The sequence below is a fragment of the Aythya fuligula genome, chromosome 5, assembly GCF_009819795.1.
Source record: "Aythya fuligula isolate bAytFul2 chromosome 5, bAytFul2.pri, whole genome shotgun sequence".
NCBI lineage: Eukaryota > Metazoa > Chordata > Aves > Anseriformes > Anatidae > Aythya > Aythya fuligula.
The window spans coordinates 16,972,638-17,108,765 of record NC_045563.1 but is presented as its reverse complement, the minus strand read 5'-3'; the positions used below and the strand labels follow the sequence as shown (position 1 = coordinate 17,108,765).

The 136,128-nt window shown below is 41.7% G+C and overlaps 2 protein-coding genes across 5 annotated transcripts; both read right to left on the bottom strand.

The window, feature by feature from the left end:
* Window positions 1–1,740: 1,740 nt before the first annotated feature.
* On the bottom strand, window positions 1,741–20,794 carry GPR68 (G protein-coupled receptor 68). Of its 2 annotated transcripts, none has more exons than XM_032188377.1 (4): window positions 20,593–20,794; window positions 19,417–19,506; window positions 12,369–12,488; window positions 1,741–3,675 (listed from the first exon to the last, which is right to left on the bottom strand). In XM_032188377.1, the coding sequence occupies exon 4, from the start codon at window positions 3,531–3,533 to the stop codon at window positions 2,457–2,459; it is 1,077 nt and encodes a 358-aa protein (XP_032044268.1). In that variant the 5' UTR covers window positions 3,534–3,675; window positions 12,369–12,488; window positions 19,417–19,506; window positions 20,593–20,794; the 3' UTR covers window positions 1,741–2,456. The 2 variants fall into 2 exon arrangements, with proteins under 2 accessions (XP_032044268.1, XP_032044269.1); XM_032188378.1 differs by having other exon boundaries at window positions 12,369–12,485.
* Window positions 20,795–33,581: 12,787 nt separating this feature from the next.
* On the bottom strand, window positions 33,582–124,911 carry CCDC88C (coiled-coil domain containing 88C). Of its 3 annotated transcripts, none has more exons than XM_032188120.1 (31): window positions 124,805–124,911; window positions 124,607–124,707; window positions 116,611–116,719; window positions 87,478–87,547; window positions 80,848–80,906; window positions 79,094–79,177; window positions 77,615–77,755; window positions 76,637–76,821; window positions 75,958–76,039; window positions 75,318–75,476; window positions 69,102–69,248; window positions 67,828–67,972; window positions 66,419–66,600; window positions 62,837–62,974; window positions 60,341–61,411; window positions 57,871–57,998; window positions 56,670–56,811; window positions 55,919–56,107; window positions 55,400–55,561; window positions 54,017–54,294; window positions 49,122–49,265; window positions 47,442–47,628; window positions 47,052–47,197; window positions 46,347–46,436; window positions 44,639–44,880; window positions 40,641–40,823; window positions 40,170–40,238; window positions 39,310–39,378; window positions 38,356–38,657; window positions 37,155–37,367; window positions 33,582–35,900 (listed from the first exon to the last, which is right to left on the bottom strand). In XM_032188120.1, exons 1-31 carry the CDS (start codon window positions 124,862–124,864, stop codon window positions 34,887–34,889), a joined length of 6,291 nt encoding a protein of 2,096 aa, XP_032044011.1. In that variant the 5' UTR covers window positions 124,865–124,911; the 3' UTR covers window positions 33,582–34,886. The 3 variants fall into 3 exon arrangements, with proteins under 3 accessions (XP_032044011.1, XP_032044009.1, XP_032044010.1); XM_032188118.1 differs by having other exon boundaries at window positions 37,155–37,262; window positions 124,805–124,889; XM_032188119.1 differs by lacking the exon at window positions 37,155–37,367 and having other exon boundaries at window positions 124,805–124,889.
* Between the last annotated feature and the right edge of the window lie 11,217 nt (window positions 124,912–136,128).

The window sequence follows — 136,128 nt, the reverse complement described above, 5'->3', positions numbered from 1 at the left end:
TGATTTTCATCAAATGAACTTGATTTGATAAACTTTTGTACTTTTCTTTCCAAAATATACGTTTTAACAGTCAGATTTTGTTAAGTATAAAATGTAATAAATTATTAGTCTTTTTCTCTAATGCGCATTTTAAAAATGCTTTCTCCTGTGCAGTCCCAAGCCCTGTATTTAATCCAATGCCAATATGTAACATATCTCTAGCAACCCTTGATTATGTTCGGGATGAAATAGAAAAGCTCTGAGGTTTACTTTCCTCCCATGGTGGTCGCAGTTCTGCAGCCTACGCCCAACCATTACAATGTAGGAATAGTTGATGAAATATTGACTTCGTGCTGGGGTGGGAGGGACAAGCAACCTTTCCCTCCCTGCCTGGTTGGCAGGTTAGATGATGATAACTGCAGCAGGGTGCTGGACTGTTTCCATCTGATTTAAACTGCAGCAGCTGACCAAAAGTTGACCACAACAAAGTACCAACATAACTAAGTCTTAATCTGTCAGACAGTATTTGCATGTAATGTGGTGTGCTCTGCATCCCAGCTAATTTAAACATGGGTGACTATAAAGAAGTAAAGCGTAAACAGGGCAACAAATGTTTTATCTTAGAACAAACCATGTGTGTGTCTTGCAGCATGTCAGGTCATGGGAGCCTGAGCAGTTGGCTGTGTTTTCAACAATGTACACGGATGGATTATGGCAGTCGGGAGTCCCTGCCTTCCAATCCAGCTGATACAGGCAGACTGGAGAGGCTGGAGGAAAGACTAACAGAAAGTAAAGCTAAACAGCACTGATAGTCAGAAGAAAAGTGCATGTAATAAAGTAATTAATCCAGCATGGTGAGTGGTCTAAGTATGAAGAAATGCAAAAGAATTAAACAAAGCAAATGTTAACCTAAGCAAACCTAATCCCCTCCTTAGAGTGGGGACATGAATCCTTTCTGTAAAAGCAGAGGAGAGGATCTGTAGTCTCACAAATAGAATCTTGTGAGCCAAAGCCATAGTATAGTTATTCCAAACACAAAATGAACGAATATAAAAAGAAAATAATAAAAACATTATTTATTAAACACATCACCTAATTACTTCTACTATTGCACTCTCAGGGTGGTTTCCAGAAAACTCTAAGAGCATGCTGCCTTTTAAAAATCACAGACAAGCGAGGCTGTGTACAGTGACATATTTGAGATACCAGGTATAGAAGGTCTGTCTGGACAATCTTTTGACATTAAAAAGAAACAAAAAAAAAAGTACTACTGCATGTTATCAACTCTGGGTTGCAGAGACAAAGGTGTTTCAAGAAATGCTTGAAATTATAGAATAAGTGAAAGGATGAGGTAATATTCATGGTGTAACAGTTATAGATATGAGAAATTATGATGAGATAACAAAGAAGAAACAGGATTCATTAGTAGAAAGAATATATATATAAAAAACACCCCACCAACAAAAAACTAGAGAGGACTTGGTTGTAGAAATACTATTACAGAGCACAACAACCTCATCTTTAATTATCTCCAGGTATTCCTGTACTTTGTTTCTGTCTAAACTAGAAAACATTATGGATCATTCTCACATCATATTTCTGATACTGTATTTACTGAACAATGACGAAAGCCTAAGCTATAATACCTATTAGTGAAAATAGAGTTTGAGCAGAATCCATTTAGGAGTTTCACTGACAAATCCACTATTATTTACCTGCATGGTGACACGAGAGACAAGATTTAGAAGGACACAGTCCAAATCAAGGTTCAGGAGAATTTTGTTGCAACTAAATTAATGTTTGAAGACAATGATTCAGAGAAATGCATGGGTTAAATGCACGACACATACTACAAACCTCCCGTTCTTTTTCAAGTCTACAAATTCAATTATTTATTCCAGTCAGAACCAAGAGATCTCATACCTCTGGAAGTCAACAGAAGCCTTATGACGAGTTTCAACAGTCAATCCACACATTGAAGGTCTCAGCAGATGCTGAATTTCTTGTGCCTGTTGTCCCAGAACATCTCACATTATTTGATGAGTTGTTCTAGCAAGTTGGCTCTTGCAAAGTCTCTGCACACCTTTAAACTAGCTGGAGAAGGAGTTATTTCAGAGAAGTACATAATGCATTGCAAAAATGCATCATTTTTTTCTTTTCAAAAGAACTTATGGGCATATTTAACTTGTTCTATCTCCAACCTTTTCAACAGACTTTTGAGATTTTTTTTTTTCTCCTGGTGCTGCAAAAAGACAGCAGTTAAAGAACCACACCATGAGTAGTAGCTTATTTCAGTCAATGCCAGGTGACTGGTTTTGAGTGGTACCATAACGACAACAGACACAATTGTAGCTAAGGGCACCTCACTATATTGCATTGCTAATAAGCCTTTGGGAGGTAAAAGTTTAATACATAGATAAATCAGATGGATACGTACAGTCATGCATGGACATTTTATGTGTCCTTTTTGATGAACGCTATAAATAGCCCATGTTAATTGAAGAGTCTTCCATTGTTTCAGTAGCATCACGTGATTTTTGTAATAACCCTGGCTGTTGCTCATGTTGTGGCCTGTTGGGAGTTTCTGGAGCACTCAGCTGATAGGATTCTTTCATCTCGGTCTTTAGACATCCTAAACATGTTAAACAAGAGTCTCGTATCTTGGCAAAGTTATGGTAAGTGCTTTCACTGGAAAAACAGTACAATACTGGGTCAGCAACACAGTTAAAAGTAGTCAACAGGAGAGAGGCATGGTAAATGTTAAATATTTTGTCAGCAAATGAGCAATTGTTCTCAAACACGCTGCGAATTACAAGTAGGATATGATACGGTCCAAAGCACACTAAAAAAATGAAGACAGTGCTTGAAACCAGGCGTTTAATTTGGATTTTCTTATTCTTTTGAGTGCCATGACTCTTATGGACAACTCTTAAAATCCCACAGTAAGAGAAGGCCAGCAGAAAGAAGGGGAAAAGGAAGCCAGCAGAGAAGCGATAGTAATTGATGTTGTGCTCCCAATCTTTGATGGGGTAATGCTCAAAGCATACCACATGGCTCTCAGCATCCATACTGATCTCCCCGTGTGTAAAGACAAAACAGCAGGTCATTATTTCTTTGGTCCAGATAACAGCGCTCACAATCATAGCTGCCTTCATTGTCCGAAACTGGTGAAACCGGAAAGGGTGCACTACTGCTAGGTAGCGGTCGATGGAAATGCAGCAGAGGAAGCCCACGCTGATATAGATATTCTCATACAAGAGGATGCCACAGATTTTGCACAGCAGTTCATCATAGGTCCAGTTGTCATGCTGTAAAACGTACTGGATCCAGAAAGGCAAAGAAAATATGTAAAAGAGGTCTGCTACAGTCAAATTGCAAAGGTAGATACCCAATTCATTTTTAGCCTTGATCTGTAAGTACCCGTAGTACAGTGACAGGCAGTTGGCTGGCAAGCCTATTATGAATACAAATATGTATACCACAGGGGATAATGTCTGGTGGATATTATGGTCAATAATACACTGTTCGGTTGCATTGTCTGTGGAATTCACCATCTTCTACTTCTCAACGTGTATCATTCATCAGGGTCCCAAATGAATAGATGGAGAACTTAATTTCATCCAGTTTCATATACCCCTTATTTCATCCACACAAACTTCAGGTTCAAGTGATGACTCGCTGCAGGATGTTAATAACCTGGTGGTAAAACACATGAAAATCTTAAGAATATCATTATCAAATCATCGGTTTTCAGTAAGATGTGTTTTCCTAGTACTAAATTTTTTTACAGTCTTTGATAGAAGATAAAGCCTGTCTGGGAAATCATGATTCATATGAGTAACTCCACGTACTGTGCACATAAACAAAATTTTCTGTCAAAGAATTTCCAAGCGATTTACAAACATTTGTCACTTTAGCTTTATGAGTATCTAAAAGGTGAAGAAATATCATCTCTCTTTTGCAGATGAGGCACAAAAGCAGTAATCCAATCTGTTCAAAATGGAAATATTTCCCTGGCAAAGCAGTAGTTCACTCAGACTTCCTTGGGGGATGCAAGGTGCACAAAACAGTTGATTTTTAATTTCCATTACTTAAATTTCTCTTTAGATAAAAAATACCATAGAATATGCAGTTCAATCCATCAGGATGACTAAACTGGAAATTTTAGCAGTCTCTTTTGCAGTTAAGCATAAACACAGTCCCAAAAGCAAGCTGTCTGTTGGAAAGACACTTTAAAAATCTGGCATAATGTCTCTATGGTCTTAGTCCTACAAAATAAGCTATTACAAATTCCTTATTTGCCACAGACTCTCAAAACCACCCGTCATTATCTGTACACATGATCTTCCTATTTCATCTACACTGAAGACGAATACAGTTGTTTTCACCCAAAGAATCTTCTACAACCCAAACATGTGCTTGTGCAAACATTTTACGTACTGAACTATTACTGTTTCAAACTCATAAAAATCTCTGCTGACAATGGGTTAGCACCCAGTTCAACCAGGACAAGAGTTAAGCCTTCAGCCAGCCCACAGAGATTAAACCCTAGACTAAACGAAGACTCACCCTTTTATCACCTAATGTGATACGCTCAGTCACTTTGGCACAAGTGCTCAGGACTAGGAAAGAGCAGGGCAAACTGTGGCCCAGTCTTAGGGAGATGTATACTTTATGTGACGATGCAAGATGGCGAGATTAGTTCTTTGAACCACTACCAGAAAATGCGCAGTTGTAGCATGTACTTGGGTAAGGTTAGCAATTTATATGACCATCATAAAGCTTCAGTTAATTTGGGTTCAAAAGGAGACAGCACTGTCAGGGACAAAGATAAAGACTTGTCGTTCTTTCCCATTTACTACCCTAATTTGCATTTTTCTTTGTGTCTCCAAAACTACTAAAATGTCTAAAACTGCTTGTGTAAAAGACTGGTGGAGTCTAGCCCAGCGCAAGCTCTGTTCTGCTGCTCCTGTGCTCCTGCAGCTCCTTCAGACTGCCCCTCCACTAGGCTGGCACAACAGTGACCACGGACATAGCGAGCACGGCAGCAGAAATGCTGTGGAAGGGACCCAGTCACTGACACCTCTGGTTTAGTTTGAAGTTTGCTCCAAGAGATTGCCATAAGCTTCCCTGTGGAACAACGATGGCAATGTTAGCGTCGCAGATGTGTACAGAAATTCATCTGTGAACTCACATGCAGATTTCCCAAAGGACTGTTACTTAGGGGGCATTTTTACTCCTCTAGCACCATCCAGCACACAGTGCTTTTCTCAGTGGCTACACACAGCTGCCATGCAGCTTTTCGGTCAACAGGAGGTCTGGCTTCAAGCCTGTGAGCACCGTGCACAGGATCTGCACTGAGACAGGTTTGACAGCCTCGCTATCCCACCTCACCTTCTCCATTCCAGGACTCCAGGCCAAGCACAACTGTAGTTGAGTTTGTATTTGGTACAATTTCTTTAAAATAATTTGGTGACTTTTACAGGTAAGAGTTTGTCTGCACGGAATGATCATCATATCCAGTTACAGCCTAAAATGCCTAAAAATCTGGGATCCATCATCTATCCTAACAACTAAAAGCATCCAGTCAGTGCCCAGCTGCTGTTGATAAGACCAAATTGATAATTTAAAAGACTGTAGAAAGTATTTTGAAGGTTGTCAATACCTTTCAAGAGTCAGAACTGTCTTTATATGTTCATAGTTCAAGAGCTCTCTGTTTTTTCAGTGTTACCCAGTAGGCAAAAATGGGTCACAGTGTGAGAAAAAGCAGATGTACTCCACAGTTGCACTGTTTTTTTGAAAATGCTTCTTTTCCTCTAAGAACTCAAATTGTTTTTATTAAATTATGTTTATGTCATGAAGAACATGACTGTAAAATTCATATCTGCTTAGCTTAAAAGTCTGGCCAGAATGCGGAATGTGAAAGACACAGAAGAAGTCTTATTGATATGATATTGTTCTAATATAATACACACTTCTGATTACAGTAATGTTTCCTGCTCCTGGAGGAAGTGCTGGTGTGTGCTGTTTTGGGGCCAGGAAGAGAAGGCTGGCTGTTGCAAAGCTCCAGATTCTCTTTGGCACAATAGCTGCTTTATGCTGCTCTTCTGGTCTGTGGATGAAGTGAGCTTGGAAAACTCCTTTGTTTCAACATCCTCAGTGTGTGGGCTCTGAGACACCTCAGGGCCCTCTGACCACCTCGTGCCTTACCAGTGACAGCTTCAGTAGCCAAATGGGAAATATGAAGGTAGTTTACCTTTCCCCTTCTTTCCCCACAACCCAAGTACATTAACATAGCTCTGCACTGGCCAGGAATGAAACTGCGTGCTTTTTCATCAAGACTGGTATCAAAACACTGCAATGAGGGTGTCCAACGGATGTTGTGGAAGAACAGCCTTTAAAGACCACTCTGTTATTAGGAATATAATACACAGTAACTTACAAGCTCCCTGGCAAACTGGAAACTGAAGGAAAGGCGATGCAGGGGATAGGAAAGACAAATAGCTCCCTCATTACTTACTAAGCCAGCCTAGATAGTAGGAGGAGAAAAATGAAAAAGTTGCTGTAAGAAAAACATCTGGGGTGCAGATAATCATAAAGCTGAAAGCAGCTATGGATGGGAACACACAGGCATTCCATTTAGACAGCTTTAATATGGAAATAGTGCAGCTGTGTGGGTTTTTTTAGAGCTTAGTTTATGTAACACCTCCAGTATCACGAGTCCACAGACATTTCCAGGCAAGATTTCTCTCTCTCTCTCATATGCCCATGTCTTTTCAGTGTTACCTACCTAAGCCCCAGTCTTGGCAAGAAAACCTGTAGATGAGCTCCAAACACTCCTCTTGTTCTTGGATGAAAAATAAAGCCAAGGATCTCCGGGCTTTGGAGAGCTTGACTTTTTCTTGTCTAAATAAGCCAACTTTCATCACTCACTGACAATTCAACAGCAGGTTCTTTTTTTTTTCCCAACCCCCTTCGTACCCTAGCTGCTGACAAAAGCATGATTCCCACCCTGCACTGTGAACTGCAGAGCAGCTCGCACCTTCAGTGCTGTCTGCTGGTGATGGCAAAGGAACCAACCCAGAACCACTGACAATAGCCTCTTCAGCTCAGACTGAGTAATAGGATGGTGCCTGGCTGTTGTTTTCTTTTTTCTTCTTTTTTTTTTCCCAGTTTCAATGAGCATCACTACAAGATTCTTCATAAGAAATCTGTCTATGGTTAGATCTACACATTTTTAGCCAAAGGACTTCCTTGTACACATTTGCAAAAGTTGTGCTCACAGCTTGTCTCATCCACAAAGCACTCGTTTCCCTGAGCAGGGAGGACAATGTGGCTGTGTGCTGTTACATGGCAGTAGATCTCTTGCTGTTTAATCTGTCCTTCCACCTGTCATACATCACGAACAGACCTGAGTCACTTGGCTTTCATAGCAAGACTTGGACCATGCTGCACATCTTGGAACCAAAAATCTGAGATTGTTTCAGTTTTGGATTTGGTTCAGATCATTACCTACATAAACACTGGCCTTTAAACTCCCACACTAAACTTCCCCCAAGGCTCAAGGGTTTGTCAGCGTGGTGCAATGCTGGTTCACAAAGCCTGAAAGAACAAGGTCAGAGGAAGGGGCTTGGAAGCAATGAGTAGTAGCAGAGACCAGGGAGCGGTGGAGCAATGTAAACTGGGCAGAGACTGGCAGGCCCAAACCTGAGTGAGGGTTAGCGGGGCGAGGTGGGGCGGCTGTGAGAGCTGCGATAGGAAAGGCAGGATCTGAGAGAGGGGAAATGGCACCTGGTTGCTGAGCATTCCTTCCACAGAAGATAACTGTGGTTTTATTACTATTTTAAGAGGTGCTTTCTGCCCCTTCTTGCCTCCGCGTGCTCAATCATCTTGCTGGGGTGATGCTCTGGCTGAAAGAGAGTAAAGAAGGAACAACCATTCCTTTGTTATCACCTTTCTTTCTGAAGACTATCAGGTTCCTAGCTACTTGAGAAACCTAATACTGTTACACAAAATCACCCCAAAAATGTAGAATAAAGTGGAAACTGGGGAGCATGACTAAGGCTGACTATGAGGAAATGGCACAACAATGCCTGGATTAAACCAGAGGAATGATGAAGTAAAAAGGTCACAAGTGGAAAGAGCCAAAAAAGGCAATAAGGATGTTTCTTTTCTTTGCTGGCCAGAGTATCCAATTATTATTGGAATATCCCATTTCTTACTTCCCCAAGAAAAGGAAGGGAAAGGAAAGACAAATACATGAGGCAGAAGCAGAAATTGTGGATCTAAACATGGCTGAAATATTTGCTGTTATTTTTCTTTTCAATCTTCAGAAGCAAAATCGTGACGCAGTATCTCACTTAAAAAAAAAAAAATAGGAGAGAGGCACAGACAAAGCAGATAAGCAAAGGCCAGCAGATATTTTAAAGTCTCTGTGCAGTCCGAGAGAATCAGCTAGAGCAATTTGTGAATTACTGTGGATGATGTTTCAGAACTTACGGCAGATTGGGGTAAAACAGACATATTGCTTGTCTTGAGAAGAGTGTTTGGAGAATTACACCAGCCAGCTCAGCTCCAACCAGAACAAGCTGTCAGACAATCGGTACACATACATGGGTATTTACAGCAGTGACTCACAGCTGCTCAGACTCACCCCAAGTGAGTCCTGCCGTACTTCAGGAGCAGAGTGTGGGCTGGGGCTGGCAGCTGCACGCACCTCACACCCTTCCTTGGGGAGATGGGAGAAGCTCTGACCTCAGCCCTACCTGCCTGCTGTCAGAGGGCTGGCTCGGGCATGGATGGGTGCTCTTTTCTCTGCGTCATGCAGCTTTATCAGGCTGCAGCTCATGTTGCTGCTCCAGGGAGTGGAAATCAGAGTTGGAAGGGATGAAGGACAGTAGTGGAAGCTGGTCTCATCTCCACTGATTAATCCATGAACTTATTGCTTCCCATTCCCTGCAACCATAAGCCTTGCCTCATGCAGCCTCATACCCAAATGTCATCCCAGACATGGCAGTACCCCAGCCCCCAGAAAAAATCCCCACAGCTCAGTGCCATCCCTGTCCTCACAGCCTCTTCAGCCTGGTTTCAGCCCTGACAGCCCCCTTCTTAACAGCTGTAGCTCTCATGATATCATAACAAGTTATTTCTCACACAGAGTCCCATGCACCAGGGCTAAAGATGTATGGAGGAAAAGCAGGACTTGAGAGAGAAGAATTAGCAGCTGCATTTCAGGGCTGGACAAAGCCAGGGAGGATGAGGGGGAAGAGACGGGCAGCAAGAGCAGCAGCACTGCTTTAGAGATGCTGCAGCAGTAAGAAACAGACGCATGGATTCAACATGAAACAGTAGTGTGGGACCAATCTAATTTCTTTCGTTGATGAGGTATGTGTCTGAATTGCTGGAAAGGAAGCAACATATGTAGAGCATCTTGATTTCATAAAGACTTTTGACACATCCCAACGTGCATTTTCAGTAACACCTGGGAAACTACAAAGGCATTATGCTTACTGCCTGATGCGTGATGCAACCACAGTCAAAAAGCAGTTACCTGTAGTCACTGTTGATCTGGAATGGTGGATTGAGTTGGGAGCTATTTGCCCTATTCAGGATGCTAATTATTATTTTTATCTATTCATAGGACATCGATTCATAATTTCATAATTTTTATCCTGTTAATATTGGGATAGAAAATGCACTTATTAAATCAGAAAATGATACTGAGTTGGGAAGGAATATGTAACAGTCAGGATTTAAAATGATCTTGGTCTGAAAACAAAATTAAATCCACCAAGGACAAATGCAAAATTACCACGCTTGGAAAGAAAAAAAATCTGTCAGTATTCAGTGGGGAATATCTGGTTATGCAGCAGGATGGCTAACAATGCACTTACAGACACTCTGTTACTGTTCAGAAGAAAAGAATTACAGTGGGATGTAGCACTTACAGGGCATGAAGCCAGGTGCCCCCTCCAGTCACCACTGGTAAAGTCTGTGGAACCTTTCTCACTAAGAAATACACAGGAAAATTAGAAAAAGTCCAAATGTTTTGGGCTAACAAACTGTATAATCCCCATCTCTGTCTCCACAAATTCAAAATTATATCGCCTTACAGATGAGCATTTCCTGCAGGTAAATGGTTAGTGTTTGTGAAGCACTCAAACGTCATACCAATGACTGCCACAGATGAATCAAACCAGTGGGCTATAGGACATTTATTAAAGGTGGAAACAATTCTAGTGAATAAGGTATTTTATCCTTGCTGAACACCTGGGAGAAGGCAAGTTATTACACAGCTACTCATAAGGGCACAATGAAAAGCCATGGAAATGCGTGCAAGTTAGTACTGTTACCTCAGGGACCTGAAACAGCAAAGCTGCAGTGCTGGGACACTTGCTCTGGGCAGATCAAAGGAAGAGGGTGCTGGCAGGCCTGGAAGAAAACCAAGGCAATGCAGGTTGACTGCATTCAGTTTCTACAAGAAAGGTGCTCAGGTTTGGCTCAGGCACCCCAGTGGGGCGCTGGTTTTGTTGAGGTCAGATAGAGTTGATATGACTTGTATTAAGACAGAAGTCCAGTAAAAATTACAATTTTTTCATTAAAGGTCATAGCCTGATTTAAATGTGCAAGTAGAATAAAAATTAGGTTGCACTGGAGACCTAGAGATTAGTCTAGAGACTGGAGATTTCTAATTGGTGACCCCAGAGCTCTCAGTAGTGCTGCTCACTTTCTTTCAGTGCAGCCAGTTTTACATGCAGCATCAACGTGACTTTTCAGGGAATACAATTAATTTCTCTGCTGACCATATATATATACGTAATTGGGCCAGTTTCTAAACCTTTCTCATTGAATCTGGAATCAAACATAACACTTGAAAGATAAATACCAGAGTTCATGGTCCCTAGGAGCATGAGGTATAAGTCACTATAAGAGAAAGCACACAGAAATACTGTTTTTGTCAAACTTCTATGTGACGAGCAGTTGGCTGCAAGGAGTTTTACTTCTGTTTTCTGCTGGCTTTGTCATCTGTAAAGCAGACAGGCTACCTCAGAGATTCTCTGCTGTACTTTCATTCCTGATTTGTTTCAGTCTGCTTTTTTCAATAGAAGCACAAACTCTGTACATCCTATTTGCGAGAGAGTCTTACCAGGGGCATACAGTAAAAAACGACTCTCTGTTTTTAACCCTCTGAAACCATCTTACATAAATTGGGGAGAGAAAAAAGAAAAAAAAAAAAAAAAGGCAAGAAAAACCCCCCAACCCAACCTCAATTTCTCAAACTGAATTCCCTTCTAAACTTATTTTAGGTCTCCACACAACCCATTCCATATTTGTTAACTTGTGAAGGGAGTCGTCTAACATGAATCTCTGCATACAACAATAATTATTCCTCTGTGTGTTTGTTTCAGTGGGAGGAAACCATAGAAGTATTCCAATAATTACAAATCACTTTACTTTTGTCATTACTGTATGACTCCATTTATAAGCCTATTGTCAAAGAAGGAAGCCAGCAACATTTTTTCAGAACCCACATAAACAAAAGACTAATTAGTCAGCACTGCCCAATTTTCCCTAGCACAGACATGCAATTATTCACAGTATTGGGTAAATCACTCCATTTGCTCAAACTTTGATATCTTGGGAATTTGTCTCAACTTCTTCATTTCTGTTTACCATCAAATTTCTCCAAAGTCTGAAGTAAGCTATTTACATTAAATATTTCATCACTAAAACTTTGGATGCCATGTGAACCACAATGGTGGTGTAGTTCAGGGTTTCATGCCCATACATGTCACTAGGAATTGATAATGCTAATTTGAGTAGCAGTTTCATCTTAAAATTCATGAATCTTTCATCTTCTCCTAGTACATTAATACTTGTTGAAAGCACTAGATTGGACATTGAATATGTTGTGTATGATTTTTTTTTAAATAATATTCCACTACAATGGTCTAAAACAGTATAGTTCCAAATATTGCAGCACATTAGCAATGGCAAATGTTTACTCCTTGCTTCTCCAGTAGTTAGTCCCATCCTCCTCTATCTCAAGCTTTACCACCTCATGGAGTCTTCTAGTAGAGAACATTTTAATGGCTTCATTTGGTGGCTTAAAGGGTATCAGGTATGTCATTAACTGTTCTACAGAATTTTTCCCTGGCCACCAACAGCTGAAAATATTGACCTATGCAGCTAAATGTAAGCGGTGTGGGCTGACTGATGCAAGGCAGCTAGAAGCCAATGAAGATAGTCAATGTATATTAGAAATGAATTAATTCATATACTTTCACGACCTCTGAATTTAGTTCCAATGCTCACTTCCCATCATGGTAATGTAGTTTAATCTTACAAGTGCCTTACAGTGGTGCACAGGATGGAGAGGTAGTACTCACCACCTGCTGAGACTTCCCAATGCGATATGTTTCCTCTGTGTTGGTTTTCTCCAGGAGTATATTGTTGACTCCAGTTCAGTATGTGATCATTGCAACCTCCTCATCCTTCCCAGTGTTCTGCTGTAAAATACAATATGCTTTATTAATGACTTCTCCTATCAGATGCAATACATATCTCATATACAGCAGTTTGTACGTCAGTTAAGAAGAAGACTTGGTGTTCTAATTAAAAGTACAAAGGTTAGCCTAGGATGATAATCTGCCGGGATATTCAGGGTATTTTTTTCTGAAATATTGACATTTTCCAGGAAGGTAAATTTTGCTTTTCAACAAGTTCCCCGTGCCCTCTCCATGTATAGACTCTGGGGTACTGTGTAATACTGAGTTACTGGTCCGTGGTACCTTAGCTCTCTTACAGCACCCAAAAGTGCTCAGCTGCTGCCTTTCTAGGTGGTTTCCTGCTTAACTGAAAGTTCGACTTATGAAGTAGGTTGAATGTAGAACATTTAGGTTTGTGGTCCATACTGATTCAGCTGTTTCTTACAGAGCTTCATTATCTGCAGGCTTGTTTAGTCTATGATGGGGACAATGATGAGGGCAAACACAGCGAAAACCTTCAGACGTGATAAAGATTGTTGCAACGAAGGAAGCGTGCTCTCTGGTCTCTTTCTTCGTTGCAACGAAGGAAGCGTGCTCAGTCTCCAACAAGAGACTGGCTTAAACACAACAAAAAAAGTTTCCACTAGCAAAGGTAAGTGGAGCACTGGGGTAGGTGGTGTGTGGGATGTAGAGCTGTCTTTAGCAAACATCTTGAGGATGGTCCAGCTGATGCCCCTTGAAGGCAAAGAAATGTTTGGAGAGCTCTCAATACCCTCCCCTATGCTCTTCTCTATTACTGTTTGTCAGGTGATGAGGCACATCAGACCCTCCTGGTGACACGCAATAGCATGAATACAAGCTGTGTAAATCTGACATGAAGTAAAACCATTTCCACAAAAAAAAAAAAAAAAAAAAAAAAAAAAAAAGTTTTGAATTAAATCATCATTTGGGAATTTTTCCCCTAGAAATTAAAGATATTTGGAAGTAAAATCTACATGACTTTACATGTACAAAAATACAATTGAATATATATATATATATTTTATTTTATATATATATATATATACACATACATGTATATATAAGTTCTGCTGCTGTAGCATTTCTTTGCACGTTTGCCTTAGGACTTCTTAGATGAGGCCTGTCCATATAAAGGACAACTTGATGTTAGGGGGTAAGGAAGGCAGAGGGGACAATAAACACACATTGTCCCACATCTCAGACTGCTTTATGTTCTTTACCTGGGTTTGGGGTTGTTTTACCAAACGCAGGGTCCAAACAACTGACTGAGCACAGGGAAGTGCTGAAAAGAAACTTCACTTTGGAAAATCCCTATTTATGGTAATAATAAGTTCACACTATGCGTATTTTCAGGCGAGCAGTCCAACTAATAGCAGGGAGATGAATCATATAACAGAAATTAGTCATGCCACAGTTGTCTCAAGCAGTTGGCTCATAGCTTTTGAAAATGACCCTCATCTGCCCCCTCCTTCCTGCTGTTAAAGATCAGCCAGGTGGATGACGTGACCCTCCAGGATTTCACCACTGCGCTAGCTCCTGCTCTCAGCATACATCTTCTGGAGGCTGCCTGGATGTACAGGGCAGTGGGTGGAAGGAAGCTCCACTTGCACCACTTTCTGCATAAATCTTTAATCTCTCTGTTCCTCAGAGAACAACTCCAAATCTTCCTTTCCCCCAGCTAAAACCTCAGCCACCTCAGCCTCTCTCTCCCATAAACCTCCTCAATATGGAAGCCAGAACACTGCCCTGTCTCTGCCTCACAAGTGGGCAAACAGGTAACGAACAGCTGCAGACAATAGAACTGCTCGTAATCCCGAATCTGTGTGCCAATCCTCATTTAAAGCGAGCTGCGAAGAAGAGCCAAGCCTAAGTAGGTCTTACGGATTAGAAACCACACAAGCCATGATCAACAAGCAAAAATACCAGTGAGGAACAAGGACTGGAACAACTGTGTTGTAGGCTTGGGACTCAGAAATAGGAACTTCTCCCTCCTGAAGTAAATGGGCTCTGATTCATTTCACCATCTACAGTCTCGGAGCAAATCGCCTCACTCCTCTGATTCATTTTCCCAGACTCTGTCTGACTCTTTCCTGAAGCTGCAGCCTGCTCCGATACCAGCACCGCACTCCCCCGGGCAATGCCAAACATCTTGCCAAGAACTTAGCAACTGAAGATTTAGGTGATATCCGCACAGCATTTCAAACACTGCTACCTTCCTTCTGCTGCCAGCATGCCCCCTGCCCTTCAGCACCGCCACAGGCCCGTGCCCCTCAGAGCAATGCTGCCAAGGGAGCTGTGGCCCCACACACGGGGCCCTGCGATTTCTGAGCGGGCTGAGCGTGGGCCGCAGCCCCCTGGCGGCCCCCTGTGCTGGTCGGTGCTCGCACTCGGCTGGACAGAGCACGTCAGGTGTTAGCCCATGCCTTGGCCCAGACACCTAAGGTGCCATCCAGATGTAGCTGACGTGCACTGACAGCAGCTTGCTCTCCATACCCACAGGCACTTGAAGCAAGTTAGGGACCAAAGGAGGGACTAAATTCTCCTTCTGCTTACATCTGTTATAATATCATTGCTTCCAGACAGTGTAATTAAACCTAAGTATCAGAACAACATGCCCTTCGAACAGAACCATCTCATTAACAGAAAGTAATTAGGGAAGCTAATCCCACTTAGAGCAACCAAACGCTCTGTACAACTGTTCCCCTCCCTCACTTATAGCTCACTGGGCAGAGCCGACTGAGCAGCGCTGCTGACGAGCAGCAACTTGGACGAGCAATAATCAACTCATCACATTCAAAATTCAACTCATCACATCTGGCAAACACCAAAGTCTGTCTGGGAGAAAAAATTGACTTGCCAGGTGTAAGTGAAATGTGGTTGAAGCTCTGCTGCGTCTAAAGAGATTGAACAGATCTCCGGTCAACGTTTTCACTGTTGCATGCCCCAGCAAATACTGACACATTCAATAAAAGCCATCAGCTCTCTTTTAAATGCTGTTATCTACATATATGATTCATTTTGTACAGCAGAAGTTTTAAGACATGGAAAAGTAAATAGCTGTTTATAGTATTTGGAGATTTTTCACTTCCTCCCCTCATTTTTCTCTAACTTCATTTGTATTCCTCTGTTTGGTTTCACTTTAATCACAGAGACAGAATTCACGACAGGAAATAAACCCAGTCTGTGCCAGCACCTAGCATCGCGTGCACTGTCACCATGTACCGGGTTTGTGTTTTTGGCTTACGCTGACCCCATTGTGTGTGTTTCAAACATTTCTGTTCTAAATCCTGTTCTTCGAGCCTAGCACACCATCCACCCTTCCACACAGTGCTGTTTAGCCGAGCTTGTTTCCTTTCAGCCTCAGCTGAGTCCCCTCAGTTCAGCCCGTTCTGTATTTTTTTGCAGAGATGGCATGCATGTGTGTGTGTCTTCAGATAGTCCCCGTCTAGCCTGTAGAAATGTAACTCTTCTAGCTATCCCTTTTTGCTGCCTTTAATTAAGCTTCCCTCTTTTGAGCAGTTTCTTTCTTGGCAATTAGACAAGTTTCCAGAAGACCTAAGTCAATATCCATATCTAAAGCTTGTTCTGTAATGTTATTTCTCAGACTTCTAACGATTTTGTGCCTTGGACAAGGTTTTCCTCTGTATTCTTTCCCTCTTTGCTCTCACTCCCTAGATGACCACTGCAAACTTCAGTTCTTTTCACTTTTTTTTTTTTTCTTTTTAACTGGAAGATGCAGGACTCCAGCAACCCAGTCCCCAGTGGAAATATCATTCTAAACAAAGCACTGGCATCTGTATCTGCAGGCTTCCTTATATTTTCATTTCCTGAATTTTCATTTCCTCAATTCTCCTAATTTTCATGTAAAAATATTTTGTTACTCACATGATTTTAAGTGCTAGTACCTTAACTTTCGTTACAATTTAAACAAAGCCTAGCTTTCTATTCTATTCCTTCACTTCTGAGCATCCTCATTTCCTGATGTACACGAGCCCTTATTCTCTCCTCCACTTTCCCACTCATACCTCTGTACCCCTGCCTGGCCTTGCAGAGGGTGTAAGAAGCCTTCCTCAGCACCCTGCTATTGAGTTCTTGCACTTCATCTCTCTGCTGAAGAGCCAAAATGTTGTTTCCAGCCACTCTCCATCACACCTTCAGATGACACCAGCGTTCACATGAGCCACGACTACCTGCCTCCCCTTGCCAGAGCCCCTGTCATTTTTGCCGCCTCTCTCTTTGGGAGGCAAGTCACAGGATCCCCTCTGGAGTCACAAACTCAACATCCACATGCTTGAAAAGTGACTACCCTTCTCTTATCTACTCTTAAAGAAACAACCTGCCCATGATAATGGTATTATAAATCTGGGAAAAAGAGGTTCAACACAAAAATTGAGAAGGTAGTTGAGGAACCATGACCTCACAGAAATGGAAAAAGCTTACTTTCTAGAAAGGGATAAAGTTTATTTCATAGCATCAGAGAAGCAAGCTATGGCAAAAGTAACAAGCTTCCTGTAAACCATTCACACTCCCCAGCATTCACTCAAGTATTTTTACAGGGGAATTCTGATGAGTTATTGGGTAGAAGATGGACAAGCTGCTGTAGGAGAGGTGGGATTCTAACGCTAGTCAGAAATGCAAGCTTTGCATTGGTGTGGAGGTGTAAGATTATCTCTGAAATTTGGACACAAGTTCAAATTCCAAATAATGTTATGCCATGATAAGTTAAGGCACCTTAGTTTAAGCCTCTTCCTAGTTTAACAAATAATTCCTACATTGAAAACTATTTCTAATTGCTTCTTAAATGTAGAGCATAAAATAGGTACATACTCTTATTAGATATGTGCATAGACAATAAATCATCAGCCATCAGGGTAAAATTTCTTCTTCCTTTCATAGAAGGAAAATAAAATTATTTGGCATTTTATTCAGGTGTCATTAAAGTGACTGAAGTTTGATAGTCTGATTGCATTTGCTTTTGTAATACATTCATTCTTGATCTCTCACTCCTCAAAGCTCGTGTGTCTTTACTGTCAGCCAAGAGCAAACAATGTGAGAGAAAGGAAATTTGAAAGCTTGCAGAATGAAGCAATGATGTTCAGGAATGAGAGATTAAGCTCATCCTGCAGCAAAAGCTGCCTGTAGCAATTTTTAAGTGGAGACTATCAGGAGGATGTCTCTTGTGGAGCACCAGCAGCAGACTGCCCTCTCCGTTACCTATAGACCAGAATTTCTATTTGCTTCTGGCACAGTGACAGGTCTGTGCATAAGCATCCCCAGATCAAACCCCAGGACAACCTGGCTGCAGATGGATTTGTTGCCACAGAAACAATTTCTGGTGGGAGTGCTCCACAGGGAGGAACAGAGTTTTGTATCCTTCAGGTGAGCCCATCACTCAACCTCTCTCTAACAGAGCTTTTTAAGCCTAATATTCAGTCTTTTTTGCTTTTTCAGGCATACCAGCTGTAGCTTCCAGATGAAGTGGCAAAGTTCTGCTTTTGCTACCCAGTAGATTAACAGAGTTCAGAGCATGGTTTTTAGTGGAGACAAAGGAATGAGAATTTGGAGACAAATTACAGAGGATGCATCCCTCAGAGCACGAAGTGCAATGCTGTTCCTAGCTGCTGATTATTACTAATACCTTCACTTAAAATTATTGGCCAGTTTCTCCTAAACATTAAAGCTGTTCTGTGTCTTTTCAAAATCAAGTACCATCAGCTGTCAGGGACAGCAGCTCTGCAAATGCTTCAGCTGGCAGAATAATTGATAACAACTGTTAAAAGCCACTCAAAATAAGCTTTATAGGAAAAGCACATCTCTTAGAAGAAGCATCCAGCTAATTGTAAGGTAATCAGCATCACCAGGCCGCCATGTTCTATTTCCACAGTTTTTGTTTAAAAATAATTAGAAAAGTTGTATAAATGCCCTCGTGAGACTGAAATAACTTTTTGTTCAGTTATCACTGCCCTGACATAAGAACAGGCAGCAGCAATAAAGCCCCAGCGAAATGTGAGTGTGCCCCCAGGTCAGATCTAAAATAACTAGCAAGGACAAACTTTTCATCTCCATGAGCTGTTCAAACAGGATGCCAGTAAAACTCGCAGTGACATATCTCCTGGTTACTCTGAGTGACAGCAACCACAGGGCTGCTTAGCAGAGGCAGATGTACGTTGATATGTACACCTCTGAACATGCATCCCCTCCTAACTGTGCTCGACCCCAGGTAAGAAGTTTCCAGTCTGACCTCTGCGCTGAGCCATCCTCCAGGCTCACAATGTTAGCTGGCACCTAGCTCAGCTGGGATGCATCCTTCTCAATTCTCCCCTTTCCCCTCCATCTCTCTTCTCTCTTTTCCTGCTGTCTCATGTTCTTTATAGTCCTCGGGTCTCAGAAGTAAGGGAGTCATTTTTTCTCTGCCAGCCACAAAGTGAGTTAAATAAATCCCACTGCAGATGCCAACTGAGATTTTTTAAATGAAATATTGGAACCATCACTTCTTTCTTAATTAAACACTGTGATATTCAAATCACAATGCTGTGATGTAGACATTATCACCTCGCAACTGTGCCCCACTATCACAGAGCAATGTACTGGTCTGATTCTGTAAAACCAACGCTTTCTCATGGTGCACTCCCATGACCCTGGAAAGATTCCTAAAACTTTGGGGATTTACCTTCTATTTTCTTTTTGGAATTACAGCTTTATAGCACCAAACATAAGATCAGCTGGAAAAAGCTACCTTCTGCCTCTTCACTGATGTAACAGAGAGAGCTTACAATTGCATGCGTAGAAGCAGTGAGATATCGGGAACACCAAAATACAAGGAGTAAGATGGGGAGGCAGGAAGGATAGCGCTGAGGACAGTACATTTTTGGTTTGCTCAGAAAAGTAACAGAGGAGAGGACATCACATGTACGGGGGATTGACTTACTTCTTAGCAACTTCTTGATTAAAGCAAACTTGAAAGAAGAAGTGGTCAGATGTCATACTCTTCTGGAGGCAATGTGAACACAGGGTGTTACTGTGGAAAAAGTCACAGCAGGAGCTGATTAACAGACTGCTCAGAATGTCCTGAAATGCTCACAGTGACGGTGTCACATCTTATGAGCTTGTGTGTAGCCATTTTTCCTTGTCTCACTGTTAAATTTCCTTAAAATTTTACTACATATCTGCATATGTTCTGAACAGAAAAGCACAGCACAAGGCTGAAAATTCTTCAAAATTTTCCATTTCTCAACTCCCCATCCCCAACCCACAGCACACTTGGAAGTGGATCTCTCAGTGATTTACTTTCTTGCTTGCTTTTCAAAGACTGCCAAGAACCAGGAAAACATGTAAGTAACACAGGCAACCTACATAATGAATGTTTTTAATCCTATTAAAAAAAAAAAATAAGGCAGATTAATTTCTGATAGAATGGATTTTGTTTCACTAAACAAACCTTCACATTTAAAGTTTCTCTAGTCAGGTTCTGAACAGCAGCAAGAAAAGTGTCTTATCATTTGGAAAATACATTAATGGCAAACGTTTGAGAGACAAAGACAAATCTATATGGCTGTACACAGAGTACCTACAAGGTTTAGCAGTTTTCTGCAGGTATGCCTAACTTTTGGTTATGTCTTCAGGGGAAGTGAAATATTTAAATACCTTATTAGTTATTTTAAAAAATTTGTATCTAGTCAACTCCTACTAACTGCTCTGAAAATATCTACTGAAATTTATCTACCGGCTATTGCTCTTGTTCCCTGCTGCAAACACGAGACGGATTCTTAGTTTATCTTAACAATTCCCTCTCATCAATACAACTTCACCATTTGGCTCTCCTTGCACCTAATTGGAACTCCAGAAAGTTTTTTTTGGAAGAGCTTCTATTTGAAGTTTTCCACTAGTGGGAACTTGCCAAGGAAATTTATTTTGAAGTTGTGAATTTTTGGACACATTGCTTTGGTTGAGTCCTTGGAATCCCTCCTTTGTTTTGCTTTGCTTCACTTTTAACAACCTAGCCAAAAAACTGTTCTGCCACCTTTCCAGGAGTCGTAACATTATATAAGCAATGACGGAAAAATTGTTTGCTTTTAAGAATGAATAGGTAAAAAATGACACTCACCTGTGAGCAGCTTATACAAAGATGGTTTTCCTGCAGAGCAAAGAGCAGAAGACTTCCCTTCTCCCAGCTTCTGCTCAGGCTGCTGGCGAGGCTGTCTTCCTCCAGCTGTGAGCGAGGCTGCCGGTGAAACAGTGCAGGGAAGGAGGAGGAGATTGTGTTCCAGCTCCTGTGCTCTTTATAGTACAACTGCAAAGGAGTCGAGTCAGCCAGCCCAGCCCTCTCCTCCCGCACCCACTCATTCATAAATGAAAGAGATGACAGTGCCAGAAGCAGACACTGAACACAGAGATGGGAACGCACACGGAGCTGCTCACACCCCTGCCTACCACCGCTGGCACAACCGGCAGACACCGCGCTGCAACCACAGCAGCTGGTGCAAAACGGCTGCTGCGTGCAACTTATCTGAGCACACACAGATGCTGCCTTGTGCAGGCTGTGTACTCTCACAGAGTACACAGAGCGTTACAAAGTATACAGAGCATCAGCGCTGTTATTGGTGTTATTTACAGTAAGCTGTTCCTAGTTCTCACTGAGATCAGACCTTCGTTATGGCCAAACACAGCCCAAGCTGAACTCTGCACAAGGGAGCTGTTGCCCTACATGTGCAAGAGCAAGGTCTGGGAGGGTGCTTTTTCCTTCCTGTTGCACAGCAAGAGAGACTGAGGCATAAACAAACTATACAGTTTGTCCAAGGTCATTCAGGAAGACTGCAGCAGATGCAGAAGCTGGCATGCTGCTGACTTGTACCGCTGCTCTTATTCCCGCATCGGGGAAAGCTGCCCCTCAGACTGTGCATTAACCTGTCCATCACTCACACTGAAAGGCACTGCTCCTATAAAAACAGATATGAATTACATCACTGAAGCTGGAAACAAAAAGTTTTTTCCCTGTTCAGACCATGAACTGATGCATAACTCACCTGATGTGGTGCTCTCCTGTGCTGCTGTAAGGACACCGGTGACTCTGTGTGCTCAGGACAGCGCCTGAGGAGTTCTGTCTGCTTGCTGCACGGGGGTGACAGAGCCCCAAGGGTGGCCAGGGACCAGAAGGCAGGAAACAGGAGTCTTGTGTTGGGTAGTCCAAAACAAGAAAATGGATTCTCTATTTCTATCCTGGTGGAAAACACAGAAGAACATACGCAGGTAAACTTTAAAAAATAAAAAGAGGAAAAAACAAGGATACAATGGCAATTACAAAACTTGGAAATCCTCCAGGAGTACCCATGGCTAACGTCAGAACCAGCATCAAAAATAACTCCTCGTTCCAAACACAGGCAAAGGGCCCTTCAGGTATGACAGGCTACCAGATGGCAGAAACCTTCCTGTGCCAGGGCCTCTGCCAGAGCAGAGAGCTAAAATTATCTGCAGGGTTAAGGGGCCTCTGTGAGTTTTTGAGGAGGGATGCAGCAGAAAAAATGCAAAGTTCTTGAATGTGATCTGAAAAGGCTGCAAAAAGCACTGAACAGTCCTCTGCAGGCTCGCTCTGCAGCTTGGAGGACGGCAGAGATGCAGACAGCTTACCGGGCTGAACGGGCCAGGCACAGGCCCCTGCGAGCATGGCCAGAGACTGATCACCTGTGCAGTATTAAAGAACGTGAAGGCTTAGTATCAAATTTATCAGCTCTCTCAGAGCTCTCCCCAGCCTGCATTTAGTCATAAGAAAATCACATGGATTGGGATCTTTCAGGAAGCAAAGTAAAACTTTTGTTTCAGTGCCCTGTAATGCACACTTACGTACCCTTAGATATTGCAGCTCTTTTATTAGTCTCAAAGAATTTATAACGGATGATATTAGGAAAATGAAGTGCAGTTACTTCCTTAGCGATAGGTGTGCTACTCTTCAGTAAAGCAGTGGAAGTCACTGTTGGCAGCACCTCTTTTCTAGTTCCCACCTGGGCTGCAGTTCTCAGTCACACAGAAGTGCAAATGTGCTCAAAGACATGTTAGATGGATGTTTGATACATACAGGTGCTCAGAACATCCAGACAGCAGAGCCTTGGCCATCAGACACCATACATGTCCATTACAGTGTGCTTAAAAGGCAATACTTGGTCCACTCACCTGGTAAGCAGGCCTTGCAAGTGGAGCAGCAAACATCCTTTTCCAAAAATTAGAGCAAAATCAACTCCAGAAAAATCTTGGTTTGCTTTTCTTCCATCCAGTCATTCTGTTTTGATTTTCTCAACATGTAGATGGTGTAAGACAGATCAGTGAAGTAAAGGGATTTGGTGTCTCTGGTCATCTCCTTCTCTGTTACTTCCTGGGAGGCAGAACACAGGCTCCAGCACACACACACAGCAATTGCACTTTGGGATCTATTTAAAACTCTAAAAATGAAAAGAAATGACTGTAGCCTTTTATCTTTATAAATTATACAGCAGCTATTAAAGCTGACAAATTGCTATTATTTGGTGCAAGTGGCAATTTTTGCTTTTTGCTTGCTTTGGTTGAATAATTTTAATGTTTCTGATGATTAAATAAGTCCGCTGAATTGAGTAACTCTTGGCTTGCATATGTGTTAAAACCAGAGGCAGCAGGCTTCAAAAATAACGGAGCTACAATGCACAATAAATGTCAGAGGTACCACAAAGAACACATTGAGAAGGTGAGTGAGACCACTTCCTATCTCTGAGGCATGAACAGAGGAAAAGATGGACCGTCACCAGAGGCCTTGCAGAGGGGCCTGGAGATGTTGGAGCTCTGGGCAACCACCAGCAGCATGAAGCTCCACAAAGCGAAACACCGGGTGCCGCACCTGGGGCAGGGCAGTGGGACTTCCTTACCCAGAGGGTGGCCAAATGCTGGAGCAGGCTTCCTAGAGAGGTGGTTGGTGCCCCATGCCAGAGGCATTTGGACAAAGCCCTCATCTGCTTTAGCTTTGGTTAGCCCTGAAGCGGTCAGGCAGCTGGGCCAGATGGTCTCTGTAGGTCCCTTCCAACAGAACTGGTCTATTTTAGCTTCTCTTTATCTTGTTCTCTTAAATTACCACTGAGGAACACTCTGCCTCTCATCTGGAAATGTCTCTGTTGCCTGTCTGCGCTTATTCTTAAAAGGCTTGCACTGATTTCAAAATCTTAATCTTCCATGTTTCTCATGCATTTATTTGTGTTCTTCTGGGAATGGACACAAAACACAGGCCATTGCTACCTCTCTCTATATTAATTATTTAGATGTCTAAGGATTACTCATGCTCTTAGACTTTTCTTTCGTAGACCAAACAACCCCATTCTTCACAGGCCAGGTTTTCCAGACCTCTTCTCACCCTGGTCTTATTTCCAGCCATCAGCTTCCTTCTCTGAGTGTGTGCTGGTGGGGGCCCCTTCTGACAGAGCTGGCTCCATTTTATCCCAGTTACCTCACCTGTGCATCTCCTTCAAGGGCCAACATTCCCCTGCAAGTTTGATTTAAATCCTCTCAAGCACCCATTTCTGTGACAATAGCAGGGAAAATAGAGGAGGCCTCTCCCCCCCTCTCTGAGTGCTAATCCACAGGCACCATTTTGCTAAATTCACCTCCCTCTCCCAGCACCAATCTGTTCTGTGTAGCTGAGAAACAAGGACTTGCTGCTGCTCTTCTTTCTGTCCTGGTACTGTCCCTGGAGCCCTTGCAGGCCAGCTCTGAGCTGCTGGGGGGTGCCTACACAACACAGAGCTGTGCGTCAGCCGCCTGCGCAAGCGGGAACAACACTGCATATTTAGCTGCAGCCCACACGTTTCGCTTTATCTGTCCTCCTTCTATTTTCTTTGTTTCTTTTCTTGCCCCATTCTTTACTGCATCACACGTTATTTTTAACTTTTCCTACAGGTCTCAGTTTTCACCTTGAAAATTCCTGCAGGGCAGATGCACAGCCCCCTGGTGTGCACTCCAGCTGCTCGGGGAAGATGCAACCATCTATCCCCAGAACGTGCCCCATGTGGTGATCTCAGCTCCAAGAGTTCCCAGTGGAAAATGCCATAGCCCAGCACACATCTCACAAACACCAAATAAGCTCCATCATTTAGGAGCTTATCCTTTCCAGCTCCTAAAGGGGCCTCAGATCTCTCCCCTTGCCCCTGTGCCAGAGGCTGTCTGTCAGGTAGGATCTGATCTCCTCCCTCTCAACATCCAGCTTCAAGGGATCCCCTAGCTTCCTTTTGGAAGTCTGCGGGCAGATGAAATATTCTGTAAGCAGCTGGGAGAAGTCTCACGATTGCTAGCCCTTGTTCTTGTAGCGGACTTCAACTTGCCAGATGTCTGCTGGAAATACAACATAGCAGGGAGGAAACAGTCTGAGGTTTCTGGAGTGTGTGGAAGAGAAATTCCTGACACAGCTGGTGAGAGAGCCAACGAGGGACAGTGCCCTGCTGGACCTGCTTGAGAACAGAGAAGGACTCATGGGTGATGTGGAGGCTGGAGGCCATCTTGGGCTCAGCGATCATGAAATAATAGTTTTTGATTCTTGTAAAAGTAAGGAGTGGGGTTAGCAGAACTGCCGCCCTGGACTTCTGGAGGGCAGACTTCAGCCTGTGTAGGAGACGGGTTGGTGGAGTCCCTTGGGAGGCAGTCCTGAAGAATAAGGGAGTCCAGGAAGGCTGGGCATTCTTCAAGAAGGAAATCTTGAAGGCACAGGAGTGGGCTGCCCCACGTGTCAAAATATAAGCCAGTGGGGAAGGAAACAGCTTGGCTGAACAGAGAACTAGGAAGAAACTCAAGAATAAGAGGGTTTATGACCTTTGGAAGAAGGAGCAGGCCACTCAAGAGGACTATGATGTCACAAGGCTATGAAGAGAGAAAATTAGAAGGGCCAAAGCCCAGACAGAGCTTAATCTGGCTACTGCCATTAAAGACAATAAAAAATGCTTCTATAAATACATTAACAACAAAAATAGGATTGCGGAGAATTGCTATCCTTTATTGAATATGAGGGGAGACAGGGTGATGAAGGCTGAGGTACTTTCTGCCTTCTTTGCCTCAGTCTTTGGCTGCAAGACCAGTTGTTCTTCAGGTACCCAGTCCCCTGGTAGATAGGGACAAGGAGCAGAATGAAGCCCTCATAATCCAAGAGGAAATGGTTAGCAACCTGCTAATTTAGATGTACACAAATCTATGGGGCCAGATGGGGTCCACACAAGGGTACTGAGGGAGCTGGCAGAAGTGCTCACCAAGCCACTTTCTGTTATTTATCAGCAGTCCTGGCTATCCAGGGAGGTCCCAGTTGACTGATGGCTAGCAAATGTGACACCCATCTACAAGCAGGGCCAGAAGGAGGACCTGGAAGATTATAGGCCTGTCAGTCTGACTTCAGTGACAGTGAAAGGTCATCTTGATCATCAGATCAAGACCATCAAGATCAAGCATATCATCTTGAGGACCATCACACAGCACATACTAGGCAACCAGGTGATCAGGCCCAGGGTAGATCCCAGCACGAATTCATGAACAGCACATCCTGCTTGGTGAAGCTTAACTCCTTCTATGACAAGGTGACCTGCTGAGTGGATGAAGGAAAGGCAGTGGATGTGGTCTGTCTAAACTTTATTAAAGTTTTTGACACTGTTTCCCACACTGTTCTCCTGAAGAAGCTGGCTGCTCATGACTTGGATGGGCATAAGATTTGTTGGGTGAAAAAATGGCTGGGTGGCCAGGCCCAAAGGGTTGTTGTGAAAGGAGTTAAATCCAGTTGGAGGCCAATCACAAGTGCTGTACCCCAGGGCTCAGTACCGGGCCCAGTTCTCTTTAATCTCTCTCTCTATCAATGATCTAGACAAGGGAATCAAGAGCACCCTCAGTAAGTCCCCAGACGACACCAAGTTGGGCAGCAGTGTTGGTCTGCTCAAGGCTAGGAGGGCTCTGCAGAGGAATCTGGATAGGCTGAACCGATGGGCTGAGGCCAACTGTATGAGGTTCAGGAAGCTTGAGGAGAACTGTGCCTCAATGCTGTGGGGAATACAGGGCCTGAATGTTCTTGAACCAATATTTCATAGGGCAGAAAAAGTCCCTGGTCTTCAGTAACTACAGTAGACAAAGTATGAAAGCCCACAGTACTCCAGATACTGGCTTTTCCTCTCCAAAAAAACATTGGTACAAAGAGATAACACTAAAAACAACAGACCAGGGTCACTAATTAGCTTATTTTTTGCTTTTCATCTCATATTCAGTTTTAAATTTGCTTGAGAGTATTCTGTCTTCTTCCAGTCTCTAACAGGTTAAATCTGCTAAACACAGTGAGCAACATTTCTCTTGATTTTGGTTACAAAACTAAGTGGGTGAAATTTGATCCAAATAAAGTCCTGTTAGTATCCACTACAATTTACTTGCCAGATTATATAACAAGAGAACAAGCACATGTTCACAGGGGCTCCTTGTATAGGACAGGGTGGGAGACTGAAGGGAATTCAGGATCTTCCAAATGGGGCTCTGTTCCCATTGATATGGCTGGTTAAATAAACAAGGAAAAGACTCCTTGTTCATGGGAGCTGTGTGTGGATAATAGGACTGAGCTTCAGGAATTCAAAGCTTTTTTTCAATTAAAGAAGCCAAAATAAGCAAGGAAGGAAATTCTAAAACAATGAAAATTATGTGGAAAATCATATAATTAAAAATACTTAAGACTAAATAGAAAGAGTATTGCCTCAATAGGCAAAAAGTGATATGGACCTTCTTAAATGCATTTATCACCCCATTAGTTTTTTTTTTTTTTAAAGAGCTAACAAATTCTCATAGAATTTTAACCATCAAAGACAAATGCTGACCCTAGAATGTCTACCAGACCAGCTCAAAAACTGTTATAAGATTTTACATTGAAATCCTGCTACAGATAGAATCTTATATTCATCTTGATGAAGAAATTTTTGAAAGATGTCTCAGTAACTAAGAATAAGCAAATTTTGAAATTTGAAAACAAGTTGTAAAAAGAACTTGGCCCCAAACTTTATGCAAACATGCATCTTCTGAACTACAAATACCCACCATGGTTTACAGCACATAGTGTATTTCCTGCCTCAGGACTTGGTTATTGTCACAAACACAGGACAAAAGAGCAATAAAAGTGAGCTACAGGAGGATGTTGGGAACAGATACGGTGAGAAGGCTGTGAGTGCAGTGTATACTAGAGGGAAGCGCATGTGAGGGAAGAAAGGCCCCTTGAATTGATGTCATTGGAGTATTTGGGAAAAAAAAAAAAAAGCATGAAGCAGTACGGAGTGGGCAATGTTTGAGACAATTGACAGAGAAATAGCTAAGAAGGCATCAGAAAGCACTGAGAACTGAAACTGAGGTAGGATCAGGAATAAATCCTTCTGGTCTTGAGAATGTGACTGCCTAAGAAAGTCTGACAAGGATGGAGAAATACAGAAAGACAACAGCAAGAAAAGGTGGCAAAAAGGTGAAAGCTGGCTGATAGATGACTAACGCCTTTAGCAATGGAAGAGAAAAGCTGGAGCTAGACCTGTAAGAAGACAGGTTACAAAAAGTGAATTAAGGGGTAGGAAATAGTTAAAGATAACGCTGGGTTAAAGAACAGAAAGGTCTCTAGTGTTGGAGAAGAAAAGCCATGAAGGAAGGAAAGTTGTTGTAGATAAGATGGGCTTGGCCAGCTTGCAGTAGCTGGTTGTGCTATCTGAGCTGCAGGACAGGATCTAGCAAGAGGGCTCCTTTGTTTGCACATTTCATGCAAAGAGTTTCCTGCTAGCACTCACTCATGTGGTTGTTGTTGGCAGAAGTGGTTTTAAGTGCACGCAAAATCATTAAAAATATACTGTTACCCATCAGACAGACATTTCCCACTTCCTTTAGGCCCCTGCTCTCCAGGTGCAAGTAAACATACATGGAAACATAAGAAAAAGTAGGAACTGCAGAGATCCTTGTCAATGAAGGCACCGAGGCTGCAACCTGTGGTGTACATATTAGTGCCTTCATCGGATACTGATTTAATGCTCTTTGCCCAGAATTACCTAAAACTAGTCTGCACAGAGGAACGACAACTTCACTAGAGAGCTGGAAGGGATAATGGAAATGGAGCACCTAAGCTGTACAGCTCTTCCCCATAAATAATGCTGATAATACAGATCTCTAAAGCATCCTGCCCTCTTGCTTCATTTACTTATGGACAAAAAGGCTATGAATGGATTCAAGCAACCGAGGAAATCGAAGGTTACCAACCTTATCTTAATTTTAGTTAAATGCCAACTAAACCACCACATGGTCTATCCCACGTGGCTTTTGCCTGCCTATTTCTCCACCTGCCTTTTGCACTGCTTTGAGCAAGCAATCCTTCTTCAGATAAAATTTCAGTTAAAAAAAAAAAAAACACACAAAAAACCAAAAAACAAACAGTTCCCAAGTTTTTGCCTTCACAGTAATTTCCCAAACTCTCAGCATTTCTTCTACTTTCAATCACAGATAGCCAGAAGGGTCCTGCAGAAGCACTCTCAAGCTGATAGGGAGTTTTCTATCTCTGTAGGAGGTTGAGGTGCTGCAGCTGAATATCTGTCCCTGGGCAACCAGTGGCTCTGAAACACATGCATCTATGGATTAGGTATGTTATGGGCTCTCTGTGCACACACAAGCAAATTTCAGGCTTTGGATAACTAGAATTAAAAAAAAAAAAAAAAAAAAAAAAAAAAAAAAAAAAAGCCTCTTCTAAATTTGCAAGGAAGCATTTTTCATGGGTTTAAGGAGAAGATAATTTTGGCTGGAGATATTTAAAACATCAAGGAAACATAGCCTTTCACATCCCATAACCTTTAAAACTCTCTGTAGAATGGTAAAACAATCAGGCTAGAAGCACTACAAAATGCTCACTTCAGTCTTCCCAGACAAACTTTCCTATTTCTTATGGAAAACTCCCTCATCCCTCCAATGCAAGTCTCTCGAGACTCCTCAGCAGTCCTTCAGGGAGCCGTGCTTCCCTATCTGGAATATCCTTCTTCAACTCTCATGCTCTTTCTTAGCAGTGTGTTCCCAAGCACACAATATGCTTTTCTTGCCACTAATCTGTCTTACACTTCTAGAGCATACCAACTACTGAACAAAGTGGGTAAGGTGATTCTCGATTTGCAAATTTCAGGGATTTTCACAGGGAGAGGTGCCCACTGTTCCCAGTGAAGTAGCCCAGCTTTATCCTGGCTCTGAAGATAGCCAATGCTTGATGTTGCAGAATAAGGGGAGCCTCTTAGAAGTCACCTAGTGTTTTTTGTTGTTATTTTTATTTTTTAATTTAATTTTATTTTTTTTAAGCACAGGATGTTTAGTTCTCTCATAAACGATTTCATACCATAAATCAAAAGCATTAAAGCATCATGATATTAGACTGATCTATTTGATTCCACAATAGCCTGCAGCAATGAGTTCCACTAATAGCTTTACTTTTCTTTTTTCTTTCAGATTACCACAAGATATCCCTTTGTGCAATACATGCTTTTCACAGGCTAATGCCAATGCTTACTCTTTCTCAATCTGGTATGTAAGAACACGCACACTACATACTTTGGCATAACCTCAGCATCAGAGCCACATAATCCTCACTTCTAATCTTTCACTAAAAATATGCAAGTATTTTAACTAGAGCTGATCATCAGAATAGCATCTGGGAATAATACAGTGAGCTGACATTAGTTTCCATAGCATTTGGTATTTTGTTTTGGATATGTTTTAAGTTCCTAGCTTCTGTGGAATAACCACGTTTTCGTTCTCCTGTTCTCAGCAGAAATCTATTCCCTCCCTGCCCCCAACCAAAAAGAAAAAAAAAAAAGAAGAAAAAAAAAAAGAGAGAGAGAGAAAAGGAAAGAAGATGAGATGAGAAGATATAGATATGAGAAGATAAGATATAGATAAACTTGATAAACTGTCAATAAACTATTCCTTCCACTGACTGAGGAGGGGTAAGCACAGATACCCTGCCACCATTCCCCACTTAGCCATGTTACTCCTTAACAGGATTCTTCACCATCTTCCAAATCTGCACTAACCTCAGCTTTTTATGTCACACTTCATCAGCTCATGGTTCACTGTCTTTAGGGCCCAAATTAGCCTTTTAAAGGCTCTCCCATTCAACAACCTTTTAAATAGCAGCTCTCTGCTGTCTACTGTTCCCTTTACATTTGGAAAAACCCTTTTGACTGGAAAAAGATCATTTACTTTTCCAGAACTTATCCCAGTCACCTTAAACTCCTGCCTGCAAACACTTTCTTAAATCACAATAATTTTTCTCACCATTTTCCATCTGATGCCATTCCCTCTTAGTTCTCGTGACAGCCCCTAATACCAGGGTTAAAGATGGACCTCATAGCAGATCCTATTCCTCCAGTGTAGCAACCCTTCATAATGAGAAATTTATCTGTTATTTTTAGAAACCGAACTATTTCACACTACATTGTTAAGCCAGGTTAATTCTGCCTGGCATTGGTGACGTAGCAACGTAATGTTCCCAAGTTTTCCACCTTGCCTTTAGCATCTCCATTGCTGTCAGGACCTGATATTTCACAACCCTGATGGGAAAAGAGGCAATTTTTTTCCATGAAGCTTACTGCAACTGATTCTTTTTTTTTTTTTTTTATTTTCCATCTAAAAAATCAAAACCACAATTCAAATGCTTTCATTGCAGCTGTGTTCAGGCTTTTACACCACAAGGTTTTTGTTCAATGGATGTGAAGAGGACAAGGGATTAGCATCCAGGTTATAGGTTATTTCACAGGAACCAACAATTTCTGCAACATTTCTTCCATTCACCTTTGGCTGAACTTTTAATATGCCCCCCAAACATCTGGATGATCAGAAATGATTTCTAACCTCATGGTTTACAGTGGTATGTCATTTTTCTAAATAAAGTACTCTTTAGCCATTTTCACGGATAGATTCCGTTATTTCTTTTCTGGCAATTTCACATCCATAGAATCACAAAATGGTTTGGGGTGGAAGGGACCATCTAATTCCAACCCCTCTGCTGTGGGCAGGGACGCCTTCCCAACTAACTGAAATCAGAGAAGCTGTTCCCTTCACCATTAGATCCCAATTTTGTGGAACAGCTGAAGAACATCTGATAGGAAGAAGGTTTCCATGACAAGGTTGCACTGTAAAAGATCCAACTTCAGATTTCTTGATAAGGAGATACTCCATCACTGCAGAACATGTGATTCCCCACAAGTACTTTGCACAGCAGCTGTTTCTTGTACTTCAAGCAAATACCGTTGTCATATGCAGTGTGCAATTTTTGTTTCCTCGCGTTAAACAAATTTGCTGATTTCAATTTGAACGCACTGCAGAGAAGGGGCTATTGCCAACAGCACGGCCTTCTCAGAAACCTATCTGCTATCAGCTGCCTATCTGAGTGGGATCCCCTCCAAAAATGTATCCATTAATAGAAAACATGATCTACAGGATCCACAAGCCACATATATGAACTGAGATACTCCACTACTGGACAACATTACTTGAATGGTTGCACCCAGAACCATTCACAGCATTATTTAGCAGCACACTGCAGCAAGCAGGCCTGTGCCAGCCGGTCAGGAAGTGTCAGAGCCTCCTCCAGCACTCGGCCCTGTGGGGCTGGGACACCTCGTGTGCTCAGTCTAGGGCTCTGGAGTCCCAGTTCCCTGAGGCTCAGCACACCACATTGTCACTACTTTATGACTGTTCCCCCTTTTCTTCTGGAAGGAAAGAAGCCTGAGGTGGCTCTGGCAGCTCTGCCCCTCCCGCAGAAGCCTGTCCTGGCACCTCCCGCCACCTCACACCACCCAGCCTGCTCCTCCATCCAGCAACAGAAGGATCTGCTGATCATGCTCTAACACAACCAACTTTTCTCCCACATTAGCTTTGACATAGAAACACCCATTTATCCCACCAAGAAAGCAAAGAGCACTAGTACCTCAAACACAGGCAGGCCTTGCTCTCCCTCCCTCCTGTTGGATTCTCTTACCTGATGGTGTGCGATGGCAGCACTCTGACCTGGGACCCACTGAGTCTATCAAAGAATAGTTAAAAACAGTGAATTACTCGAGTGGAATGCAAAATGTATGCACATGCCACAGCAGGACTGTCTCCTGTAATACAACTTCTCTTCATGTACTCAGGAAGGCCTGAACACCACAGCACCATGTGCTTCAACAAGAAGCCAAAGGAGGCTGTGATGTTGAAGATCAGTTGTTCTGTTATAGTGTCTGTACTTAAACTTATCCCATACTTGAAATGTACTACATAAGTATTTTTATTTCTATTCAAAAATATGTATTTTTATTCAAACTCACTGGAACTGAGGAAGCAAGTAACTGTAAATAATTCAGAAAGTAACAAATAAGGTTTAAGCGATTACATAAGTATTTCTAGCAAATTGCTTCTACTAATAACTGGCAACTCACAGGTCAATTCTTCAGCAGTCCAACCTGTCAGGCAGTCAAGTGCATGCCTCCAAAATGGAACCGAAACCAGGAAGAAACACCAGTCTTTTGCCTTCAGTGATCTGGCTGAGTATGAAAGTTGAGAGCGAATTTCTGGAAAAGGAATTTCAGTTGACCAAGGACACTCAGTAGTTTGAAAAACTGCTGCATAACACATCATTTTAACGCTGTTGCTAAACTGTGGTCTGCATTTATATAGCAGAAAAGGCAGAAAGTTCCTTTTGTCATTCTCTTTCATGTTCAAAGATGAGTAATTTCCTACTTCTGTAAGGCTCTCTGAGAGTTAAGCATGAAGCAGTTTGCACAAACTTGGTGAAAATGGAAGCATACCTAGCACTATCTGAAGTGGTCACAGAAGCTTAAAAATCTGATAGTCTGATTCTACAGCCACTTAATTTGCCTGATTAGTCTGACTAAAGTCTTCAATAAGAAGGCTTTGGTCAAACAAAGATTTCTGATATGTCTTCTGTGGCAACATTGTAGAAACAAATGCAACTCTGCTGCACAGAGATATGAATCAATGGTGAGGCTTACACAAACCTATTGCAAACAGTTCTCCATCCAACATGATGAATCTCATATATTTTCCAAGAAAAAAAAAAACAGTACAACAATCTGCTTTATTTCAATCTTTATTATAAACAATTTTGTAGTTTCCAGAATGGGATTACTACATACTAGATAACAAAAACATCCTTAGCTGAATCAGTTTTAGATTTCACTAGATTAAATCAGAACCAGCAAAACAAATATTACTGGGGAGAAGAGGAGGGAGGATTTAATCTATTCCAAGAAAAAGAGCTTTACAAACATGAAATAGAATTAAAGATATGCATCTGATCATATATACATAAGCAACTGATGACACCCTGGACAGAAACGTACAAGGAAGTTCTCTGCACATAAATAGATTTTTTAAAGTATATTTCTTTCACATGTATACAAAATTATTTTGCTTTCTATACTGAGCAAAGTTCTTGGGAGACACAACAGGGATTTCTAAGAGACTGAATCCCACTATCACTTAGGGCTGTCATGCACACAGATGTAATAATACAATTTACACAGCATTCCTATACAATACTTGAGCTCCTTATATACATACTTACAAGTCACTTTTGTACATGAGATGCCACCTTTACAATTGAAATGACATCTCCCCTGAAAAGGCTGCATTAGTTCCAGTGTGTGTATAAAAGATAAAACAAGTTTCAAAAGGCAGCACCACTTGGCTTTCAGAGTCAAAAACTCACTGAGCTGCAGCTATGTAGGGAAGGCAGTGGGGTGATAACATTAACCCTTCGCTCTGTCTTTTGACAGTCACAGTGGGGAAGGTTAAGATATGACCCTTGAATTCTATGCATCACCAATGTGACTGTGGCAAGAACTAATTTTAACAGATCCATGGCTAACGCCACACACTTTTGATCTTCAGCTTTCCTATCAAGCTACTTAAGCCAAGTGTCTGGTTATGTCTTCTGGGGAGAAGTTTGGCTTTTATATGACCTTTTCACTATGGTTTAAGTTATTTATCAATAGCAGAGCTGGTTTCAGCACAAACAAATCATCTGTGAAACTCTTCTTTAATGCAGGTAGAAGGGTTGCTAGATGCAACAATGACAGAGGACCCTGCTAAGCTTCTCCTGGAGTGAGGAATGCTCAGCACCTGTAAGAATCAGGTTCCAAGCTTGCTGTGGGATTAGGTCAGGCTTCCACTTTGTTTCAGGCACAACAGCGTAAAAAAAAAAGGGCTGGGGTTTTGCTCCTTGTTTCTCTTAATCATACTTTGTCCAACTAGAAAACAGTACCCAGAGAACATTCAGAACAGCATGCAGGTAGTGCCTTTTAAGACCTGGCACAGTGTCAAGACAAATGCTACCCGGTATCAGCAATGACAAACACTATTAGCTGCATCCATTGGTTACACACAGCCATACTCATACCAAACCGTCTGCTGATCCCCCTGGGGGTCTGGAGATCCAGGAGTGCTGTTGGAGCTGCTTCCTCTCATGGGCTCCTCCATAGCCCCACAGCTGCCTTCTGGCAACTTACCCTGGCACTTGGTAAGTAGGACATCGCCCTGGCCTTGCCCTAGGGAAGCATTTCCCTCAGTGCTGCTGGAAACAGCTCTGACAGAGGCCACTGTGGCCACCTCCCCAGTACGAGGGGCTGGCTTAGGTTTGACTTTAGAGGGAGTGTGTGGTGTGGGTGAGTAGTGTTGCCCAGGGTTCGCTCGCTCCTGTTGCTGCATGTTCAGATTGCTGGTGGAAGCAGTGGGTGAGGCAGAAAACTGATGGAAGGAGAGTGGCCTCTCATCTTTTGGTGGGGCCAGGGAAAGGCGCCTTGCGTCAAGCTGCCGACAACGAGAATCAACACCTTGCAAGGAACCTGCCACCTTTGCGGACTGGGGCCTCTCTCTTAAGGTTGCCTGGGAGCTTGTTGGCACAGAAGCTCTACAAGTCTGACTGACGGCATCCTTGCCCCCACGCAGCTCTGCTGCTGATCTTTGAGGGCTCTCCTGCCTGTATGTCTCCGGGCCGGTGGCTCGGAGGAGGTCTGCAGAGGCTAAGCTGAACGCCCTGCTCAGTGACGTACTCCTCCTGCTCACAGCTCCAGGCTGCTGTGGCTGTGCCGTCTGCCGCATGCCACTCGTGGGTTGGTGCTGTGGTGTGTGAGGAAGCTTAAGGGACCCCTGGGAGCTTGCCAGAGGCTCGGGTTCGACCTGTCTGAGGTTTGGCTTCATGTAATTTCCGGGCTTAGTCGTTCTTCCTTCTTCACTGGCGATGGCCATCTTTACAGTTGGAGAAGCATGACTAGTGGGCATCTTAGCAGCCTCCTTTCTGGATGGTTGAACCAGCAGGTTCCCAGTAGCTGAAGGCTCATTTGCTTTCTTAAAATAATCACTCAGCAAATCATCTCTGTTATTGGAGGTATCCTGGTGTGAAAAAACATGCACATGCTACATTAATGACAACACGACTTGAGCACAGAATCATGCACAGCTTTTCATTCAGACAATCTTCCTTCCCACGTATTTCAAGAAACCCACATAAAACCACAGATTTTATATTGAAGCGTGGAATGGAAGATACAAATGCATACAATGGACATAAATTCAAATCAAGGAGTAACATGCTCATCATAATTAATTGCAACAGCCCTGATTGCCAGATTAATTGTCATAAACTTAGAAAATTTCACCCCACTAGTAACCTGGGCAGCAGCTCTTTTGACATCAGCCACTGTCACTGTAACATCACTGTCATATGGATGACAGCAGCCATTGGTATCAGCAGATATAAAAGACGGGCTGTCATTTTCCAGAATACAATTACTCTGGATAACACACTACTGTAATATCAGGGATATAAAAAAAAAAAAAAAACAAAAAAACAAAAAAACCTTGGGTAGATATGCTAGCTTTATAAGAAATTTTCATAGCTTCTCTATCGATTTCTGTCACCTCTCCCAGTCAATATATTATATATGTTAAAAGCTGCGCGTACAACATAATGAAATGTACCAAAAAATCATTATAATAATTGAGAAATGATTGCTTGCCCACGATTAGCTTGCAAATTTCAAGTCAGACAATTAACCTGGCAGTAAAAGAAAATGTATATTGAATATTTCATTGGGATAGTCCATGCAAATCAAAATGGTGATGTTTGATCAGCTGCCACTGGACTATTAGTAGGAGGCATGCTCAGAACAGTTAAAGGACATGCTCTTCATGAAAAATGCACTAAAACAAGCTCATGAATCATATTTCTTTTCTCTAAGGAGCACGTTAAAGCTTAATATATTCACGTCATTAAAGCACCAACCATGTCTTCCAGTTACAGAACGTATTTGCCAGAAGTGAACACTATCAATAGTGATAGTAGTTCAAATGCAGCTGGAAAATTTCTATGCTCAACTAAATGTTACAATGTTAAGGTTATTTTTACTTCACTTTAAACTGCTGTTAAGCACATTAACATCACAGAATTACTTGTTCTCCAAAATCAAGTGTGTTTATGTACAAGCACTGGAATACTTTATGAGCAAGTAATGCGAGTGATCTCACAAACTTAGTCTTTTAAGTAATAGCTGAGAGTTACAATATGCTTCTATAGGTATTAATATGCTAGCAAAAGCTGTGGGGTAAGTTGGAAGCTGTTGCCTTCATAGCAAGAACAACGGATACCCTGGGGATATACAGTGAAGTGGATCTCCTATTTCCCCTGCCTGTTCTGTGCCTCATGCTGTCGGGACATGAATGACTGAGGACCGATTCAAGTGACTGCGAAGGTTCCTGACGGAGGGGAGGACATAGGGAGTAGCAAGAGGGATACAGTGCATCAGCTTCTAACAGAAATTGGTGCAATGAAATCATTTCACTCCCTAAACTGCGCCGACGCTGAAAAGGAACAAGGATGACAGAAAGAATGAAAATGGAGACATGGTCAGGTAGTTACAGACAAAAAAAATCAAATCAAATTTTAAACACATCTAAAAGCTATGAAATTTATTTGGATAATTAGTGAATAAGAAGCATATTTAAGTAATGCTCTGAAACTTCAAGGACTATAATTTACCGGTGTCATAAAACAGAACAGCTCTGCTGATTTCAGTGCTGTTACCAAGGTATTCATTGAACAGAAATACCTGTTCACTTACACTATCAGGGAATTGTTCCTGAGATAGTAACATGCTTGATACTGCACCACTTCACTACTGCACAGCATGTCTAAGCAGTACAAGACAAATGCCATCTAGAAAACAAGTATTTCATTTCTGACCAAGCATTCAGAGTGTGGCATTTTCTTGCAGTCACAGAACCAAGAGAACAGTGCCAGTCAGCACACAAAGCACGGTGAAAGCACTGGAAACTTCCTTCAAAAAGAACACACTCTCAAATGCAACGATGGTATTTTCAGCTTATGAAATGGTTTTAATAACTGCGCATTTTGCATTTCTGGTGAAAACTATAGGTTTCATATGTAATTATGGATTTAGCAGCTGAAAATCACACAGAAAATTCATCCTTTTACAAATAAGAATAGCTGGAGTTCAGAATTGAGGCTATAATATGAAAGCTTAACCACAAGTGTTTGTTTTTAAAAAGTCCAAGCAGTCCAATACATACTACTTGCAGTGAGTTATTTGCATGACCTGCCATAGCCATTTCATCAAAATAAATCAGCAAACACTGCTCAAAAGTTAATCTTGGCTTAGTTATTTTAACAGGTTCATTCTTCAAATTGTCAATTTGCAAGGTTCGATACCTCTCTGCAAGTTCCACACATACAAAGATCTTCTTATATTTCCTAGTGTTCATAAAACCTCATGCCCCTGCATGCATCAGTTTTTGATCAGTTTTGCAGCACCTCAGAATGACTACTTACGCTTGGTGGGGATAGCCTGCTGCTCTCTTCCAGGAACTCTTCCAAGGTTACCATCTCACTGCCAGGTGAGGCAGACCGTTGCCTGCCTGTGTAAGACTGAGATGAAGCACTCTTCTGAGGTGTATCATGAGAGAGCAAACCATTCCTGTGGAAGGAGGACTCAGGCCTGTTGCTAGGGCCTAAGACAGCAGAAGCAGAGTGATAGCGATAGTTGTCTCGGAGCAAGGCTGGTGCCTCTCTGCTTGGCACCATATCTTCACTGCTGAGGCTCTCAGTTCGACCATGGATATGATCTAAGGAACCTGAGAAAAACCATAAATATCATTGAAGTCACTATTTTCCCCTCATTTCAGTAGTTACTGAAGTGGGAACTTTGTGATCTAGGGACACTTCCCAACAGGCAATATTTGTCTTCTCTCACGGAACTCAAGGCAGTCAAAACTCTGAAAAATCAGCACTAGCAAATGTCTTTCAGTATATTCTTTAGGGCCCTATGTTAAACAAGTACAACTACTTGAACCTGGCAGTGGGATAGCAAAAAGCAGATTTTTCCAGAATGCTAGACCTCATTTACCCTTCAAGGACTAATAAGTTTAGCAAGTCTTGAGTGCACTGATTACTTACATAAGCTGTGTTCAGAGTAAGAAGCAGAGACGTGTTGCTGTACAAAGAATTTAAAGAGCGGCCTGTTACTTCCCACAATATGATGCCAGTCAGACTAAAGCAAAACTAGACTGCCTCCCTTAAACAACCATCCCTTGCCAGAATCAGTCTTAGAAAAATACTTCGTGCCAGAATTGTTTTGATTCCCAAGACAGCCATGTCCAGATTGTATAACCATTACAAATTCAAAACAACCGTCTTCAAATTCAACTGGAAGGAAAACAGCATTTTGCATACAATTTCATGTAATTTCACTTCCTGTTTGCTAGAACTCAGCTGTAAAAGCTTTACCTTTCAAATTGAGTGGTGAACTACTGCTGGATGCATTTCGACTGCTCTCTAGACTGTTTGGCCTGGATACTGAAAAACATGAAACCAGCATTTAACAAACAGATCTGAAGTTCTGTTGATTTTCTAAAGAAGTTGGCTGCAGCCTGCCTTCTGAAAATAGGACCTGTGCAACTAAGTCACTTGGAAAACATTAACAACATAACACACAGAGGATGACAGTCTGGACACAGTAGAAATCATTCCTGTTTCTCAAGTCAAGTTGTTCAGGATCACCTAATTTTTTCTCACTTTGATCTTTTGCACAAAGAAATATGCTTTTACAGCAACTATAAAAAAAGTAACATAGATAATAAATAAGTGCTTGTAGCAAGTTGCCTGTCTCCTTCTCAGTTTGTTTCTTTGGAAGAAGCAGGTAACCGGGCTGCAAATGAAGTCTTCTAAAAATCTTTGAGCAGACAGTGCTGCTGCTGCACCTCTGTTCTCACCATGCGCTCCCTTTTTCCCCAATATATATACATATATATATTTGATTCACTTGCTTAAGAAAGGAATTAAACATTGTTCAGAAAAATCAGCAACAAATCTGTATGACATGCGTTGAAGAGCCTGTTGCTGAGGCAAGTCAACTTGTCTCAATGTCAGCATTATTTTTGAAAAATTATTTTGGGAAAACATCCATCATAAGCTTCTCAAGAGAAAAATAAAAGTATTTAGACCTACATTCCCCAAATGGTTTTGTATTACTACAACTCATCCTATAAGGTTTATTTAACTAAAACATTCCAGGACAACTCACATGGATGCAATAAAACAAGTTTTAATGTAGAAGTTTAGAGCATTTGTGTATGCTACAAGCTTACCATGCTGTCTGGTGCTTGCAAACTCTACCTCAGGGGACTGTTCACTTAGATTATCTTCTGAATTATAGCCTAAAAAGAACATAAAATTTAGAAGGCGATATTGCACACAGAAAGGTCATTCCTTCAGGTCAGTTTCCAATGGATTCAGCAGCATAAAAAACTAAAAGACCGAAGTGATCACGGGAGTTTTATAGAGCCAGCACTAGAAGAGCAGCCACCCTCTAACCACTTCTATGAGTCCCTGGGCAGGGAACCGTGGGACAACTGACTAACATCCAAATGTCAAGTTGATGGCATTAAAAGAGCAAGAAAACCCTGTATCTGATCACCGTTACGCAGATAACGCAGGAATGAAAATATGTGGGCTCTGTTTTTGTACTTAAATGCCACAAAAGCCATGTTTCATCCAGGTAGGAACTAAAAAGTAGCATGACTTATACAAACAGCTGGTAGATCAAATGCACTACACACCTTTCGGTCTGCTCTGGAGCCTGGAGATGGGAGTGGAAGTGTGCAGGTGAATAGCAGATGTCGAGTAAGTCCTGGGACCCAGCTCCACACAGCCATGCTTTGATACAGAGTCTGCTGAGATTTCAACATTATCATTGCTGCCTCCATGATGGGAATTCCTCTTTTGCTTTAGGTCCACCAACACTGAGGGGGAGAGAGGTAAATAAATACGAGACTATGAAAACTAGCACTAGGAGATTTGTATTTATCTGCCCATATAAACATGACAAGCAGGCACAAAAAACGCACAACAGAGGCGCTAGCTTTGCAAGCTTTTCCATAAACACTTCAGTATTGAACAGGAAATTTCTGCCACCAGTTTTTCGATCGTGTGTGCTCTCTGTAAAGTGTGGGAGTGACAAGGGCTGCTTAGTGCCAGTGGGAGGGTTGATATTATACATGCAACAGTTACTGTGAAATGAGGAAGAAAAGGAGTAAAGACATGAATGCAGAAAAAATAACTGAGGTGTGAAATTCCCATCATATTATTCCTCGCAGGTACATTTTATAAGCTCTTACTTCAGTAATAAAATGGAATGAGGAAAGAGTGACAGAAGGCGCACTCTTGTTTGAAGAGAAAAAACGTTGATTTGGAAATTAACTATCATGATTCACGCACTAAGATAATTGCTTTCAGGTTTAGTTTTTGCTGTGGCAAGAGCTCAGTCTCTTCAAGGTTAAAACTCTGCTGCTTTTATGATGCTCTGCTACAGTGCCTTTTAGGTGGAATTCATGGGATCGTAACATGAAAGCAACAAAAAACTAACCACTAGAATATTATTTAAATTCAGAAAGCTGAACACATTGTTCCTAGTGATGAGGTGGGTTACTTCAATAGCTGTAATGCTTTAAGGCACCCATATAATAGAACAAAATTTAAGGAATTCACTATGGGAAACAGCTTTACTGAGATGCAAGATTCTAGTTTCCTATATATTTGTAGTGAGTACACAATTAATACTAATTGAATGCTGAAAACAGCAGAGCGCAGTGGTCAAAAACAACAACTTGCAGAGACAACAGACAGTTAGTTCAAAGCACAGAGTAGCAGCAAAGCTGTATTAGAGAAAACAGGCCAAGTTACTGTCGTATTAGATGACTCTTGGAAGCTTACTTCTGAAACAACATTGTACCCCACAGTCTGTGTGGGCTCCATAGCACAGGGCCTGTACTTTCTCTCAGAATTTGAGTTGATGGCACTTCTATGGGGCAATTACCGGATAAAGTCTGGCAATGAAAATCTGCATTTCTCATTGACTTTGAAGATGCACTTAACACCTTCCATATATGCCAGAATTATCAATTGCCCTGGAGACTAACACTCTTACAAACCCCAAAATGGGCAGCAACAGGCTTCTCTGCCAGTGCCCTTGGTTGTGCCACTTCTTGGAGTGAGAATGGAGATGAGACAGATCCTTCAGCCTCTGTGCTGAGGTCTCCCATGAGCATGTTGCCTGGGATGTACGCGCTTCTGACATGGAGCAGGGACTGAAGCCACAAGTTCGTTTCAGAAGCCACCAGGTAGTGACCAGGTAGAAACCATCAGGCAGTAAGAATTCTAGGCAACAGATCCATGATGAAGGCTTTTCCCCATCTCAGGAGAACAAACCTACTTGTCTCTTCCAAAAAATCTCTCCAGACTGAAGCAGCAGAAACCTTAACTTTATGCTCAATCCAAGATGAATTTCATAGCTGGATTTGTAAAAACTCTCTAAATAGCAGGTTAGGATGCAAACAAGAAGAGATGTTACAGGGAATAATTTTCCCAGTAGCTTTTACTCTACGTTTAGAGATATGTTATTTAGAAGAAGATAACGATGTTTTAAAAAATTGCCATTTTTAGCATTTAGTTGCACAGAATATTGGAAAAATCTCCAGGATTTGAAACTTCTTATATGTTAGGCTTGTACTTTAATAGGACTGTAACACTGTAGAAAGCATAGCAACAGCAGATCAGTTCAACACTAACTGGACATGCTGCAAGTATGTGATTGCAAGGAAATATGGAAGCGCAGAGCAATTGCACTTACTTATAACATGCACCACAGCCAATATACATACGCAAACTGTATGCCATGAGGTCCCCTAAAATTGTGCTGCATTGAAGAAATGATCCACAGTGTACAATAGTGATTCATCTTCTACAGGATAACTTAAGTCCATGTTCACTAATCTGTGCTTGTGTTTAGAGTACTGTAAAGGCATGCTGAGTGTTTCTATTACAGTGCGTGTTCTTTTAAGGCACGTAGGATTTTTTTTTCATTTAAAATATTTGTCAGAAGTAGATGAAAATAAATACTAAAGAAAAGGTGTTAGAAATCTCCCAATTCCGAGAAAGAAAGAGGTTCATTAGGAGAAGATGGGATGTCGGAAGAAGACCAGAACCGGAGCCGATCAGAGAGAGACTGATGATTCGGTGGAGATTTAGGAGACTTTTCTTTATCCTTGCTTTTGCTTCTGAAAAAGGCAATCTTTTTGCGCTGCGCAGCTAAATTGTTATCACCCAGGTATCCCAAAAAGAAAAAGAAAAAAAAAAGTGAAAAAAAAAACTTGTGAATAAAGCTTAATAAAGATTAAATACTACACAGCAAATAAAAAATGAACTAGGCTATGCAGACTAACACATTTACAGGACTCAGATTAACATGTCTTAGTCATAGTTAATCTGACTCACCTCAATGCATAGATTAACAAATATGCATAAAATATAAGCAACCCCACTAAGAAATAACTGTTAGATCACAAAATGTTTTAATCAAAAGAGAAAATCAAATAGGTCTAAGGTGCTACTTGGTCATTATATACATTCAAATTTCCTAGACGTTTTCTAAGCCTTAGTACTGATGGTCGTCATCTCAATGTAAGCATGTTTCATATAAAATCAAGATGAATGAAAACCTAGGGACTTTGTTATCTCTGGCACTTGGTGAGGGACTTGTTTTGTAGAAACCCAAGTCCGAATTCCCAGGTTGAACTTCAGATGCACAATAAACACTTCTAACATATCCTGGAACCACACGGATGATTTGGGACATGCATTAATTGAAGTAAATCAAAGATCTTGAAGATATAGTATGGAGAAAAGGAAATGTAAAACCCAATCAAAGAAAAAACTTAAACCCAACAGACACTTGGAGTAGTTTGTAACAGCAGCTCTCTCCTCCTCAGCTGCTCTCCTTCTGTCTCCCCCACTTCCCAGTGGGAATAGAGGAATTACTACTTAGGGATGAAGTTCAAAACTGTTTCTTGAAAAGTACCCTTGGAAGACAAAACACTGTATATAGAGCCTCACAGAAGTGATCTCAACAGCATAAATGAAGCTTGGGCTTTGTATTAACTTATATAAACACTTTAGGATATTTATTTTGAGCTTTCTTTTAAATTCCCCATAATTAGTAATACCTGACTTACTTTAAAAGCTAACTCTACCAAAAAAAAAAAATAATTGTCTTCCTTATGCTCCTCTTCGTGTTCCAAAATTCATTTAATCATTTTACATTAAGAAATTAATAATTCTATTCCAAGTCAAAACACTGTACCATCTTCCAAAACAATACGAGATTACAATAAATTAGCATTTTCTAAGTTATTTCTTTTGCATGTGCGCCATCTCCTGGCAGTGGCTGTAGGATCAGCTTTTATCCACTGGAAGAGCAAATTGTAATAAGCTATAAAATTGCATGGACCAACTTTAAACTGCTTTGTTGCAAAGCCCCCGTAAATCAAGTATTTCCATCAGCTTACTCAGTAACTTGCAATACATTCAGACTAACTATGAAACTATGTACAAAAGCTGTAAGGAAAAGAAGAAGGTAAAACAAACCAATCGTGTTAGTTTACTTAAAAACAAAACAAAACAAAACAAAACAAAAAATTATATGATGTATCACAGAGGTATCAACATATCCTGTACCTTAGATCAAAAACATACTCATTAATTCTGGCTGGGCATTGTTTACCTTTATTTGAAGAACCCACAGGGTTTTCTCTCTCTTCCATAGAGTTTGACCCTTGAGAGGTATTATCCTGAGACTCCTGTTGATGTTTCAGTCTTTGGGAAGCAGTTGGTGAATTTACTGTCTCTGGGGATTCAGGATGCCACAGAGGACTCTCTGCTGCTGGTTTCAGCCGCTCCCTTGCAGTCTCCTTCTTTGGCTTGATTAGTTTGACTAAGGCTCTGGCTCCAATCCAGTGGTTTTTCCTAATGAAGCATGTTTTGTGAGTGAGATTCAAAAACACTACATGAAATACACTAAGAAGTTTACAGCTATGCTAAAGCCATCTTGCTATACTTTTACTTTTAACTGGTTGGAAAGCCACAACTTGAATTCCACAGAAGCTTCTGATCTGATTCTCTCTCAAAGTCAAAATAATTTTATAGAAGTATTTCTTGAGCATGATTTTTTTTGAGGAAAAACAACTGTTCTCTCTGCTAGAAACCTAAATTACACATATGGACCCACACTAAGACATTTCAACTGTATGAAAAGGTCTATTACAAGAACAGACTAAGTAACGAAAACTGCTTTAAGGACAAATTCTTCCTCTTGCTAAGGGTATCAGTTAGATCCGTTTATGGAGGAATTATGGTTGGTTTTTTTGTTTTGTTGTTGTTAATATATATGTTTTCTCTCTGATGGACTGATATACTCTACGGAACAGCAGCTCTTGAAGGTCCTACTGCTGCTTAGTCACTATATAGGGTCGCTGCATTTTCCTGGGATGTTCATCCAGCCTTGGTGATAAAGCAGTTTCAAAACACCTGTAAGAGGCTGTTTTGTAATAGACAGCAAGACTGTCCCCTAGTGGGAGTTTTGAGAAGCATGACAGATTACTACTTACGAGTATCCAGTATCTTACACCCTCCATGAATTCAGAGCTGGTGGCAGCAACCTACGATATTCTAAGGCTTTAGCAAAAACTTCCAATTCCTACTTGACCACCAGCTCAAGAATCATTTTAGCACTAGGAGTGAATGACCTATCAACACTGAAGCTTCTTAGTCTCTCCTGTAGTCCCTTCCTCTACAATCCCACGAGTACCCCCATCTATACATCTGTGCAAAGTATTTCACCTAACAGTTTCATATGCCATAGTTCCTGATAAAATGGACTCTCATATATTTCTGTTGGGATCATTCTGAATTGAAAGCACAGAAACTGATACCTTCTGATATGCACAAGCCTTTGCTTCTTTCAGTTACAGGCTTAAGTCAAGTCCATCACTGAGCTTTGGATCTATGTAGGTTAACTACTGTGCTGCAATGCAGACTTAAAACAAAACAATCCCAGAGAAATTTCACCTTCCTAAAAAGTGAAAGGATGAGTCTTCATCTCTTCGGACATGTACCAGTTCAAATCACTGTGGTCAGCCTACTAGCGACAACACGATGTACAGCAGGGCAAAGTGACTCTTTTCCAACTAACACCATTTCAGATTCCAGTAATAAAATGCAGGACCATTGTTAAGGCTCTGTGCTCTCTATTAAAACAATCTAAAGCACGGCTGCAGCTTCTGGGAACAGTTTGTGGAATGAGAGTAAAGAAAGAAGTGGATTTGACACTGTTTGTCCTTAATTAAGATGAAATTTCAATTATCTCCCACTACGGAGAGCCCTTTCTTGCCCTCACAAAATCAATAGCAGAACTGAAACCAAATGGGACTTACTTTTTTGGAGCAGGATCATAAAACTTGTACTGATCCATTATTTTCTCTTCAAGTTTTTCCTTGTGTCTCTTTAAGGCATTTAATTTATCACTGTGAGGAAAAAATAAAAAAAGCACTTTCTGAATTATCTGGATGAAATTCAGCACAAACAAAACCCTGAAGACCAAGAGCAGCAAAAGACCACCGAGACTGAAATACCTTCCTGCCACATAAGCTTCAGAACACTATTGAGCTCATTTCACTATTTAGAGAGGGTAAATGCAAAAGCCTATCAAATTTGGTGCTGAGTCAGTGACTTTTGTGCAACAAGCATGAAAGTTGAAAAAGTAACAGATTTATGATATTCTAATATGACTACATTTCTGCTGCAATTCAGCTATTTTCCAAGTTCTTCAGAACCATTTGAGAAACATCAATGGGTCTAGCATTCCACCTTTGAAAGCTACGTTTTCCACATGGGTTCAGCTATATTATTTGAAAAGAGCTGTGCTTGTACAGGTGTCTCCTAAACATCCTTTTGTGGTAAGGCAACGCAAAGAAATTTTGTAGCGCCTCCCCATCACATCTATCTCTTAAACGTCCCCCTCTCTAGATATATATCAAGTAGATTGATCATCCCCCTGCTTGTCCTTCTTCTACTGATAGATGATTAGTATTCTGCTTGTCTAAAAGACTTCTTCAGGCTTCACAATTCTGTTTTCTTACATGTACTGTTTCTGTTCTTCATGATATTGCTCCTTGTTCTCCATGTTCTGCTCCAGTAACATCTGATTCTGCTGGCTCAGCATCTGAATCTGACTCAGAAGATGATGGTTCTCTTCTTCCAGATTTCCCTTTAGACGTGACAGCAGCTATTAAACAAGACAGACAGATGAATCTCTTCTCTGCAGTTGGCTTCCCTGAAGGTGCACCACAATTAAGCTAACACAAATAACACAGCAACCTAGGATATAAATTGATAAACTCTAAAGTATATGAAGGTGCCATTACAAACCCATGGCTTGGCTTTATATATATCATTTACCAAGAACTTCACACACTGGACGTCAGCACTCTAACAGAAATCCAGCAGCTGGAGTACCTATAGCTACTCACCTCACAGTGGTTGTCCAGCTTGGTCAGAGAGATATCCATGGACTGGTGCTGTTCTTTCAGCTCATCATAGCGAGCCTGCCAACGATTCAACTCTAGCTGAGAGTTGTTCAAGGAGGTTTTCAGCTCTTTAGTGTGTGAATGCAGCCCTTCATACTCTGCCTTTAGTTGGCTGTGCAAGAAATTCACCCTAAACACAAAAAAGCCAGCAGACTTATGAAGAACACTTCATACAAAGTACCTCACATTCAAAGACTACACTGTAAGTGTGCAGCTGTAACTGAATCAGACACTGAGTTCCAAAGACTCCTAAAAACATTTTTACTCTGAGCAAGTAATGAGATTTTATTGAAAAGTTGTAATAGAATTACAAAATATTTTAAATCTGCAATAGAATTAAAAGAAAATAGATTAAAATAGATGAAAAATAAATCTGCTATTTCCTTGATGTGTAACGAACACATAATGAACTTCTGAAGCATGGTGCACTTAAAAGCATTTTGATACAAAGGCAGCTCTATTTGGCACAAATGAAGAAAACTAACACATTCCTTTTCTTGATTCATGAAATACGAGCAAGAATGTCTTATATGAGCATAAATATGACATCGTAATGTTGTAAATGAGACTACAGCATTCCTTTATATCTTTTGGTAAATCTAAAAATGTCTACTAATCATGAAGGCATAAAATTTTAAATATTCATAAACTAAAATGGTTAAGTTCTGTATCTGCTGACAGACCAGCTAAGCCTTACAGCTTTGCAAATAACATTTTGCAACATCTTTCCTTGTTTCTAGAGAAACTGGGTTGAAAACAGGAAGCTCAAGGTTTGCAGAGCTCAGTGGTGTTCTAAGGTACAGTACAACTGGGACAGCATCTGAAACCTTTGTGACTGAACTGAACGTGAGATTTTTAAATGTGATTCCATCTGGCACTGTTTGAATTTGATACGTCTTTAACCCCTTATGCGTACCAAACTTTTTCTCAAAATACCTTTGTAGTATCAAAAATGTCTCTGAACCAATGGTAACAGCTAGAGCCAAGTAGGAATGTGAGGGTACATTTTGCTGTCACATTTTGTAAATTTGGGTGCTACCTCAATAAGGGGTTTTGGCATGAGTTAACAGTTACCAGCAATCATATGAACCACTAAGCATATTTTTAATATCAAAAAATAAATCTCTTTCAAATATTAACAAATAGCAGCTTTTTCTTGGCAGCAGAGTATAAGCAGCTACATCAACTCCTAGAACTAAAGCATATTGTGTAAAAGACATGATACAGTTTGTCTTGTGAGGAAAAAAAATGGGTAGGAACCATTTCACACAACTCTAGATATTACTGAGTTTTGTGTATTTGTCGTTCTACTTAAAGACAGGTGTTGGAAATACCTCATCACAGGTATAAACACCTGTGAATGGGACCACAAGTGGGATCTTATTTTGAATAAGCAAAAGACTCAGGATCAGGCCATCAGTTAACAGTATTTGTTGACATTGTCCATGAAGGTGATAATCGAAAACAAGTTAAATAAAAATAAACAATATAAAAATAAGGAAACATTAACAGACACATTAATGAAGGCATTCTGGAGCTACAGCTAACACAGCAAAACAGCAGTGTATTTTGCAGAACTGACTTCTCATTTTTATATAAAAGGATTTAGAAAGGGAGCCATACCTGTCCAACTCCTCCCTCAGCTTCTGATTTTCCCCAGTGGTTATTGCATTTGATCTCCTCTCTTGTTGCAGAACCTCTCTCTCGTTTTTTAGGACTATTTCCAACTCTTCCAATTCTGCCTTGTGTTTCATTAAACTGTTGTATCTACAAAGGAGAAGTAGCATAATCTCTGCTCTGTTTTACACGTTTTTCTTCTTCTAGTTTAAGATTTTTGAGTAGGTGATACCACAAACAACATTTTTTCTTTTCTGTTTGGTTTTGTACAAATTTGTGTGGTCAAAGATTTACCAAGACTGAAGAATTTCCCAGTATGCATGGAAACTCAGCTTAATCTACAAGTCTACCAGAAAGCTCTTGGAAAAAAAAATATATTTTTAAACAAATCAAAATGCAATTGTCAGAACCTTATTAATTTCCAGATCCTGACCATTTCGTTAAAAGCATTCGAATCTCCAGGGTAAGCAGAAACTTCACCATTGAACTGGAATCCCACTCACAAATAACTGTCAGTGACAGCTTTCAAAACCATGACTGAAAAGCAGAAAGCATCAGCCAAAAAGCAAGAAGAAAGCAGGGAAATGAGTAACTTAATGCCTACTGGGTTATATGAATAGGTAGTAACATACTGCATAGGTAATCATCTCCTGCATACTCCAGACATGGTGAGGACGTATCAGCAAGAGGCGACAGCGAAACACCTTCAGGCAGAGGTTAAGCTACCTGCTTGAGTGACTCTGTGTGTTCACTTTTGAGAAATCCAAGAGCAAGATTGCTGATCATGTCCAGGCCACCACTCACAGGGCCTCCACTGTTATCCAGGTACATACAATTTATATAAAAAACCTTGAGAACAGGGAGGTATGCATGGAGAGGGCAGATGCCTTCAACTACATGTTAAATTTCCATCTCTGGACTACTGAACTAACTGTGGCACAGAACAGATCAGGTGGGCTCAGCCTCCTTGGAGCTGCGATGCTGCCTGCATTCAGAAAATGCTGCACAGAACAAGGTGGATTGAGACCACTTTATAAAAGAGCAATCTCTTCTCAGATTTTTTCCTGTGGTGGGTTCCTCTGTCAGGTTCTGTGCCCACGTGCACACACTAGCGAAAACCACTGGAGACACTGGTGCAGTGGAGTTAAACTCACCAGCACATTATTCTGTGAGCATGATAAGGAGATATTGCCCTGAAATACTCCTGGCAGATACACCTGCACCAGTCACAGAGAAGCATCATTTTGGGCAACTCTAAAACAGCAGCTGGGTGGAAGACACAGCAATGCTTGAACAAGCTAGAGTAAATAACCATCACCTGCACTTGTCCAGTCAGCCACTGCTGACATCTCAGCAGAGATGAATGCAGAGCATGGCTGCTCTGCAGCCACTACAACTTAAAAACAAAAGCAGCAGACAGCACCAAACACACTGACCCTTGCCAACTTGTTTTTCTTTCAGGCTACCATTCCCTTCATCCCAGGGTCAGATTACAGCCTGCCCCAAATTCCAGCCCATTAAAGGGCCACACAGCAAAGTACCTGTCTCCCAGACAAAAGCTGCTTTTTACTATTCATTCCCAGTGACAGCAGTGCAGTTTAATTAACTTTATTTATTTGTTCTTCCTTCATTCAGCTGCAGGATATTTCAAATTCAATGTCTGTACAACAAATGGAAGAACCTGAAAGCAGCAGATTTCACATCCAGCTCCAGAAGGATTTAAGAAACTGTGTGCCAATCCAGAGTCTTCGAAGACAAAATCCACTATCTCTTGGCAGAGATCACTGTGGTTGCCTCTGTAGAAACTGTGTTGTGAATTCTTTCACCATTTCCCTCTGATAGGGCTACTCTGTTCATTTTTATCCAAGCAGTCTGTTTTTAATGAGGGCTACTTAGAGGGAAGCAGTATACTGGTCCAGTTTTACCACCTTGGCCCACATCTACATGTTGCCTTTGAGCATGAGAGCTCCTGAGGTAGACTACAGCTGCTTCCCTAAATGCTAGGGACAGGTAAGAAACATGAGCCTGTCTGCAAAAATGCAAGTGGTTCTGCATCTCTGAAGTCCTAATGAAATCCCCAAGCAAAATGTATCTGTATTCCAGATTCAGTATGGAGTGTTTGAGCAGGATTTGTGCTACCTGACAAGCTTTACCACCAGGAAAGGTACACCAGCCTGTAGGCTATTCAACACTCACACTCCTGCCGTTTCTTTAAGCATCAGTCCCAGGCACATGGGAAGGTTTGTTAAAACATGTTCTTATACGTGCACTTTGGCTCTGACACAGTCCATTTCTGGACTTGAGAAATCATATTCCTCTTTAATCCTTTTGGTTTTCACTCTTTCAGCTGCTTTGTTTGCAAAAAATACTGTTGGTGGGTGTTTGTGACTGAGGAAACTTTTAAAAAAAATGCTCAGCTGTGATAAAAAAACAAGTAGCAAGGGAAAGCCATAAATATAATTACCAGCCAGCATTGGTAACATAGCCCTGCAACACGTAACCTTGCACAGCAGGAATTCTGTTTTTCCAGTGAGATGAATTTTTCCAGTACCTCTGCAGGATTATAGAGCTCTCCAGAGTAAGCCACAAAGAAATGTTCGAGCATCTGCCAATCAATTGCAGTTAGTAAGTTATTACCTTCCCTTAGTAATGTACAATATGTAAAGCAATTTAAAAATATGCAGGCAAAAGAGTCCAGCCTTTCTGTGCTGGCTGAGACAGTCAGCCCAACATCGCAGTCAAGAAACTGCTATTAATGGTAAACGGTCCTAACATACTAACTCTCTTTTCCTTTCTAAGTCAAATCCACATATCTGTGGTTTGCTGGGCTAGGACAGGCCATTTCACACAACTCATTACTAAATCCACACTGCAGGGCTAGTATTATACAGACACAGCCAACAGAGGTTTAATGAAGTTTGCTCAGGTGCAGAAAATATTCTGACTGTGGTTAGAATGCATCAGCACGACCTACACTAACCTCACTGACATTAGCCTACGCAGGGTTGGGAGTCCAAAAGCTAACTGAAGTTGCTTTTTTATGACATGAGGTGCAGTCCCAAGTCTGTGCAGGAGTGTAATTTTGCCTTAAGTAACAGAACCATGATTACAAGCAGTCACCAACTGAGGAAAACTAGTATCTTGGGGATGGGACAAGCAAAACCTCAGAGAACTTCAGTCTCTGACACTGCAAAAACAAACTTCTCAGCTGCACTGCACTAGGAAAATTTAGCAGGTAGTGCATTCTAGCTGAAGGTTAAATGTGAGAGGTTTCATCTTAGCAATTAAATGCTCCAGTGTGGCAGACAAAAGCAGTTTTCTCACAGCTGTTCTTCTAACTTCCTCCCCTCTGTCCCTTTCACCCAGATGAACTGCATATAGCACATTATTAAAAAAAAAAAAAAAAAAAAAAAAAAAAAAAAAAAAAAGGAAGAAGAAAAAAAGAAGTGTCTTGTCTCTTCTTCCTGACAGCCAAATGGAGACATGGAGACACAGGCTGTCCTTGGACAAATCACCTTGACAAGTATCTTTTGAGACTGACCTGCTGAGGAGGACACTGCACTCTTAAAACTGTCAAAATCAACCTGCTCTGAGTACACAAAAGGTCACCATCTGCTCCCCTGGGACATCTCTCACTGACAGTCACATCTCAGTAACAAAGTCCAAACTGTTAACGTTTACGATGGTGATCTGACCACTTATCACTAGAGATAACCTGTTTTTAGAAAACCACTTTTTCCTTAGGTTGGAGGTGGTAATAGTCGGTACTCATCAATGAAAGAAGGATTCCAGTGAAATGCCTCTACATACTGCAGCACGACAATCTTAAGCAATGCCTGCATCAAAGAGATCCATTAATCAGCCTGAGAGACTTGGTAAGCAGCAACGAGGTCTGTGTAATCACTTACAGCTCACTTAGTTGACAGCCAAGCAGCTGTCCTGTCACACAGCCCTGATGGACACTTTAAGCACAACAGGTTCACTTCTATACTTCATCAAAAATCTATTGCACATTATAGTGCCCACTCCTTTGTGCTTGAGAAAGAAACACTTAGCACCAGGTTTTCATCCACTCTCAAAGATCACCATTGACTTGCTATGAACCCAACTTGTGGTCTTGCACAGAAACTGAATCTCAATACAGATATTTTGAGGGAGACCACTGATTTTTTTATTATTCTTATTTTTTTTTTTTAAGTTTTAAAGTAGAGTGGCGTTCATGTTGTGGTACATTATTTATGTTGTTTAATCCATGAACAACTGTCAGAAAATAACAGTAACTAGTGACTAAATAATATACAAATTGTCTGATTTCACAATTCAACTGAAGGGCCTGAAGGAAAAGCTTTAGACTGTAAGAACAAGAGAAAAGAAATAATAATACACCACCCTCTCAGAACCAGCCCAATACAGCTTCCATCAGAGAGCCTCTTTTGTCATGAGGTTGAACGCACACACTATCCTCAATGATTTATACTGTTTGCCAAGAAGCTTGTACTTAGGTACTATTACCCAGCTGACTTACAGATCTCACTGTATGACTACAAAAAATATCTCCTGGTAGAACACGAAAACCTTTTAAAGGCTGTATGTTATGATAATGTAGATCCTTAAATGTAGCAAAGGGATTTAAGTTACTTCTGACTAAGCATCCCCAAGACCCAAGCACATTCACTAAGTCATCTGTGGTCTGCTACCTTCAAAGGCCTGATATCCACAGCTTTTCAAATATTTTCATCTGATCTCCTAATGATGGCAAGAACAAGACAACACTTTTTCAAAGGAACAACTTACTCTAACAAAACAGTAGTTTCTGTTTCTAATTAGAGACCAACACTTACGACTAACATCGTAACACAGGTACATTCCAGCTACACAACTGCACTGAACAGTGAGCATACCTCTCTCCGAGACCTTTGTGTTCCAGATCCAGGTTTTTGTGCAATGTTTTCAGACAGCTGTGCTGGTTTATCAGCATTTCATATTCTGTAGACTGCCGTTCATGCAATGAAGCAAGGTGTTCATGGTCTTGAAGCAATGATTCATATTCAGCTTTGAGCTGCTCCTTCTGCTTCAGCAGATTTTCATTCTCATTCTCCTTGGCTGTCTGCTGATTTTGGAGTAAAGTATTCTGGGCCATTAGTGAAGCACTCTGGGAGCTGAGGGTTGAATTTTCTACCTAAAGTTTCTCAAATAAAAATCAAACGTTACTTACACCTACTGGTACAAGCAACAGACACGTATAGTAGCACATTACACCTGCATACAGTTAATCAAGAATACATACATTGTTTTATAGAGTTAACACATTTATGGACGCTTGGGCGTTATTTCAGTATTGCTTGTAGTATACACCATAGTGTGTGTGCCTGTGTGTATAAATATATATATATATATATAGTACGCAACATGTTAGCAGCAGTCTGATATATAACAAGATAACCTTCTAACTAGAACAACACTGTTATACTAGCAGAAGAACTTGAGGCTAAAGACCCAGATGAGCTGGAATACTTGCATCTTAACTGTATCTCTAACAATAAGGTACAAAAGCTCAAGTTACTCCACATTTACGTACCAGTAATGAAAATGTAATTTCACCCAAACTCAACAAAATCAGCTGCACTGTTGTGTATGGGGGCAGCACTTCAGCACAAGCCTGATTTCAGTAGATAGGTGGGTGCACTGGTTTTATATGTCGCTTGTAAACTTCAGTTGCAAGTGAGAGCTAAGTAAAGACCAAGCACTCTGAGAACATGCAAGCTGAAAAGCTTGAAGAAAAAAGGGAAATCCACATAATATAAACATGAGAGCTAATCTTTAAAACTGTTCTCTTTCTCAAATTACATATTTTGTCTGAAAATCTGAAACTTGTGATCAGAACACATTCTTGCAATGCCTCTTTGGATATGACTTGTGTTCTCTTTCCATTTCTTCCAAGCTCTTTTATAGACACAGCATTAACAGAATAAACAGCATATATCTTATTTTAGGGTAGCTTCTGAAATAACACATCTAGATTTTGCTGCATCATTAATTAATTTTAAGAATTTCTTTTGAAATAACTAAATTTTTAATAAATAAAAGTCCATATAGTAGCTGTAGACTCAATGTCCCTCCTAGCTCGGAGAAATTTAGATCTCAATTTAAGCTCCACCTTATGGACCTCATCTTTACATTACATTAGCCTACCAATATAAATATTTTCTTGTCAGCTCTTATCTTCTCCATGCTACTAGAATGCAATCCAGTCTCCTGGCACAGGAGTACAAGGTTGTCCTGACCTGGAGTTTGGCTGTCTGCGTCTGCAAGGCAGTATTGTGTTCCTGAAGGAAGATGTTTTGCTTCTGTAGTGTCAGGATCTGATTGTTGAAGGAGACATTCTGTGTTTCCAAATGCTTCAGTTGTTCTTTAAGCAACTGTTTCTCAGTATGCAGAGCTGCATTCTGAAAGGGAGATTGGGATATGAAGAGGATAACAGGAAGAACTGAAACGGCTGTCCTGATCATTTATAGTCCTATCAAAGATGAGAATTAGTGACAATCATTCTGCAATAAATATAAAAAAGCAGACTCTTCCTAGTGTTAAATGGAGACAGAACAGACGATACACCCAGGATTTGTCCAAGTGGAAATATTATACAAGACATTAAAGTTCCACATAGCCCTGAGAGATACCAGAGGAATTTGTTAGGTGCTACAGAAAACCCCACCAGATTCCTGTAAACTCATAAAGCCAGGTCCCAACAACCCACTCATGGTCACAAGGGAAATCTGAGGGATAACAGGAAATAGAAGGCTTACATTCCTTTCCAGTTCAATTGCCCTGTCTTTCAGTTTCAGCAGCTCCATGGTAGCTTCTCGGTGTCCTGTTTCCAATTTCTCATTCATCTGGTGGTTGGGAATGAGTTTCTCTGTAGAATACCTCAGTGAATTCTGAGTATGCTGCCCATCCTGTTGGGTCTGTTTAAGCGCATCAAATTCCTTCTTTACCTGCATAAGCCAACAAGGAACAACCTTCACTACTGATTTAACAGTGGGATTTTACATGAATGAATGTAGGATGTGAAGTTCTTCTCTTTCACTGTAGCCACTTAAAGGGATTCAAGAATTGTTCCCCTCACTTCACAAACGGGGAAGCTGAGACACAGACAGGTAGAGAAATCAATGTCCATTAGCTTCCAGTCAGGTGCCTTTTGACTCATGCTCACTGTCACCTACAAAACAGGCTGGTTTTAGGTGGGAAGTTTAAAGCACAGTTAATGAAAGCATAGGCTGAGGAACATAAGGCAGAAAAACAACACTACGGTGATAAAGAAAAAACATGGAGAAACAGAGATCTGCAGGTGGTCCTTACCTTTAAAACTTCTGTCATAGACCCCAGCCCAGTAATTTTGCTGAAAGTTGTGCCATTATATTGAATGGGACAAGAGAAAGCAGCTAGGCCAAAAAGTTTTTTTTTGGGAAGTGTGCATATGTGGTGGGGGAAAAATGTACAGACAACTTGTTCTTGCTCAGTTATGAAATGCATGTGAATATGCAGAACAACTCTTACCATATTTAGATCATTCTGTAACTGCTGGTTCAAGTTCAGAGAGTCTTTCACTTGAGCTTCCAGCATTGCAATCTTTTCCTCTTTCACAGCTAGTGTTGTTTTTAGTGCTGATTCAGTTTTGCTCTCCAGAATCTTGTATTTCCTGAAAGACATGAGAATAGCTTTCCAATATCTACCACTGTGAAATGAGCCACCATCTATAAAGGAGACTTTGCCTTCATTCATTCCAAATACCATCATACGTTACATTGCATGTGTTTGCTTCAGGAACACGATTTCACCTACTGCTGCAGATCTCTGCTGATATATTATAGCTAGAGAAGCTGCTTTAGGAATTTGAATAGGGGTTACAACCAACATGGTCCTATAGAGATATCTAAGAGCTACATAACTTAACAATATTTTTTTTCTATTTTTTCCCTTAATTACACTGCAGAAATTTCTTCTCATGTTTCTTTTTTACATTTTGGACAAGAAGAAAAGTCAGCAATAGTCCCTAAAGATTCCTGCAATATAGGTATGTTTCTCTATTTAGCTCTTACCCAAAAGACCTGTACACGTGTCATTGGAGTTTCTTCATTCATGGCTCTAAGGCTTGCGATCAATAATTTCTTAGGCAACATCTATGTTTATATTAACAGGTGGTTGGATCACCAATTACTTGAAGTCATGACAAACACCAACTAACGGACAGTTACAACCATAGACTTGTTAGTGCTGGAAAAGACCTCCAAGATCATCTGGTCCAACCATCACCCTACTACCAATGTCACCCACTAAACCATGTCCCTAAGCACCAGGTCCTAACTTTCCTTAAACAACCCCAGGAATGGTGACTCCACCACTTCCCTGGGCAACCCATTCCAATGCCTGACTACTCTTAGACACTATTCTTACCTGTAAAGAGAATACCAGGAGGAATCTACGCATAGCTACCCAGCTGCTCTACAAGGGTACTGTGATAATACTGGAGATACGGAGACAGAATGACATTTCTTCCTTCCTACCAAGAAAAGGGTTGGCAAAGCTTGCAATGTACTGCCAAGCTTGCTACAGAAAAATATGCTTTATGTCCAAAATAAGTAAGGGTAACTGAAGTGAGACAGATGAGAATTGAATCAAAAGACAAAGGGCCTAAGAGTTTGGCCGAGGAAAAGCCTGCAGAGTCAAAAGAATGACAAGAAGAGCTCAGTTTCCTCACGTGTCATCATTGCCATTGTCATCTTGTAGCAGCAGATCTTTGCTCAATCCTATCTTCTCCAGTTCCTGGCTCAGTTTGTCCAGCTCACTAGACAACTGTTGACTCTTCAGCTTCTCCAGAACCAAATCCTGTAACAGGACTAAACGATTAGTTCCTCTGCAAAGGATAGTGATAATTATCTAGCACAATAGATTTTTTTTAAAGGATACTAAAAAGTCATTGGATAAAATCCTAGTCCCAAGAAGCTCAGTTAAAATTCTTCATCAGTGCCAGCTGTAGGCTGGATTAAACTGATTGCTTTTATTTATAGCTTACTCAGAATAAATCTGAAAAACGCTATCTTTGACCTTTGTCTCGCTCACTGTACTGAATTATTTCTGCCAACATGTGCATCCTGCCCATCTGCCAAAAAAAAAAAAAAAAAAAAAAAAAGGGACATGTACAGGACAGGAGACATCCTGCCCACCTGCCAGCTGATGGGATGTGTACAGGACAGGAGGACAGGGAACACAGCACCAGCAGAGGGAGTTCCCACCTCTCTGAGTCCAGCCAGAAACTAGGATGAAAAGCCCTGCCAAAAGTCCAGCCTAGGCTGGCACACACACACACAGAAGTGACAGGACTTCAGTATGGAAATTTCTTGAGATAACATGGTTAAGATTCGTCACCAAGGGACTTACACATTTCCACTACTGACTCTGACTTTTTGACATATGGAAAATCACTGGCAAAATTATAAAACCATAATTATATTGCTGCATATGTGACAGGACAGCTCTGGAGACTACAGTTCTCCAGTTGGTACTTACTCTCGTAAGTATGGGTGCATTCTGGTTTCATTTAGGTTTCTTAAAGAAACTTAAGCAGAACTAGAAAGAGAAGTCATATGGGAAGGGCATCTGACAGAGCCCTACAAGATGGTATGGGCAATGCTTTGCTTTTATGCCATAAAAGTGCTTTGTGTGGAAATAACCTTAAAAGACATAGTACCAGCCAACCTGTTTAAAAAGGACAGATCATTTTTGGTGCATTGCCAAGTTCCAATGTTACAGATGTTCAAAATTTTCTGAAATGCAAAGGTATCATGAAGATCTACACTGTTCATATTTCTGTTCAAAAGTTTTCTTAAACAAGGCATGGGGAAAGGACAACAAAATTACTGAAGCACTTCAAGTAAGAAAAGATAATCCTGAATATCAAACAGAAGCAAGAGCAAAACAAACAAAAAGGTAATACTAGAAATACAAAAAAAGTAAACAAACCGTAAGTAGTCAACAGTTCTGTGCTATCACAAATTTAGCCAACGTGTTTAAATGGCAAGGAAAAATGCTAAGGTCAATGTTAGTTTATAGTCTAAAAACAGGTCCCTTCTTGAATATCCATGAGCTCATTCTATAGAATCTGTAGAAGATAAGTCAGAAAAGGAGAAGATATGCTTATGCATGTGCTGCATCACTGGAAGTCTGCAGATGTCTGAGAAGGGAAAAATTAAAAAGATTTCTTCTCAGAAAAGCTATTATTCTATGTATTTTTAAGGAAAACTAGATAGAAACAACTTGCGACTGTTTAAAATACTTCTGATAACTTTTTTTTTCATCCTGGAAATTACACTACTGCTTCAAAAACTAAACGCAAAGGAAATCTCCAAGTAAGTAATTGCATTAACCTTACTAAACTTACTCATTTCACTGAGCTTCTGTAGCACTGACAATTTTCATTTGAACGTTCTTTCACAGGGAATCCCATTTCTGCTAGGACAGCAGCAGGCCATAAGAGAAAGCTGCAATAACCTGTATCGGCTCATAGGCCATCTACAAAGTGGCAGGCTCTGACACACGCACCATCAGTTTGTCAAGGTCCTAATGTGAACTGTGTGTTTTTTAAAAGATGACTACTAAGAAAATTGTGAATGCTGCATGCTGAAGTGGAGAGGGCTGCTGGAAGAGATCGCTACTGCTTAACAACAGAGCTGCTTAGGATGCTTTCACTCTGTAGGAAAATGTAAAGCAAAGCTCGGTACAACTGTTACTGAAAAGGTCAGGTTGGTCACCTGGGACAGGTTTTGTCCCAGCTATGTCTGTTTTAGAATTGGGATGTTAATATGTCCTCAACAAGTGCTCTCATTTCTAAGGTTAAGAGTCCATCTCCCTTACCGGAAGCTCTCATGTAAGCAAACAATTTTGAAGTCAGAATTTGAGAAAGCATCGAAGTCATTGGTTACAGCTACAACATGGGAACTGTGTTAACACCCTGTTCTGCATGAAGATGGATGTCATTTGGAGACGCTGTTTGTGGACACAAAGTGGTACGTTGTAGTTTTTGGAAGGTTCCATGTTCCAAAGCAACACTATCCAGTGACGCCAAGTAAGGCTGTCAAGGAACAGTCATAGGACAGATGACTTTCTTTGCTACTTCACAGGGCTGAAAAAGAACAGAAGAGTACTGAAACCAGTAGTATTATTTTGCTTACCTCTCTCAATGTAGCTAGTGTTCTTTTATCAATTGTAGCTTGCTTTATGAGATCTTTATTGTCCTTTTCGAATTCTTTCAGCTTATTGGATGAATCTCTGAATCGAGCAATTTCCTTTTCTAGTGTCTTGTTTTCTTTCTCAGCAACTGCCAGCTTTACTGTACTGTCATCCAAAATGGCATCTTTCAGCTCCACTTGTTGCCAAAGCCGTTTTGTTTCTTTCTCCAGCATTTTTTTGTCCTTCTCAAGCTGAGATACTTCTTGTTCTAGGGTTTTGTTCTCCTTTTCTAACCTCTCTAGCCGTTTGGCAGAAATCTTTAGCTCCTCAAGGTTTCTCTGAAGGACCTGATTTTCATTCTCCATGCCCTGCACTTCTTTTTCTAGCTCCTGGATCTTTTTGTTGCTGTTCTCCAGCATTTGCTGAAGTCTCTGATTTTCAGAGTTGATACTCTGGTAGCTTAGCTCCAGCCTCTCCGACTTCTTGCTCAACGCTTTTAACATTTCTACATTCTTCCTTAAGTCCTCTTTCTCCCTCTGCAAATCTTTATTTTCTGCCTCTATTTGTGCCATTTTTGTGCTGGTAAATCTCATTGTCTCCACCACTCTCCTAAGCTCCAGATTTTCTTCATCTAATTGCTTGTTATCCCTTTCCAAGTCCCCAAGACGGATAGAAAGATTCTGTAATGTGTCCAGTGATTTTCTTAGTTTCCTATTTTCCACTTCCAGATTCCCATTTTCCTGCTCAAGAACTTCGACTTTCTCTGTCACTATTTTCATTGCTGCTGCCTTCTTTGTGAGCTGCTCATTCTCCCTCTCCAGACGATGGAGCTCTTTTTCCATTTCTTCCACTCTTTCCACTTTTTCTTTAACCTGGTCCAAATCCTTCTGCAATTGTTTCTTCTCAAATTCCAACTTGTTCAGTTTGGTACTAGTTTCTGTAACCGTTTCATGGAGGATCTTGTTTTCTTTTTCAATATCTTTCACTCGTGCCTCACTGCTTACTTGAGATCTTTGTCTCAGAGATGACACCACTTGATTAAGGTGATCATTTTCTTGTTTAAGGTCCTTTATCTACATAAAGGATAAAAAAAAAAACACAAATGCTACTCATCCACCTTATAACATACACTATAATTTAGTCTTGATTAACAAAAGCATCTCTTTAACACAAGAAAAACTTCAGAACAGTTTTCCCTGATTACCAACAATCCAAACTAATGAAAAAATTGTTACCTCTTGTATCTTGGTATTCTAATGAACTAAAAATTGGTTTTGTATTCTTCCTACTAGGCAAGATCTAAGCAGAGATAAAAAGTGGACAATAGACTTTCAGAGAACACCTCAGAGAGGATGTTTCATTATGAATCATTCCTAATAAATGTTACCTTTCTGTTTAGGTTTACATTCCTGTCTCTGGGATCTGAAGACACAAATTTTCCCTGATAACACTTCAGAACCCCAGAAGTTTTTCTTCTAGCAGTTATAGATCTCATTAAAGATACACTTTCTGTAAAAGCAGTACATTTACCTCCTGGCCAAATTCCAGATGAAGAAATTGCAATTTAGACTGCAATTTGCATATGATTCTTATCTAAACAACATCCCCAAAAATGAAGCAGGAGTTGAGCCTGAAAACTCAGAATCTGCCTTTTTCCAGTGACTGACTTCTGTTTTTACTTCTTGCCCTACCTGTGAATCATTCATCAACTGCAAACTCAAAGAGTTCGTATGTGCTCTAAAATGTATGACTTTGTTGGTAAAGTGCAGTTTCCCAGGTAGAAGCCTGTGTAAGAATGCTTCAGGATGAAAAGCACTACATAAAACATTTTGTATTTAACCTCCATCCCACAAATCTTGGATTAAATTCCAATAAATATTGAAAATACACATCCCAGCCACCAACGATCTGTATATGCATTTTCTTTAGCCATTGGTCTACTTAATGCAGATGATACTTTGCATGAACCTATAACAGAGTAGTTTCAAAGCATTGCACATGAACTGCAACACAATATTAAAAGCTGAAGGACATTTAAAATATCGGTCCAGAAAATGTAAATATTTTCCCAGCATCTTTTTAAAATAGACTAAGTGGTCTTAAAAAAAAAAAAAAAAAAAAAAAAAAAAAAAAATCATTCAGGACATCCAACTGGTGGCAGATTCTTCTGCAATAAAACAGGATTTTATTTGCACATCCTAAAATCAGTCAATGCCTGTTTAGTAGCACCCAGGGCTTTTTTTTCTCAAAGAAGAAGAGATCTGCTCTTACAACCAACAGCCTGAAGATGCCCTTATGGCAACAGAAGTAGTAGCTACCAAAACATATTGGGCTTTTTTGCACAAAGAAACATTTTACCTACATTTGAACAAGCTGAGCCTACATGTAATAGCTCTCAAATTGCCCTGTATCCCTGAGAGAACCAGAGGCTCTAAATGGCATCAGCAAATTACCACTACTGAGCATATACTTTTAGATTACATTCGTAAAGTTTCCACCTGTCTGTCTTTGTCGGCTTTTAGTGTCTCCATGACAACTTGTAGCTGTTCTTTCTCTTTTATCAATTCTTCACTCAAGGTTTCCAGATCTTGATTACTTTGCTTCTCTTTTTCAATTTGATTTTGTAACTTCTCAATCTGTGTGGAGAGAACACACAAAAATATATCAGTCACAGCTTGATACAATGACAGTTCTGAAGAAGTGAAAGGAATGAAATGAGGACTATGGCTGACGGATACAAATCTTCTGCTGCTTGCCAGTCTTAAGAGGGTGAATGGGACTGCTGAATTTTCTCACAGTAAGGTACAGCAGTGGAAAACAATTCACCTGCCTGAGCGCACTGTTTTGCTCCTGTCAGTGGCTACAGTTTCTGGTACTCACCTCTCTGAGTGACTTGTCTTCTCCATCACTGATGGCCTTACTCAAACAGTGGACACTGTTATTACAGCAATTCACTGAGCAACAGGATTTCAACAGTCGAGAACAGAGGAAAAGCATTGAAGTTTCCAAGTTTACCTTCCCTCTCCCAGTGGTCTGTCAGTCCCATTTTTCCAGCAGGTGACAATGCTGTATTTCAATGATCTGTGAATAAGGGCCCTACAATGAATGATGGCTTCCTAGTCCCTCACTTTGAAAGCTGTACAAATAATGAACTGAGCACAGCGAAGTAGCACCACTTTAGTATTTAGAAGCAAGAGATTCCGAGAGGTAGGCTGCCCATTTCAGGAAATACTCCTTCTTATCCTTGTAAAGTGCTGTGAAAACCTTCAGCTGTGCATAAATATTGGCTTTTATTTTGTGTGTGTTGGTATTAGAAACTTTGCCAACAGTGAAAATGTCAATGAAAAAGGTATTAACAATAATTCTCACAAGTGGGAAATAGCTAGAGGCTGGGCTCTGCCTATATCAACATGTGCCTCATTACAGGAAGTGTTTAAACAAGCAGGGGCCGCTCAGATTGAAGATAAGAATGGCTTAACATTTAGAAATGTGACCATGTTAAGGTTCATTGGTCTCAAAGGAGCCGTTCAGAGAAGGCTGGAACATAAACTCAGTAATTCAGCAATAGCTGGTCTTCATTAGCACCTCCTAGAATACTGGAGACAAGCAAGAAACTACCGTTTACAACTTGTTTCAGTCCAAGGAGTTAGAAGTGCAGGGAAAACAAATACTTGGGCTGCTACTAGACTGTGCCCAAGAAAATGATTTTCTGTTAAGAGTTTCTCAAAAAACATTGAGAGAAAGAAATAAACAGATGTAGAGGACTTTTCCTTCATATCATCTCCCCCTGTACTATTTAAATAATCTAGTTTGGCAACGTGATCCTTGCAAGCAGTAGATAGCAAAGCATACTCTGGTAACAGTTCTTGAAACTCTTGGACAGCGGATGAAATCTGACTCTTAAATGACTTAACTGTCTTAAATGACTTTACTATGTGTATCTCAGGAAAGTTGATTTAAAAAAAATACACATACATGCATAAAGGCACACTAAATTGAGAAAATCACTCTCTCTCTTGCTCTGTGTGAACTCCAGAATGAAATCAGAGTTCATACGAAGTGTCTTTAACAGTCCTTGAGAACTGTTGCCCTCTCCTCTGCCTACTGCAGAGTAACCACTCTGTCATTAGTCACAGAGACTTCCCCCGTGGGCAGCCATACCCTCTAATTAAGACAATACACGTCAGAGAAATACAGAAGTATGGTGGAGCAAACAAAGATTTAAAAATGCAAATGCAAACAAACACCTCAAATCAGGATTATTTTTACTTATGTATCAGGTTTCTGCACACTGAGACATAACTGCATGTCTCCCAGAGTACAGAATAATACTGTGGGTTTTTTTTCCAAAGCTTCTTGAATGGGAGATGTGAAGCTAGTCAGCAACTTGAGTGGCCTGTGGTATTGAGTCAGAACTTACAGACTTAAGTCAGCTCCCATCATACTCTTTGTCTCTCTAGTAGAGCTTGATTTACACCCTTCCACACATTTCAGCTGCTCTCGATAGCAGTATTTTTAACTGCCATTTTCTCTCATTGGTCTGATGCGTACAGCGGCCCCTTCGCACCTCACAGGCATTCCCCACTACTGGGTGTTGTCTTATTTAACTACCAGCCATGTAGATGACCCTCCCATGTCAATGCATTCATCATCACTGAAAACATCAGACTAATGCTGGAATCACAACTGTTGGCACCAAAACAGTGCCATAACTGGAGGTGCCCACAGGAATGTGCCTGAGGCAAAGCCAAAGGTTGACCACAGCTGTTTAAATTACTTAAATTACTGTATACCACAGGTATCTGCTGACTGCTTTATATTTCTTGATCTCAAATTTTAAGCATGTAAATTAGAGCTGGAGTGAATTATTCATATACAACAGGTCATAAATGGGAGTGTGGAAGGAGGAGTACACTGAACTGAATTCCTGCATTTTTCTTTGTGCACAGAAGAAAGGCAAGAAGCAGAACTGGTCTCTCAACTTGGTGGCAAAAGAATCTCTCCAGGAGATGGATTGATTCAGTGACGGATCCCTGTTCTCCTTGGCAGAGAATCTGACACTCTTCTAGTTTTGATCTAGTAATCCATGACCAGCATTTCATATAAATATTATTTCTCCCCTTGCCCTGGTAAAGCGTTCTCTTTCCCCATAAGCAGGCCAGAGAGGACTGGAATCCTTGTATTGATGTCATACACACAGGACACAGCAGCAATGGGGGAGAGATAAATGGGGTTTATACCCTGGGTGATTTAGGAAAGGTAGGAATGTGGAAAAAGTTGACAAGGAAATTATTCAGAATAGCAAGCATCCTTTCCCTGCTGGCATTTGGCTTGATTCATCGGAATTCAGAATGCAAGTCAACAGCCAGACAACAACGGAGCTAGCAGTTGGAGGTGAACCAAGCACTGTGTTTCACAGAGACATGGGCTTTTGAATTAACTGTAGTAAGTTAATAACAGAGTGTAACACAGACATATATATATATATATATAAATATGTTTAAAAAGTGACAACATGCATATTTGTTACCAGTGATTAAAAGCAGCCAGATCTTTGCAGAGAATGAGAATATATAAGAGCCAAAAGGACAAGACAAGGAGAAAGAACTGATCCAGGACTACTGGCAGAAAATAAGACTTCTTTAAAAATATACTAAGTTGATTTCACCTGTGTGTTTTATTTGACTTGCATAGAAATATTAAAACTTTCAAACGAACAAAATAATTTCAGTGTGGCCAGGGCTTTCTCACCTGGTAGAGCAAGTGCTACTGACTGCCGTAAGACAACAAAAGGGACAAAATCGACAGTACCGTCTGACTGGAAAATGAGTACTGCTTATATGAAATAGGAAGAATCACTTTTGCTTACAATGATGTACTTAAGTAATGAAGTAGAAGTTGATAGAATATACCACCTTTAGAGTAAGATTAACTAGAAGGGCCCCAAAACATCCACAGTCTTACTGAAGAACATTGGTGAATTCCCTCCAATCCTTCATCATTCAGGAATGCTGTAAAGCTCTGCACACACTGTGTTCAAAAACCCAAGAGCTCTGTTTGTTCCTGTGAACAAGGATTACCTTTTTGCTAAGCTGTTGATTTTCCTTTTCCAGTTCCACAAACTTTAGACTGCTCTCTCTGGAGGTCAAGGAGGCATCTCTCAGCTCCTGGATTGTGTTCTGCAAGCTCTGATTATCCTTCTCTAGCTTCAGTATGCGACTCGAAGCACATTCATTCAACTCAAACACAAAAGACTTTCTAGCTGTTGAAACATGAGAATCAGAAGGTGGCTCTAATCAATTCACAAATATGTTCTTTTCCAGGTCCTTAAGATTCACTTTTATGAAGATAATTGCAGTTAGATCCTTATCGTTTCAGCTTGACTGTTAAGTAAACACTTTATTTAAAATAGAACCCCTTTCTACAGATGATAATTAAAACATTTAATAAATAGGGAAGTAGCTGAACAGATAACCATCTTAAAAGCTACTTACTTTCCTAACTCTCCTGAAGCCACTTTAAACATGCTAGCTGCATATTTTATTTTAATAGCAAAATAGACTTTGATAGCCTTTCATACTTCCACAAGAGGAAATAAATCAAGGCAGAAAGTAAAACACTAAGAATTATTTGTGAAAACACAAAGGATGATGCAGTTCCTAAAGCTAGTGAAAACTTAAGTAAAACTGAACATCTGATTACTCAAATTTATTCCTTTGTCTTCATTTAAACTGTTCTGGTACACAAAGACAAATACGCAGAATCAGGTGACTAATTAATCAATAAAATCTGTACACTGGACTGCATGAAATATTTTGTATTTCCCAAGTTCCCCTTAGCATTGTTGTTTAGGCTGGTATTATAAACAGAATGAATGTTAGACATGGAAAACAATGATAAGGCCTGACTAGTGAAGTGAGCATTAGTTACATTTGTGGTAGTTACAGAAATCAAATCAACCATTCAAAAAAAATAATCAGCCAGTTATTCTACCCATACACATTTTTCAGTACCTAGTAAAAATAAATGACTTCAGCATCCACTACTTCCTGGAACTTAAAGACCAGCTAATTGTCTGTGCTAATTGTCTGTACTAATTGTACTAAAGAATACTAAAGATCACAGACTCCCTCACAGCCATTCAGTTAAAAATATCCCATGTTCAGTATGGCATTTCTGCTGTGTCATTTACAAACCTTGCTTTTTAATATATATATTTTTTTATATTTTAACTTAAAGTCACTCTTTCAGTGACAAACAAAAGAAAAGACATTTTAATGTTTTTGTAAGAAAGCAAAAGAAGCTAGGAGAAATGCATTTTATAAGTTCCCCCAAACTATGTTCAAAGTCAGGTGGCTCAGCAAGGGAACTTGTCAAAATGAACCACCCATCTTGGAGTCTCTTGTTCCCTTTGCAATCAAGTAACCTCTCTACTCTTTCAGAGACCACAAACAGAAGCACAACAGCAGCTACATCAGCTGGTACTCACTATCTGCAAGATCTGTGCTTTTAGACAGCTGTTCTAGTTCCCAGCCTAGGTGTGCAGATTCGTTCATGCTCTGTTTCTGAGCAATCTCCAAGACCATGTTCTCTTCTAGAAGTTCTTCAATTCTCTTCTTGTCTGTGTCCCGATCCTGTGCAAGACACACATGAATGAAAACTGGTAAGAAAACAGGAGTGGTAAGATTGGCTGGCTTCAAGATGTATCCTGAGCTAAGCTCTTCAAAATGCATCGGCACTCTGGTGACACTGAAAATATAACCTTGAATTCTACTGAGCTTCTTCGACTCATATTAAATGTGGATCCAGTCATATGGATCAGCAAGTAGGTATCTGGCCTCATAATTTGGAGTATTTCAATTATCCAGAAAACAAATCCAGAAAACGAGGCTACCATTGCTTCCAATAATTATTTTGGTCATTTACGTTTGTGAGACCTGAAGCCATACTTCAAGGGTCTCAAATTTTGAGAAAATATTACCCAAAATTTCATCAAGTCACCCAGAGAAGCAGCATGCAAAATCACCAGCCACTTTGGAAATGCTGAAGCTTCATGTTACCCTTTATTTGGAAGTCAATAAACACAGCACCTTCAATGTCTTTATTTCCAATATACCCTGTTTTTATACAGTTAAACCCACAATAATTCAAAACATAGTGGCAAAAGGCGAACTGTAAAGTAAAATACAAGAGAGAGATGAAAAAGTATTTTTATTATTAGTGGGATTATAAAATCTAACATTTCTTGTTTGTACACAATTTGCCACTTCTTAGATCTGCTTGTCTAGACCATGTCTCTAATTTATGTCATAGAAAAAATTCCAAAATTTTGTTTCTCATCACAGCAGCAATGGATTCTTAAAATTGCTGTGATTGCTGTGGGTTTTGTTTCCAGCAAAAAAAGATCAATTGCTGCAGTAGATTTAATTTTCTGTATCTAACAGATTTCTACTTAACTGACAGATACTAACATCTACTTTATCAGTATATATGATAGCAATCTCCATTTTAAAATTGTGATATATCTCCTTGCACGAAATCAGATTTGTCAAACTGTCTCACACCGTAGCACTGGCAATATTTAAACTGTTAATGTTATAATATTTTAAGAATGCATGTACACAAAGTTCAAACTACAGACATCTTTAACAGCACTGTTGATTTATCTGCCTGTCTCCACTGATTTCTCAGGCATCAACTTGGGGGACGTAGCATAAAAACAGAACTTTGAAAAAATAGCACAATGAAAAAAAGAGGGCATACCAGCTCTACATCATGAAGTTTAGATTTCAACTGCAAATTCTCCTTCTCTAATTCATGCAATTTATCACCACGAGCTCTTGCCATTGTCAGCTGTTCTTCTAGCATGGCCTTTGTTTCAATTAATATGATGTTGTCCTCTCTTAACTCCTAGAGAGAAAAAGTAACATTGTTAATCTCTTTACATTAAGTGACTTTTCAAAGACCAAGTGACTTTCATAAATTGACATTGTAAAATACAGGAAAAAAAATGACTTTTTTCTTTGTTTAATAAAAATGACTTAACCTGATATTTTAATGGGAGATGATTCCATGTTTAATTATCCGCGAGTGACTAATGAAAGTAAATTTAATGCTTTCCTTACTGTTCTTTCCTGAATTTTAGATACTAACAGAGTTCCTTTTTCTTTTTACAGGGCTAGATCAAGAGGTGCATCAAAAAGACAGAAGACAGAAGAATTGTTCAGATCAGTTACACTGTCATAATGCCACTTCCCTACCCAACTCACTGCAATCCCTGACTCAGTTTTCCCAGTTACAAATTACATTACATTTATTTTAAATAAATGCTACAGTGTGTTCAAAGCATGTTGGGGAGCACTATCCATCAGTATCACTATGTCCTTATCTCTGTTTCAGTACACTTACATGTAAACGTCTGTTCAACAAAGTTTCTCTCACGAACAGAATTTCAAATCAGTTAAACAAAAGTTGTTTTACACTTATCACTTAACATCCCCCACCCTGCCTTCCCAAATAAACACACGAGTATTGCCGTGTCATTTACCACTAAAGCTGTTGGATCTCTTTACTGAGTAGAAGTTTAACTCTGCTGCAGCCACAGCATTAGAAACAATTATAGAGCACTCTTAGCAAAACAACAGATGAAGATCTGTGCATTCAAATATCTTAGCTCCAGAAATAAGAAATGTCCAAAGCATAAAATCTGGCCAGTGTCCTTGCTCATGTTTTAAACACATTTATTAAATTATATGTTATTTCAAGTTATAATGCACCTCACTGCTTTTACTCTTTATGATACTTACATAAGCCTTGAATCATAAATACTATTTTCTGTGGCAGGAACACATCAGCATTTAAAAGATTAAATGGATACAAGAAGGATTTTTGCCCAGAAGCGTTACAATAGGGTTTGAGGCAGACCATTCAATTTCTAAAGACATTTTCTTTCGCCCTTTGTTCCCTTCCTCCACTCCCTTCCTCTGCTTCAATTAAACATGCAAGACGACAAAATGTTTACGCAGGCAGGATGAAATGCTTATGGCTTGACAAGTTTATTCCTGGACAACAGTCTTCAAAATGTAAAGTCTCTGCTGACATCAGTGTTCATGTCTGCTCTCTCAGACCACAAACATCCAAACCAAGTAGATGCCTGAAAGATCACCAGGCATGAGCAAATTGCTTTCACTGCTTAACCAGCAACAACCTTCACGTTTTTGGGGGGTAGAATCATACTTAAAAAGCCTCATGTGGCTCAGCTATCTTAAAAAAAAAAAAAAAAAAAAGCTGCAAAGCACAAGTTAAGACTGTCTAGTGACAGTTACTCCCCTTGCCTCCTGATACTAGAGGGAAAACATGATTTAAGAGCCTTATATAGCAATCTCAGTTGTTTCCTGCATCTTCACTGTAGATGGCATAGCATGGAAGTCTACCGTACGCATACCACATTGCCCTTGATCTCTCCCTGGGTCAGCTACAAACTTGCAAAATACAAGTAGAATAATTTCCTCACTACAGCAGCATTAAGAAGGACAAGTCTGTTAGTGCTTTTGAAGTGGTTCAACTACCACAATTAAAATGTCTGAGTCTGCAACTAACTAAAATAATAATAATGAAATACTAATTTTACAAAAACAACATTTAGGGCCAAGTCTGATCTAACCAAGCCACTTCAGGGTGGGTGAAAAGGCTGACACAGATGACAGACCAGAGGAAGTACACAACACAAAATGTGCTGAATGTCATTTAATCTGCTGGAATGTCTGTAACGAAATGGCAACACCACCAGTTCACTTTGCTAGATTGTCACACTCAATCTTGACCACAACCCTAAGCAGGAAGGTTGAGTCTGACCTCAAAAACACAGCCTCAGAACTATGCCCAAAACAGCTTACCAAGAAGGAACTAGTTATTTCAGAGTCTCATGAAGAGTCAAGCTATCTTCCAAGTACACACACACATCCAGGCTCCGGTACAAACCACACAGCACTGGGAGCTGCAATATACGGAAGACAAGCACTTTCCATTGAGTGCCCAGGAGGGGTGGACACGTCAGTTCAAAGCAGTTCTGATGAAATCTTAAATTAATAACCTGGTGGGAATGCCTGCTATGGTGAGGTCAACATTGCTCACTGGTATACCCATGATCTGAGGTTGCCTTAACATTGGAAAGTTCATATAATTTAAATAATTACTCCATGGGATCTTCGTAGAGTTCCATCTCAAAGCCTGGAAGGCAGAACTGTTCTAACTACAACATGTCAGCACTACCATCTCACAGAGCTCACTGCATAGGACAGTCCACCTAAAACTGTGTCCATCTACAAATTACTCGTTAGTCAAAAATTCAGCAGGTGGTTGTGTGGTGATGCTTTCACCAGAATTATGTGTTGTTTTTTGCCGCTATTAATTTATTTTTTAAACTGGGTTGTTGTTGTTTTTAAAGTCAACAGCAATAATTGTTTTGAAAATACACTGAATTAAATAAGCAAGAGATTCAAGCCTACTTTGCTTTATATTAAATTGTGATGGTTTAATATGCAACATATATAATCCTGCTTTTGTAATTATGTTGCTGAAATAAATTATATATTGTGTTCCTATCCTGGATCACTGTGCCTTGAAATAGCTTTAAGAATAGCATCACATGCTCATATGGTTACAATTAACTCTGGGGCTAAGTGGTTGCACAATCAGGGTGTGTTGCTACTGGAAGACATTTTCAGAAACTAAAGTAGCAATCAGATCGTTTAAATCTGAAACTAGAGAATTTGCACACACATCCAGACCTAGCCATTAAACACAGTTCAAACCACTCCCTTTGGCAGTTCAGAGGTTGCCCCTATTGAGCCATGATACAGTTATCATCTTGTGACAATCAAACATTGCCTTGGACAGCTATATGAAAACACACAAGAGATGTTTTTGCTTTTTTAAGATGTTCACAGAAATTCCTCCCATCATCCTTTGTTGCAATGTGGCTGCACTGAGAAGGAAGAACAATGGGCAAGGCAAACTCTCTGGCCTCTGAAAATAGCCTGATCTTCTGGAGCACCACAAGGTTCAGTGGAGAGGAATGCCAGAGGGAAGCTTTCTGCTGAAGAGAAGCACCTCTGTGGAGGAAGCCCTGCATTAAGCCTGCTCCTCCACATTCACAGTTATGAACTCATTAAACCACCCCAGGAGGAAGATGTCTATCTAGAGCATATTCATCTCCATGTTCCTTGGACAATGGTTAAACTAGAAGGTATTTTCAGAAAAAACCTGAAAGAAGAGAAATAGAGAAGGAAAACAATGCACGTGCTTACAGGCATTAGGTTCACATAGAAAAAGACTTTTTCCTTTTGCACTCCCTTCTGCAATAGCTCCTTAAATCTCTTACCGCTGCCAGAAATGATTTGCATTACATGCTTTCAGAAATTACTTAAAAGCTTGCTCACAATTCATAAAGTTCATCACAATATCATACACAGAGCACCTTCCATATTATTTGCCCAAACTACCAAATGTGTATGTGAACAGCAGGAAGGAAAAGAGCATCCATTTAATAGCTTTCTGCACTGATGCACAAAGTTAAAACCACTTTTCATCTCACTTACTGATTTGGCACTGCTTATTAACAACCTTGTCAAGACCCTATGAGCCTTAAGGTATCATATTAGCATAGAAAAGTGTTCTACACTGTCCTTTACACACCTACTCATTGCTGAGCCTGTGTGAAATTAGCTCAGATCTTAAGACCTGGAGCTCTGGAGGCCAACCAGTAAATGTCACAAGATGAATTGGCACTGTACAGTCTAGTGGTAAAAATCTCCAGCATCATGCATCCCTGTATAAATCTTACACAACTTGGAATGGTAAACCTAAAGGTTTTTGAGGGATTGAGAAGAATCTGAGCAGACACTGAACAGAATCCCAGCCTTTGTTCCTCTTTTTGGATAGGTGCAAGACTTGAGAGAGACTGACAGAAAACTGAGGGACCATGGAGAGTTGGATACTGGCTACTACGCACAGCCTTTGGGTTACTCTGTGACCATAACAAAGACAGGCTAGTGCCCCATAGAACCCCCTGAATGAACCAGCATGAAACCAGTGCAGTTTGCCTCATGCTGCCACTGCATAAACCTGCCAGTGGATGGCTGCGCCAAGGCTTGATCAAGAGAGGGAGTGGTGAGAATGTGAAACACTCTGGTTATCCTAGACCAAAGAACAGCCTACAAACAGCTGTGCAATCCTGCCACATATTACAAGAGGTCAGTGTCTATGGCAGCAACAACTTTTGCTATAGGCCACGTTGTTCCCCAGACTTAGAAAAGTGCAATATTGATGGGAAATATTCTTTGTCCCGTATCTCAGAGAGGTATCCTTGGAAAGACAGCACTCATCTCCAGTACTCAACGCTTTCACCAAAAACTGCTGGGGTGGAAAGAGGGAGCAAAAAAAATTGAACAAAATAGGAACTGAAGCAGAGGTCTCTTTACTGAATGACAGCAAGATTAGCATGCAGACAGTAGAACAGAAGACTGCTGGCTCCAGGACAAACAAGGAGGCTGAGAACTCCAGAAAAGAAATAACTATGCCCTTGCCCTTAGATGAAGACAAGGCTAAAAACGTAACTTCTCCTAGCTCCAGCTAAAAGTCTCTGAGCAGGAGGTAGAATCATAAAATCACAGAACAGAGCTGCACTACATTACTAAGCTACACTGCATTAGAAACTAAGCAACTTCAATGCACAGTCAAAAGAGAACGATCAGGATACTATCCTGAGAGCTACTGTGGCAGGTTAATGCATGACTGATTTGCCAGCTTGAGGGAGGAAGACAGAGAGAGGCAGGGCTTCATACCCTCTAGTGTAAACTGGGAATTCCTGAGCATGGAGGCAAGCTTTTGCAGGCTATTACTGCATCTAATAACCAGCCATCTTTGTGAACCTATTCATAAGAACCAAGAGCTAGCTGGCCCCTTAGGTTAGAGAGGAAAAAGAAATACCTACAAAGTAGGGTTTATAGAGCAGAAATAATTCGTGTTCCCAGCCTGGCAAACGTGAGTCTCAACATTGCTCTTCTATCTCAGACCTGGGATTTTATCTAATTATAGTCAAGGGGGGGGATCAATTACAGAACCTCAATGTGTTTAGCAAGTCTGGATATTTATTGGAATTTGGCTGAAGTGTTACACATCTGGATTTTGGACAGTTTAGGTGAGGAGGGCTCAAAGGACTGAAAGGAAAAAAATAAGAGCAATCTGACCTAAAGTTAAGGTCAGCCATGCTGTGAGCAATGTGTTTATCTAGATCATCTCCAAGGTCCTTTCCAACCTAAATTATCTAGTAATTGCAGGATGGGCATAGCTGCAGGTAACTAAGATGAATAACTGTCATTACTGTTCGAATACAGGCATACACTTCTCACTGAGATACCCTACTCAGGGCACTAGGGAAGAACCAAGTTTTCCCTTTCTACTACAAGCAACAGCTGCAAAAAAGGGGTGGCTAGAATTTGTCATCTGAGGTCATGCCCATCCACTTTAACAAACAGCTGCAGCTGCTACAGAGCCCTACGGAAAAATAGCCAGACATTCATTTAGCTCATTTACATATGACATTTAAGATGCTGGTGAAAGGATCAAGTCTGGAACACAGACATTTTACCTAAGTAAATTTTCAAGGCTAGACTGAAGGTCTGGATCTTGTAGAAGCATCCAGAAAAGGTCTGTCCTGTTTAGCCACGTCATGCTGCACTAAGCAGGCTTTATTAAAAGTAATGGGTATTTATTCTTTGTGTGCACCAAGTCTTTCCTACCACTGAAAGAAGTTTTGATGTTGCTAAGTCAATAACTATAACATATGTTATGAAATTTCCACTTGCTCTCATGTTTTGCTACAGTCAGCTCTCTGACAAATGACACATGAACTGGTAACACAAGGACAGCCAAACATTAAGGATTACTCAGCAAATCTTTGTCCTGATTTTCACTTGCCTCCATGCGAGCTTTGTAAAAATCCACATCATGAAGTTTCTCTTTGCACCGAACAAGTTCCATCTCAAGTCTCTCCACACGGTTTGCCTTCTCTCTCAGGGAGTCCAGCTCATCTCTATATGCTCGGGCAGAGCGAGCATCTGAGGCCAGATGGATATTCTGAGAGACATGAGGGATAAGCAGGGAGAAAAATACAAGTTGAAAATATGTTCTTTAAACTTACGGGTGTTTTTTGTTGTTGTTTTTGTTTGTTTGTTTTTAAGAGTAAGCAAATAACATTCCCCTGGTGCAGGAGTAAGAAAATTCTCCTACTAGCCAGTATAGTCTCTATAAGACTGAGATGTACTTCAGCCTGCCAGGACTTTGCCATTTCCAATGCCTGATGCTGCAAAAGCTTCAGGCATTACTGGGCTATTTGCAAGCATTACTGGGCTATTTGCAAGCTAAACAGATGAGACTGCTCTCACCAGTTAAGTGGAAAGTGTATCATCGCTATGCCACAGTCATAATTGTCAAACAGCTTGCTGGAGTAACTCGAGTTCTTCTAATTAAAAATACACAGAACACCATTTTTAGTTTCACAGTGAAAGAGGTATTTTTAAATAGGGAAGTCTGTCACAGTGAATTAAGCCCACCTTACCTCTTGTTTTATTTTTTGCAGCTCTAGGGTGAGCTGCTCAACTTCATGTTTAGAATCGACAAGCTGCTCAGACTTCTCTTCCCTGAAAAGGATTAGAAAAAAATTAGTAAGGAATGTTTTTGTTGTTGTTCTGAAACAATATTGATTGCATGGATCCTGCTGGGAAACTGGAAAGAAGGACAGAAACCTCCTAGTATATACTGAACACAGAGCCTCCTTGAGGACATGACAACTTCATAGAAGTAAGGTATGTTTTCTTGTGATACCGCATACATCACAGATGTGAAACTGCAACTTTTTTTTTTTTTTTTTTTTTTAATATTAAGTACAACTGTTCTAAGTCTGGTGCTTAATGGTGCTACTGACATCATAGCTAGCTTTACTGTCCTCTGGACTTCTCACTAATAATTTAAAAGTGCAGGTAACCACTAGCATTTTAAAATGGGGAAGAGAGAGATGAGAGACAAAAAGTAGCCATCACCCTGTACTTAAAGAAACAGTTAAGAAAGATGGAACATCCATATAGGTTGCCTACTAATATGAATAAAATTGTGAAAGACATGATACTGAGAGCTCTTGTAGAAGTCAGTATACCGAAGCTGATAGGCAACTGCACTTTCAGGATGCCCAAGACTTAATACACAAGTCTCTCTAGAAGTAAAAGTCACTGGTGACTCACAGCTCCTGTCGAATTCTTCTCAGTTTAGCCTTTGTGTCTGCCAGCTCAACTGCAATGTGTTGCTTGTCTTCATTAGAAAGAGGGCTAGCTGTGTTTGGTGAAGAATCTGGAGTTGGTGCTTTCAGAGGACTTGGGGGTTGCTGAGACTGTAGATAGTCCCTCTCTTGTGTGAGATCTACAATTACCTGGAAATACAGAGAAGCATGTAGGGTAGTGGGATAAATATAGTAATAATTAAACATTGTTTTTCAAGCATCTAAAATTGATGTATAAATGTAGAAAACTATTAGCCTGTCATTATACAGAATTCAACTGTTAGGTGGGAAGGTCACACAGAAGAGATGAGCAATCTCCACCATCCTCAGACCACTAAAACATTTCCTTTCCAGTGCTCAAAATAAGCAGCCTACTTTGTTGGAGAACTCATAAAATTGTTAGTTGTTACAATTTATAACTAACACGTTCACAAAGTCAAATGCATGAGAGAAGATTAACAGGCTAAAAAGAAGGGGAGAAGCCTCCTGCAGAGATAGTAAGATGTATTTATGAAGTAAGATGAATTTATGAGTCAGCAACAGATAGACCTTGTAACACACTGGAAAAAAAAAAAAAAGAAAAAAAAAGCAAGCAAATACACTGGAACCCTTGATGGTAGATATCACTGGAGAGATAGGCAAGCAATCACAAAGAAGAACGGTTGAGCTGACATACAGAGATAAAAATCTCAAAACGAAGTCAACTTCAAATGCTTTGGTCTCTTTACTGCATGCACTCTTCTTACCAATAATTTCACCACACTTCAGTGTTTATATGTGAATGAAAAAGAAACTTTCTACAGATTTTCAGAGGTGTAGTTCAAAGGTATAGAAAAAATAGAAACCCAGTTTAAAAAAAACAAAAACAAGACAACAGAAGGAAGAGAGCCTGCATGTGCTGCTCTACATCAGCACTATATAAAAGAGAGAGAAGTCAAGGTACCTCTGTGCACTCATCTCTCTCATCAATAAGCCTCTTGAGGTGAAAAACCATATTCCTGGAGAGAGACTCCAGTTCTTCTGGGGCCATGTCTGGGAGCTCCAGCCACTGCAAGTCAAAGACATTCTCCTGGTTGTGAGTCACCTAGGGACAAGGGGAAAAAGAAAAGTTTCCACTGGTTGATTTTTAATATATATTTTTTTGCTGTATGTGGCACATCTCCCAGGTTTTCCTACTGATCTGTTAAGAAACATACCACATTTCACCAAAAACAGGTTGGAAATAACAGACATTGACTAGGTTAACTCTGACACTACCCAGCATTTTCCAGTATTTATTTATTTTTTTTAATTATAAAGACTGATGATTTTTAGATGTGGTCAGGTATAGGCAAGCACAAGTCCTATTGACAAATGTGTTAGGAACTGTCTTACTTCAAGCACTGCAGCAGTCACTACAGGAGTTAGAAGGAACTGCTAAGACTGAGAAGCTCTGTTTCCAATGAATTTGCAATTTGCAGCTGATAGAGCTGAGAGAATCAGACTATTTGACATATCTCCGGTTCTTGCTAGCAGTGTTTCTATTCACTGATACCTTAGTCACACTGGTTTCATATAAATCATTTAGCAGAAATGCAGTGCAAGTGGAAAGGCTCTCAACCTCAATCAGTTAAAGAACGTTCCTGCTTATGTGCTTATCTTTTTTTTTTTTTTTTTTTTTTTTTTTACACAGATTATTTTTTTTCAATGTTAATGGAAAAGTTCCTGAATTAAGACTTCCACTATTTGATCCTTAAATCTCAGTGCATTAGGCTTTTTACACCTGCACCTCAGGACATCAGACCTCACCCAGTGCCCATTTCCCAGTGAGGCACACCCAAGCAGAGGGCATTTCCTTACGGCTTCTCTTTGGATCTCCAAAGCAAGCTGATTCCTCACAGCTACACGTAGTCCTTCCTTTTACGGAAATCTTAGAAGTCTATGAATACACCTGCCATTGAATCAGGCTTCTCTTTAAAAACAAAGTATATGTCTAATTTCAGCATCAGAGATGATTTTCAAGACCATCTGATCTGGAGCCCCACTGACCCAAGCACACCTCTGAGGAATCTGTGTCTCATCTGTCACAGGACTAAAGGACTATGTGCCCACATCATTACTGTAAACGGGTCTTCAGCTCCTAAGCCAGACATGATTTCTGAAAATATTACACACACATCCTTACAACAATATCTTCTAAACAGCGTATAAGCAGCAAGCACAACATTTAAAAAAAAGTCTACCATTTTAAAAAATGGTAGACATTTTCACCTTATAATTTGATTACAATATCGTATCCACAGAACGATTATTTTTTCTCTGAAGCTCATGAATCCACCATGAAATTTCAAGCATCAACATATTAAAGCAAAAACATTGATGTGTCAAGTCAATGAAAGGAGAAGATAAAAAAAATCAAAATAGAAAATACTGAGAATCCCACCTCCTGAATGTGTGACACGATGGCAGCTTGGGTTTCAATATCCAGCTGTTTTATTCTTTCAATAAACTCTTCTTTTCTTTCACACTGTTAAAAGAAAACACTCCCTGAAACAGTGCTACATCCTAAAACTTACTACAATATTTTCCAGCTGCCCCCCCCCCCCAAAAAAAAAAAAAATTGCTACATTGCTAATGACAAAATATTCAAGATCTACATGTTGCCATGTTAGAAGGTATAACACTTTGTTGCTCCATATGGAGCATGCACTGAATCATGCTGTAAATTATTTCAAGTATTTTATAGCTGGTACAAGTAAGGCTAAGTTAAAAGTCTGGTTTTGCTCTTTATAAACAAGTTAAAAATGCAAAGAGACCAAGAGGTGGGGCAACAGCTGGAGGAAATTATCACAGCTTCATTAACAGAGCTGCACAAACATAAACCAGGTGAGTACAAGACCTACATTTACAGTGCATCATTTAACCTGTCTGCATTTTGCATGGCTTTGGCAATGAAAAAAGATGCATCTCTTTAGATACTATTCACATCAATGCTTCACTTTGCTTGTTGGACAAAATCAACATGTGCTTTAGATAAAAAGTAGGGTTGGGAAATCTTCTGGATAAAAATGAGTGACATCTCAGACAAACAGTTTAGTAAATCTTTCACTAAAAGTTTTTAAGGTCAAACATCTGCTATCAATATATCAGGAACTGTACACTAATAACATTACAATGCACAGTTGTTACAGGAAGGCAATAGAAAAGTTAAACATTAAGGTTTTTTAAACTGCTTTTTCTGTCATTTACAGTGTTCCTTTGGGGTTTGCTTCTGAGTCTCGCCATTCATTTTACTGGGAAGAACCTCAGAACTGTAAATGGGGACTGAGGATGCACAGCAGCTTGCCAAATCAGACTTCTGTTCTTTGTGTTGCAATGTAGCACCGAGATGAAGTTCAGAGCAGCCATATGAAGACAGCGTTACTCTGACATAATTGACTTGACACAGCTGAGCAGGGTAAGTGTCCTAAGGCATGACAAAAACACTAGGCAGACCTACAAACAAGGTCAATTATAAGCAAAGGCTAGCCCACCATGCATCTATTGTTTACTACCAGGGAGGTTTGGTGGGCAGAACACTGATTTCTTTATCTGGTAACTGTCGCCTGTTTCTGGGGATTTTCCCACATACGTTGCCTGTCCATTTATTTTAACAAATGCCACATAAAAATCCCCACATGAACATACAAAGTAGTTATTCAGCTTAGATTTTCTACATATAATATCCAATCAAATGATTATGCAAACAAAATCAGGCTTCATTAAACAAATGTTTAGACTGTTAGCTTATCTATTTGTTTTGCATCCACTGTGTACTGCTCCACACGCATTTCCAAATAGTAAAAAAATAAACCACCAATCTTGATATCAAGAACACTGTTCGAAGCTTATCTTTTCAAACTCTGTTATCAAAGTTGGCTAATTAGTTGCAAGAGCACACATCCTGCATCTGATTTAAGTGTTGGTAACATTGAGGTTACTCTGTCACAAACCGTGCTTCATTTCCCTGTGCTGTCTTTTTCCCTGCATCTACTTCATTCACCTATTGTGTTTTTTCACAATTTTAGTTCACAACTTATCTTGAGCTGGGGATTTTTTCATACAGCAGTGATCTTTGGGTGGATTTTCTCAGTCCAGAAATAACAAAAGATTGAAAAGATTCAAAAAAGAGTATTTTTCAAGCCTTTAAATGTTCACCTGCACAGCACATCCCAGAACCAACAACAGCAGCTTCTTAATTTCATCCATACTTTTACCTAGAGAGGAAAAAAGGGAATCAGTATGTATATGCAACATAAATTAAGTACTTGCAAATCATCATCTCCAAAATATCCTCCTTAAGAGAAATACCTTCTTTGAACAAATGCCTGTTGCTATATGTGCCCATTATACTGTTACCATACTTTCCATTTAACAGTACAACTCTTATGGATTATTTAAAATCCCAAATCCACCGAGACTTCCCCCCATGTGCTACCCTCACTTACATTTTCTTAGTGTTTTTTTTTCTGACTCATGCAGGAATTTTTTTTTTCCTTAAAATGGTTTGTGCATAATATGCCCAATGCTTGTCCCTTGGTTTGTGATTGACAAGGGTGAAAAACAAACCAAAACAAAACACACCTTGGGCAGAAGGCAAAGGACAGTTGCTCTAAAAAGACAAACACATCCTAAATTCTGCGTCTGAAGTTACTGCTCAGCGTTCCCCAAAAGCGAAGGCCATTCTGTGCACATAAATCCTCTCCTTAGCAGAGATACTTCAGCAACTAACGCTGCCTCTGTTCTGCATCAAAGCCTGTTCTCACTTTGAAGCGCAAGCCCCATGTGCTAAAAGGGATGAAAAATGAGCGTTGCAGAAGGGAGGAGAGGCAGCTAGCCATATGCTCAGGAACTGTGGGGGGCGAGGAGGGACACGCAGGTTTGTCACTACAGGGGACCCTGTTACGGCCGACAGCCCCGCGCCACCTCCTAAGGTTAGGAGAGAGGAAGCCACACTCGGGGAACCGGCGTGGCTCTGAGCCAGCTCCAGATCTTCTTTCAACAAAATTTGTGTGTGGATTGTTGGGCGGTAAAGAAAATTATGTATATCAAAGGTAGAAGCAGGGAGGTGGATGCCAAGGAGCTTCACAGAAGATCAAAATTAATGATGTAGTTATAAAAGAACCGAGGTTCAAAATGAGATGTTCAGGAAAAGCCAGTCTTCATCCACACAGGGGAAGGGGAGAGAAACAAATAGGCCACATACAGTTCTCTCTCATCCCTATACAACTGTTTCCTGCAACAGGGTACATAACTGTGGGATAAACATTCCCACTTCATCCCCTGCGCTGAGCAGACAAGATGGCGACTTTTGAGTGCCCCTGTGTCCCCCACCAACGCCATGCCCCCAGGCTGGGCCGGCAGCCTGTCAGCACCACGTGCGGGACCAAGGCTGGGCGGCCTGCCTTGCACCGACCCGCAGCCCCATGGCCCCGTACTGACCGCAGCCACCACAGGGCCTACTTGCAGTCCAAAAAGTCACAGCACTGCACACGGACAGCTTCAGAAATAATTTGTTTTCTCATATTCTTTTAAAAGAGAAGTGCTCTGCACAGGCTTTAGGTGTACCTCACTTTTTTTAACACCTTTTCAACAACTTCATTGTTCTTTTCCCTACAGAATTTTTGAAAAGCATGTAATCTTCCTTGACCCCTCTCCCCCATCCAGCAACATACCTGACTTAATCCCTTCTGAAAATTTACAATCTAATATACAAATAACATTTCAGTACCTCATACACACACAAAAAAAAAACCATAAGAGATCTGTTACTTCATGAACAGTCCCTGCAGCAACACCACTAGCCCAAGGAGACACTAAGTGTGGTCAGAATTCCCCGCCCTGCCCCCCAAAGTGGAGCTTCTGTTAAAGTTTCAGCATTTGGTTTCATTCTGCATCAGTTTCAGGGCAGATCCAGACTAGGTATTAAATGCAGAGCAAGTTGCTAAGTGAAGGAGAGCGAGTGACTGCGGTGTCCCTCTGTTTCTCCCAGACTTACTGCAACACCTGCTCCAGGAGACTGAAGGAGCAGGTCCTGCTGACTCCAGATCATGCCAGACAGGTGCTCGAACCCCAGCTTTGGGTCCCCAAACCCAACCCATGCACCACAGCATCACAGCTGTCCTCCAGGTGAGCCTGGTGGCTTGGAATTATTCGGTTTAGGAAATTATGTCCAACAAGTGCATCTATATATCCCAAAGCCAGGTGAGTTACTTAAGCCACTCAAGCCACGCTGTCTGGGACAAAGGCAATAGGTTTTGTTTTCTTCTCTGTGAGATGACAGATGTGCACTGGTGATGCTGCATGACCCTGTGAGGTGAAATACCGTTAGCAGGGTGACTTAACGAGGTCAGCCTGTTCTCCCATCAGGGACTGACCTTGCCTGCAAACACCACTTAGAGACCTCGTCCTCACTTGAGCTCTCCTGTCAGAAAAAGAACCCCAGGGAGACAAAAGTCCCTTTGGCAGGGAAAGCTCAACTGCAGCTTATGGAAAGCAGTGAGAAAGTAAAAGACTGAAGGCAATCATGAGTTTATTAGTTTGCTGCTGTTTAAAAGCTAACATTTGGCAGCCTTATTAGCTGACCTTACCAGGAGCATGCTCCTATAACCTAGGAAGCAAGCACTTAGGTCTGGGGCAGCTCTCGACAGGCAGATATCCACAAGCTGAAGCCATTCAATTAGCACCTAAACAGAGGTGCTAACAAAAAAAATTGATGCATTGCTTGTCTTTTTTTTTTTTTTCTCTTCCTTTTTAACACCTTTTTGAGAATTCCTGGGCAGCTGCTTGCAGGCTACATATCTGGGCCTGCGATGGAGCCAGCAACCTGGGGACACGCAGAAAGCCCATCTGCTGCTGGCAGCGGGTTGTCTGGAAAGGGGAAAAAGCCAACACCACCTGCGTGCCCCAGGAGCCGCCCTGTGCCGCCGGGCCAGGAGGCCCCTCTGCTCTTGCAGGAGACAGAGGGTGAGAAACAGATGGCATGATTCAGGGAGAAGGCGGGCAAAGAGATTAGGAGACAACAAAGGATGAGGATGAAGGTACAGAGTTGATAGAGGAGACTGAAAAAATGACAGGGGGGTTGTAGGAGAAGGAAAGATGTAACAGAAAAAGAAAAAAAAAAAAAAAAAAAGAGAGAGAAGGAGCCCAAGCACAAGAAATTTTGAGTTTGTGCAGCTTCTTCATGTACTTTCTAATGTTAACTTTCCTCCAACAGGCAAGAGGAATGATATTTTGTGTAGTGCTACATGCCAGCGGATCTGTGGAGAAGCTGGGAAGGGGTGAAGCACACAACTGCTGTTTTTCCCAGCTGTAGCAACATCCTGGATAAGAAAAGCCTGAATTCTAAATTTACGCTATTGAGGCAGTGTTTTGTTATTAACTTCATACTTTATGAACCTTTGTGTGTCTGGAGGATTATGAAACAAAATGAGGAAGGAAACCAGACATGAAAAAATACCCCAGTGGGAGCACACATCTTTTAGGATTTTAATGAAAACCAGTTTCTATAGATATTTACTAGCAGGGATCTGGGGCTTGCTCATTCACAAACTTCGCATGTAAAATGAAAAGGGGATCTAAATAGCAAAGTTTTTGTTTTGAAGAGGCAGAAATGAGCCTAAATCAGGCAAACAAGACCTCATTTCCATTCTTGTTCTGAAAGAAGTTAAATGCCCCCTGCCCCAAAGAACCATGTCTGATGAAAAATATGCTGATGATTTTCATATTGAACACAAGGAATTGGTGGTGCAGTAGCAAACTGAAAAGACTGTTCAAGAAAAAACTTGGAGGAAGACAAAAACAGAGAGGAATTGTAATGGTAGTAGTTGTCTACTGCACAGCACAGTGAGAGGAGTAAGTCCTGTAATGTCAGATGCATGACTTTGCAAGTCAGATTCCTGGAAGTCTTCTAAACTCTTTAACTAAACTTTCAGGTTTCTTTTCAGCTCCTTGCTTTCTAGAAAATAGTCAAAGACTTCATCTTGTCACAAACTAGTTTTTGTAATTGTAATGCATATGGAACAAATGAACTGCAGCAGGCAAACCTGCCACAGCCTGGAACAAAATGATTTAGAGTACATGGAAGCTCGTAAAGCCCCTAAACCTAGTAGACATGCACCATCTCCTGTGCAAACGCCCAGCTGCAACAGCATTTTTAGCAGCAGTGGCTCTGTCTTTTCAACAGTCTCATGTTCCAAATACAGCTGTAGAAGACCTGAGTAGTCCCAAATGTTGAGTGCCAAATGGGTGCTACATAGCAAGAACAGCATTCTCAGCTTTAGAGCTGTGCAGTTCATAATTTAAAACATGTAACACCACTTTTGGCTGTTTTAGGACAAAGTGAAATTTGCAGATTGCACTGGTGAACAGACAGCTCTGAAAAACATGCTTAGTAAAACATTGTGTGGGCTCATTACAAGGAAGAAGTCACTAAAATTATTACAGATCAAATCATATGGAATGATTTAGCAGCTCTCTGGTCCAGGATCTATGGAATTAATACAGTCATTAGGAGCCATCCCAGTTCAAACAGTACACAACAACATACTATGTATTCCAAGAATGTGATTATATGATAATTTTTTCTTCCTCTAGGCAAGAGGTATCTTTCATTCAGATATGGGGTTGGAGTTAGATGATCTTTAAGGTCCCTTCCAACTCAAGCCATGATTGCCTTACTTATGACATCGGGAAAGCAAAAACTGGGATTTGATGAATGCCTCTGAGATCCACCCCTGCCAGTCTGCCTGCCTGACTTCAGCCTCCAGATTCAGCTGGTCCCCACAGCCCCCAGCCCAGCACTGCCTCTGCAGATGCTCCCTCCAGGACCCTCCTTGCCCTACCTCCCCAACTCTGTCCTGAATTGGACCGCTGACAGAAAGAGGTTTTTCCTCTACTATTCTCATCACTTTTAAGCATTAGCCTCCAATAATTCATATCTGCCTCATCTCTTCTCCCCATACTGCTGTCATGCCCAGCCTCCTCACTCCTCTGTCAGCTTTCCCTGGGGTTTCTCTGTATTCATGCCAAAAGCACCATTTCCCATGCTGACGACTGCTTTGTCCTCACATTTCTATTCAGTCTGCAGCCCTCCTTTAGCTCTCTCACTGACAGAAAGAATATCTCATTTCACTTTCTTTTCCTCCCATGTGTCACTGCCTTCCTCTCACTCTTCCCTGCAAAACACTCAGCAACAAAGACATCAATCCAACAGTGACCACTCACATACACATAACACAGCCAACTCCTGCATTAGGTTTTCTTGTGAGTTGCTTTCTATTGTTTTTAGTAACTGTTCTGCAGACCTCTCCTCCCTGTTGCTTCTTTTCAAGCTTCCCATCAGCCCTGAGCCAGGTCTCTTTCTGAGAACTCCCCTAGTTCTTTATTTCCCTAACTATTTCTTCAGCACATTCTCCTTTACCTCTAAGGGTAAGATTAAGACAAGCTTCTTTTGAAATCCTCTCCCCAGAAGTCTACTTGCTTATGTTCTTTGGAGCAAGCATATCTCAAGTCTTCCTTTGCACAACAGCTACCTGTGTAGTGCCTAAGCTGTAACTGGTTCTCAAAAGCAGTATGTGATATGGCTAAACAAGAGCTTCATGTTCTTAATACACACACATCCCATCATTTTCTGCCATCTCGCTGTTATATTCTCACATTCTTTATCCTCTTTCTCATGTTCTACTAAATAATGTCAGCAGTAAGTCAGGGACAGATAAATAAGAAAACCAACGAGAACACCACATTTCAAACGATGTCAGAAAGTAAGGCAAACGTCTGGTTGTAATTAGAGGAGCTGGCCAATACCTTTCCTACAAGAGACACATCAGGTGTTTTCTTCAAAGAAAGATTGATTTAAGGCGCTGACAAGCACCAAGTCAACGGTGGGAAATTATACATAAGTACACGACAGCTTTCAAGTGTGCAGCTTCCCCAGGAACCAATGCTGTGGTTACTGTTATGAGCCTCCTGCCAGCTGTCACTCAGGACCAGCCACTACAAGAAGCCAGACGGCCTTTCCCATTGACACAGCCAGCAGCGTTTGCCTTTTTGGCCCAGACGTCTCTATTCAGTAGCACTCTTGATGCTAGCTACCACCCCAGCTTTTGTTCACTGTCCATATGACTGAAAAAAGCAACAGCTCTTACATTTGTATTTTCTGTAGCTGTAACAGGAGCCTGTGCAGAAAAATTAAGACTGGCATTTCAGAGTTTACTGTGCTTGAAGAAGTGGTACCTTACTCTCAGCTTGATTTTACCACAAAAATGTCAAGAGTGAGTTTCAGTGACCTGGTATCTGTAAGTTAATATTCTTTTCTGATATAATCCCTTTGTGTATGTACATATGCTACAGCTGCCAAGAGCAGCACAATGGAATTTTCTGCCAAGGTTTCTGCCATTTGTTTGTTCTGGAGATGCTGGTTACCATGTCATTCCCCGTCACTGCTGACAGGGTTCATTCATTTTTCCTTCTTTGGTAAAAATAGATTCACTGTCCTTGGCGCTGGTATTGTGCTACAGCAGAGATAGAAACTAGGAGGACAAATGGGTCTTCTACGGCAGACTGTGCTCTAGGTCTCTTGCAGAAACAAGCGAAGAGACGTGACTTCCAAGCAAACAGTTGTTGCTTTGGCGAGAACTTGCTATCACACGTGTATATAGGTGTATATTTGCTAAACATACACAAACATGTCAGATATTGCACTTGTATATACAGATAAGTAGAATAAAACAAATACAGATTTCATTTGGCATGGGGGGGAGGTGACGAACCCAACAAACTACTCACCAGAAAGAGGATCTTTGCCAATCATTAGAACATTTGGTAAATTCATTACGATCAGCTGCTGGAGGACTTCCTAAACAAAAGAGAACAACAAAGTTCAGTGTGAAGGAATCCCAATCAATCACGCCACAAAGAATATAGAGCTCCATCGATTACAAAGCCTTTAATATACTGGCAGTTCAGAGGTCACAAGAGGAAGCCCCACTTAAGAGAGAAATCCCTATTTGAAGATGGCATCAGGTTGCACAGCTAACATACACTAATCGCCTCTTTTAACAATGGAGGAGAGAGAAAACTTGGAGGGTCCCGTGGTACTAATCAAAATAAATGCACAGCCATGCCAGGCACACCCATCAGTCATGCCTTTACCCCAGGCATGACCTGTATTCATTTGATGTTCAACATACAGCTGTTGTCATGTTCCAAGGCGTACAAACGCAGCGGGTTCATCAAAGGCACCTAAGCCTGTCTGTGAAGTTTGAGTAATTCAAATAATTGGTCAAATTATTTCATGGGTCTGAGATTCTAATGATGGGCTTGGGAAGTGGGTGTGGGGGGAAAGCTATTGAACAGACTTCTTGCACTGCTCAGAGCAAATGGATTTAAAGTCCTAGATTTGCTTCCTTTGTTTTTAATGGGGAGAAAAAACACATTTGCTTAATAATGTTGTGAACCTCATTTAAATGTCCTTTTATCCTGGGGGGAGATAAGGGAAGGGAGGTGCATTGTTCAGTCAGAATCGCTTAAATGTCAGCTGCCTGAAGCTACTCTGAAATGACTGAGCAGGCTTAGAGAGGAAAAGCTACAAGCCCTGGGGCAGGCAAAATGCCCAAAGGTGGACAAATAAACACACTGCAAAGGGAACTCTGTACCGTGCTGTGTTCAGCCACACACTCAAGTAATTTTTAGTAACATACAGAGCACAGCAGTATGGTTCCTAGCTTCAACCTGTGGTTACTAGCACCCATTTATGATGACTGGAATAAAACATGATGCTGTTAAGTATATATTTCACATAAAAAGACTGGGAGGAAAATGGCTGTGTGGTGAAAGCACCGTGCTGAGATTCAGGAAACAAAGGTTCCCCATATGACTCTACCAAATGTTTGGCAGGTGCCCTTTCCTCGCTCGTCTCCACATCCCAGACTCCCCCACAACCATGGGGAGGGCTCATGCCTTAAAACTCGTGAAATCCTCAGCGCCAGAGGAAAAAACACTGCAGCCAGGCACAAAGCACAGACACACATTTCCTAAAACAATCACCCATTCACCAAACACTTCCTCTCCAAGTTACTGGGTTGTTATTTCTCTGCTTTCAAAGTTATTGTAGGAAGAAAAATTAAACGTGATTGAAAGAGGAAATATTCCAGTGAGCCTGCAGCATCTGATAAGTAATCAGAGTGGATGCTTTTTTTAAAAAAAAGTTTTGGACATAACACACATCAATTTTGCTCCTCCAATCCATGCTCAGGATACACTCCTCAGCAGTAACTTCCCGGATAAAGTAGAAATATCTCAGCAGCACAGCTCAGAAGGCAGGCTCTACAGTTCTTCCTGCAATGTGAAGTTTGGCTAATGTGGACCAGGCATTTGTTTAGCCATCAGCCAAATGCATTTTATAGTTTGTGCATGTTAAACAGAAGTCTGCTTGCACCTGTTATCCAAGCAGCTGCAAGCCATATCGCTGGTAAGCACACAGAGCTGGGTGGCAATATCTGTTATGGCAATACAGTGGGGCACTGAGGCTTTAAACAAATTCAGAATTTGCATATGCCGAAGTATTGGGCTTTAACCAGCGATTTCCATGGAAAAAAAAAAAAAAAAAAAAAAAAAAGGGAGAATTTTGTTTCCAGTCACCCAGCGCATGGAGTGGCACTGAGGCAGGAATGCATAAAGAATTCGGTTTGTCTTTGTGTAATCATCAGATCGCCAGCTACTTAACCCGCAGACACAAAGGACATTAGGGCTAACCTTTCTGCTGTTAGCATTCCCATGCACTCCTCCCGTAAAATTATTGCAGTATACCATCCAACATAACCGTGCCTGCACGCCCCCGGGGCCGCCCGAACCTCGCATCTGGCAGGAGCTGAACGTAAGCAGAAACGGCCCTGGAGCAGTGAGGAGTGATTTCTTAATTCAAGACTGAAAGATCCCAATTGTTGCAAGAGGTGAGACGCTGATCTGTTTATGTTTAAAATACACAGATAACTATCTTTATCATTTAAACGCCTCCACCTAAGATTATTATTTGCGATAACACCATTACCTTGTGCAGCTCGTTGGTAGGTCTCAGTGCTTTGTAAAGGAAGGTCGATGCCACTGCCCTCATTTGTCAAGAATGGGAAAGAATCACGGAAATCAAGCTACTTCAGTTTAGTGAACTACCCTCTGTTAAGTGAGATTTACCAACACACCACCTGGCTACAAGGGCGAGCTGAAGTATGTGAGTTGAAAGCTCTTACATCGATGCTGATGAATTATACCCCTGATTTTATACAGGCTAAAACCACACAAATTTACTAAGGCTCAGCTGACATGTAGTGATTCCGTAGCTGGGGCAATGTGATGGTGTCTCAGACGCATTGCTTAAACCCTCACATTTAACCCCACCACGCTGTGACCCCTCACCACAGATCAAGGCGCTCCACACAGCCAACCAGCCCCTACACCAGCCACTGGGCTAACCCGGCCACGCAGCTGGAGCCCAATCAGCAAAATAAATAGCAGATAAAATGTGGCATCTCCCCCCAAGGGCAGCAAGCGACTGTATTATGTAAAGGATGCTGTTACATGTGGAATCCAACACAGCTCTGAGTCACAAGAACAAAGACAGGGATGCCGTGTATTTGTTCCCCCTCAGATGCACGGCATGGCCAGGAGCTGCTGCAGAGCAAAGCGAGGTTTTCGAGCACTTTAAATTGCCCACAAAACCCCACAATACTCCAGAGAACAACTATACAAGCAAAAATTCTAATTTCTCCTGTGAGAGACCTTTTAATCATTTTTACAGTGCAAGGAAAGCTTGATTAAAACGGTAAAGGTTACAGCAACAACATATGGTAACAATTTCCCTAATTATTAAAACAATTAGGGCTTGAGTTGTCAGCTTTACACTGAGGCCATTAACCAGCTTGGAGGCCAACAACTGCACGTTAGGAATCATCTTTCCCACACTACTGTTTGCTTTTTTTTTTTTTTTAAACTGCTGTTAATGAGATTTCCATGACAAAATAATGTTGCTATCAGCAGTCTGGTTTAAGGAACACTATTCAAAACAGATCATGATTAGGCGTTAGCACAACTCCTGTTAGTGCCTGAAATTCTCTTCCAAAGAGGATATTTTAAACTTGACGCGATTTGTCCAAACTCTCAGCTCTTTTGTCAGCAGTGATGGCTGCAGGAATTGATGCTTTTAGTTTAGGTCATTGCTTACCATCACAACATAGAAATATTGGCAGCTAAAACTCATGCTACTTGAGCCTGACCCCCCAAACCCAGTAGGAAAAGCCCAGAAAGGTTTCTGCCCAGGGAGTTACGTGACCCTGTATCAAGCAGGACACCTTCCCATGCGAAGGTCAAGCTGCCTCTTCAGTCCTTGCTCTCTGCTGGGCCTGCCCGCAGCGGCGTGGAGGGAGGCAGGCTGAAACACCCAGCAGGCAGGAGCAACAGGGAGCAAGTCTGGCTGCCAAAGCCAGAGTTCTGCTGAGAGCAGCGAGGCACTCCACACCGGCACCCTGAGGATTCAAAACTACTCTGAAGTTCCCCAGGAATCATGAGGTTAACACGTATATAAATGCTGCGTCCTTGGCAGTAGCCTTCTGACCTCTGAGGCCTTGGCGTACGCTTGCTTCACATTTGTGGTCACTTAGCTAAAAAGAGAGCTTAAAAAAAGAAAAAAAAAGCCGAAATTCCCCCCCCACGGACTCTACAAGTTGAGCACTTTAGGAGAAAATCAAGACACATACAAGATTCCTGATAAAACTGTAAGCACTGAGTGAAGCCCTTAGGCTTATTAAGAACATGAGCAAACACTGCAGCAACCTCATCGCCTCGGTCAGAGAGCTTCCAATTTGTCTCTGGAGTGCTGAGGCATGTTTTACTTGCTGTTTTTATCTTCCCAAGATCACACACGCAGGGTATGTGCTGTCTGCCTTGGGTCATCAGCAGATAGGCAGTGGCAACTCTCACTCTCAAGTCACCCTGGCCATGTATTAACACTTTATTTACCCACAGCGGGGTAAATGGGCCCCTTGTAATCCTGCAGGAACAAAGCCTCCTGGGCCCATAATGCACATTTGCTCCTTCAAAATACACGTGCAACAGCATGGAAGAAAATGGTCTTAAGGTATCTTTCTTGGCTGCGTTTTTAAATGCCAGTGAAAGCATGCCAGCGGTTCCAGCAAAGAAAGCACTGCTAGGAGAGGAGTGAGTAAAACTGTCCTTCCCATGGCTCAGACACCAGGCAAATATAAGCTTTACAGAGACTCTGTGCCACAGTACAGCACGGCGTCAATGTAAAGTAACTACGAGCTTCTCATGCAGAATTAAATTAACCTCTGTCTGAAACCTAAACAAGGAGCAGTCCCAAATAAATTATGTAAGAAGAACAGCAGCCGACTGGCCATTGTAATTCAATGCTCAAGCCAAGCCATTCCATTTAAGTATATTGCTTGGCTATAAAATGCTAATTGCCCAGCTGACTGGGAGCCAAATGGTGCTTCCCTACTTGAAATGCCCATGAGGAAAAACCATCAACAGCTTTATTTATACCACTAAAAGCAAACATTCCCTGGCCAGAGAAACAGGCTTAATTTCAACTGCAACTCAGACCCACGGAATGGGAAAGTTCAGCAGAGCCCTACCTATGCAGCGCTGTCACCACCTTTCTCCAGTAACCTCAGCATGGATCTGAGCTCCCAAAAGGGCACTTGGAGAGGGACCCTACCTGCTTTGTTAAATTCCCTGTGACTGTCCACAGTTCAGGGCCTGCCGGGCAGGGATGGCAGCATGGGACACTACCACGAATATGGGATGGGTCAGCACTTCCTACATAAGGTGTGCTTAGGGTCAAATTTAAGCTCATCTGGAAACAGAACTCGAACAGTGAACAGGCAGGCAAGAAGCACATTTTAACATTAAAACATATTTTAAAGAGTGAATTCAGATATGTTTTGAGTTTTTTTCCTTAAATAGATTTTTTAATTTCCAGTTTTGTTTTTATGCAACAAAGACAGCAAGTTACTTTGCAGTCTACAACAGGCAAGTTACACTTTAAAAGAAGAAAAAATGATCTACCGCTGTATACACACTTCAGATATTTTTTATTATTATTTTGCTGTAATCATCTGAGGAGTTATTAGTGGTGTCAGGAAAACGATTTACAACAAGACAGTAAACTGTATGACAGGGTCCCACAAAAGATTAGACAAGATGAAACAAGTTGTAGCAGGGTAATGACAAGGAAGTGAAACACAAACCCATCTTTTGTTGAGACGTTTTCTGTGTGCATCTTACCATGCCAGCACACCTGACGACACCACGTGTGTGACTCAGTACCTGCTGTTCCCCTGCCAACACGTTATATACGTGACAAAATTTGATTAAGAACCTTGCTCATCTCTGCAACAATTGTATTCGTTGGGTGATGGACTAGGGGATTAGCTGTCTTAAAAGGGCTTTTTTTTTTTTCCTGAAAAACAGCAAACTACAAAGCACGCTTCTAAAGATCCTTCATGTGGAAATCCAAAAGCCAGTAAAATAACTGTTGCCTCATCTGCTGAAATCGATCAGTTCTGACAGTCATAGGCTGGCACCTCAGTGGGAGGGGATGTGAAGGAATCTTACCTAGTCTTAACCACTCTCAGCATGTGCAGGGCATGGGTAACTAACCAACTGATGGAAATACACTGAACAGAGGAGTAAGATCATGTTTTATTCAGATCAAAACAATAAACACCTGCAATTTGGACAGCGCACAATTAAAAACAAACAAAAAAACAGGCACAATCAACCACCCAGTTCTTACATCAAGGACTATTATGGCTCAGGTTTTGGTATTTGTATTAAAGCAGCGCAGAGGTCCCAGACCAGAGTAAAATCTCATCCACTGCAAGCTGTACAAACCCAGAGACCTTGCCACATACATGCAAAGCATCAATAGGCCAACGACAAAACAGTAACAAGCAATGGGTGAAGACAATGACAATAAGTGGTTATTCCATGGTTATGATGTGATCCACTGTGCACTCTCTCACTGCTTTATGAACTGGTTAAATTACCTATTCCGGAGCAGCATACAACAAAATCTCTCCACACTTGAGAGAGCAAGGCAAGCCCTGATGAGAACATTTGCTTTAAGACCAATTCAAATCTTTTACAGTGCACATTGTTTACAACCCACAACAAGAGTTCTGTATGCATTTAAATAAAGGTACTTTACGTAAAAAGCATTTTAGGACACACTTAGTTTTACTTCAAGCCCAGTGGAATAAATAAGATGGAAGCTACCACCCCCACATCCCAAGCTGCAGAGGAAGCAATATTTTTCTTTGTTAAATCAAACTGAATGTAAATATGTACATTTGCTTCTAAAATATGAAGCAAAATCTTCAGCGGCTACATGGTGGCAGACTTCCTAGCCTAGCGTGGCTGACTCCAAGATGAATCACCCATTTTAATACAACACAGAGCCCTGTAGCTGTGCCTAGAGGCATTATTGATTTGACTCAGAGAAGAGAAAATCCAATTGTGGAGCACCGTCTCCCCCAGCTCCTATTGCCAGCAGCACTTTGACTGATTTACCTACCTGCTGAAAATGAAAAGCTTATTGATTTATCCTCAGCTTCTCTCTTCAAAACATGTGCAAGTGACTCCAGATATTTATGACAGTGTCCAGACAAATTACTCTTGACATGTATTTTATTCCACCTTAGAGCTGTCCTGGGGTGGTTTATGCAGTAACAGGGAATGAGGAATGTGGTGCGTTAAAGGCCTGTCACTTGGCATTACTAATATAACCAGCTAAAACGCAATCCATCTGTTCCACACGCTTCCAGCTAATCTGTGGTGGTCTCTAAGGGCCATAATAATTCAGCCTAACACACATGAAAAAGAAACACCACGGCCCATCAGAGCAGACTTGAAGCACTTCCGAATCCTCTGAAACTCAGCACCAGGCACAGTCACTTACATAAAAAGCAAGCCAATTTTCCCAAACGCAGTTTAAGGACATTTTGCTGATATAATAAAGCCAAAAGTTTTCATATTGAATTCTAAGACTGATCAAGTGTTTTTCAGCTTTTAACACTGAAGCCTGATACCAAATTACGTTAGCCATGCAGAGCTCCTGGGGATAAGCTCTGCTCCACTGTCCTTTGTTCACTGGAATGAAAACAAAAGTTACAATATTAAAATGAAACTTCCAGTCAAGAAACAAACACCAACCCAATGGATGTCTATAAAGGTTATGTATAAGATAAGTTTTCTACCACTTCTCTTATGGCAAGTATTTCTAAATCTTGGGTATTTTTCCTATTATGTTCATAGGGAAGAGACACAGTAAACACCTAACTGGGTACATGGTAATAGCTCAGATAAAATGCATCGAATCTGTTAATAAAGTTTCTATGTTGTCATGAAGAAAAGCAAAAATATTAACTTGAGCAAACACAAAGCAAGTTTAGGGATTACTTAGGTGTTCAGATCCAGAAATCTGTATTCCAACCACAATATGAGACAAAGCACCAAGAGCTCCAACACGCCCACTGATGTGACCATCACTGAGACACTGACTGTGCCCAAGGGAAGCAGCAGCCAGAAGCACAGAAGTACAGTGAAAGAAAGGAGTTAGAGAAGGGCACAAGTGGGAATACCAGTTACACATCAGAGCAATACTACCTTCCTATAGGGGAATGATGGGCAGAAGCTATGTAGCATAAGCACACACACATTTTGCACTTGTCCTAGCATCATGAGGTTATTTACTAGTATAAATGCTGCCTGATAAAGAATGATGCAACTTGTGAAAAGCTCTGTAAAATGCTGCTAATCCCAGAAGCATTTGTAACAAGAAGCATTTTGAGGTTCTGTAGCACAAGTATTGAAAAATCAAATCAAAACCAAAGTTTAAATAAGAAATCAAACCTGTAAAGCTACAAAAATGAATGGGAGGGAGGCAGGCAGTATAAAAGAATGGAATACTTTCAAGATTTCTAACTGCTTCTTATGAACAAGGTTTTGGTAGCAAACAGAAGGCCTAGCAGACACAATCAAATTTAGCACAAATACACCAGTCAAATTTTATCAGTGACTAAAGGTAATAAAAGCCCAACAAGCATGCAGGTTGGCTGCTACAAATCCGAGATTGTCCTGTTTGAAGCAGAAGCTCACTAGCAATTTGCAGTCTATCCATTAGCTCCCTCCAAAACAGGCTGCTGTACTCTGCCACTCCTATTAATGCTGAGTAAGAGCCTACTGTCCAGTACGCCTCTTTATTGCCTTGAGGTCATATGACAGAAAAGTATTTCTTACTGTAAGTAAGAAGTGCCTTGCCTGGCCTTTATTGCATCCAAAACATCCTCATGCTTGTCTGAATGTAAAGTGGTTAAATGTTTAGAAACAAGCATAGGCCTGCTGAGCCTTTCCAGGATAATACTCCCTGAATAAACAAGATTTTAATTCACGTTACATTGGTAAACAATTTCCATGGATGGTGCTGGAGAAACTAAGAAAATTAAACCCGGCACTGAGGATCAGTAAATATAATGACACCATTCATTGACGACCTACAGGGATTTTATGTGATAAAACACAGGTTAATGGTTAACAAAATTAACAATTGGCTAACATTGTCAACTTTGACAGGCATGAAATCTTTCAGGCTAACTCAGGTAAAACAGTCATCCCAAGACAATTTTTCTCCCCAGTGAAGAAAAGAGTTGTGACAGCACTTGAGAAATTCCAGAGAGAAAACTGAGCAACTGGTCTGCGAGCACTTCTCTCACACTCCTCTCTACCACCAAAACACATACGTAAGCGTAAAGAAGAAAATCAAGTTTAAATTAAACTACTTTTAACACCTACGCTTTTAAAAAGATTTTCCAACATGACTTTCCAAAAAGCTTAAACGTTCTTATGCCTGTGCAGCTTACGTTGGTGACTTTTTGCTTTATAGGAGGAATTGTTTCAGAAATCATGCAAACCCAGTCACCATGCCAAGCAGCTTACTGTCTAGCTCCAACATGGAAAGGCAGCATGGCCAAGAGGTGGGCCCTGCAGACAGCAGCACAGAAGCACATGCTGGATTTATAGAGGAGGCAAGCTTTTGGCTGGCCTTGGGGGACAACAGAGAGACTGCAGGGACACACAGTCCCCACCTGCAAGGACACCCAGCCAGACAGTGAGATGACCTGGGACAAAGGAGGTGGCTGGGAGAAGTGCAGGGAGGGAAAGAAAGGTGGTGCTACTGATCATGTCTGCAGGCTAAAACAAAGTTCCTCATGAACACTCCTCATCTGTTTATGTGAGTTCGCTTCTTATTCATCTCTGGCAACGGCATGGTGTCTGCTCACAGAGAGCTCTGTTGCAGGCAAACTCCTGTTACCCAGCAGTTAACAGGAACGCTAAAAACTCAAATACCAGCCACGTAGAGAGAGAGAGAGAGGCCTCTGGGTTCAGGCATGTCCTTGTCAAATACTCCTAGAAAACTTTAAGGGGTGTTACTGCAGGTGACGCTATGAGCTTTACAATTATTTTAAAGTAGAAGAATTTACACCCACTGTCATTACCACAACACATCACTGCATTACCAGCATTACCTGATATTGGTGAGTTCAGCAAACACCAGCCACCCCTTAGCTAGGAGATCTGCTGCTGCAAGCAACAGCCTCAAGTTTTTTTCCCTAGGGACAGTGGAAGGAGAAGTTCCAGCTCAAAGACCAAGCGGCTCTAGCATGCACAAGCCTACAGGGTGTTTCTCTTCACAGCCAGCAGTCACCTTACCACTGGCAGGTAACACACAGGATTTCAGAGGCCTGCAATGCCTCTTGCATTGTAGAGGTGGAGAAGATGCAAAGAATTTCAAGTGTGTTTTGCACAATGTAACCTGAGTGCTCTGTGGAAGAAAATACTCCTAACAACCACTGGGTCATCTGCCAGTTTTACCATTAGGACTGGGATGTGGTTGTAATGCTGTCAGAAACAAACAAACAAAAATAGAAACAGACCAGAGAAAGTAGCTGCAGTAAAAATTAATAGCAAAAAAGAAAAACAAAACCAAACAAACAGGCAGGAAGAAGACAGAGGGTCCCTGCGCCGTGAGGAGCTCTGACACCCTCCTCACTCCCCTTCTGGATGTTCTGTGCTCATTTGTCCTCGACAGCAAACACTTTCTGCAAGAAGAGCTTCCAGTCCTGTCAGTCCTTAACAATGCTCCTTTAGGTATCTGAAACAACTGATTAGCACCATTTAATATAATCTGTGTGATCTACTGTGAGTCGTGCAGCTAACTCATAGCTGGTACCACTGATGAGTTCAGCAGAGCTTTGCCCTTTTTGCTCCCCCACCTGCTTCACACTGCAGACCTCCACTCAAGGGCTCTCCCTCAGGGCAGCACTAGCAGGGAGTTCAGCAGCAACTACTTGCCTCTGATGGAGAACAGCATGAAGTGCTTTCTGTGCTTTTTGAAAGCTTATTTTCTCTCCTCGCTTTTGACTTCTCTTCATCAATATTTGCAGGTGGTCATGGCACGCTGAAGGCATACAACACTCTAGGAATTCCTGTGTTATCTTAAAAAAAAAAAAAAAAAAAAACAAGAAGGATGCAGTTGCATCCTAGAAGGTCCTTTCTTTCTGCCATCTGTCACAGAATGTGCTGCTGTGTTATTATTAATATCCAGGGAAGATTAACTTCTAATGCTCCTGCTATGCCAGTTGTAAGGCTTCTGACCATGGGATTTTCCGTGTCAACAAAATACAATTTCCTCTTGAGCTGTGATGTTCAGTGTTTTCCTGAAAGACAACCTCACAGATCACATGCTCATAACAAAAGCCTCACCCATAACTGAAAGCAAATGTAACTTTCACAACTTCACGTTTACTGAGGAAAAGCTTAAAAACAATCAAAACGTTTCAAAAGAAAACAAGAACCACTAAACACACCAAACACCAGCAGCCACTCAGGCTAAAACCCAGATAAAGCTGAATGGATGAAGACAAAAATATTATGCATACAACTAAAAGCCTTTCACACTATAGTGTCATTCTTCAATTATACTTCTTAATCTTCAGAGTCCTTCAGCGGCATGTGAAGGTGGCAGCCCCACATGTTTCTAGGCAGTTTCCAAGCTCCCTCACATGTGGATCCCTTACCTACATCACCACAGCTCAGGTTTACTTTTTTAGCAACATAATCAGAAGAAACACAATCTGATGTATCGAGTGACTTGTGCTCGCCATCCACCCAATCACAAACAACAGAAGTGCCACTCCGCCGGGCTGACCTCTCAGCTAGCTGAAAGAAAAGCAGGGGAGGGTAAAACCCTGCTGAAAGACTGCTGCTGGCAAGAGGGATTCAAGCGTCAGGCTGCAGAGAGCAGGAGCACCTCCTGTCTTCCAGCCCACGCGGGTTGTGTTAGGCTGTAAGAAGAATTATTAGAATTTTAAAAGCTACACCAAAGTTTCAATTGCTGTAACTCCTGAGCAGCAAACCTAAGCCTAGCAAAATTCAGTGCGCTGGGGCTTCTTGATGGTCCAGAGAAAGTCTGACTCCTAGAGGCAGCTTCAGATGAAGTTTTAGGGGGCACAAAAATCAGAGAAAGGTTGCACAAGCAGCATTTTATCTGCAGAGAGAGGGTTTCCACGCTTCACCTCAGCAAAGCACAAAACCTTGGCAAAGAGATCAAGCCACACACCAGGGAAACGAGCAATGCCAGGCCCATTACAAGCTCCGAAATGTTGACGTTAAGTGGTACGGTAAGGATTCTTTTGTTCTGTTTTACTAACAGCTTTCCATGTAACTTCTTAAAATTGCTCTGCATCATTGTTTAAACATACCCTGGCAGCAGCATTGAGTTACTTGGACAAACCTGTTCTTTGCTGAGAGCATCGTGAATTGGCTGAGTGATGAATGGCTGCTCAGAAACCGGAGCTCTATGGGAATTCTTGCAGCCACTCACCAGCAGACATGAGGCAGTGAAACAATTTGTGCTCTTCAAACCTACCGCAAGAGTTAATGCTTCGGAGCTGGACTGCTGAACTAAAGAGTCTTACTTCTGAGCACTCAGAAAACGCGAGGCTCCCACTAATTTTAAAGGGAGGAGCAGACGCTTACGGCCTAGAAAACAATCAAAAAACACCAAGAGTTATGATATGGTACCTGAATGCAAGCCTAGATGCTCTGGCACCTTGGTAGCACTATGTGAATTCACCGTTCCCATAAATCTTGGCATAAGCTGCAGATGTTCAGCACCTCCACAACGGTAAGATGCATGATACATACAGGGTCCTAAGATCAGGCACTGAAGTTTGAACTTATGACCTCTAAGCTATGCAATTTCTACTGCTACTGTAAATATGAGAGAGGTCTGCTGGGTCTCCAAAATTCACTATTGAAAATTAATGCACAATATTTAAAAAAAAAAAAATGCCCTGAAGTGATGTGCAGTCACTGATGTCAATTTCTAAGCAGTGATACAACTGAAACCAAAAATAAAAAAAACATTTGCTGCATTTCAGATGAGCAGATACACGGTTCCTTCTGAATTTTGACTGCAAGCCGTTCTCCTGAGGTACAGGCAGCAGCCCTTTTGAAATCAGCTCTGCACAGCGTGGGCAGGAACTAAGCAAGCTTCTTCAAATGGTGCTGCTGACAAAATTCAGCTCAGAGCTGCCAAAGTCCAGGTTCAGTGGTAGGGTTTTAGATACGTGCAGAGTGCAGAAGAACGGGAAGGAAACCTGCCCACTGGACACACTATATAGAATTTCACATCAAACTGTGAGAAAAAGAAACTTGGCCACCCACTTATTCCCTTGCTGTGCCCCCCTCCTCCCCATCAGAGGGAGTATCTTGCAAAACACGCCAGACATAGTTGCTCCGTGTGTATAATGTGTTTCGTCAGACTTTTTATTCCCCATTTTACCTCCATATTGGAGAACATTGGGAGCCATTAAGGAAAGCAAGTAAGAGTAACTCAGAAAACAGTTTCTGCTCTGATAAAATACCCTGGTTTTAGGAGGAGAGCACAAATGTAGTAGCTGACGCTCCATGACCACAGACCAGTACCAGGTATTGGTTGTTCCCTTAGGGACATAGCTCAAACAAAGGCTCTGCGTTGTAGGGAAGCTGAGGGAGTTGGTTCATGTTTTAAACTTGTTCTCCCTAAATCAGCTCCCCATGAAGCAACTCCTCCCAATGCACACAGCTGTAAACCTATTGGTAAAGGGCCAGGAAAGCTGAACTGTTTACAAGTTTTGGTGAAACTCTGAATTTTCTTCCCAGCAAAGGAAAAGCAAGGCTCACTGTAGCAGACAGGAGCCAGGTCAGCAGATACCTTGCTCCAAACTAAGCCCAACATGTGCTTATTCTCAGCTGGGGGTTGTGAAAGAAAGCAGAGCTTGTGGGCCACACAGGACCTGCTGAAAGCTCTCCAATGTCCCCCAAAGAGGTCTTGATTAAACACTTTAAGTAAAGAGGCCTTTGCTACATACTCAAGCGCAGCCCCCCCTTGCTATCTCCTTGTAGCATCACAGATGTAAGTCTCCTAATTGCATCTTCGGTATGCAGAAGGTATGAAATCTTCACAGAAACACGACATGAAAGGCTTTGCTAGTTAGTCACAAACACGGACATTAGAGCCCTTCCTTTGGGAATGGCCACTACAGAAATCAGATGTTCGGAATATATTTCTGCCCATATGGTTCAAAGCGATGAATAATGCACTTTGGAAAAGAGCAGCAACAAAAATACAACAGTGCAGCAAAGCACACAGCATATTAAACAAATAACAGGTGGTGACTAAAAATGCATTTTTAATGAGCGCCTCTTTATGAATGCACACAATGCAAAGTGGTTTCCACTGCTTTGAAACTCACCACTCCTTGCTATAGATTAGAGCTGTCTCAGTTACACAGAGCTAGGTGGGTAAGCTCTTTAGTTTCCCTTTGGACAGCTCTTGGATTTTTTATATTATTTTAAAGAAATGCATTTAGTAACCAAACATGAACTTTAAATTCTGAACTCTTAATACAGAATCTTTAGTGAAGGGTAACCTTTTCATTAAATAAATTTGCAATTACATGTTAAAATGTGTATTTTGATGTGTTTGTAAAGCGTCTGCTTCATCAAATGTGCTTCTCTTCACATGCATACAAGTAACTGAGGAAGGCAGCAGTACAGTGGCTAATGCAGCAGACAGTGTTTGTGCTCTCAAGTCCAGATAGGCATGAAACATTGATTCATTTTTGACAAATGGCTGTGAATCCCAGTGTTCCCAAGCTCCTCCTGAATCAGCCGGCAGGAAATCCAGTAGCCAAGGACTAGCCACTGAACCATAGCAGGAGGTGCTCCTGTACCACAGGATGTTAAACATCCTACAAACCATTTCACCAGGGTTGCTTGTCTGAGATGAAGCTAGAGAACAGGACACAGAGAACAGTCATCTCCGAGATTTAGAAAGCAGGTTAATGGTGGGGCTGGTTAATGGACTGTGCTGCAACAGAAGAAGTCTCAGAAAAATCTCAGGCAGCTAATGCATTCAGGAAATCAGACTTCACAACATCATAGCTACAGCATAATAAAGCATGCTCAGCTAAACCTGTGCCTTGTTCTGCCTCAGCAGAAGAGCCGTATTATCCCACAAACTGAGCCAGCAGCCTAAGTGGTTACTCATGTCTGAATCTTCCTGCATGAAGATCAGTGTTGCAGAACATGAAAATAAATGTATTCCTCCTCTCCCAAGTGCAGCCGTCTTGTTAATCTCAAAGATGACATATTCCTCGTATTTCAGTCACCACTTTAAAGCCCTGATTCATGCAAAGACTTAGGAGGTTATTACTTCGGCAGGTTGCTTATTTCTACTCTGCATAATACTCCTTGTAACTTAACTGCTTTCACCCTTGGGGGCATACAGCATATGTCTTGGGATGAGAACTGGAACAGACTTGCTCTGAATCTCAAAGGAAAATTAATGACTTCTCATTAAAAGGTGAGAGGCAGTAGTTAAACTCTTCCCTCTTCTATTTCATCCCTTAGAAGGGCAGGAATTCTTCTAAAAATGGTATTTTTCTCTGTTTAATCATTATTTAGATGATGCATTTAAAAAAAAAAGGCTCATCTCTGCAAACAGAGATGATTTTATGCTGCTGCGTGTGTATGACATTAGTCAGCCTAGTTGTTCTGCTAACCACAAACTTCTTCAGCTTCTTAAGTGCCAGGAAACCAGTTTGCTCAATTCATAATTTCTCTTTGATACAGCAGCAGTGTAAGCCAAAGAGGAGGAACTCAAAGGGTCTGCACCACACAGAGTGGATGATGGTTAAACAAACTGGGAGCGCTCAAACCACCACAAAAAACTTCTCCTTCTCTCCAGCCTCAAAATTGTTTTAAGTTTACTGAGTGGATCTCAGTTAACATTTAAGAGCTAAATTCTACCTGTTTATTAACATGCAAGTTCCCTGAGGCCTTAATATTTGCACCGAAGTACAGAAATCTTCAACATCCTTTAACACAAGCAGAAGGAACAGAGGATACCCTTTTAGTAGGCTTTTCAGAGCATTGAGAAAAAAGAGCAGTGCTGTAATTTCAGCATGGCTTTTGCCTACTTTGCATATACACAGAATAATCAAATGGCAGGTCTTATGCTAGCCAGCTAGATACCCGCAGTACCTACTAAGATAAACTATGAAGCTTATTATACTTGTGTACGTGGGGAGGAGCTGCCTTGTAGCAGCTGACCTTGGCTGCACCAGCCAAACTTGGAAGTGGGGGGGGAACACTGGATGGCCCAATTCACTGTAGAAATTCAAGCCATTAAATGAAAGTGGAATGGGAGATCCTTTTATATTGCAAAGCAGCGGGACACCAGCACAGAGAGCAAACACTGGTCTCTTGAAGCAGGGAAGGTGTAAGCCTTCCTGCACGAACATGTTATGCTGCCTCTGATGAGGGGGTCACTGCTCCTGAAGGCCAATTTTCTGTTGCCTTATGTCACATACCCTGCCTGGAAACACCAGATACCCACCACTCGACAGATGGAGAGAACCAGTTCTTACAGGCATCATCAGACTGAAGGCTTATGCTGCAAATTTCTGAAACTTGGGAAGCAAGCTGTACATTTCAGTTCATTGGGATGTACTTTAGGCAAGTTAGACAAAGACACTGCCAATAAAGCAAGAATTTCAAAGTTGTTAGACTGATATTGGTCATGCACCCAGCAAAGAAGAAATAGATAGAGAAGAGATGACTACTTCTCCCAAGTAGTCATCAATATACACAGTGCAGGTATGCTGGGGGCAGGGTGCTCCCAGCCTCTTCTGACAGTGGTTCCACTTCAGAATTTGATATTTTGAGCATATTTCACATAAGACACAATAAGGTACTTTGATGTCACTTTCTTGCTTTGTAAAACCAGGAACTCACTTCTTTTGCTTTTCTTAGAAGTGCACCAAAGAAAACATTTCAGACCAAATTAAACATCTCACTTCAAGGGTGGGAAAGTAGGATAGGGGTGGGAAATAAGGAAAAATAAGAAAAATAATCACTGTCCTAATTAAAAGTGGAATAAGACAACAGTTAAACAGCACATGAAAAGGATTTTTTTTTTTAAAAAAAAACATGCTATTTATTCGTAGCAGTTTTTTGTTGTTGTAGAATCATAAATGTCTATTTCAAACATTAGACAACTGTTGCACTGGACACCTCAAACATCTCACAACTGCGCTGATAGGTATGAAATATTCTGCAGTTTCAGCACTTTCCTTTAGACCCAGGTGCACTTCCCAATAGCTCTCAGGACAACTGGACAGTAAAACAGTCATCCCTGGTGAGAAAGTCATGTCCACACTTGTACACTTGGTTGTACACAATGCGTTGGTACTGTATAGGCCAGGAACTGTTCCTTAACATCCCAGTGAAGAAAAACAATAGTTGTGCACAGCCCAGAGAAATAATATTGAGGCTGTCAACCACTCCCTATCACTGGCAGCAGCAGACAGAGAATGGCAAGAAAGCAACTGTGAGGCCAGAACATATAGCCACACGGTGCGGTTACTCTCACTTAAGAGAAAAAAGTAAAAGGAGACCGCTCAAAAAAAGCAGACTTCAGTGTAAATCTTCAATAAAAGTTTGTTTTTCCTTTTGTTCTTGTTTTTAAATATGGCTTAACATTGGGCTAAAATGACAAGGATTGAGTGTTTCCCCGCCTTTTCTTGGCTTACACACACATTTTAGTTGCACCTCTCCAGCAGCTACACCACACAAAACCACAAACTGCCCAAAGCGTGACTCCAAAAAGTGGCTGTAGTGGCTTAAATTTAGGGCTAACCTGATGACGTCCATCGGCACACCGGTCAGCAAACTGCTCTAGAACAGCACATTCACCCACGTGAAAGTACAATGTACCCAACTGGCAAGCTATAGCCTATGTTTTCATGGTACTGCAGCAGTATGTTAAAAAAACTACTTTATAAAAAGCTCATTTAAACAACTGTGCTGCATTTAATATAGCTGCTTCTCTCCTCCTTCAGAGCTCTGTGTATTAAATACAGTTGGTGGAGCAGCCAAAATCCCAGCTTATACTCAAATTGTAAACTGGGCCTTGTATCATAATCTGTTACAAAAAGCAGAGGGAATCAGGAACCCGTTTGTATTTTAAGCATTGTTCCATAGCATGTAGTCAACTAAATTATTCTTCCCTATTAACTTTCTTGGATTACAGAGGCCTTTGAGGAATTAAGATTAAAGCAGCCTGATTGCAGAGACTTCTGTATCAATAAGATCAAGTTGGTTTTATCTTAATGAATTGGATGCTAAGGGTTATAAATTTGAGCATCAAAAGGGATGAAGCCATTGGTTACAAACGCATTTCTACTTGTTTATAAAAACAAATCAAACCAACTTCAAGCGATTTGTCCTTTATAAATGGGCAGCAGAGTATGCTTCTGACTGCAAAGCCTGCGTGCTGGAAGCAAAGAGTGGTTCAGCAAGAAAACCTGCTGCCTTTCACTGAGGCAGCCCAGCCCAGCCCTGAGCTGGACGCAGCTCTCTGAGCAGTTCAAGGCTGGGAGAAGACGTCAGGATGGGACCTTCTGTGGGCGTCCGATGGTTGCTAAACACTGCAGTCTCCAAGTACTGGCAAATTGCAATAAGCACCTTAACGTTGGTAGAGGCTGCAGCACGCTGTCAAGGAGAAGAGCCAAAACAAACCTCGATCTGGCAGCCGGCTTTGGTTTCACAACGTCCAAGGGCATCAAAGCAAAACCGCCTAAAGATCTGCAAGGTGCTCAGCGTCTCTAGTTGCATCAAGTCAGTACTGCTTATAATCGGGTCCTACGCCATAAAAAGAAAGTGCAATTGCAACTGAGAAGGTTTAAAAAAGGAGAGGCCGAACTGATTTTGAATCTTATTGAGAGGAGACTTCAAGCAGTAACAAAATATCTGAAATTTGAATCCCTCAATTCTGAGTATGCAGACCCAGTAATTTATAAAGAGAAAGGGCTAAGTGAAAAGGGGAGATCAAAATCACCTTTCCAAATCAAGATCTTGGCTCAGGCTACAAAGGAAATGCATACTGGAAGAAACACAGGGCAGCTCACCCAAGCTTGAGATTAAAATGGAGCACTCTGGTTTTGTTTCTTCTGCATGACTGGAATCTGGGAGCCAGATTAAGCGTCAGAGCACTGAAGTGTAAGCAAGGCTTCTAATAATGGCAGCTTTTGTAGTCCTCCACTACCAAATCGTACCTTCTGCTTGTACAACTATAAAGACATATACACATGCTGTTCAGATAAGTATTTGCCACAAATCTTGGAAACAAAGACAAAAAAAGATACTGACACAGCTCTTTTGTATTAAAAACAATATAAAGGGTGATTGTTTTTCCCCCTTTTTGAAGGATCAAAATCCAAGGAGCAAAAAAGAAACAGATTATATTAAAAGGAAACTCCTTGTAGTTAAACTGCAGTTCTGCTTTGAATTGTGACTACAGTATTGAGAGATTCAAGGTGACTAGTCAAATTAGAAGTCTTATTAAAAACAAGTGAAGTGTACTTCACTTTTAAGATAACTTCTCAGGACTGATCCTGTTTCTTTGTGATCTGTATCCTGAGAAGTGATCCTTCAATTCTGCATTTAATATAAAAAAACCTCTTCATTTAATATCAAAATTTAAAGAGAAATTCACCTCCTTCCAGTTTCTAGTGGTAAATGCTTATGCCTCCCCCGGGACTCCAGCCACTTAGTTTTACTGCAACACAGCTGCTCCAAAATAAACCAGGCATTAACCTCAGTACGACCCTCCCCTTTTCTTCTAACACACTGCACACCAAACAAACAGGGCTTTCTGCATACGAAATTGATGTCAGACACCCTTACAGATACCTTTCCAGTGGATATAGTACATATCCATTCACCATTAAAAAACAACAGAAAAACTACTTAGGGTGCCACAGAGAACTTCTTTTTCTTCTTTTGCTTCTAAACTTCACAGCAGATTAATTAGACCTTCTTAAAGTTAATTCTTTAATGCCAGTGATCAAAAGTGACATTTTTCTAGAGGAAAACCATTACCTATTGTTGTTTAAAAAGTTTTTAAAATACTAAATACCCCAAGATACTTAAATGGGATTCATACCAGATTTTCCTTTGTACAAAGGCTAGAAGTCTTCCCCACTGTCACCCCCAAAGGAGCAGATGCCTGTCACTTATCTTGATCACCTAACAGGCTCTAGCAATGTCATTCTCAGTCTAAAAAAAAAATAAAATTAAATAAGCATCTAGAGACTTTTAATTATGCTAATTATGAAAGAGAACAGACAAGTGACAGCTCCACAGGGACCATTTCAGTCTGCTGAGCAGGTTTTTATTTAGGCATTTTTAGTGGCCATATGAGGACCCAGCAGAATTTAAGAGCTTAACTCCCCTTCAGCTCTCTCTCAATCATAATGTGAAACAGGAGAGGCAGCAGCTCTCGCGTGGCTTATATTCAAATTGCTCACCTAAATAGCTGTGAAAATGAGTCTAGTGCACAACCAAAAAATCTGCTTTATCTACTCTTTATAGAGGAGATGTTTGTTTGTTTGTTTTTAAATCCTTCCTTATAGGAAAACAAACATAATTTGCAAGTGGAAGATGCATGCAGCAGCAAGTGACAGCACTGCAATTTCAGTGTGTTCACAAGCAGATGTCTTCCCTATTTTATGCTGCTGTAAAGCCCGTACACCCTGCGTAAAGAAAGAAATACACCCTTTCCTGTGGTTTGTCTTCAGCATGGTGACAAGCATGCTAAAACCTCCCCCAGCAGCCAGTTCTGCTCCTGCCTCGGAACCAAGAAGGAGCTCTGCAGGCCAGATGCAGCCATTCCTGCAGCCAACTCCACAGCCTCCACAGGTTTTCTCTGCCCTATAGCACTCACATTTGCTGGAAGTCCCGAGGGTCAACACAAAGCTCAAGGAGACCTTTAGCAAGCAACCCAAACTTGGTTTTCAGAAGGAAATGCAGCTCTGCACTTGAATAAAATGCTCTGAGATCTCCCATTAATTTCTGAAACTGATGATTGCTCCTTCAAAATGATGATCCCTGCTGCTTTCAAACACAGCACAAGCAACCGCCTCACATCAAGACAGTGTAGAAAAGTACTGTTTAAAGTATAAAAAAACTATTAAGAAAAGCAGTGTGTGGTAAGGTGCATTTGTTACAAACCTTTCTAACAAAAGCTGTTTACATGCAATTAGAACAGAAAGCCCAGGCCTGCTGATTGAGATGCAGAGCAATGACATCTTTGCTCAACAGGGTCAGAGATGTCTCTGGAACTGACAGGAACGAGCCTTGACCCCAAACCTTACCCCAGACACAGGGCTGTGTAAGAGCAAGACTGAGGACACAAGCCAGTGTGCCACAGCGCGGCATGTGACAATCTCAATGAAAGCCACCCTGGATTAAAGAATGCCTTTACAGACAGAATGTGCAAATATAAGAAAATAAATCACCTTGATTTGCTACATGCCCTTAAAAAGCAGAAATCCCTTGTTTAAGGAACTGCCATGCAATTCGGGGATTTGTTTTGCAATACCTTACATTTTTGTGGAATTTATCTTCTCGTCTCTTTCAATATTTTTTAAAAGGTCTAAATGACACCGAATCCACTACAGAAACAAAACCAATAATGCACTATTTAATTTTCATTACAATCTTTTAGCAAAAATAAATCTCAAACCTATTATCAAAGGGCAAGCAGCCCAGTTTCCAACATACCTGAAATTGTCAGCCTCTATAAAAAAAAAAAAAAACTCAGTTCTCATCAGCAAAATTTCAGCTGACACAAAATGGGACATTGGCTTTAAGTTTGGGCAGGTGTAAAGTAAATACTGCTGTATGGAGCTATTCCATACTGTGAAACTTCTACAGATTGCCTCCATTTGATTCTGCCCCTGTACTTATGCGTCTACAGTGGTCAGTCCTGTATATGATAGGGTCATCTTCACTCTGTTCTTTTATGCCAGCAAAAATGCATTAAAAACCTGGGGACCAGACCAAGAAGCAGGTAGTGCCAGTAGCTGATACCTTCCCTTCCCCAGCCAGCCTGCACTAACAGATGATGCTTTCAAGTCACATCTTTGACAAGCAGCCTTTGACAACACTCTGAACCCTACCTGTGAACACTGCCCCACTGTTCTGACCACCACACAAATAAACGTATTTCTGTTTTAGGACACTGTTCCTCTCTCCTTAACTAGGTTTCTTCATTTGTCTGCACCAGGAGCTCACACCCTTCTAGCTTATTAAGGGAAGCAACAACAGCCTATTCTGTCCTCTCCTATATCGTAGCTCCAGGAAATTACAGGCAATAAAGTAGTTTAAACGCCAACCTATTCTCTTCCATCTGTTTGAGGTCACTGTTTCATTCGGTATTAAAATACACACGGAGCCTCTGGGGGAAAGATGTGTCTTTTAAAGCTCAGTCCTCCATTAAACTTTCTGACACAATTAAATGTATCAGCTGAAATGCATCCCAGAATCACAGCCAGTCATCCCAATGAGGCGTCCAACAGCGTACCACTAACCACCTGAGATGGTAGCTCTCACAGCACTGGGAACCTTTCAAACTGACTTCTGCAGAAATTTATTTCAGCTCCAGGGAAGAAATGGTTCTGTCTGCCAGTTCTTTTCTCTCTGAAATGCTTGATAGCAGGACCTACATAAAAAGGTTACAATCTTGGCGATGGGTCCTACGTTCCACTCGCAGAAGAGCAGTGCTGCTGCTTCCAGGCAAAGGCACAAGGCGGAGAGGCCACATCACCAGTTTGGCATCCCCCAGGACACCCACCCCATGGCTAGTAGTAATTCACGTGCCCAGCACCCACCACTGCAATAACTGCCCAACTTCACAATGCCAGCCTTGTGTACAACCTTCACGTTTTGTGATCATGCTACTGCAGAACAGAAAACCCAGCCAAAAATATTTGTTGCTGCAGAACCAAGAAGGCCTCTTGGAGCTAAGCACTGCATAAACACACATGCAAAGAGTCTGCGCCTGTGGCATGTTCAAACTGACTAGCAAAATTAAACGAAAAATAGGAGCAGAAACAAACGTGGTGCTGACAACATCACACTCCAGGTCACGTCAGCAACTGGGGCAGCATCTCCCCAGTCTCAGCCTTAGTGAAACACTGAGCATCTCCAACACAGAGTCTTAGTACTGACTTCTTTGTTATCCTAACTTACTTACTGTACACTTATATTAAAAAAAGCACCTCAGTGGCTCCTCATCATTGTTTGTATGTGCAGCTGCCAACATAAGACCGCAGAAACCTGTATGCTACCTGTGGTAGGTGCACCAACGCAGCTCCCCACACAGACATGATTCAGGAGGCTGTATGCATACAGCCCACTCGGCTAGACAGAAAAGGGAGAGAATGTACACTTAAGAGTGCATGAGATCAGCAAAGTATTTGAATTAGAAAGAGCTTATCTGGTGAAGCTTTTCATGTCTTGCTCTTGACATTCTGGGTTAATAATCTTGGAATTTAAAGCCTGAGATGATGAAAGGCTCCCCCCCACACACACTGCCAAGTTGCTAAATTAAGATTTCTAGGGAACAGGAATCAAAGAAAAGCAGTCACCCAGGCATGTTGTATTTAACACAGCAAATGGGCAAGATTAGCAAAAATACAAGTTCAGTTTTATCATCTAATTCAGTAGGCCACTGTGAGCATGAATCCTTCCCCTCAGAGAGAGGGATGTTTTTCCACTTCAGAAAATGGGCATTTATGTGTATTTCTAGCATTTTCGTGTTTGCTTTGCTAAAGACTGGATTCCTAGGCCACTAGAATTAGCCTGCCTAGTAGGGAAAGATTTCAGCTCACAGAAAAGGACATTGCCACTTCCAGGACTTTATTTATAGCTCCAATACAGTTGCCAGTTCAAAACTTGTGCCCAAATCTGGAGCTCAAAGCTTCAACTCCTCTCTGCAGCCCAACCAAGAGCTCTCAACCTGACTCAGTGCTTCAGCTACAGAAGCAGCAGTTGTTTATTGATCTGGAAGCTACTGGTATTGTGAGACCTCAGCTGACCCACAGGGAGAACAGCTTTTGACCCAGCCTGAAGACAGAACTGCCCCTCTGCGATGGAGGTTACCGTCACAGCACTACTACAGCCCCAGTACCAAAGAGCCCACAGCGACAGCCAAGCTTCCAGGCAGCTAACTCCTTTTAATTCATCTGCACATTGTTACTTACCTGATAAAAACCCCTGCTGCTTGTACTTGTTTTATAGCAATATGGAGCAGACAAGTAAAAGCAGAACACCGGCCTGAGAGACACGCCTTAGGAAGTATGGCATCATTGCTCACCATTCTCTTTGCGCCCAGATAAGTTAGTTTAGGCATGGAGGGTAGGATTTGAGGTGATAGCAAGTCTAAAACTTCAGTGAATGTCTCCATCGTACTCCCCCATACTCTCGCTTTAATAAAAATACTAAGGGATAGGAGTTTCTTACTCAAGCCTTTATCGAGGCACAGGCCTCAGTCATATCTCAGTTCAGAACTCTTACAAATAGGCTTGCTTTTTTTTTTTTTAATTTTTCAATAAAGATATATTTCCAACCTATTTAGAAACATGAATCAATCTGCTAAGCAATCAGTGGCCACAACTACAGGAACTACAGGCAACACACACAGCCATGACCACACTGTAGCATTTCTTCTCCACATGCTCCGTCTGTGGTCATCATACCCATGAATGCGCTGAGCCAAAGGATGGTAACATTCTTTTTTCCCCCCTCTCTTCTCCACTAGCTTCAAGTTTTTATGTAAATTGCAGGAAGTTTTGCTTGAGAGTACAGCATATAGTTAGAGGGATTACCGGCATTTTTGAAGGCTAAGAAACTAGCTGACATCAATCCTGTTAATTTAGCTTTCTTTTATTTTTTAAGCAAACTGGTATCAAAGTGATTTTTAGTTGCTAGAAAAAACAAACTCTTGAATCCAAGCACTGACACACAAGTAGAGGAAGCACAACACAGACACTTCACGATTCCCCTCCCAGCCTGCCTAAGTCTCTTCCAAAACTGAGTGTGAGCATGTTCTCCAAGCACTGTGGAGATCAGGACAGCTCCTCACACACAGACAGTTTGAGTACCAGCATCCACAGGCTTTACACATTCTCTGCAGCATGGCAAAGAGATGGGCCAACACTCCCAATTTTCGAGCTTTCTCCTTTCCTTGTTGGACTGGACAGAACCAGCAACAGTAACTCCTGCACAGGCTGCTGCAGTTTGTGGGTTTATTTTGTTTTTAAGCATTGCTAACGAACTCTGCCAGAAGCAGCGACAGTTGCACACCACAATGAAGTCAGTTGCCACAGCTGGGATTAATCAACCTCCAGAAAAGCAGCAGAAGGTATCGGGGCAATTAAGGACACGACTCAGTGTGAACCTGGGTCAAGCACATTTATTTCAGTGAGGCCAAACTGCTAGGTTTTGTGATACTTGCACCTGAACTGTTTTCAAGCCAATTTAATTGGAGCAGTGGCTCCTTAGGGAAGCCCACAACAGAAACATTTCAAGGTGAAGAGAGCGCTCAGGAATAGCAAGGTAACTTCACCTCTGTCATGCCAGGCATGCCAGTGTCAGCATGAGACCGCTGTTCCCAATCGTGTTACCAGCACAAGGCAGCGGGTCAGTCAGTTCCACATACACAGGTTAGCTGCAGTATTATGGGGGTAGGCTTCACCCTTTGAGGATGCACATCCATCCCAGTGAAAAGCGGGCAAGTGTCCCTTCTCCGGTACACTCAGCTCTCTGGTGACCCTTTAAACCAACATCCTCAATGCAGTCTCAGGCAGGGGCTGTTTCTCACTCTACCGTGCTGTTCCACAAAAAACTGTTCTCAATTTTGGCTTAAAGGGCCTCAATTCAGTCTGAACAAGACGAGACACATAAACCTCATACTGTGAGCAGCAGACACATTCTGCCTTGCTCAGCCCTTTGCTAAGGCACAGCACCAACTCCAGAAGTTTTATGGCCAGCCCTTTCTCCAGCAGCCCAGTGCTTTAGCAGTTATTAAACACAGTTAATGACAGATTCCTTTGAACTCTCAAGAAATCCCACAGCAAAATGAGTAATTTGCCTCATTTCCAAAGAGAAGGCTCTCTGACCAGCAACAAACCTGCAAAGTGCAAGTGCTCAAACAGCAAGAAATACAGAGATGTTATTGCCTGTTACCAAGAGTAACCATTCTTACATACCTGGCTATAAATATATATATATTTTTATATATATATATATATATATAAATACACACGTGTATATATATATTTTTATATATGTATATATACATATATTGTATATACATGCATATATACTTATATGTATGTAATATATATACAACTGTAGCAACCAATGTTGTATCCGCATTTTAAAAGTCTTAACATTTATCTTCACAGCCATCAACAATCAGGTTTTGTGTACGTGAAAACGGACAAGGTAATTCTAAGAAGTTATTAATGAACAAATTCAGCTATCAAGCTTCCAAAAATGAGAGGTTATTTGAACTGGAAAGGCGCTTCTTCATTGCAATTATGATCTGAAGTGTCACTTAGCTTCTGAATATCAGATTTATTTTAGTAGCCACTGATGTCACCTTCCTCAGATACATGGATTCCAGTACCATGAATTAATGCCATCTCTCTGATTGTTCCCGCCTAGCACACAGAGACCAATACTCCTTCGTTCCTACCAGTGTCCCTCTGTACAGCATGAAGAGACATTTTCTCATTCTAGGAGACCCAGCCTACCAAATTCAGTAACTAAGCCATAAACTTGACTCGGGTCCGTTAAGTGAAAGGGAATGTAAAGTGTCAAGGCCAACACTGTATTTTTAGAGCTCGCTTCCCTTGAGGAAGCAGCAAGTTCATGTTCCCATTGTTTGTCAGGAACTTTTCCCTCCCACTTTAGTCTGCAACAAAAATTCACAACGTGTGAATTTTCACTTTAACCTTGTCTAATATATCAATATTACTGCAAACAATGCACACAACTTCAACCCGTTTAAAAAAAAACCTCTAATATTTAGAAAAGGCCCAACAATAGATATTCCAAGCCATATATATTAAAAAGTTTAGCTGCGTGTTGAAAAAACACTAATCAAAACTATCTCAAATCCTAAAACAATAGAAGCCCTCTAAATATCTAACATTAGTACATAGGTGATGTACTCTACATCAATCACAGAGAGAACTCAGTTACAGTATAGATGGTGTTAACTCCTCCCAAACTACTGCGAGCTGAAGGCCACACACAGCATCACAAGAAAGGGAACCTCAGATTGGCATTGAAATCTTGGATTGACCCTGAACATCTGACAGTGACAAGGACAAATAAATTTCTTATACAGTGTCATCATCACCGAAAGACTAGTTTTATTTGAAGCTCTGCTGTAATCACACATTCTCAGGAGCAAATGCAAATAATGATCAGCTCTCATGACTGCTCTGTTCACATATAGTATACGTAGTCTTCAGGCAGCAAGACTGATAGTACTTGATTTCTGGGCTACAAGAGGTATATCACTCCTTGCCTCCTGAAAGCCTCAACTACTGTTTTTAATCGAAAACTCTGCATCTTAACCTATTTCAGCAGTTCCTATCTTTATTGGATTATGATTACACAGCCCAACAGCTAGGTCAACAAGACACCAAAGAACATATCACACAATTGTGAACCACATTTCTTTTTTTTTCTGAATCTGTTCTCTCTTCATATACTATTAAAAGAGGTCAGATTATCAAGACAAAGAACTCATATGAATAAAAAGCCTTAGAGTTTCAAGACCTGAAGAACCAGATTCTCAGAATGTAAATCTTGAGTGGATGGGGAAGGAAGGAGAGAACTTAGTCGTGTCTACTGTCCCCACATTTAGTCCTTTTTCACTGTAGACTCTGTATACACCAACACTGTTCAGTGGGTAGCAGAGAAACTGAAAAAATAAGCTTCAGCTTCTGATTATGACCAAATGGAATTTCCCATTAGAAGTCACAAGCCTTAGGAATGACATCACATTGTATCAGCTTCTCCTATTCTCAACAACGGAGACACAGGTTATATGTCTTCAGAAATACAGTGTCCTCCCACAGCTCAAAACTAAGCCACACCCTCCGTTTTCCTCATACAGCTAGAACTTGCATGAAGAGTCATCCACGTGACTTTTTCACAAGTCCCTCTCTCTCCACTAGGCTTTCTGCAATAAATCCAGAAGCAGAGTGGCAATAACATGGGAAGCAGTAGGTGGGGCTCTGGAAGACAGTGGCATCAAAAGACACTACTGTGGTTAAGCATTGCATCTTTTCTGTATTTTGAAGACAGAGTACACAATCTCTCTTCTGTATGTACAGAAAAAGCAAGGTGTCCAGGATTAGCACACTCAGTTTAGTTTTGCCCATTATAGGGCAAAATGTCCACTGAGACATATTTACAGGAGCATTTCAACAATCCTTGTTTTTTTTTTTTTTTTTTTTTTTTTTCCCCCGTCTGGTTTATACCATGCAACATTCAAATTTGGCAAAACTTGTATAAAAGGCAACAGCAGAACAGTTACTTCTCTCAGCAAGGAGCCAAAATATACACAACAGTGTGCATGCTGAAATTCTATTTAGAGCAACTGAATTCACTCCTATGGCTTTCCAGCAGACCCCAACACATATCTCAGGCCACAGAACTGCTCAGCTGTCACCACCCTGGCTTTAGGAGAACACCGTTACAGTAGAGGAACACTGACGGTCAGTTCAAGGGTCGCCTAAGAAGTGCACTATTTGTGAGAATTTACAGTTGTTACTGCATTTAATTCTGATCAAGCAGAAGGTGGCCAGAACTTACAACTAGCTTAACACATAAAGATGAGGAAAAGGAAAAAACAAAAACAAATTACAGTGCATGAAGTCTGTCTTGAAAATAAGATCAAATTAATTTTTCCTAATATATAAATTTGTGTTTGTATATAAATCTAGCATTGAAGATAATCCCACATAATGAATTTTGGTGGCAACCCTGTTAAGAGAAATTTACTTGTTTTATACACATTTTATACCCAAAAGCACTACCAATTTCAGTAAAGCTCTCCCACCTTCACAAGAGTCTATCTACTACATGTATCACCAAGAGGTATCACAGCCTCCAAGCACACCTTCTTTTGACAAAAAAGTGAAAAAAATAAGAGATAAGAGTGTGGGCAGAAGCACAGCCTCTAGCCATGGGGGATACAGAAGGTAGGCACAGTGTTATTTGATAAGGAAAGCATGGCTGAAAATACTTTTACACTAGCATAACTTCCTCTTGTTTCCCGTGAAAAGTTTCTTTTCAAGCCACGAGCTCCTGCATTAACTGAAACAATAAAACAATCACCACAGACCAAGGAGCAAAGAGCAGGAATCTTACCTGATAGTAAGTCTTAATGTTTCTGACTAAAATGGTCAGGTTTTGAACCCGAAGATAGATGTCATTATTCACATGCTTGTTAACACGTTGGTTGGTTGGCCGAGGATCTCTACGAGCAGAAGAAAAATAAAATCAATTATTATTCATTTTCTTGGTTCTAAAACTTAACATCTCCTTAATGCACTATTAGGAAGACCCTTAAAATACTTGTTCATTAAGTGAACTGACATAAGTATGCGTGACACGTATATATTAATTCATGACACAGAAAGCTCATTACCTTTGGACCTATGTGTAACTGGGAAGTCTTCCTGCATGCCACCTACTTTAAGTTAACCCACACAGCAATTCAGGGCAGCTTCCTTCCTTCCCTACATTTCCTTGAAGCATAGAGCATATTTAGTGTGTGCACACTAAACTGAAACAGTCTTCGTTAATAATGGTTTTATCTTATCCAAAGAAAGGGAAGCCTAGAGAAGACAACTAAACCTTGGCTTTAGGGTTTTAGGACTAGAGGAGGGTGTTAACCCCTGATCAATGATCACCCTGCAAACTGTAAAACGCAGATATATTATACACACTAAGGAACTGGAGGGAAAAAGGAGCACTGCACTTTTACTACATCCAAATCATCATGTTAGATTCTCTCTCATATATCACGTGCCATAAATAACAGCTCTAATTCTAGTCTTCAAGTCTTCTTTTTCTAGGCTTCAAAGTTTTTATATTTCAAATAAATATTGACTCAAAAAGGCATATGATTCTAGGACAAGGGAAAAAAAAGTCGTGTGAAGATAAGGGAAAGATCTAAAGCTTTTGTCAGATTTTAGTGTAAGTCAGTCAAAATTGTACCCAAGGCAATTTTACTTCTGACATTAAAAAAGGCAAAAGGCTGCAAATGATTAATATATGTACGTCAGATCCTCTGTGCGCACCCTAACACGTTGGCAAGAAAACCTGAAAATCTTTATCTGCCAATACCACAGATCAAAGCCAAGCATTTACCCATAATAAAGGCTCTTATCAGCAAACTCCTAGGCAATCCAAACACCTGCCTCCCAGAGCCCTGCTTTGGCTGTTAATTAAGCCATTCACAGCTCTTCCAGGGCCAAATATTGAACTCTAGCACTGACAAGGAAATAAGAGAGGAACTGATCCAGTATTTATTTTAAAAAAATATCTTTCGAAGTTTACATGAGTATGTCAGAGAGCTTTTACATTTCTTTTCAAATGCACAATCATCCCAAAGCACTCCTCTAGTGAAAGCAGTGCTTTATGTATAAATATAGAGAGGGAGATTCCAGAGACAGAAAGAAGACTGTCTTGGCAGCAGATAAAATCAGAGACAGAGCTGATGTACCAGGGTTCAAACAGTTTACTGATGTAAGCTGGCAGGGCTCTCCACAGCCCTTACACCAGGAAAGGATTTGCGGTGCTGATTGGTACTGTAACCAAGTATGACAAAAGAGAACAGAGGCAAGCCTAGCAAGCTTTTAGAGTAAAATCTGTATTAAGGATTTCCAAACAGTTTCTGGTTTTCACACACCAGAAGTGTGAACAATTCCATTTCACTGATGCTCAGATAGAGGTGTGGAAGCCATACACAGACATTGCTTGGCAATACTGGTCTTCAGCAACACAGCAAGGGACGTGTAAATGGCTTGGAGATTATGGTGTCTCCAAGCGCTCTCTGAGCAGATGTTGACAGAATTCGATCCTGAAGGAAGCTGGAAGCTTAGCCTTTCTAGGCAAGGTCATGACAACAAACCAGGAAGCTAAAAGGGAAGAAACTTTCAGTAGAGAGAAGCTGGCCAAGGAGAAGGGCAAGCTGAAATTCCCCTGTTCCACAGGCAGACAGCAGAGCCAGGTCTACAGCCAGGAAGAGAAAGCCTCAACTATTTGGCAGCAGCTGCCGTACTGAACAATGGGGAAAGAAAATGCTGCTGTTTTCACACATTATCTGCTAAAAAGCACTTTGTTAAACAATAAAATCCTACAATTTCACAACAATACCCTTCGTACACATATTGGAGATAGTACTAAGCGGTTAACTCTGAGTCCCCTCTGTACAGTAGTTCCGGTGACTCAACCACTTAAGGTTTGCTTTCTCTTCCCCCTAAGTTTCCCCAGCCCTGAAATTCATTTCTTCTAAAATGCTGCCTCAGCCTCCAAGCCCCCCTTGCCTTTCCCCTGCCCCTCAGATGCCATGCAAAGCCAGACGGTGCACCCAGCAGCTCCTGCTGGGCCACCCCAGCCACAACTCCAGCCCCAAAGTGCACCAGCAGGACTGGAAGATGAGCCAGAAAAAGCTTGTTTAAAAACAACGCTCCCCAAACACTCACAAAACATGGCAAAAGCCACAAAACACACCCACCAGACACAGCAAAGGAGAGGCTATTTCTTCAGCAGTTACAGACTTGGCTTTCACAAGCAGCTAAGACAGAAAAATCCTGCTTTCAACACAAGACCTGCTTGTCTTTTGGCACTGAAGTTGGTCATCCCTTCACTAACACAAGCAAGGGCCCCCAGAAGCAATTCTGAGGCAAATCCTATCATCTTCATTAAAGGTAATCAGTTGCTCTAAGAGCTTTTTTTAATGCCCTGACCTCAGAGTTCTCTTAACCTGGAGCCAAGCGCAGCCCGGGTGGCATCCCGCCTTCTCCTCACAGACACAGAAGTCAAAATGACTCCTGGGATTGCTGAATATGCTGTATAGCTAAATTCATACTGCAGATGCCTTCAGAAAGGACCCTTTTGCACAAGCTATGGAAGGCCAGCACTGCATACTTCAAACCACCACATGGCTTATTGTCTCCACAGGGAAAACCAACAGTTCCTTCTCATCAATCAACATCCCACTGCTTCTTAATCATCCTTTTCTTCAAATTATTATTTTAAACCCTGGATCAGAAGGGGCAACACGCTGACACAGCAGGTCTGAGGTGTCCTGCTTATGGCGAGAGAAAGCCTAGGAAGGAATGAGGTGCCAAAAGCATCCCACAGCCACAACCTCAAGAGAAGCAAAGATGACTTCAGTGCACGAGACAGAGGAGCTAAGAAGCCAGAGACAGCAACGTACTCAAAACACCACAGACTGCACAACCTGCAGGGGAAGGTGGGAAGATGAAACAAAGTCCAAAATGGGTAAAAGTGCCTGGCTAAAATCACACAACAAGAGGCAAATTCTGTGCTTAAATAAATTTCTATCTTTGAATACACAGCGCTGCTGGTACCGCACTGCACATATTATAGCCTTGTTCAGTTAGTGACGCTCCTTCATAAATGAGCTTTATTGGCAAAAACTCTTCCCAGCAGTCACACTGAAAACTGAAGAGGGATATTTGGCAGCAGTAACCAGATAAACCAAAAGAATCAGTGTCTGAATGTATCTGAAGGAAATCAGTGAAACCAACCTCAATGAGATTTTCTTTTTTCCAGTTCTGATGTTTCATCTTTCCCTTATGCAAAAATAAAAATTGCAGCCCTGATGTTTTTTTAAAAACCACCTACTCCTCACGATCAAAGACTTTCACTAAATAGGACGGAGGCAGTGTGACAGGCGTGACCATGGGCGGCTCTCACCAAACAAGTAAAAAAAACAAGCCAAACCACCAGAAGGAAGGTCTCAGGCCTCACTGTATACACAAGCATTTCAAATAAGTCCTCTGATCTGTATGCCTTCACCCCTATAAAAAGCCTGAAAAAGAGGAAAGGAAGGGCAGGGAGGTGGGAGCTGAACCGTGAGCTCAGAGGATGTAGGGCTGTCAGCACCAGTGCCTGAATGCTCACCCCCTTAAGCCACTAATTAATCAACTAAAAGCAACAAATCAGGGAAAAAAACATGTATTTTGTTTCTAGCATTCAAAATGACAGTCCTATTTGAGCAGTTTCTGACAAATAATTGAGGTAATTAATGGGGAAGCCCTCAAAGGCTGAAGGGTCATCAAATGTCAGCACAGATCAGAATGCCAGGTGTGTCCCGCATCTGTGTCCCCAGCCAGCACCTGCACCTCCTTCCGCAGGGAGCTCGCTGACCCCAAATGCACCAGGCCTGCATTAGCCCAATTCTCGTATAATTCTCTTTCCTCCTCTAACTCAAGGAGGAACGAGGACACTGAAGGCTGGAGGGGATTCTAAATTGCCTGAGAAATGGAAGAAAGCTCAAACGTGATTTTAAGTTGAACGGATGTGTATCTTTAGCTGCCCATTCCTCATGCTGCTTGCTGCAAACCACAAGAAGCAGGCACCAGCCCCTTGGCTGTTCCTGTCACGAGGTCTAAATTAAAGAAGGCAGAGTGACTACCTCACACCGAGGCAGCTGCAAATGAAATCAAGAAATCCATTATTGTGAACTTTTATGTGGTTTTAATACAAATGGTTTAATCAGATGTATTCCTGACACAAACTTCTGCTTCCTGAACGTTTTAACAGGAACGCAGAACCTACAGTCAGTCAGAGGGATTAGAACAAGTCAATATTAGAGCGCTGAGGTGCCTGCACATATAAACCCCTCACATAATTTCCCAAATAGAGCTTCCAATAAGAAGTTAAACAGGGTAAATATTTGCTTACACTCAGGGGTATTATGCCACAGCTGCAACCGTAACGCTGAAGGCAGTTTATTCAGTGTCACCACGTGCTCCTTTCATACCAGGAAGTGATACACAACTACCTAAGATAGTTCTTTAAAATTTGCCCACAGAGAAGCTCATTTACCTGACACACACAGATCTGCCAGAAACACAGCAGATCCGCTATGAACATTCACGTAAGCATTTCCGCACACAGAGCGTTAACCTGCCACTGTAAATGTGCAAAGTCAACGCGGCCTCCATGCACGAACACGTTGGGGTAGACATGTGGACTGAACACAGGAAGAGGAAACCACCCATTTACAGCAAAATGACTTGAAAAAGTTAAGTCTTTAAGATACAAGCGGGAATCCAAAGGCTGCTGCATGCCTCTTCCTACTGGATTTACCTGTATAAACACCATAATTCAAAGCGAGGCAATCTCTAGCTACCTTTTTAGAAGGGTCTCATGCCATTAGGGGTCATCTAAAAAAGCCATGCAGCAGAGCCCAGCAGCTGGCTGTCTACTGACCAGGCCATGGCCAGAGCCTGCTTCATCTCTAAGGAGAACAGGGTGAAGACACAGCCCTGCTTTCACTCCTTCCACACAGCAGGGACCCAACAGGCAGGAAGAGGGACAAGCGTCACCTACCACCCCCCCAGTGACATGGTCGCCTTGCTGATATGAACCCACTATCTAAAAAACATCAACGCCACAACATCACAGCATTGGGATCTTCTCCACCCATTCCAAGTTGACAGACTTGGGAGAAATCCAACCTATTACAACAGGAACTGGAGAGTGACTGAACTAGTACAGCCCTCCCTGCACCTCAAACAGCCCTGCTTTTGAGTGAACTCATTCTCAACAGGTATATCTGGATTTCTTCACAGAGCCACCAGACTTTCTAGCCACGTATGAAACTTCAACTCTGCTTAGCTGGAGGACAACAAGCATTTTAGTTTTAATAAGGAAATTCAAAAGAATTTGGCTTCTGAAACCTTCATCAGAAGAAACCTGTTGGTCTGCAGCAAAGCACTGCATCACACCCGGTGTCTAGATGTAGGGTCATATGCCCGTGTTATTTGTGCTGCAGTAAGTAGGCAAACAGAGTAACCTGAATAACTAAAACTGAAACAACACACAGGCAAGAAATACAGCTACCCACAACATGAGGGCAGCTATTTGACTCTCTGCATGCACGCACATGTATGCAGGCACACGTGCTTTCAGGCAATGAAGGGTATCATGGCATACCAAATTCTATCATATTTCTTAAAGGCCCTCATTAATACAATTTCACCAGGATCAAATCTCAAGCCAAGCACTAAGAGTCATCCTCAGGGACCAAGGCTTGCCAAACTGGTGAGCAAGCATTTTAAAAACACATTTATTTTTTTTTATTCTGAAAGCTTTGCAGGGCAGAAACACTCCTTGAAAAGCCTTCCCAATCTACAGGTAAGGAGTAATTGCATTGCAAGTTCTAAAGGTTAGGTCAGAACAAATGAAGGTCACAGACAGCACCCTGCTCAGTCAGAATACATAAATACAGCCAGGATCTTTCCTTAGTTAAACAGCTTCAGGCTCTCAGTAGAAATGTCTTAATTTCAAGCTCCCCCGCCATCATTAGAAACACTGCCAAAGCTGCCTAAAAAGGGGAAAAAAAGCTTCAATTGTGAATAATGGGTCAGTTTCCTACTCAGTCCTGCCTGTGCTTCCCTCAAGAACACTGTGGCACTGCTGGCAGAGATCTATCTTCTGGAAGAAACAAACTTACTTTCCTGACTCCCTAAGGCAAGTAAACATGCCAGGGCATTTCTCACCAACATGATAACTGAGAAAACTCCAACTAGCGTCCCTGCACTGTTAGTCGATACACTTAAATTCCTCATTTCAAGAAGCTTTTATTGCTCACTCCCTGTCCCCACAGCACCATTAAGTTGCTCCACAGACCCGAACAACTTTATGTCACCTTAGATATTACAACTGGCCAATTACAGAATACTTAAGTTTGTTTATTGTATATGTCAACCGATAAAGCACTTCTCAAATCTATCACTCGCTTCAGAATCTTACAGTTATTAAATATCACAAATCTTCTGCCCATTTAGTAACCAAAATTGGGAGTGACTAAGTTCATTTTCCTTGTTTTGAAATAATTAATTCTTTCACACATTAGAGAACGGTGACAGTCTAGTTAAATCTGCAGCAGACTCACAATCACTGTGGGTCCTTGACGTTTTGGTTGGTTTGCTCTGATATATGACCACTGCGTTTGGTGCAAAGTTCTGTTTCCCACACTTTGGAAAAGGTACAAATCTGCGTTTTGAGTTCATGCTCAAGGCTCCAATTTGCAGAAAGTTCTCTTTTGGAAGCATAATTATTCCTCAGAAATGCTAGAATTTGCATCTTCTTTTTACAACTAGCACTTTATTTTACACCACTACTGCATCAACCCCAAGTGGGGTGACTGATCTGGGTCCTTTTCTGAATCATGAATCTGCACCTTCAAAGCTTCACTGTCCAAGTTCCAGTACAGAATTTCCACCGTTAGTAATAACGAAACAAGAAGAAAGCTCGATTGTCTTTAGAGCTGGAGCAGCCAGGTACCAGAAGATAACAGAACTTGCCAACTTGAGCAGGTGGGGCATAGATTCTCATACTTTTTTGTTACTTAAAAAAAAAAAAAATACATTTAAAGACCCTAATACCTAATACACACTCTTCATTTACGTGCTTGAAGTTGGCCTAACATCACAAGTCACTGGGAGCCTTACTCGGTTTCATTCTGTGAAGAGGGCAGTGCCAGAACTGGGTGAAGCTGGAAGCTTCCTCCCCTGCAAGTCAAATACCTTTCCCTGCCAGCTCTTTATCAGATGCATTTCAGAGTATTTAGAAGCAATTACAGAGATGAAACAGAAACAGACAGGATCTGCGCGCAGCAGAGCAGCGGCAGGAAAGGATGTGGTTAAAAATGGGTGCTTTAGCGACAATTTACTTCAGTGTTAACAGAAAAGAGTTATTTTCAGTTCGGGCTTTTAACCTACTTGTAAGTTTCCTCGAGACATATCTCTACAGCGCTGCCTGAGAGATACAGCAGCTACCAAAGTGGAGTTTTCCCTTTGCCAACCTGTTTTTAATGCCAAATCTCACAAGACCACATAGACACGTTTCAGCTGCAACCTCCCCAGTAAAGCTTCACCCGATGAGGCGCTTTCGTTTCCTTATTTACCCTGCAGCACAGCCTCCCCCGAGGGGCACGAGCACGCTCAGCACCGGGCAGCCGCCTAAAACCCTGCAAAACCAGGGGGAGCTGAAGCAGCAAAAGCAAACCCGGTGGGGACGGAGGGCTGCGTTTCGCCCCTTTCTTTTTGTTCCCCTCCGAAAGGCAGGCAGCCCCCCCCGCCCCCGGCGCCCCGCTCACATCTGCAGCATGATCCTGTTGAGCAGCACGCCGTCCGCCAGCTCCATGTACATGCCCAGCTTGTCCTCGCTGCCGCTCGCCAGGGCGCCGAAGGTTTTCACCTGCCGGGGAGGGAAGGATGAAGGAGGGCAAAGCGGCGCCGCGGCCGAGGCAGGTGCCTCGGGAGCCGCCCGGCGGCCGCCTGCCCCCCGGACTCACCCAGGTGACCAGCGGGCTCTGCAGGAAGAGCTCCAGGAGCTCGGACACGGTCACGTCCATGTCGCCGGGAGGGCGCGGCAGCGGGGCCGGCTCACTCGGCAGACAAAGGCGCCGAGCCCATGGCCCCGCCGCCGGGCAGCGCCCGCCTACAGCGGCGGCGAGCCGCGCCTCATCGCCCCCCGGCCCGGCGGAGCGCGGCGAAGGGGAGCGGGGACGGGAAATGGCGGCGGGGGGCTGAGGGGGGGAGGCAGCGGCCGCCCGCGGGGGGTGGGCGCGGAGGCTCCTGCGGGGCCGCTCCCGGAGCCCGCGCGGCGCGGCCCCGTCCCGGCCCCGCTGCTACCTGCGGCGGGGCGCGGCCTCGCCCCGGCCAGTACAGCCCCGCCGCCGTGACGGGCGGCGCCCGCCGCCAATGGGAGCCGCCGAGCGGCCGGCGCGGGCCAATGGAGGGAGGGAGGGGGCGGGAGGAGGCGAGGCGGAGGGTGCCCCCGGCCGGCCCTGAGGTGGCCGCTTGGGGGGTGCGGGGGCGGCTGAGTGCCCGCTCAGCGCCAGCGGGCAAAAAGGGGAAATCTCGGAAAAAATGGGGGGTGTGCGCGAGCCCACGCCCGCTGCCTGTAAAACGAAGCGAGGGGCAAGCAGCACTCGGCTGTTCTCACACAGCATCAGGTGGTTTGTTAGGGATAGCGCTGCCAAGGGGACAGCGCTGCTCGGCGGGGCTGAGCACGGCGGGGCCGCGCCTGGCAGCCCGTGGCTACCGGCTCCTGGCTAGTGGCTGCAGCCCGTGGGCCGTGGCTAGTGGCTACAGCCCGTGGCTAGCAGCCCCTGGGCCCGCTGCTGCCCAGCACCCGCAGCAATCGCTCAGCAGGCAAATTATTTCCCTGGAGGGGGGGGGAGCGGGGAGGAGCAGAACTTACTTATTTTTGTTAAAAAATAATAATTCCAGATAATCTGAGGTTCTCCTGTAATTCTAATGGAGTTTTTCTGTTTCTTAGTTGTATCTGGATGACTACACCCTTTTATTTATCCCCAGAACAAGCATGTTCTATTTGTCACACACAAGTCTTTCTCTGTGCATCAATCCCTCCAAAGTGCATTTTGGCTATGCCTTGTTTAATCACAGCAAGCTCACAAAACGCATTTTGGATCTTACCAAATCAGGCAAATCATATCTGCAGTTCTTTTTCTTACTGACCACTGGATCTCCCACCCCTGTTTTCGAGAAGGGATGTGGGCACACGTGTGTGCAGCTCCGTTCTGTCAGGAGGGACAGATGTTGTTTTGCCTGTAGGAACTGAGCAGTTTGTAAGCAATCCATTACGGAGTGACAGACAATGTTGTTCATTGCAGCAGCCTGCTTGTCCCACATAAGATCAGTTTTAATGAGTTGCTTCACCAGAATCTTTATTTTAGGCAGCTGTGTAGGTAGAGTCAGTGTTAATCAGGAAACATGGCAATAAATCACAGATATATTAGTGGGAGGGTGGTGAGACCTCATGTGGGCATCTGAGAAAGGGAAACTTCCCCCACGCTGCAGAGCAGGGGTTGCCCCGAGTTGGTCACCCCCCATCAGCCATTTTGAGGCGAGGTCAGCCAGAGGGAAGATGGCACCTTCCTGCCTGCACTACCCCTGCTCACTGCCTGCTTCATTAGCCCAGCCCCACAGGGGGAAGCATACATGGAGGAAAACCTCCCTGCCTTTATTAAAGACACCAGGGGCAGCCCAAACCTCCAGGTCTGCATTTGGATGGATCCCATTTATTATACAGGAACAGCCCTCAGTTAGCTCGTGAATGTGCTATTTAAGCATGCTAATGATAATAAAGGCATGTTTTGATCCTTAACCTTGTGGACCAACACGATACCAGAGACCTGACATCTGTGAGCCGCCCCTTACAACCTGGTGCAACCACTTCTCTCCACGGTCCTTGAGAGGATGTACCGGGGGTACAAGCAGTTAAATCACGCTTACCTCGTGTTGTGGGAATCATGTTGTCTCAGCTTTTCCGCCCGCAAAAAGAAGGGGGCTGCAGGGACACTGCTGTAGCTAGAAGGACAAGCAGCATGCTTTTAAGCGTAACAACTGCTTAGGTATGTCGAGAAGGGGAATGATTAATTATTTCTCAACACTTCAGAGAGACAGACTGCTATAATTTAACTTCTCCAAGCCTTGTGATCTCCCGTCTTGTGAATATATTTCATTAAATAAAATTTAAAGCTGTTGCGGCGCTTAAAGCGGAGGATGATTGTGTTAATGAGTAGTCAAAAGAAAAAAGACTTAATAGTATTTGAAAAATACACAACCCCTTCAGAGAAGCCAGAATACAAATGCTAGAACATTTTCCTCCTTTTCACAGCCTGAATCAGACCCGTTTGTAGGAGCCTCCAGAAACTCCTAAAAATCAAGGAACAGTTGCTTTGTCAGATGGGGGTCACAAACCGTGAGACAATTAAGGGAGGGGTTGTCCTGCGCCGTGGAGCACAGTTACAACAGCCCCGGTTTCTCACCCGGCGCAGGACTCGGCCGGGAGCCGCACGTTGCCTGCTCGGCCCGGGGGCACGGCCCCGGGACCAGCCCCGGCCCCGCTCCGTGGCGTTCCCCGGCCCGGGCCCGGGCCCGGGCCCGTTCCCTGGGCGCAGCACCGGCCCCCCCCGCCGGCCGCCGCGGGTGCTGCAGGCCGGGGCCGGGGCCGAGGCCGGGGCCGGGCGCTGCGCGAAGCGGGGCCCGCGGCCTGAGGCAGGGCCAGCCCGGCTGTGGGGCCCGAGCCCCGGAGCCTGCCCTGGAGCGCCGGGAGGCCCAGGCCCAGGAGACTCCCTCGCTCTTGGCCCCCAAGCCAAATGCTTTTTTTCTCCCCTCAGGAATTGTGTCCCCTCCCTGTCAGCCCCAGCCCGGCCTGCGGTGCTTTCTCCAAACTGTGACCTGGTTTCTGGTGTCAGCTCTTTTAGCTACTTGGCTTTCATCAAAGACCACTTGTGAAAGCTCCCACTGCAGGCCGAGTTCTCATTTCTGGGGCACCTGAAGCTGCTGCCTTCACACAGCAGGCAAAAAAAATTACATTCCAATTAATATATCCAGGAAAGCTCAGATTCAAATACACAAATACAATTGTATTTCAGAACCATGCCTCTTACAGCAAACAAGCGTGGAAAATACACATTTGTAGCATGTAATGTGACTTGCAACAACTTGTTTTCACACCACTTGCGCACTGACAGCTCCTAACTCAAAACACAAGCATCGGAGGAGCAAGAAGCATCAGCACAACATTTTAAAGCACCATCAGTGTACAAGCAGCTAGAGGCACCAGAATTTTTAACACCCCTGTTATCACGGTGTGTGTTTCTAAAGCGCTCTTCACAGCCACAAAGCACTCCACTCTCAGCAGCACAGACCACAGAGGGAAATTTCGAAGCTCGAGCATTTCCAAATGTTCCTCGAGGCTGACTGTAAATGGCGTGATTCAGCGTCCGCAGGCAGTCCCCTGGCAACCACTACAGCCACCAACAAAGCTCCGCCATTCACCGCCCTCGGAAGCCCGAGTTGCCGAGGGATGGGAATAACAGAATTTACAGGGTTACAATACGGGAGTTAAACTCATGGTAATCAGGAAAGGGCTTCATTCTCTTCCTTTGCTCGGGACTGTCGTTAAGCAGCTTTCTTGTAAATATGACTCTACTGTTCGTCAACCAGCTTCTCAGCTGTGGGGCAGGTTTACTTTAAATAGGCTCTGGAGCTGCAAACAACGAGTGCCAGGGAAAAAGGAAGGTGGCCAGGAGATAGCTTTGGCCCTTGCAATATCTGATTCTGAAATATGCTTTTCCATTTTGTTCATTTTATTTGGTGACAGCTAGTAAAAAAGCTGTCTTAGAAAAATCTGAATGAAAATTAAAAAGAAACAAAACTGTATTACCCAAACATAAACAAAACCCCAGCAATATTTGCTAACGTGCCTTAGATCAATCTGAATGCAGGGGGGTGGTGGTGATTTACTGAGGCTCTGTGGCTGGGGTCTGAAAGAAAACATTCAGAGAGAAACTCCCAGAAAACCTAGCATTAACCTTTGGTACAGGGTGCGATGGTCATTCAGTGCTGAAATTTAGGCCAGCTGCACAGTCTCCTGACAGGATTAGCATAACACAGAATCCAAAATACAAGAGGAGAGACTTTGGGTATCTCATAGATGTCTGGGTCCCTAGAAAAATACAGAGTTAAATGCATGAGGCAAATAATAAAGATAACTGAGCAAAAGATACAGGGAGGAGATGAAGGAACAGCAGTGGTCTCTCTCTCTGGAAGAACTAGAAAGCAACAGAGGAGTACTCACACCCAAGGCAAATGCAGGAATGATGGCGTAACCTCCTTGACATGACTTCTTCAAGGAGGCAATGAATGCCACAGCAGCAGCCCCAATGCGCTCACGAACCTGAAAGGGGATGGAACAAATTCACTGAAGTTAGAAGCTGAAGTGACATGAGACACAAAGGCTGGTAGTGGTGGGCCACAGTGGTGGGCTTGTGTGCTGGAACATGCAAGCTACACATCTGGTGAATCAGCAAGGACGTAATTTGAAGTAATAGCAGAGAGGGAAAGGTGTTTAGTAGGTTTTAAAGTCATAATGGGGCCCGATCTGTTGAGACGGTGATTACTGAAGAGGCAAGGACCAAAATAATTGCTTAAAGGCTTGGAGGCATTATCAAAAACTTGGGTTCTCATCAAAGCACAGAACATAACTGAGGCAGGTAATGGCTGTTTATGTTCCTCAATTTCTCTCTTTGCAGGAGCTGAAAGAGGAGTTACCCCAGCAGCATTAACTGGGAATCACAAGATAAGCAGAAGAACCAATAGGACCAAACTAGGGACTGTTACTGGCCACTCTAAGGGGAAATGGGGAAGTAAAGAAAGAACTAAAATATGTCAAGTGGAACAGTGGTGTTTCAGGATGTTAAAGGGTAGATTTAATACTGATGACTTGAAAGTATATTTCCACTCACTTTAGAAAATATTTTCAAATCATCACCATCAATTCTTTTCAATCATTGCTAGCCAATGCCCTTATAAATATAAATGTGATTTTGAAGATCCAGAGCCCTAAGGGAATTGTTCATTCCTCAGCCTGCTGTTTTGGAGTTTAAATTATTAAAGACTGTCAATATCTACACTGAGGTCATTTTTGTCCAGGTAAAAATAACATGTAAGCACAACCAAATATTTTATAAGCAGCTTTGCAAAGTACTTAGACTGGCTAGAGCTGAAGAAAAGTAAATTCATGTGCAAGGAATAAGGAGGAGAAGCTAACAAAGCCTAGGTGCTGAGGTAGCTGACAGTAGGCTGGGAGCACCATCTCAGATACCTACCAAGAGGAGAGCTGTTTCTTGGGACAGGGAATAATATCAGCAATGAGGAAATTTGTGGCTGTGCTACTGGCTCAGACAGCACCCTGAATTCACTTTGTGTGAGAGTCAGACATGTGAAGAATTTTAAGAACTGCAGGAACTAAGGAAATAAAAACCTCCCATTTTGAGGTATTGTGAGAGAAGGCATGAAAATGTGGTTTTCCAATAATAACCTTAAAGAACAGGCTATAGATAGCCATTTTACAAGAATATGTAAAAATTTACAAATAGGTGATCAATGTTTTATGTATCATGTGCACTGACTTAACGTGCTGAAACCTGCTCTAGGAGGCCCTGCTTGAGCAGGGGTGTTGGAACAGAAAACCTCCAGGGTGCCCACGCAACCTCAGCCATTCTGTGAAACACAGAAGGCAACTTCAACCTGTTCCACATCTGATCTACCCATTCTTTGCTAACATTTTACAAAGGACTGTAGGATACTACAAGCTGCCAGACACATGATATCAGCAGCACCCTAAAAGAGCCACAATTATTGCTGCAGTAGTGGAAGCCTAGATGCACAATCTATTCTGGATTTCAAAAGCCGGATTTTCTTCCTGCCATCACAACCATCTGTGGCTGTGATTTCAGAGCTCTACAAGAAGTTTCCAAAGGCGCTGTGGCAACCAGCTGGCTTTCTTTGGCTAGTTTTTATTCATTGTTAGTAGCTTGCCAATCTTTTTCATAAAAAAAGGAATTAGTTTTCCACAATTCTTGGAAATTTGTCACTACACTCGCAGTGTTCTAAGCAGATAGCCCTCATTCCTGAAGTAATGGATCCCTTGAAGAGCTGCCATATATTTAGGCATGTATTTCATTTATTTTTCTCTAACATGATGTAATCTATAGTGAGGCTGAGTTTGAGTAGCATTGCTTTGCTGTGAATATAAATTGAAAGATGAATGTGTTTTGTTAGAATCTACTGATGCCTGTGACATCCTAATTTCATTAGGGATGATATGATCAAAAAAAAATTTTTTTGTAGAATTTCTGCCATTGTTGTGATGTGTTGTGATGAAAAGAACCAAGAGATCTTGCAGTCAATCACAAAACCATCAGCACATGGCATAGGGCCTACTACAATTGCCTGGCGATACAAAGGTCCCTGGAATCTTTTGACAGATTCTGTTGTTAGCCTGCTGTCCTCAGGTCTAGCATGCAACCATGAAGCTCTGCTATTCTTAATTCTCACAGCAATGTCAGGAAAAGGTCCATCCAATTCTTGGACAGAAAAAGCAGCTGTGGCTGCAGACATCAAAATGACTCACCTCTCGCAGCTGGATAGCCCAGGAACGGTACCTTGCTTCTCCCTTCTGCCATGCAAGTGGTCTCCCTCCATCTTGACCTCCTTAAGTCTGTTTTAAAAAGCAGAAGAGCAATACAGTGATTAGGTGTCAAAAGAAAGGCTACCTGGGCGGTGACTTGGGTAGAACTTGTCCCAGGTTGCACTCAGGGCCAAGGGGCTGAAGTGAGTTCCCTGTAAAGCCATGAGGCACCACGTGTTGCCAGGTTATAAGGCAGGAATGCATTTTTTGGGGGTGTTGCAATCAAACATCATTATATTGGCAACAGGCTGCAAAGAACTGCTCATAGCTCCACACAACCACCACTATCCCAGCCATTTCCTTCAGATACCACATTACGTACAGCGTAGCCAAAGTCACATCTCCCTCTGCTGAAGCATTGTCAGAACAATTTGCATTGAAAGATGCCATGCAAACGGAGCTCTTTCTTACTACAAAGTTAACATGAATTAAACACTGTTTAATCAGGAAAGGTGAACATATTAAAGGAGTGGAGTTCAGATCCTAGAGGCTTGAGTCTAGCTTAGGTCACTAGAGTCAAGCACCTCACTCCCAGGAAGGAAGTCTGATTTTTGAATGCCCCAATAGAGAAAGGCCATTTTATTCACCAAACCGACCAAAAAGTCAGATGGTCAGGTACACTGACAGTGAGGGCTGTGGTCATTCTCACTTTGCAGTGGAGAACATCTGTATGGACCTGAGGGATGACAAAAAGAAATCCCACAACACAGCTGGTCTTACAAAATACACACTTCTCTACGCGTGGTTCCAAAGGAACGTGCACTCTACAGGTGAACTAGTGCCTGTATCTTTAGATTAAGATTATAGCAGGCTATATAAACACTAAGAAAACTTGAAAAGTTCTTTATAAAAAGATCATGTACATATAGCAACTTCTAAAGAAAGACAGACACTTGTATTGCTCTACTGTCAGCTGCCACACTTAGCTCTCCTGCTCATTTACCTCTTCCTTGACTCTGAGTGCAGGCAGTCTACACCTTAGAGGGGTAGAAGATTTATTTCCATTTTGAGGCTAAACACATACACGCTAATATACTCAGATACATTCAGAGCTATGCTCTGTTGTTAGTTTTACCCAGCAGTTATTTCTTTAATAAGAACCGCAGCTTCCAGCTCTTTGGGCTAATCTGCAAAACCCTGATGACAGCAGCAGCAGAGGAAGCTCCTTTTGTGTGGGGAGAATTCTGGGGACTGGAGGGAGCCACAGGAAGGAAACAAGCTTGTTTCAAGATAAGGTGATTTAACATAACACAGTTTTCAGATGTGTAGATTAGAAGCAGATTGGAAATGTTTTTTAGTTCCCCCCCCAGATGTTCATTGTTGTTTGCACAGACTTCCATGGGGTGGTTCCTCAGGAGCTGCTTCCAATTACCTCCATGTCCTCAGCCGCAACATTGATCAGATCCTGCTGAATGGAGAGACTAAAGAACTGCACAGCCCTGCTCGTAGCTTCCTTCAGGGATCCTTAACCACTCAGCATCAGTACAGTGACAGAGTGGACATGCCCTAATTCTGTCCCAGGAGGTGGAAGGCTGCAGTGAACCCTCTAAGGGAACAGCATCAGCCTCCCGCCTGAACAACAGCACTGTCAAAGGGCCACTCAACATCAGCAGGTTTAAAATAAATCTTAGTAAGTGTAGATTAAACTCAAATTTCCAAGATTTCGGCCAATAAAATATACATCTGAACCACAAGAGAAAGGACTAAACTCAACTCAAAATTTATGAGCATAACATTGGGACTCCAGTATGCAGACTTCCAGAACACCACCAGCAGAGATAAACTCGACCACTGAATGCTTCTGAACCCTTGTATGTGGACAGCCCAGACACAGTACCTTTACACGAGTCATTTAAAGTTGCTTACGAGCAGAGTATCAAAATCAATGTTATTCAGCCCAAATCACCCCAAGTCTGTATACAGAGAGATTCAGAGTTTGCAAGCATAATTCCACCCTAATGCCAAATAATTTCCAGGTCTGAACCCAAATCACACAGAGTTGCTTGCATTGAACCACTTCAGAAAAATCCAGGGGCAGTCTGGTACCTTACACCTCTGGGGGTATAGAGCAGTGAGACTACTGGCATTGCCCTGAAATCACTGTACATCAGGAGGCATTTCAGTCCTTTGCCAGTATCACTCGACATGCATGCTTTTCAGACTACCCACTGGTTATATTGGTTTTACATCGTTCACAAATACTCTTGGCATACTGAAGACTGCATGTCCTCCATCCTTTTTTTAAAAATTGCCTTTTTCTCATCAGTTCATGGGGCTTCATTCCAGCTCTGAACAGTTTTATTGATTTCAATTTATACTTAAAAAAACACATATTAAAATTTATATTTTTAAAAAACACACATATATGCTCCAATTAATATGACTGCAAGTAGAGCAATATGAAAACCAAGATACGAAGTTGCCAGATAGTCAGCCACCTCCTAAAACCTAGCAAGTTACGTCTTCTTTGTATGATAGCAGACTTTACATTCTGACTGTGGTTGAACTAAGGCTTTACAAATCCTTCAAAGGTTTTGGTGTACCTGAAGCACGTCCATGTGCCTTGTGTCCTGTCCGGACTGAACTATGACCCTTGATTTCTTCTGGATTCCAGAAATAGAAAACAGGAAGAGCAGGTGCAGGGCATGCACGTGGACAACTTATCTTGAAAAACTTCAGTTGCCGGTCACTTCCTTGTCCGTCTTGAATGCTTGCCCAGTTTTACATTTATGCTGTGGATGAGTCCAAGTGGTAATCCATCTGGCCTCCTGCTTCCACAACTTACCTGGAGTGGGTCTCAATATCCTCGAGCCAGTGGACCCACAGTACTACTCTAGCACAGACAACACTGCCACAGAATGGTTCTGCAGCTGTAAGATGGTTGATAAAGGTAAGGCTGAATGCCTGTGGCCACTCTACAGATGTTAGGAAACATCATTTAGCAAGGCAACGAACGTAACATGCTTGGCTGAAAGGAATCTAAATCCCTAATGGAGCTGCAGCAGCAGTACGAAAACATTCTTAGCAGCCAGTTCTCCAATTAAAGCTTCTGAAATTTGACTACTGAGCCATGTTTAGTGCAATATATATACACAGCTCTCTTGGGATGTAGACAAGTGGTATTAAAACTAAGAAAAAAACATCAATCCAGAGAGGTATCTAGAATAAAACAGTTTCTTAACCTCATTTTTGATCACCTAACTCATACCCACTTTTTAATACCCATTACTTCTCTCAATCCCACCATTTCTATTTTCTGAAATGTATTTCACGAATACAAAAGTGAAAGTCGCTGGGCAAGAGACACCCACTACTGACCCCAGCTCACCTCCTTCCTGACCACTTCCAACTTCCATGAATATGTGCTAGTGTAGGCATGTACTGTCAGGCCACAAACACTGACTCAGCAATTAGAAAGACAACTAACTCTCCAACTACAAGTTAGTATTCACAGATGCATAGCTACATATGCCATCAGTATTTTAAAGCTTCATAAAAATAAAGATCAAAAATATTCATTATTCTTTTGACTATAACCAGTAATTTAAGGATAGTATTTCTTCTGTTAGATGTAACAATTGAAATCCAAAATCCAAGATCCCTGTAAATACTATGAAAGTACCTGAAAGTTTGAAAGATTGCTGCACCAAACAACACAAAATGAAGCACTGAACAGCTGAAGGAACACACATACGTACACACACAATCAACAAAAAAGCTCCTTCTATCATTTGCTACTCAGAAGAATAACTTTCTGGGGTATAACCTGGAAAACATATTGGTGACTAATACAGAAAAAAAACTAGGGCTTTATGATAAGTAAAGCCTGACAGATTGGGAAGGATTTAAATGCAGGCTAATCAAGAAAACCTGCAGAATTCCAGATTTCCTTGCTAAAGTATCTTCTATGATACCAAAGTTGCAGAAATGATGTTTCAGACAGGCCTTTGAGACATCGGGGTACCCTTATACTGCCACAGAAGATTGTGGCTAGTCTTTTAGTGACCAACTGCTCAACTCTTGCATTCTGTAACTTTGCTGAGTGCTGCCCTGTCACAGATGTTCCTGCAACACACTGCAAAACTTGACCTTGGAAGGTGATTTCAAATGAACTTTTTGAGGAAAAGATGGCTAATTATTTTCTCCTGCTGTGTACTTCCACTCAAATTTGAAATTACTAACAAGTATTAATAAAAGTTCAAGCACAAAAGCTTTGACACTTGTAGTTAGCATAGAATCCGCCATGCAATACCCAACTTTCAAAAACAGATTGCTAACATATATGTGTGTGTGGTCACCTATTATACAGCCTTGGATTTTAATTTCTCTTATTTCTCTTTGAACATGATACCTTAACATCTGTAACATCCTGACGGTTGCAGCACTGGTGCTTTGACTGCTGAAAAGGAAATCAACTCCTGAAAATATGTGTAAGAAGGGTTCTCTTGCAAGGAAGGGAACTGAATAAACTCCTACTTACAAGAAGCGCTGCCATCCAATCAAAGCCATCTGTAAAAGCAGTAAGGAAGCACAAACACTTAGTTTCAATTAATAACTAATATTATTCAGGTTTGGAAAAAGGGGAAAGAATGTAGTCATCGAGTTAGACCC

What these genes read in the sequence shown, in the direction of transcription:
- GPR68 (XM_032188377.1), bottom strand. Translation starts at nt 3,533, where the DNA reads ATGGTGAATTCCACAGACAATGCAACCGAACAGTGTATTATTGACCAT.
- CCDC88C (XM_032188120.1), bottom strand. Translation starts at nt 124,864, where the DNA reads ATGGACGTGACCGTGTCCGAGCTCCTGGAGCTCTTCCTGCAGAGCCCG. An exon ending in ATCAACAGCTTAGCAAAAAG is followed by an intron (nt 62,975 to 66,418) that starts GTAATCCTTGTT and finishes CTCTCCACACAG; the next exon opens with ATTGAGAAGTTACAAAATCA. An exon ending in CAATTGAACTGGAAAGGAAT is followed by an intron (nt 55,562 to 55,918) that starts GTAAGCCTTCTA and finishes TCTCCCTTTCAG; the next exon opens with AATGCAGCTCTGCATACTGA.